We start from the raw sequence: 144,179 nt of genomic DNA, 5'->3' as shown, positions 1-144,179 counted from the left end.
ATGTAGATGTTAGTGTGGGGTTGTGTCATAAACCTTAGATGGTCTGTACCTCAGCACTTTCTCTGTAAAGGATAAAGCCAAGGTATCTTCATGGGTGGAGGTGTAAAGGTTTGTTGATGATGTTATTGTTAATTTATTTTAGGCGGGAAGCAGGATCTCTGTCACCAAGGCTGGAAAGCAGTGACACCAGCAAGGCTCACTGCAGCCTCAACCTCTCAGGCTCAAGCCTCCCACCTCAGTTTCCTGAGGAGCTGGGATGACAGAAGTGTACCACACCCAGCTATTTTTTCTTCAGTTTTTGTAGAGACAGGGTGTCCTATGTTGCCCACACTGGTTTCAAACTCCTGGGCTCAAGTGATCCTCTTGCCTCAGCCTCCCAAAGTTCTGGAATTATAGGTGTGAGTCACCACATCCTGCTTGTGAAGGTTTTTGTAATGATAAACTTGTGGGGGAGGGGGTGGGGGGAAGGTTGTAGAAACAGTGAGGAAGTTTGACAGAGGAAAATGATGAATTACATAAAATAGATTGCTGGAGATTGCTGAGAACATAACCGAGGCTGAAAACAATTTTGAACCCTTTCAAAATTATGTGATTTTAGCATAATTACAAATTGTTATTAAATACAGACTATTGTTGATTTTGTTTGTTTTGCTTTTCTTATATAACTCCAGACAAGCATATATACATGGTGTTCTAAATATTTATCTCACTTCTTTTAAACAAAATACTTAAATTGTGGCTTATCTCAAAAATGTTTCTGTTCCTGAAAGATCAATGTAGCACTGCAATCTTTGATTCCTTTTTTCCTTCAGTTTTTTGCAATGCTGGTAAATAGCTATTTTTGGAGAACCCAAGGATCAGAGTATGGCCTCTAGTAAATTAGAGAAATTTCCAAAATTACTGTGAAGCTTCTTTATCTGAAAATGTGCATTTGTGTGCACAAGAATCCCTTAAAGGCCCTGCAACAATAACTCTCTCTCAGCATTTACCAAGCATCTCTGAGTGTGTGTTGGGTCACATTTTCAACATTCCTAAGGCAGTTTACAACCCTTAGCCTTACCTTCCTGCTTTGAGCCTCAAGGTCAGCCAGCAATGAGAGATTACATTCTCTTAGATTTTATTCTGGAAGTACACATAGCACTGCTTGTGCATGACTTGCGATAGGAACACAGTAGGGCTTTTCCACGTGGACATCTCATTCCTCAGGATTCCTTTCAAGGTCAACTTTTTGTTTGCCCTGACCATTATTTCTACTTTATAGAACTGAAATATTAAACCATGATTAGTGACGGTTTTTGGCAAATACCCTGAGGAAAAAAGGTTATTTGCATTGAGACAGCTGTAAATCAGGTCAAACTCACAACCTGTGAGTAGGGGTTTTGAGGGAACTGCCAGTTTAATAATGAAAATACTGAGAATGGAGCTTATCGGAGGCTCCAAACCTGTTCTGCTTCATCGACGTATCCCAATGAATGGCTGCTAAGCTGTGAGTTTTCACGGTGATTTTGGGTTTGTTTTGAAGGCTACCAGAAAGCAGGGGTATAGTATAGATCAAATTGTCACAAAGCTGACTAGAGTCAGCAGTTTTTCTTGAAGAAATGCTCTTCAAATTGTCATTCTCTTATTTCCAGAGTTCTAAAACTGTTAATTTTGACATTTTCCCCAGTATTCTCATTGCTTTCAGGAATAAGTGGATTTTGAGAGGTCTTTATCTTTCCGGAAATCCTAACAACTTGAATATGTTTTAAAATATTCTCAAGAGGCTCTTTATGGAAGTAGGTCAGATACATGCCCCATTTATTAGAGGAGGATACTGAGAGATCATAGATGAAATTGTTACCAGTTACTTTATGGTAGGTATCAGCCAAGAATCTAGTCTTAGTGTCAGCCTTTCTTCTGGGGGTGGGTAGAGTGCTGAAAGGGAAAGGTGAAAGTTTGAAATTGTACCTGAAGAGTAAGAGAAAATGGGTTTAATGAGTTTTACTCATCGCTCTTTGTGCCTCAGAGGTCCTTACTGAGAGTTTTAATCCAAATGGTTCCGTAAATTTGGGGTGACAGGTATAACATGGCTTATGTGATGCTTAAAGTGTTTTTGGAACCCATCAAGATCTTTGCAGTGACATCATAGATGGCAACCCATCACCTTGTAAAACATGGACATGTTGGGAAATAGTGTTTTTCTTCAATCATTGAACTGACCCAAACTTCTGTGTTTATCTTTATACACTTCATGATTGTTAAGGTATAAAGAAGCATCAGAAGTTTTGTTTTGCTTTTAAGTACAAAGGAGTTGGGATATTCCTAACTTTTAATTGATTTTTTTTCCTCCAAGGAAAAAAAATGATCATTAAAATAATTCACTTTGATGTGAGAGAGAGTTTCTTGTCTTAGGGGCACTGGTGAGGTGAATTCACAACTATAGGTTGTCTTAATTGGATTACATCCTCAGAGCTTTAGTTTTGAGCTCTGAATCTACAATCTGTATTTTGCAAGTAATCAGTGGTATTTATTTAAATGCTCTTGGTAAAGATAATGTGAATAGAGAAATCTGCTTATTTCTAGCATAAAATTGTTTAATAAGCAAAATAATAGAGCACTTCAAATTGACTAACAAATGAAATCTTTAACTTTCACACCTTCATTTGATATTTACTGAATATTTTGGGGACAAGTTTATATGTAATTTAGTTCAACTTTTTTTTTAAAATAGGAAAATGAAGTTTAAAATAAGCATTCTTTTAAATATTTAGAATGCCAGACAGTTTTCATCTTTCATGGAATCATAATCTTTATATTTTAGAGTCAAGATATGTTCCTACTTGTGTTTAATCAAGGAAATACCTAAATCAAGAACCATGCCAAATGGCTGCACATTAAATGAGATGGTTTACTGATGTCAACAAAAGTGAAAATTATATTGAAGTGTAAATCATATAGTAATCTTAATTGTTCAACATGATATATTTGCAAATATGTTTTTGTGCATATTTGTGTTTTGTACATATTTATATATAAAACAAAATGACATTTGTACAAATATTTGTAAGATCTGGCACATTTTTAGCACCCCAGAAAAATCTTTTTTGGGCTCTCGGTTGATGCTGAGAAAAGCCAGTCTCACCTGTTAAGATAGATTAATATTGCCTATCTTCGTCTTCGTGTAAATGGAAGAATACAGTGTTATTCTTTTTCTGGTTTATTTCACTCGAAGTTACATTTGCGAAATCTATTTGTTATGTACCAGTGATTCATTCCTTTTCATTTTGTGTAGCATCCTGTTTAGTTAACATGGAGCTTTTCAATCCATTTAGTAGATGATAATTATTTTTCCAAAATGTTTGTATCAACTTAATAACTCATATATGTGAAGATCTACTAATAATCTAAAAAAGATGGACCCCCAATTTCACAGAATAAATAAATGAAAAGGTAAAGTACTTAGGCAGTATATGCACATTTTAAAATAAAAGATTGAGTTAAAGTTTGAAAATATAAGAATCTCATCTGAGCTACATGTATGAAAATATTTCTTTTATATAACACGTAGATTTTGGGTATGATTGCTGAACTGAGGCTTTTCACCTGATATACCTTACAAATTGAACTTTTTGCTCACAAAACATGCTTAAGACAATTTTATATGTGAATTGAATTGTGAAAATTGTCTTAGTTATTCAATAAAATGTTTAAAGTACCTTATAGGATGAGGAAAACAATGAAAGAGTTAACAAGGATACAAAGCATAAAAGAGAAGAATGAGTTCAAATAAAATCGAATGAAAAGGTATCATCTTCTGCAACTCTTTAGGTAATTGTTCATGTGTGCTAATTTTCATGACTTGTAGCACATTGTTTTTGGCCAAGGCCATTCTATTTATGGGTTTACCAAAATTTCCTATTTCAGATCTTCTAGTCTCCAACTCTCAAGATAAAAATCACTGAAACCTCTGACTCTGATACTGAATGCCTGCATAAAAATTTCTTCCCATCACCTTGTAACGGATGACTTGCTCATACACCTTTCTGATTCACCATCATGGGTTCTCTCCTTCCTTTGAGACTACAGTAATTCTTTTTGTATTTCATGTTATGTGCAAACTTTACTTTCAAAGGGGTTTTTACCTATATTAATGTATTTAAATCATTCACTTAATATGCTTTTCTATCTGTAAAATTGGTCTAGATATCTTGGATTAGGATAGAACACATCACAATTTTTCTCACTTTTATGATAAGTTTTTTTTTTTTTTTTTTTTTTTTTTTTTTTTTTTTTTTTTTTTTTTTTTTTTTTAGTTGGACCGTTTTTCAGTTGCTGACAGTGTCAGAAATAAGTAAAGAATAGGTAAACAGAAGGATGCCCTTATGACTTACCAACTTTGCTTATTTTCTTCAAGTTCCACAAGACCCTTTTCTCCCTCCAAGGAAGATGATTGCTAGGCATATTTGTTATTTCTATCAAAACAGCTGAGTTCTTTTTTTTCATTCAAATTGGCAGTATACCTGGGAAATACAAATTACTTCTGAGCTCATATGTTTTTAGGACAGTTTCTTGTGATATGCCTAGGTTTATAATATTAAGGAATATCGAATTTTCTCAGTGTTGGGGTACTTGAAAGGGTTCTTAATAACCCTGCAGCCTTACTTCCAGAATGTAAGGCCACTTTTCAAAAAACTATACATATTACTCTGAGAAATTAATATGCACTTCCTTGAGTTTTAGTCTTAGACTTGATAGTTGTAATTGCCAATAACTGAAGAAAGAATAATCTAGAAAATATTTTTTGCCTTTCTCTGAAATATTTATGTTCTTTATAGATTATTTTATAGACTAAAAAGCAGAAAAGTATATTTCAGGTCCTACAGCACACCCCATATATGTAGGCATTAAAGTTTAGAAATAAAGCCACTGTACAGAACAAAATGTAACACATTGACCAAATGGTTTAATCAACTTCATTGCTCAAGCTCTCCCTCATTACTAGAAATGCTGTTCTACACCATTTTCTCTTTTTCAACCCAGTATCACCAGAGACTGACCACACAATGCCTGAAGAGATGTGTTCTCTAAATTGCCTAAGTCCATCCACTACTAATTTGTCCAAATTGCTCTTTTTCTCCATAAGAAAGTTTCAACCTCTTAACCTATTATATACTCTTCCCTCCAATGTCAAAGTAAAAGTCTCCTTTTCCAGAGCTAATTCCTGCATCTGACCTGTTTATTCCAACTCAGCCACTTGGTTCCATTAGTCATCGTTTCCTTTGTCATAGCTGTTACCTCTTATGCTCTATTGCCTTGTTCTTTACATATTTTCTTGAAATTCCTTCATTCTAAAACTCCATATCAACAATAATTATACATAGCAGTAAAGAATATTATGATTATGTCAACTGCATGATGGGTAATAAAAGTACTTATGAAAAATATCCTTAGAGGACTTAAGATTTTCTAGATTCCTCTTATTTTCACATATATTGACAGTAATTTAATTCTGAAAACCATACTTCAAGTAATGCATTATTATATTTCCCATCAGATATTATAAAAATTAATGCCCTACAAAATCATCAGGCTCAGTCCCATACAGAAAGGAGGCTGCAGGGCTGGGATTTTACTCTAGGTCTTTGAACTCCAGTGTCTTCTCATGTTAGCCCTTCCACACAACGAACAACTTAGAATATTCCAGAATCACTGTCTTTGCTTTGTCACCACATAAACTGTAAAGCACCACAAAATTTTAATTTCTAGCATTCAACTAAAATTTGTTTCCTCACATGTGGTCAGAGACTCTCATGTTGACTATTCACAATCCTATTCTAGACAAATTTCCTGTAGTAGTAAATACTCAACTAAATCTGTATGTAGAAATATGCTTCTCCTTTGGATCTCCTATCCAAACTTCTGCATCTCCTCTTGCCTCTTGAACTTTTTTCTCTCATCCCACTGTTATCAATTCTGTTTCTATTGTCCTTTAATAGCATCATACCTGTCTGTATCACCAGGCCACTTATCTTCTAGACCTGCTTATCAATAGTGTAATACACTTATCAATAGTGTAATAGCCATTGTATGTAGATTACTCCTAATGTACATTTCTACTATGAAATATAAAAAGTTCTCCCTTAGTTCATCATTTCTACATGGTTTCTTAAACAGACCCTCATAATCACAGCCCTCAAATGCTCTTCATCTTGCTGCCTTGCTGTTTTCTTAGTCATCTATGTATGTATCAACATGTTGGTGGGTTTGTTTTGTTTTTGCAGTGGCACAGTCTCAGCTTACTGCAGTCTTGACCTCCTGGGCTCAAGCGAACTTCCCACCTCAGCCTCCTGAGTAGCTGGGACTACAGGCACTCGCCACCACACCCAAGTTAATTTTTGTATTTTTTTTTTTTCTGTGGAGATGGGGTTTTGCCACGTTGCCCAGGCTGGTCTGAAACTCCTGAGCTCAAGTCATCTGCCCACCTTGACCTCCCAAAGTGCCGGGATTACAGGCTGGAGCAACTGTACCTGTCCCCATCAACACATCTATCGTCAGATCTTTGTAATCTCTGTCTCACTGTTGTGGTCTTACTCTATTTAAACTCTTGCCTTCAATTGCCCCTCAGTTGAAAATCCTCTCATGAATGATTTCTTCCATTGGCTTTTAGTGACTATCTAAAACTCTTTTGATGAAAATGACTGTGAAAATTTAGATTCAACAAAATACCAGACTTATAGAAGCTAGGGTTATAGAAAGATGAGACACTAAAACAATGGCAGGTTTAATTTGGGTATCATCGTCTACCTTCTGACCATTTTAAATTTTGTATTTGTCTTCCCCATTACTGTAGTGTTTCAGGACTCTTAAGGTAAGAATAATCTGAAAATTATCCTTTCTGAAACCTATTAAATGCTGATTCTGTTGATTGATCAATAAAAATAGCATTTGAGCTAGATGACTTCTATGGTACTCTTTGATTCTTTCATTTGATTTATCCGATCAATCACTATAAGACAGTGTACGTGGCTTATACTATGTTATATATTATGACTATATGTTGAATTAGTTTAGAACTAGTCACTATACCTAAGAAACTTACAAAATAGTGGCAGTTGCAGAATAAGAAAACAGAAATAATAAATATAATATATCCACTAGAAAAAAGAAAAGATATATAGGTATGTGAAAAATTTATTTAGGTGGCAGAATCCATATAATGAGGTGATCAGCAAAGAGAGACTACTCTAGTTATACGAATGGGAAAAGCTGCAGACTGACACCTTTTGATCGTTTCAGATGAGATTGGAACAGAGAAAAACACAGGATTGGCTCTATCTTACATATTCAGCACATAAGCTATCGCCACCTCCATATACATGCAAATAGAGACACAGACTAAACACCGGGTAGTGGAAGGGAATTCTTATTCGTTTTCATCTTAAGCACTTCTGCTTACCCATGCTGCGACTTCTGGAATTTGAATGCAAGACCTTATTAACTACCTGACAAGAAAGGTCTAGTCAGAAATCAGACTGATCGTGTTTTGCTAAAAATCGGAAATGGCCGTTCTGCAGCGTCCATGAATTGTTCTATCATGGCATATTTAAGGATATTCAGTCATTGGCAGATGGGCAGCTATTTCCTTTCCCCTGGAAATGCATAAGTAAAATTTTTTCTAAAGGAAAAAAAAAAGACCTGCAGATACCTTTTAAACATTCAGAATTTGAAGAGGAAAATTGGTACTTGCAATTTAATAGTTTGTAATTTAAATGACAAGGGTCAATAATTTAGCTGTGTTAATTGGAACCAAGCAATAGTAGTCTCACTTTAGTTTTCTAAGGCTACAGGGATAATTGAAGGGTAAGAAAATAGTAGACCTTGACCTCAATATTCTAACTAATAATTCACTGTCTCATCATGTTTGTAAATGTATTTTATCCAAGTAAGAGAGAAGTTTCTGAGACTGGATAACCTTTTGCTATCATGTGTCCATTCAGATTTAAACATTTTCTTTCAATGTCCTGATTCTAGGAAAAGGAATCTTTCCTAAAGAATCATCATGGTAATATTTGTCCATTTATACAATTAGTCAGAAACTCATATGTATCACCTGTTGTGTGTTGGGTACTGGACTAATCATTGAATAAAATATACCTGCCTTTGAAGAGCTCCCTTTCCAACTGGCAAAATGTTTCACTTGGAATTGTTTGGCTGCAACATGTAATAGAAACCCAAATATGGAGGTTTTAATAAATAAGGGGCCAGAGTTGGCAATATAGTTCTAATATAGAGGCTTCATGATACCACAAAACTAGCGCTTTGTTCCTTTTCACTCTGCAATCCTTTACATGTGTCTGTCTTTCCGATCGTCACAAAACAGCAGCTTCATCTATGATCCAGAGAAGGAGGGAAAGAGAGGCAAATGGCATACAGCAGCCGAGATTTCTTTCCTCATACTCATGCCAAGTAGCATTTAGGTCACATCTCTTTGGCACAAGTCTATCAGCCCATATGACCCTCTCTAGGTACCAGAAAGCCTGGGAAGTCAAGACTTGAGCCAGGCACATTGCTGCTGCAAATGAAACAAGATTCTGTAAATTAGGGAATAAGTAATTTCCCAATTATTTATACTTGTAATTTATTCAAGAAAATAAACATTAGTTAGCAACTAGATGTTTCTTCTTGATAGACTTATCTTGTCCTCTGCCCCACATTAAAAAAACAAATATCCACAAGGCTATCACGTAAGTGCTATAGCAAGGTGATACGCAAACTTTGGAAATACAGAGAAATACAGGGGGCAAAGAACTTCAAATAACTTCCAAAAAAAGGTGGTGCTTGTGATAAGTTGTAGCAACTAGCAAATTTTCAGATAGGCAACACTGGGGAATAATCCATGAAAAAGGATTATGAATAAACGCATCAACATAAAGAATCTTGTCCAACCAACAAAACCCAAGAATACCTTGATCATTAAAGGAAAAGTATTTTGAGGGGAGGATGATAAAAGTTTATATGAATACAATGTTAACTACCTTGAAATTTATTTTTAAAACTATAGTAATTTAAGGACCTCATCCTAAAGAAATTCATGATTAGATGGATTAGAAACAATGAGACGAAAAGCTGTAAAATTAATCCAGGAGAGAAATCAATGAAGGCAGTAGCCTAAATTTGAATAAGAGGTTTCTAAGGAAGAAAAATAAGTGTTACACAGAGTTTGAGTGGAAGATAACAATTTTGTTGAAAGAAACAAGTAATCTTGTCTGAAGAGCATCCAGGGGCTCAAAGAGTTAGAGAATTTAGAAATGAAAAGAGTAAGCTAGAAATCTTGACTGTGGAGACATCAGCTATAAGGCATAACTGAAATGGTAATTATCGATAAGGTAACTCAGAAGACATCATGAAAAAATAAAAAGATACCAGACAGAAAATGGAAGATAAAGAGATGGGCGAGGAATAGTATAGTAAGGAAGTAGATTTAATAAGTGATGGTCAAAGAAACAAAATCTAAGTGGATGTAGTCTCTTGATAACTAATAGAAAAGATAATTCTTGGATAACAAGAAGAAAGGGTTCAAGAGTGTCAAATGCTAAATTCCATAAGACCTGCTTAGAAACTGTTCATTGAATTTGAATATTGCATAATCATTAGCTTAAGAAAGAAATTCAAGCTACAAGAGAAGGCAGATTATAGTGGATTCTGATAAAAAAGAAGGGGATATTATATTGTAGAAACATGGAGGAAAAACTGGGAAAGAAAGCAGGTGATAGGTAGATGTTGATCATAGAATTGTAACAGTCATTTGTGTCCATATGCATGTGTGTGTGTGTATATGTGTATGTATGGTGAAAAATCTGAGCATAGTATAGGTTAAGAAGAAAGCCAATAGGGAAATGTTTTATATTCAGGTGTAGAAAGTACAATTAAGACATTCCTGATAGCTAAGGAGAAAAGGGAAGCGTTTTTACATAAAAGCATTTATGCCTATTTACATAAAACGTGCTCCAAAACTGATTTCACACTGATTATTAATTTGCTAATGTTCCTTTCACAACCAAAATACTAAGTGCATTACCATCATTCTATGTATTCAAAACTAAATTGATGAAACATCAACTGGTAAGTGTATAATGACCAGCATTTTGTCATTATGTAATGGCAACATGGCCCCTTTTTAAATTTCCATTTGAAATAATTTTACTTATCTTTTCTTTCTCGTGGATATCTTTACTCTTTCCAGGAAGTAGTGATAGATACATGAAAGATAAGAAATTTTTTTGTCTGTTTTAAATAGTATTTGTCAACATATGTTTTGACATGAATACAATCTTACGAAGTCTTGGGTGATACCTACCATCAAGGTTTGATCAAATTTTAACTCTTATTTGTTTTTAATTTTGTATTCAAAGGGAAAATAAGTGTCTACATACATTCTGTATAACTGTTACAACAAAATTCTTTAAAGAATATATATTGAATATCTTTATAAACAGCACTAAAGCTAATGTCTCTTTGTTGACTAACCATGTTTCAGGCTTGATTTTCCTGTCAAATAGTCTGACTTATCCTCCATATGGTAAGCTTAGACATTTGTCTTCACACAACATACAATTTAATATAGAGTAATGGATTTAAGAACTTGTATCTTGTGACCTGGCATACTTTTGAACCCAATTATTTTAGTGTGAAATGTTAGGGACATATTAAGAGACCCTCCAGAAATAATCATAAATGAAATATCTACAATGGTATCAAACCTCTAAAATATAACTCTTGGACATGTCTTTTTTTTTCATTGCTACTTCTGCCCAGAGAAATAAGTTATTTTTGAGGAGACCAAATTAAGACACTTTATATCAGTAAGTATAAAGAAGAATTAACAAAAATAAAAAAAGCCCAAAGAAGGAATAAATGAGCAAGATGGGGTTATCTTTGAGAGAACATTTGGTATCATTGTTGCTTTACTTTTGCTTCTAAAGAGTGCATAAAACTAAAGGTGATGTGAAAACAACTCTTCCTTCCAAATGTTTAGTATTGGGTTATATGGAAAAGTTATAAACTTGTTTGTGTGGGGTTTTTGAATTCCAGTATACATCATTGGTCTGCTCCTTTATCTCAGCCATTTACTGGAAAGCAAGTGTTTCCAAATATAACGGTAAGATTTGGTAATTCTTTCCTACCTCGAACATGATGAGTATAGAAACGGAGCCTTCTCCTCCTGCTCTTTGTCCTGCTTTGGCATGTGCACAGCAATACTAAGGAATTCTTGGCAAGGCCTTATTTCCCGCCCCATGTGTGATTCCCCAGGGGCAGCGCCTTCACACTTGCATAAGTGTGCACACACACATTATGCAGAATGTTACTTCAGACCTTTTTTTTTTTTTTTTGAGACGGAGTCTCGCTCTGTCGCCCAGGCTGGAGTGTGCAGTGGCCGGATCTCAGCTCACTGCAAGCTCCGCCTCCCGATTTCACGCCATTCTCCTGTCTCAGCCTACCGAGTAGCTGGGACTACAGGCGCCTGCCACCACGCCCGGCTAATTTTTTTGTATTTTTAGTAGAGACGGGGTTTCACTGTGTTAGCCAGGATGGTCTCGATCTCCTGACCTCGTGATCCGCCCGCCTTGGCCTCCCAAAGTGCTGGGATTACAGGCTTGAGCCACCGCGCCCGGCCAGGACCTTCCTTTTCTTTCCCTGGCTCTGACTTACACACCAACAGTGGAAGCATTAATCTGTTCCACTCTACCTTTCCTTATTCATCTCTGCCTGACAGTGTTTTCCTGGGACAAGAGGGAAGCCATCACTGGAAGTTATACCAATTCGATGAATGGCAGCAAATAAATTGTTTCTAGGGCAATTAGAAGATTAAAGGGGAAAAGTCCTGCAATGCTGTGAGTAATCCATTGTGATAAGTGAGAGAGAACTGACATGTCATTACAGAAGAATTAAATTTATCCTCCCTCCATTTCTATCCCATTCCCTGATTTAGGTATACCTGGCCACACATACACTTCCAGTTTACAGAAATAGAGACTATATAGTTAGCCTTCCATAAAACCAATATAGTATGCCCTTGTATAATCAGGTTTCCTTAGGGTTAATGAATTAGAAGTGGCTGAGTAGACTGCAGGGTAATAGGGAGTATTTTTCAAAATGAAACAAACACTTATCTACCAGTACGTTCTTGAGAGTTTAAGATAATCTGAGTTCTGTTTTTGAGAGAAGAGGTCACATTGCTGTTTTAAATATATTTCTTTTGAAAGTTTTATTCTGATTCATTTCTATTACTTGCTAAAGTATATTTATATATTTTCCACAGAATTTGATTAGTTCTGATGTTATTTTTTAGAATACAAGGACATTCATATTTTTAGAAAGCCCATTAGAAGTGTTTGAATTATTATGTGATTTATATAGTGTAAAATCCATATTTTTGTTGTACACTTCTTTAAGTTTGGAAAAATGCATAGTCATGTAACCACCACCAAAATTAAAATTTAAAATGATTCTGGCCAGGTGCGGTGGCTCATGCCTGTAATCCCAACACTTTGGGAGGCTGAGGTGGGCAGATTATGAGGTCAAGAAATCGAGACCATCCTGGCCAACACGTGAAACCCCATCTCTACTAAAAATAAAAAAATTAGCTGGGCATGGGGGCACGTGCCTATAGTCTCAGCTACTAGGAAGGCTGAGGCAGGAGAATCGCTTGAACCCGGGAGGCGGAGGTTGCATTGAGCCGAGGTCAGCCACTGCACTCCAACTGGCAACACAATGAGACTCCATCTCAAAACAAACAGTTCCACAACCCAAAATTTTCCATCATCCTATCCCTTTCTAATCAAACTCTCACTTTCCTCTAATCCCTCAAAACCATCAACTTCCTCTCAGTCCCTATAGCAACTCAATTTCTAGAATGTCCTACAAATGAAGTCATCTGGCAAGCAGCCTCTGGAGTCTGGCATCTTTCTCATGGTATTTCAGGTAGATCCACATTGTTGTGTGTATCAGTTGCTACTGTGACAGATTGAAATTCGTTTATCCCTTCACCAGTTTGAGGACATTTGGGATATTCCAGGCTATGGGCTGATTGTGGTCCCCACCACTCCCCCGCCCTGTTGCAAAATTCCAATGTTGAAGTCCTAACTTCTAGTACCTCATAATGTGACTGTATTTGGAGATAGTCTTTATGGTGGCAATTACTGTTAAAGTGATCAGGGTGGGCTGTAATCCTATATGTCCTGTGCTCTTACAAGAAAAGGAGATGACTGGGCATGGTGGCTCACTCCTGTAATCCTAGCACTTTGGGAGGCTGAGATGGGAGAATCTCTTGAGCCCAGACATTCAAGACCAGTCTGGGCAACATAGCAGGAAACTGTCTCTACAAAAAATAGGAAAAAAATAGTAAGTGTGGTGGCACACACAGTGGTCTCAGCTATTTGCAGAGCTGAGGTGGGAAGACCACTTGAGCAGAAGAGGTCAAGGCTGCAGTGAGCCATGATTGTACCACTGAATCCAGCCTGGGTGACAGAGCGAGACCCTGTCTCAAAAAAATAAAGTGCAGGCACTTATGGCAGGAGAGTGGGAGTGGGAATGCATGAAGGCAAGTAGAAAGGGCCATCTATAAGTCAAGGAAAGAGACCTCAGAATAAAACCAACTCTGCAAACACCTTGATCTTGAACTTCTAGCCTCCAGAGAAAATTTCTGTTGCTTAAGCCTCCCAGTTTGTGATTCTTTGCCATGGCAGCCATAGCAAACTCTAATATACCGTGTTTGTTTATTAATAAAAACTGCTGTTCACATTTGTGTACAAGTTGTCAAAAGATAAGTTTTCATTTGGGAGCAAAAATACCTAGGAATGGGATTGTCCTCATATGAACAACGTATGCTAAACATCAACATAGGCTGTCTAAAGATTGTCAAAAGTGACTGTGACTTGGCATCATTCTCACTAACAACCTATGAGAAAGTTCAGTTGTGCATTCACATCGGTACTTGGTATTGTCATAACTTTCTCCTAACAGTATGTAGTGGTATCTCATTGTAATTTTAATTTGCACTTTCTGATGGCTAATTATGCTAAGCATCTTTGTCATGTGCTTATCTATTAATATTTTGTAGTTGAAATATCTTTAATATTTTGCTCATTTTTTGTTGGGTTGATGGTTTAAGTTTTGTGAATATTACATATTCAGAATACAGTTTATCAGATGTGTGATTTGCAAATATTTTTTCTAGTTTGTGGTTTGTCTGTTTATTCTTTTGCTCTGCAAAAGATGCTGTTTAAACTTTCTAATTTGGATGAAGGTCAATTTAGTTTTTTAATGGATCGCTGTTTTTGCATGTGAGAATACTCTGACTAATCCAAAGGTCACAAACTTTCTTTCCTGTGCTATGTAAAATATCAGATGAGATTCATTTCTTGGTATACAGATGTCCAATAGTTCGAGCACCATTTGTTGGAAATGGCATTATGTTGCTTTTGCACCTTCTACAAAAATCAGTTAACTATATTTGTGTAATTTTATTTCTGAATTTTTGATTCTGTTCCATTCTGTTTCTTTTGTTTATCTTTTCTCCAGTAACTTATTGTCTTATTAGAGGTGCCAAAAATATTAACTGTTAAATCACGTAGTTCGATTCCTCCAACTAGGGTCTTTTTTAAAATTGCTTTGGTTACTTTTAATTTTTCTGCCTTGCCCTGCACATTTTAGAATTAATTTGTTGATATTTACCAAGAAATCCTTGTGGGATTTTGATTTGCTCTTAATTTTTGATACTTAATTAGTGTATTTGGGAAGAATTGACATCTCAAGAATATTGAGTTTTCACTTCATGAATACCATATATCTCTCGTTCTAGTATCATAATTTTTTTCAATGTTTTGTAGCTGTTAAAATATCAATTGTGCACATGTTTTTGTAAATTCATACATAAACACTTTGTCATTCTAAATGATAATTTTTGTATGTTTCTATTTCCAAACATTCTTTGGTAATATATAGAAATATGATTGATTTTTGAGTTCGTGTACATCCACCTTACTAAACTCACGTATTGAGCATTTTAATAGGTTATTTTGGATATTTTTACATGAACTGTTGTCTGAAAATAGAAACAGGTCTGTTTCTTCCTTTCTGATGTGGATATCTGATGTTTTTTCCTGCATTACTGATCTGGCTAGGACTATTAGTATAAAGTTGAATGTAAGTGGTAAAAGAGCTGACTTCTTGCCTTGGACCCAGTTTTGAAATCAGTCAGAGTCGCCATTATGTGTAATTTAGTGGTTTTGATTTTTTGTTTGTTTGTTTTGTTTTGTAGATGCCCTCGATCAGGTTAAGTTCCCTTTTTCTTTCATTTTGCTGAGAGTTTTTATAAAGAATAGACATTGAATTTTAAAAAGCTTTTGCTGCATCTACAGAATGACATGTTTGTTCTTCATCTACCTAATCATGTTGCAAGTTATATCTGTTGAGCTTTGAATGTTGAACCACCCTTGCATTCATGGTATAAATTACTTGTTTGTAAAGATTTTTTAAAAATATTGCTAGATTTGATTTCTTAGTATTTTATTTTTATATATGTTCTTAAGGGATATCGGTTTATACTTTACATTTCTCTTTAAAGAGAAGTGATAATGAGAGAGATTCTCTCTTGAAATTCTAAGTGCCTGTGCGTTGCTGCCACTACACAGCTAGTATCATGACAGCAGCTTTAGAACTAGAGCTCACTTCCAGGTAGAGCTGGGTGGGAAGAAAAGCGAAAAACTAAAGGATTATTTCTCTACATATGATCCATCTTACTGAGGCCACATTCCTGGTTCTCTAGCTCGAAAAAGTAGAAATTTTGCACACCGTGGGTTAGGAAAAAAAAAATAAGCATTAAACCCACCCCTGTTACAGGTCACTATTAGTATTTTGATTTTGCTTTCAACCTATCTGTTGTTGTTTATTTTAAAGAGTCCTTGGTAGTTGCTTTTTATGTCCAGAGTTTTAATTTCAATCAGTAGGAGAAATAGGCCTTGGTGAGCATGCTTTGTCTTGGCTGGTGCCAGAAGTCTATACTCAAATATTTTAAAATAATTTTTAGTTGAATAACAAGTTGGACCTGTGCTCAGCTTTCTCATTGTTGTCCTAAAAATAGAAGAAAAGGTTTTAAATACTTGAACCACTAAATAATTTAAAGCAGGCTGAAAATAAACTTCTTCATTTTGCCTATTGTATATTAGTCTGTTCTTACACTGCTAATAAAGACATACTCAAGACTGGGTAATTTGTAAAGAAAAGAGGTTTAATTGACTGATAGTTCCACATAGCTGGGGAAGCCTCACAATCATGGCAGAAAGCAAATGAGGAGCAAAGTCATGTCTTACATGGCAGCAGGCAAGATAGAGCATTTGTACAGGGGAACTCCCCTTTATAAAACCATCAGCTCGCATGAGACTTAGTCACTATCATGGAAACAGCATGGGAAAGACCAGCCCCAGTGAGTCAATTACCTCCCACTGTGTCCCTGCCACAACATGCGGGAATTACGGGAGTTAAAAATCAAGGTGAGATTTGGGTGGGAACACAGTCAAACCATATCATTTATATACATTTACATTAGGATTTTAGTTTTAGAACTAGTTCTTTGTTACTATCTGAATTTTTCCACAATTTTGTAAGGAAAAATAATGCCACCTTTGACTTTCATGTGTAGATGATTTTTTTAAGTTTTGTGTCATTTTGTCCAATAAATTCTGAAAAGCTTTGTATTAACAGTGTATTATCTCTGCACAACTATATACATACAAGAGCGATCAATAGAAAGAATAAAGAGGAAAAAGCACTGGATCTATATTTATACAAAACAAGCTACCTACATAGCCCACTAGGAGGTGGTCTTGATATAATCAGGAATGTTTTATTAACAGGTTGTAGATCTGCATACTGGAAGAGGGTTTGCAGATAAGAGTCGAGAAAAGTTGCCTAATCAGACTGTAAATGCAGGTGTTGAAGCACTGAACAAAAATAAACTGCTTTAATTACTCATGAGAGGGAAGTACAAGTCATTATTCCATCTGCTAATTTACAGACTGTAAGATACCCTTTAAAAGCAGCAGTGAGTAAACTCTTCATAAAATTTACACTCTGACAAATCAACTGCCTTTCTTTTTTTTGCAGAAGTGCCTTTCTTTTTAATGATTATCTGTGTTTTTTGAGATGAGGTCTCTGTCACTCAAGTTGGAGTTCAGTGGCATGATCAATCACTGTAGCCTCTACCTCCAGCTCAAGTAATCCTCCTGCTTCAGCCTCCTGAGTAGCTGGGACTACAGGTGTGCACCACCATGCCTGGCTATTTTTGTAAATTGTTTTGTAGAGATGGGTCTCACTGTGTTACCCAAGCTGGTCTCAAACTTCTGGAGTCAAGCATTCCTGCCACCCAAAGTGCTAGGATTACAGGTGTGAGCCACCAAGCCCACCCTAGTGACTATTTTTGAATAAAGAAACACATTACCCTCCCTTGTTAATCACTTTTGTGTACAAAAATGTATGTTTTAATGTTGATCTGTTTTAACTAGTATATCATTTTCTTTCTACATGAATAACACATTGATACATATATATGTATAGATATATTTATAATGTTAAAATTGTGTTTAAGTGATGTTTACTAAACAGGATAAAATTTTGTTTAGAAAATTGAGATGTGACATTTTATCTAGTTAATCCGTAGTCCTTTCCATTATGGTGTCCAGCTCTGTGCAGGCTCTGCCTCCAGATTATATAAATATCAATTCATATTGAAATGAATTTGAAATTTAGCTTTCAGCATTTGCCTTTTCAATTCATCTTGAAATTATTGTGGTAATATTATTTCCTATCCACTAGCCTACCTTTTAATCCCAACAGCAACGTTTCTGAAAAGACCACTAGTTCTTCTATTGAGCACAGTTACTGACACCTCGCTATTCAAGGGAAGGATAGAGATGCCCACAGCCCCTCTCCTTCAACCACATACGTCCAAGTAAAACTAGTATTTGTTCTTTTAAAAAGTATAGATGTAATTATTTTCCATATTATTGAATACATTTCTATTGTAACCTCAGTTCCACTCTTCAGAATCTTTTGTTCGATTTTCTTGTAGTTGATTTGATACCACTCACACTTTTCTACCAGTTGCTCCAGAGTCAATGGGCTTAGTCACAGGGTGGGGAGACATGTTTGTGGAGGTTGGGTGGAAGTTCTGGTTCAGGTCTGCATCTCTGTTCACCTTCATTTATGATGATGCTATAACTCACTTCTGCTCTTTGAGAAGTCACACAAGCAATTGCTAAATTAATCTGTCAGGTCTCACTGTCATTCAGCTATGTCTCACAGAGGCTCTTCTGGACAAATTGTGCTGTTCTCAAGGATACTTACGTGATTTTATCCTTTGTGGAAAGGCTATAGGTAACTGATGTGATAGGGAGAAGCATGTGGAAAGTTGACCCACGTAGCTGTTTCCATATGCAACTTTTCAATCTTCTTGATTTCTCCTTCTCTTCCCAGTTCTTATCCATAGTGATTTTTGGAAAAACTGCCTCTACATTGGCATTGTGTGCACTCAGAGTGGTGGGTCTCTTCTTCTTAGCTAGACTATCGGGACAAGTCTATTCGCCTTCAGACTTACAAATGTCATAACATCTTCTTAGTGCCTGACCTCCTTTTCTCTCATTCACAAGATACTCATGGCTCCTTTTAAATCGGATAGTGGCCAATTGAAGAGTTTGTCTTTTCTGAAAGGATTGCTGAAATGTGAGGAAAGTACCAAATTTATTTGCTTATAAAATTTTACAAGAGAAAAAAAATAGGGTTGGAATGAAAGTAAGAATATTTTCATCCAATTACCTCATTCAATTGTCATAATCAAGGTCAGAAGAAATAAACTTCAGTTCAGTCTTTGCTAGAAGCAACTTGCAGCAAATCACATGTCTACAGACTCTGTGACATTCGTCCAGTGATAGCAGCAATGTTCCAAACATCACATGGTATACAGAAATATAACAATTAAAATAGTTTTACAGATGCAGATCAAGCAGTAATTACTTTTGCCCAGGAATCTTAAAAGAAATTGTATGTGGAGATCAGGAAGCTTTGCCAATTTCGGGTGCCTTTTGTCTTTGTAGTGACAATTTACCTTGGGCTCGCAGTGATGTTTTTCTGGGAAACACAACCACTGTAAAAAAAAAAAAAAAAAAAAAAAAAAAAAAAAAATATATATATATATATATTATATATATTATATATATATATATATAATATATTTACAATCTGGCTGGCCCTTTGCTTTTAGCAGCCATCGACTTCTTGGCCTCAAAGGCTCAGATGCCCGAAACTTCTGAAGAGATACTGCCTTCAGCTGCTTCTCAGTAGCAGTGAGGTGTGAACACGTAGCTCCAATTATGCCTCTGCTTGCTTCAGCCTGCTGGTGCTTAATTAGGTGCTTATCCTAACACCTTAGAACATACTTTCTGCAGATGGTTTAATTCCAACCATCATATATGCTTTTTCTCAGTGTTTCTCCAGCTTCTCAAAACTTCCCTGTAAATGAGGCCTTGTAGGCAGTTTTCTTGCTATGACCTTACCTTCCATTCAGCACAGAAACAGCATCCATTGCTGTTATGCAGTGGATAAAATTGTATAACAATGGTTATGGTTTCATACCTTTAATGTTACTGGCAGACTTTCCTCCCGGCCTTCTCCTAATCAATAGGTCAGCCTTTTTTATTTTCTCATTTTAGCCATCTGATTTTATTCCTTACATTCGTTCTTAAAGAGGCAAAAACCTTTTTAATCCTCCTCTTCAGAGTGATTAAATGTATTGGCAACAAAAAAAAAGCAATTTTTACAAATGATTTAAAACATGAACGTTATTTGCTTATTCTTATTTTCACACTAAAAATACAAAGAATATAGACATTGTATATGTTCCAATCACATTGATCATGAAGAAAATAACTATTCTTTGATGTTGGTTTTCCTTTGATTGCAAATAGATATGAGGGCAAAACACCCTGTCTTATCACTTATTTATATAAATAACTGATGGCCAAAATGGATAATTGTCATGGTAGAAGTTATTAACACTGGCTGGGTGGGGTGGCTCATACTTGTAATCCTAGCACTTTGGGAGGCCGAGAAAGGCAGAATCACCTGATGTCAGGAGTTTGAGACCAGCCTGGCCAACATGTCTAAATCCTGTCTCTACTTAAAAAAAAAAAAAAAAAAAAAAAAAAACTATTTGGTTTTGGTGGTGGGCACATGTAATTCCTATTACTTTGGGAGGCTGAAGCAGGAAATAAGTTACTGGTACTCACAAATAATTGCAAAAATAAAGTTATTGATACCCATAAATAATTTCAAAGTATGTACATGTGCTAATTTGTAAATAGGAAGGAGGTTCTTATTTTGAAACTTGCAGCCTGGAAAATATATACAAGGTTGTTAAATGACATTTATAATGGGAGTACTTCCTATATTGACTTACTAGAATTTTGGAGACTGACTTTAAACTATGATAATAAAAAAGAAAAGACAGGGAATTGAACTTTGTTCTCATGTTTATTACAAATTTTACAGGGAGCCAGAGTCTCATTTATGTCATCATAGATTTATTTTACAAGTTTGGGCTTGCAAAAATGTGGCAAAATTTGAATGCCTTATATCTTTTTTTGGAAAGCAGCTAGAATATGTAATGCACTGACCTTTTAGTGTTCATTTTGATTGGTTAATGGTTACACCTTTACAGCTCAGTCAGATTGTAAACAAGGGGACAAAACTGAATATAGAAGGTCAGAGAAGCATAGTGACAAAATTTATGAATGCCCTATACATTTCCTATGAATAAAAAAATGATTAAAATTCATGTTTGCCTTTTAAATACATACATAAGCAGATATTAAAAATTAATTCAAAGCATACATTACCAAATATATTCTTAATTTTGTCTTGAATAAATCTTATTTAGGTGTACCTTTTCTACAAAGATGTCTTCATTAAACATTTTCAAATTATTTTAAAGATGAATAGCAATGAGTTTGCATATAGTTACAATAGTACTGAAAAGTACTTAAAATTTAGGGTTTTGTTTTCAACTTTCTCTTTTCTAGTGAATAATGACTTAATCATTTAACAAAATTGAAATCTCAAAGGTACATATAAACAATACAAATAACATCTTTACTACAGTTAACTTTGTGCTTTTTTAAAAAAAAAGCGTCCAAAGAAAGACAGACATATTCATGCAATAAAATCTTAGCAATCCCTGCAATAGTCTTCCAGAATTATCCAGCCCTCCCATCTTAACTCTGGACAGAATGAGGGAAAAAAAATACAATAAAAAATAAACTAGTTCTCTCATATTACTCTGAGCTCCAACTGGGAAAAATAACTGAAAAGAACCGAATGTTACAACTGTTTTGAGCAGGGAAGTCACACTGTGCAGGAGGACTCCATGGTAGAAACGGTTTGAAAAAGGTTCTTTTTACTTGAAATTACACAAGAAAGCAGAAAATGACATTGCCAAAAGGAAAAAAATATAGGCAGGAACATTGTTAACAGAAGCCAGGTGACAATGAGAAGTAAAGAGTAGAAAGCAATCAACACTTTTGACCATTAAGAATGAGGAAAGTGGAAATTGAATGGCTCATGGATAGAAAGTCACCCACATGTTAATAACATGGATTCTAAAGAGTCAGACTTATGCGTACACAAAGCATCTCTACCGCATGCATGAATTGTGTGTGAGTTTGGTGATAATGAAGAGAGACAAACTGCTGCATCAACTAATATACTCTGGGAGTGAAGAGCAGAATGAAAAACTGTAGAGACCACTACTCTAGGCCATTTAAGCATTTTAAGGAGAGAAAAATAGCATAATAGAAGAAAGCAATAATTATCTGTAATGGTGGGATGGGTGGCTTCTGACACAGCTCCGTGTTTCTGATTCCACCTCCCGGTGTCTTGTGTTATCTCCCCGTCTTGAGTATGAGCTAGACCTGATGCCTTGCTGCTAAGTAACAAATCAACAAAAGTAATGCAGTGTTACTTCCTTGGTTAGGTAACAAGGAACTATGTCTTGCCTCTTGCTCACCACCCCCAACTCTTGCTGGCATGCCCTCTTGCCCTCTTGTTTGCTTGCTTAGATAGAGTTGCCATGTCTTGTGATGCTTTGTGGAGAGGCCCATGTGACAAGGAACCAAGGGAGTCTACAGCACAACACCTGACTTAAAACTAAAGTCAACAACTATGTGAGTGAGTTTGGAAATAAATCATTCCCCTGTCTAGCCTTAAGATGACTTCAGACTTTTAAAAGAGTGAGGGTCAGAGGCCACAGCTAATCCACATCTGGATTCCCACCAACAAAAATTGAAATAATGTGTGTTTTAAAATGCTAAGTTTGGGGGTAATATGTTACATATAAATATGAAGATTGTTTGGCATGGAGATAATAAATGACAGAAAAGAATTAGACTGTGTTAATAGTTCGGTGAAGAGATATGAAAGATCTGAATTTCGGTTGAAGCAATGTGAATGGTGTAAAAAATGAAGATGAGATTCTATAAGATTTTATAGGATCTTTCAATATTGGGGGTAGGAGGAGGACAGATGGGAGAGAGAAAGGGAGGGGGAAAGAGAAAAGGAGAGGGAAAAGAGGTAAATGAACAAAATTTTTAGTTCAAGTCAGTGGGAAAACCATTGGCAGAGTTGTATTATTTAAGCATTGATTTAACAGTTACTTTCTGTGCATCTGTGGTGTGCAAGACATTATGTTATCTGTACTAGATACTGAGATGAACTCAAAATGGTGATGCCCTCAAAATGGTATAGTGCAAAGTCAAATCATGGGAAATTTAGCTAAGGGAGAAATTCATCCAATTAGCATTTGAGGAAAGGTATATGTGAGTTGGACTTTGGATAGTAACATGTAGAGATTAGCATTAGAAAGGAAGCAATTTTTTTTTTTTTTTTTTTTTTTTTTTTGAGATGGAGTCTCATTCTGTCACCCTGGCTGCAGTGCAGTGGCATGATCTCAGCTCACTGCAACCTCCACTTCCTGGATCCAAGCGATTCTCCTGCCTCAGCCTCCAAGTAGCTGGAATTACAGGCGCGCATCACCACGCCTGGCTAATTTTTGTATTTTTGGTAGAGACAGGGTTTTGTCATGTTGGTCAGGCTGGTCTCGATCTCCTGACCTTGTGATCCACCCGCCTTGGACTCCCAAAGTGCTGGGATTACAGGCATGAGCCACCGTGCCCAGCCAAAATATTTCATCGGAAATATAAAGAAGTCAATAGTTTATTTTCACTAGATTGCAGGTGTATGAAAAAGACAATGGGAAAATTTCTGTCAATTGTCAGCCTAAATTTAACATCTTATTCTGTAGTGATATCACAGTACAAGTAAATAGATGTCTTGCACATAGGACAAGTTATTTAAGTTTGTGGAAGTAGTGAGATGATTCATTCTATTTTTAAGTAATAAGTAATGTGGGAAAATCTACGGTCAGTAAGATTTATGTGGATCCAGGCTCAACAAACTATTGCTGACAGGGCAAACCTAGTCTGCAGCTTATTCATGTAAACAAAGTTTTATTGGAACACAGCCATGCTCATTCATTATGTAATGTCTATGGCTTTGACAGAGACTGTGCTACCTGCAAAGCCAAAAATATTTACTATCTGGCCCTGGACAGGAAAGGTTTGTCAGTCTCTGGTCTACATCATAAAATGGATTTGAATAGAGAGAAAAAAACTCATTAAAATATGTAGGATATGACGTCCTTAAACCAGTAGGATACTAACAATAGTAATGGAAAGGAAAAGGCCGGGCGCGGTGGCTCACTCATGTAATCCCAGCACTTTGGGAGGCCAAGGCGGGCGGATCACGAGGTCAGGAGATCGAGACCATCCTGGCTAACACAGTGAAACCCCATCTCTACTAAAATACAAAAAAATTAGCCAGGCGTGGTGGTGGGCGCCTGTAGTCCCAGCTACTCGGGAGGCTGAGGCAGGAGAATGGCATGAACCCAGGAGGCGGAGCTTGCAGTGAGCCGAGATCACACCACTGCACTCCGGCCTGGGTGACAGAGACTCCATCTCAAAAAAAGAAAAGAAGATGTGGAAAGGAAAAGTTGGAGAGTGTGTGTGTGTGCGTGTGTGTGCATTTGTGTGTATGATAACTGCTTTAAATGCAGGGTACAATATAGAAAAAGCAGTCGTGGTGCTTAGATGGCTCTGAACTGACAGTTCCCTCCATTAATATTTAAGTGCAATTTTGGAGGAATATGCCTTTCCACTCAACCCTTAAGTCAAGTGGTTTAATCAGCTGGTCATATTTTTTTCCCAATGGTTAGAAAGGATAAACTACTCAGAAGGAAAAGTAGTATTGAGAAAGAATTATAATGGAAGGAAGGGGGTGATTGCATACTTCTAGGAAAGTTGGAGGGAACAGCGAAAAACCAATATGTTCAAAGTACTGAACACTTGGATGAAAGTGTGAATGAAAGCAGGTGAGAACAGCCTTAAAAGGAAACCAGTTTGAACTAAAAGTAAACACTGGCTTTCATGCTGCCTCGTGTGTGTGTGTGTGTGTGTGTGTGTGTGTGTGTGTGTGTATGTGTGTATCTCAAAAGATACTGATTCTTAATGTATAAATTAGAATATTAGCTTTTATTTAGTATGAATTGAACTTACATGGCATAAAAAAAAATCAATGATTTTTAAAAAATTATCAAGTTCCTTTTGTTGTTTAAATTCTCTACTGAGAGAACTAAATAGGGTTCCCCCAAACAGGGTTCAAGAAGTAGAAACATACATAATGGTACTCAACATTCAGTCGATTAAAGATTAATATTCCTTGAATTAGCAGAGCAAAACGAAACATCCAAACACCAGATACAGGTCTGGAATAGCAGATACATCTAAGTAGGTTTCAACTGTCTAAGGGCATATGCCTGGTACAGGGACATGAACAAAATTCTGGGTAAACAGTGGTAAAAGCCCTATGAGGGATGTTTAACATTGAAATGTATAAAGTTTTTATTTAATCACAAAGTTTTCTATATTGGCTAAAATTTTATGATCATTCATGTGAAAATTGACTTTTTTTTTTTTTGTATTTTCAAAGAAAACACAAATACCCAGAACACTGTGAAATATTGTCTTTCACAATGTATATGAGGCCAGGAAATTATTGGGCTGATTTGAGTCTTCAACAAAATTTCCCTTTGTGATGAAGTAAGACAATGCTGGAGGGACCAAGGTTTCAAGGGGCCAAAGTTCCCATTTGCCTGAGCTCCTTCGGATAGCATCTTTACTTTCCAGGTGAAAGGAGGTTTCTGAGATCAATGTTCCTCTCTTTTGATATTTACCTTCTTTGAAAACCTACTGAATATTGACTTACTCAGCTCTTCTCTATTCTTCCGGGTTTCCTCTGGGTCCTTTGATAATAGATGCTGGTATCCCTGTCTGTCATTCACACCTTTATGTTTCTCAGGGTTTGTTTATTGTTCCTCCCTCTGTTAACCTGAGCCCTACAGGCCAAAGTAAATTATTCTCCCAGCACCTTTTATAGAGAGTGGTTCCTAGTAGTTTTCCTGATACTTTCACCAGTGACACCTATGTTATTACACATTTCTCTCCAAGAACATCTCTAAAACCTTTATGATTTACACATTTGAGTTACCTTAGACCAACTGTCCTAAACACAAGATATGCTGTCACATTTTAAGCTGCTGCCTCATAATATGTTGGTTGAAATCTGCCTTTCCCTTGTCCTGGGTTTCTGAAGACCTGTAGGGTAGCTTCTCAATAACATATCTTAATATCTCAGAATGATTATTATACTAACAAGACATTTTTACTTTGATTACTCTGTCAGAGGACTCAGTCTCATTAGCAAAACCTGTTTAGGACAGCCATCTTAAATCCTGGTTGGATCAATTGCAGGCCTGCTTTTAATTTAAGAAGTAATCCTGGCCAGGTGTGGTGACTTATGCCTGTAATCCCAGCACTTTGGGGGGCGCTGAGACAGCTGGATCACAAGGTCAGGAGATTGAGCCCATTCTGGCCAACATGGTGAAAACCCATCTCTACTAAAAATACAAAAATTAGCTGTGCGTAGTGATGCGCACCTGTAGTCCCAGCTGTTCAGGAGGCTGAGGCAGAAGAATCGCTTGAACTTGGGAGGCAGAGGTTGCAGTGAGCCGAGATTGTGCCACTCCACTCCAGCCTGGGTGACAGAGTGAGACTCTATCTCAAAATAAAAATAAAAAATACGTAAAATAAAATCTTCAAGAATACCAAAGCAACTGGGAGATAAACTCATTGCAAGGGAGACAGCCTGCCTCAAAAACATAGCCAACCCCCTTGCTCAACACATTTCTAAGATTTTGAAGCTGAATAGGGTGAAATGCTAAAGGGCTAAGCTCAAAACCCCTGAAATTTAATCTCCAACAGAATTTTGAGACTAATAAGACTAAATTTGAGACTAATTTTGAGATTAATGAGTAATGAAGTAGTTCCAGACAGCTCTCAATCAAAAGCTCAAAAGGAACATACTTCAGAAACAGAGATGAGCCAAAGATGGCAGAGTCTTACTGAAACTAAAACTCAATCCTGACTGCTTCAGTCTCTGTATTGATAATGACTTTCTCCCAATGCTATCTGCTCATTAGAGAAAAGTGGGAATACATTCTAAAACTAACATTATCAGAATACTTCATTATTCTTTTATACACAGTGTCCAGCATGATATGAAAAATGTCTAGATATGTGAAGTGGCAAAAATTTTATTAACATACAACAAAACACATGTGCACAAATAAGCACAGCTCCACAGATTCACAGTTTAGAATTAAGCAGACAAATTTAGAATAGCCATTGCTAATACAATAAAAGTAGACAAACTGGATGAAATGGATGAAATGGAGATTGTAGCAAAGATTTAAATCTCTATGAAAATTGTATAGACATTCTAAAACACAATAATTGAACTTATATATAAGTTTGCTTTAGAATAAATGTGATAAAACAAGTTAACCTGAAAAAGAGATTCATAGAAATGATATAAATTGATCTATAGAAATAATCTCAACTGATGAGATTGAATAAAGCAGAACAGAACAAAAAGAGACGTGAGGCACAGTTAAAACATCGATAACTGAATTGGACATAAAGACAAGTGAGAGAGAATGGAGAATAAGCAATATTGGAAGAGTCATTGGTCAAAACTTTTGTAAAATTGATAAAGAATATCAACCTACTTTCAAGAAATTTAACAAAACCTAAGGAACATAATACAAATAAAACCTTACCTAACCAGATTATAAGCTGAACCAAAACAAAAGTCTCAAAAGTAAGTAAAAGAGCACGAATAAGTATTCCAACAAAAACTATAGAAACTTGAGACAATGAAATGGTGTTTTAACACGCTGAGGGGCAAATTTGCCAGTCTAAAATATAACCAGTGAAAAAAACACATAACAGGCACAGTAAAATATATTTAGACAAGTAATTGTTGTGAGAATGTTTGCCTAGTAGACACGAACTACAGAAATACTAAAAGTTCTTCAGACTGAGAAAAAATTATTCCAGATAGAAGCATGCAATTAGAGGAAGCAATGAAGTTAACTGAAGTCTTAAAATATTGGCACAAAAAGTTCTAAAGATCTGAGTAAGTTCTGTATCTGTTATAGAAACTATGATTAACACATTTTACACACACACACAATTCCAACCACATGTGGATTAGCTGGTGAATTCTTACCAAAACTTAAGGAACTAATTGGACTTGTCTTACACAAGCATTTTCAGGAAATAATATAAAAGAACACATATTTTTGGGGAAAACTGGTAACCATTGACACAAAAGTCTGAAAGATATTACAAGAAAAGTAATTGATAAGGAATATTCACCATGAAAATAAACATGAGAAGTAAGGATAAATATAATTAACTTGTCTTTTAGAAAGTTTAAATGTTGAATAAAATATGACAACAAAGAGTGGGGGTAACTAAATAGTGTTTAACTGTTCTGAGGTCCTTATATTGTTGAAGTGGAAAAAGTACTAATGTAGTCCACAATAGAATAAATAATGTATTATGTAGGATAAAGTACTAAAAAGGAATTACAAGTATTTTAATAATGTGAAAATATATAATTCTAAACATGGCCAAAATAAGTAAAAGATAGTACAAATATAAAACAGAAGATTAAATCCAGAATTAATAAAGAACTCTTACAAATCAATTTGAAAAATTCAGAAAATCTATTTTTTAATGGACTAATGTCTTGAATAGGCACTTTATTAGCAAATTATCAAAAACCTAAAAACATAAGAAAATCATTAATCGCTCAGAAATGCAAATTAAAACCACGTTAAACACCACTATATACCCACTAAATACCCAAAATTAAAATGACTGATAATATCAAGTGTTTCAGAAGATACGGAATAACTACCACCCTTATAGACTACCACTCTTATTGTGTGAATGTAAATCTGAAAAAACATATTGAAAATTTGTTTGGTGGTATCTAGTAAAGTTGAATGTATGTGTACCCTTTGACCCAGCAATTCTACTCCTGGATGTATATATTCAAGATCAATGAGACTTCAGTCCATCAAAACATATGTATAAGATACTCAATTAGCATTATTTATAGTAGCCCAAAATTAGAAACAGATGAATCATCCAATAACACAAAGTTGTATATTCATAAAATGGGATACCCCTATTAAAATTATAAAGCATGAACTTTATGTATATGTAAGAATCTCATAAATGTTCAAAACCTAATGTTGAATAAAATCAGTCTTGCAGGAGCATATATACTGCATGATACTATTTTTATGAAGCTCATTAATAGCCTATTAACATTATTAACGGAAAGAATCTATGTAAATAGAGGTCAGTATAGGAGTTATCTTTTTTTCTGGTTGTGGTTATTGACTGAGATGGCAAGAAGATGACTTACGGGGTATTTGTAAGATATTTTTTATCTGAGTTGTTCCATGTATATGAACCTATGTGAAAATTCAATAAGGCATATACTTAAGATCTGTATAGTCTGTTATGTATAAATTATATATTAATATTTAAAAGAAAAGTAGATTAATAAAGCACATTTTGGTTTTACACATGCCTGTCTATAACCCAACCATTATACATTTATGTATATACCCAACAGATACAACTGGGAATTTTTTACACCAAAAGACTTTTATTACAATATTATTTTTATATCCAGACACTCAGAACAGTTCAATTGTCCACCAAGGGCAGAATGTAAAAATATTTTATTGGTTCATTGATAGAATAGAATAAAGTATAGCAATTAAAGAACTGTTGCTAAGTATTGAGGGAACCAGACCCCAATATTTCAACATAGGTTCTTTTCTATTTTCCCTAAGTGTTGGCTGGTCTGAGAAATAGAGTACAAAGGAGAGAAATTTTAAAGCTGGGTGTCCAGGGGAGACATCACATGTCAGCAGTTTCCGTGATGCCCCCAAGCCGTAAAACCAAGTTTCCATTATGGATTTCAAAAGGGGGGGGGAGTGTACAAATAGGGAGTGGGTCACAGAGATCACATGCTTCACAAGGCAATAAAATACCACAAGGCAAATGGAGGCAGGGTGAGATCACAGGACCAGGGCAAAATTAAAATTGCTAATGAACTTTCATGTCCCACTGGGCACACATTGTCATTGATAACATCTTATCAGGAGACAAGGTTTGAGAGCAGACCACTGGTCTGACTAAAATTCACTAGGCGGGAATTTCCTTGTCCTAATAGGCCTGGGGGCGCTACAGGAGACCACGGCTTGTTTCATCCCTTATCTACAGCCATGTAAGACGGACATTCCCAGAGTGACCATTTTAGAGACCTCCCCGTAGGAATGCATTCTCTTTCCCAGGGCTGTTCCTTGCTGAGAAAAATAATTCAGCGATATTTCTCCTATTCGCTTTTGTAAGAAGAGAAATATATATGACTCTGTTCCGCCTGGCTCCCAGGCAGTCAGACCTAGTGGTTATCTCCCTTGTTCTCTGAACATCGCTGTTATCCTGTTCTTTTGTCAAGGTGCCCAGATTTCATATTGTTTAAACATGCTTTATGAACAATTTCTGCAGTTAACACAATCAACACAGGATCCTGAGGCAACATACATCCTCAACTTACGAAGATGACAGGATTAAGAGATTAAAGATAGGCATAGGAAATCACAAGAGTGATGATTGGGGAAGTGATGAATGTCCATGAAATTTTCACAATTTATGTTCAGAGATTGTAGTAAAGACAGGTGTAAGAAATTAAAATAATAATTTGGGGAACTAATAAATGTCCATGAAATCGTCACAATTTATGTTCTTCTGTCACGGCTTCAGCAGGTTCCACTGTTCAGGGTCCCTGACTTCCCGCAACACTGAGTCTGTAGTGTCACAAATATGCTTGCATTCATATAAATTTCCTCAGGAAAAATGAATCTATTGTAGAGGAAGTCAAAAGAGTGCTATATTTGATAGAAGAAAATTAATGAGGCATAAAAGAGGCTTCTGAGGTGCTCTTGTGTATAGCAGTCACATGACTGAGACCATATTGAAAGATAATGAAAATTGTACATATATGATTTATGCACTTTTTAGTCTATAACAATGTATTCATTTGTGGGAGCTGTTCTCCAGGGTACCACAAACTGGGTGGCCTAAAACAACAAACATTTATTGTGTCACAGTTTGGGAAGCTAGAAGTCTGAAAACAAGATGTAGTCAAGGTAGTTACCTCCAGAAGGATATGAGGGAAGATGGCTGTGTTTCATGAGTCTCTCACAGGTTCTGGTGGTTTGCTGGAAATCTGGTATTCCTGAGTTTACAGGTGTGTCTGCCCAGTCTCTGACTACACATGGCATTGTCTTTGTGTCTCCATATAGTCTTCCCTCTGTGCATGTTCCTCTGTGTTCAATTTTCCCCTTTTTATAAGAATGCTAGTAATATTGGATTATGGCCCACCCTAATGACTCCGTTTTAACTTGATTCCTCTGTAAAGACCCTATTTCTTTTTTTTTGTTTTTTGTTTTTTTTTGAGACGGAGTCTCGCTCTGTCGCCCAGGCTGGAGTGCAGTGGCGCGATCTCGGCTCACTGCAAGCTCTGCCTCCCGGGTTGACGCCATTCTCCTGCCTCAGCCTTCCAAGTAGCTGGGACTACAGGCGCCCGCCACCACACCCGGCTAATTTTTTGTATTTTTAGTAGAGACGACGTTTCACTGTGTTAGCCAGGATGGTCTCGATCTCCTGACCTCGTGATCTGCCCGCCTCAGCCTCCCAAAGTGCTGGGATTACAGGCGTAAGCCACCACGCCCGGCCTGTAAAGACCCTATTTCTAAAGTCACACTCTGAAGTATTAGGGGTTAGGACATTAGTATACATTTTGGGGAAAAACACAGTTCAACCCATAACATATAATTCAATTTTTAAAATCCCAAAATTATATCTAGCCTAAAAGGAATGAAATTGAAATAAATATCACAGAGGCCTGCAATACACCTTGATTATATAATATTTCTAAAGCAAATGTTACAATGGCTTGAGATATACTAGAATTGAAAATTTTTGAACTGTAAGACACATATGAGAAATTGGCGACATTTATTAGTCTCAACAAGATTGAATGACTTTCTTTTAAGGTCACACATTTAAATAGTTAACAGGAGAAATAGCAAGCAGAATAGTCGTCAAATACCCACCTCCCCCTTTCCAAGACAACTAAGGTTTCAAATTGCACCCATTTTTCTCATTATTTCTAGAATATTTAGCAACAGAGGCTTTCAATTTAGCATATTTTGTCTACAATTTTGTAGTTTATGTAAAGAAAGGTAGGTTAAGGGAATTTCATTTTAAAGGTGAGAATCAGAATGACATTTGTGAAGCTATGATGTGCCATCTGGCATACACGAGGGTGTCGTACTAAATTGGATCAGAATGAGCTCCTTTTGGAAGGAAACCTTTAATAGACTGGGAAACTTTAGGGTAAACTTCCCTTTTTAATAGAGCATTTGAAAATGAATTCTGCATAGCTGACTAATGAAGGAAATCCAGATTCCTTGCCAAAACCAGGTTTTAAAGGAATTTGCAACCCTTCACAGTTCATTCAAGGAAGCAATGGACATTTTGATGAAGAAAGTTTTAAAAACCTTTCTTAAAAGGAGCCCTTTGGCACTGTATCATGATCAAAGTCTTCCTCCCTCCCCCTTTCCCTCTATGCTTTTTCTTTTCTATCTTTCAATGACATCAGTTTCATGGAGATAAATGGTTAAAAGACAAGGATTACAACACACAGTTGAGTGACACAAATCTTGTTGTAGTGTTAGAAATACGTCAATACACTGGGATCATAAAGCGAAAAGGCAAGGGAAAAAAAATCTAAGTTAAGAATAGAAAATGCTGATTCCCACAGTCTGTGTAGAAAATACTTGATTTTTCTGTCAGTGGAGATAACTGAGATTACTTAGCATTGTCAATTCTTTTCCTTCTGACTGAGCCAGGTGAGGCAAAATTTAGCAAGATGAGTTGAGGGACAAAAAGTATTACCTTGGCAATATAAACAATACTGTCTACATTGTTTACTAGGAAATGCATGCAAAATTAATACACTCTTGGTAGTATAGGTTGGCTTCACTTCTATACTGTGTGGTTAATAGAATGCTGATTCAACAGACAATGTAGAATTGTCTAAAACTCATCTTCAATGAGTCCGTGGCATGTTTTGGAATTCACTTGTTTGCCTCAGGAATAGTAGCTGTGTTCAGTTTTGTTCTGTCTTTGATTTTGGAAATGAGTTTACTTTGCTCTGTAGTGTCAAGAAGATGACATGGCATAACTAGGCAAACGGCTAGGCATTTTCTCACAGTGAATTACCAGTGCCCTTACTCGTCATATATCCACAACAGACAGAGACAGCATCCTGAGGCAATCCAGGGTATGAAGAAGTATGTATCCGGGGAAAACCTATCTTCAAATATATTTGTTAAAATCTAAAAAATGTGTTAGTTTGTATTACTTTTGTGAATATTTAAACATTTCCTGTGCATATAAAGACCTAGTTAAAGAGATGCAGGCTTTTTGGCATGTTCAATAAACAACTCCTTGATGAGAAACCACTCTCTAAATATGATAAATATGACCTAATACAATTGAAAAATAATGAGATTAGTTACTGTTGAACTATTCTTGCTTAGAATGCCCCTGGATTTCAGTCATAGAAATTCACCTGTACCTGGGTCAGTTACAAGTTCTTATTTGTGATGATTTCTGTTCCATTGACAATTAAAATTTTGATAAGTTGAATAAAAGATCTTTCTAAAAAGGGAGGTCTTACATTGGCAATGTATCATGATTAAAGTTTTCCTCCCACTTTCTCTCCCTCCCACATGTACATTTTCTTGTCAGTATATGTGTATGTGATTTGTGCCATTTGTGTGTGTGTAGGTAAATGAAAGTGGCATCAAGAAAATCTCACATTTAAAAACTTTGGGGTAGTATAATTCCTATGCATCACATATTGCATAATGTTTGACTATTAAGAAATTTGCATCACACGTCTACTTATTTCATTAAACATGTTACAGGCAATTAATTTACTTATACCCTCCATTTCCTTTTTCCCCCCTCTGGTTCTCCTGCTGCCGGGTCATCATGCATTGCCTACTCACAAAATGTCCTTGTTTTTTCCCTTACTCCTGTCACTGATCTGCTGAATTTTTCCAGTAAACTTAGCATGCATATTTTGATAGAAAGCTCTGACATTAGCTCTGGAGTTGTTTTGCTAGGAAGGTTTGTTTGCTTTTTCACCAGTTTTTTTTTGAGGTCCTCGAAGTGTTTTCATATAGATGTTTCACAAGAGCCATTGCAGAATTGAGAACATTTGGCATGCGCACTTCCTCTTTCAGTCCCACAATTTTTCTGAATCCTACTTGAGGTTATCTTTTCTCCCCTGTTTCAATTGTAATATTGCCCTTACTCGTTAGTTTTTAGTTTGAACTCTCCTGGGAGGTCTAATGTAGAGTTTGGACAAGGACACAAATTCATAATAAACCTACCCAGTCAATTTTGGTATGAGGGCTTAGAAGGTGGAAATGGCCACATTTTGAACTGGAGGCACGGATCAGGAATGGTAATGGAGAGAGACATACAGGATTTTCTTATGGGAACAAGAACAAATAACCTCTGGGCAGTATTAGAGCCCAGAGAGTGATAAGCCCTTTCTAACTTCAATATTCTATGTACAAATTCACAAGACTTTTATAAATTGCCAGACTGCATTGCATAAACCAAATGCCAACAGAGCAGTGACCTTTCAAATTACTGGCACAACAGGAGCCAAGATCAGAAAGTTCAAACTTAAAGCAAACACTGACAAGAAATCCGACAGAAATGACTTCTGTGTCTGGTCAACTTAACATAACATGACATATTGTAAAGCGCATTTGGCTTTTTAGGTAGAATTGTCTATAAAGGTTTAACTGCTTTAGAAAATATAAATGTGAAGATTTGTGGTATTGGGGTTTATGTGTAAGATATTTCTACACTTGAAAGAGACAGAGTGGAAAAGTTTGGTATAAGATCTGTAAAATATGTTTGTAATAATGCTAACGGAAGAGGTGAGAGTTGGGTGGGGTGGGGTATAGATGGGAACACAGTTTGGGGGTTGGGGAAAGGGAAGTTATGCTGTAAAATAGTGAGGCGTATTATATAAAGTCTGTTTTATGTCTCAGTTGAAATATGTTGTAGAGATAAATTTAAAATAGATCATGATGGATTTTGAATCTGATTTCTAATTTTAAAATGTTATGAGCTTTTTTTGCTTTCCTATTTCATACACATTTCTTTATGGGTTTCACTTAGTCTCCATGAAATTGCAGGTGCCAATTACCTTTTAACAAAATTAAATTCACATATATTTATAATTTGCATGTTTATATCCATAGTTTTTTATTCTATACATGATATATTATTTAAAGATGGTTTATCAATCACAAAATAAAAAGTATAATTTTTCTATGCCTTCAGTTTTCTGCTTTGAATTCTTTCTGGCAACACTAATTTTCACCTACCTATACTCATTCATAGTATAAAAGTGTGCAAGTGCATCTTTTCCCATTACATTTGAATGGGTAACTAGAGGTACATCTATGATGACTAATACTTTCTAAACACATATTTACTTCTCATATCTGTATAAATGATTGTAAGAGGAAGGGGAAAATAGAGATGTATCATTATACTGTCTTAAAGCATATTCATCTGTTCTCATGTTTGGAGATATTTGAATATGATGAATGTTTCTCTTTCACTGCTAACAGGTTGTATGTGTGAGCCAGATCTTACTGCAAGTGTTTGAAAGGCTATAGCAAATATGGGATATTGCCAGACAGTTAGTAAAAAGCAAATTGATTCTATTGAGAAATTAATTCACCAGCTGAAAGAAGTACATTTGCCTAAGAGTCATCAGATATTCTACCCACCAGACTCATCTCCAAGATAGCATCCCTAATGAGCTTCCTAAACCCACTAAACATAAGCAGGAAGCATCAGTCATCAAAACTGACTATTTTCGGCTAATCAGCTGACTGCACAAACTGCATGGCACTGAGGAAAGGAAGAACATTCTGAAAGGATTTTTTTTTTTTCATTCTGTCCTCACTTTGTTGGTTTCCCAATTTTACGGATGCAGTGTCATGCGCAGAACCCTGTAAATGAGCATAGTTCGTTCAAGTATATGAAGTGCTTTCTCATGTATTATTATTCAGTAGAATAAAGTGAATTTTAACAGGCTTAAGTGATTTGCCTAAAGGCACACAATTAATGTGTGGCTGCAATTCAAAATTGTGTCTTTTCCTCTGTTCTAATTGTTCTATAAATATGTGTGTAGTGATTGACTTTGTACCTACCACGACACAGAATAGGTTCAAATTTTGAAACGCTGTTTATCTTATAATTAGGTAGACTCAAAGGACAGAGTCAAGGCAGAGTGGGGAGCCAGTCATTGCTACTCCCATATGGGTTCGCTCCTTCAAAGACAGGATTGGGGTAGCAGTGTCAGCTCTGACTGGTTATAACGATCTTGATGATAAAGTTAACTAACCATAACTGAATACTCATAGTGTGCTAGCACTTTTCATAATGTATCTCAAATGATACTCACAATCATTCCAAATAAATGTTACCTTTTTGTTGTCTTGGTTTTATTTTGTTTCTTTTTTCTGAGACAGGGTCTCACTCTGCTGCCCAGGCTTTAGTGCAGTGATGCAATCATGGTTCACTGCGGAATCAAACTCCTGGGCTTATGCAATCGTCCCACCTCAGCCTCCTAAGAAGCTGGAGATGACAGGCATGTACCACCACTCCCAGTTCCAAGTAAATATTCTTATCCCATGTACTGATGCAGAAAATGTATGGCCCAGAGAAGTAATGTTAAGTTTGTTGGGGGTTTTAAGTTTTAAAAAATTATTTTATCAAACCCTAATGTAAACTGTGGATTCTGGGTGATAGTGATGTGTCAGTTTAGGTTCATTGATTTAACAAATGCATCATTCTGGTGCAGGATGTTGACAGTGGGGGAAGCCGTGTGTGTGTGTTGGGAGTAGGGAGTCTAGGGGAACTCTTCTACTTTCCACTCAATTTTGCTGTGAGCCTAAAACTACTCTAAAAAATGAATTTTGTTAATCAAGAAAATCATGATGTATGAATATATGGGACAGCTATTCATGTATGTGGTAAAAATGAGAGATTTGTGGCAGGAGTGTGTCTAATATGACTGATATTCATGTGTCACTTATAAAAACTGGCTTCGTGGCCAGGCACAGTGGCTCACACCTATAATCTGAGCACTTTAGGAGGCCAAGGCAGGCAGATCACAAGGCCAAGAGATTGAAACCATCCTGGCAAAAAGTGGTGAAACCCTGTCTCTACTAAAAATACAAAAATTATCTGGGTGTGGTGGTGTGTGCCTGTAGTCCCAGCTACTCAGGAGGCTGAGGCAGGAGAATTGCTTGAACCCAGGAGGCAGAGATTGCAGTGAGCTGAGATTGCGCCATTACACTCCAGGCTGGGTGACAGAGCCAGACTCCATCTCAAAAAAAAAAAACGAAAAAAAACAAAAAACACACACACAAAAAACTGGCTTCATTTTCAATCTACAGATTCATTTCATTTGTGTATGTTCACTAAGGGTGCATATATGGAAACCATTTGTTATTAAAGGTTTGTTGGGAAGGGCTCGTCTTTGGTGGAAACTATGTCTATTTCTCGAAAGTTGTTTAAGAGCAAGATGTGAAATAATAACACTTGCCCCTGAGGATGCAGCCAACAGAGCGTGGGGGAGTTACTTGATGCTGTCTCTGAGGGATTAGAGGAGAGGACTATAAACAGCCTATCCCCTGAGAATAGAGAGGCCTTCCTTACCTGGTATCTCAGATCATGATGCTACAGTTCTCTCCCTGCTTTAGGAAAAAAACAGACTTTTGCAAAATCCATTTTGAAAATATTCCTATATTCTAGATTTATAATGAGGTATTTCTGTACATATTCATTAAAAAGGGTAATTAGAACATTTATCTCTGGTTTATAGTAACTAGGATGGCAACACAAATATACCTTGGAAGTATATCTTGGTATGATTCTTCAACATAAAATTATTTTAAAAACTTAGAAGTCTCCAGGTACTCAGGAATAAGGTCATTTTAAATTATTTCTTATTGGCGATAAGAAAAATAATTAGGCATGACCACATAACTAAATATTTACACTGTCTCTCCTGTTTCCTGATTTTCAGGTTATTTTTTATCCCAATTTTATTTTGCTATATAGTCATAAATTTCATTTTTGAAATAAAGTATGTAATAATCACTTTTTAAAAACCAAGGCTATGCCTTCTCTTTTGATATGGATGCTTATCCTTCAAAATATGTGTTATGGCTGGGCGCGGTGGCTCACGTCTGTAATCCCAGCACTTTGGGAGGCTGAGGAGGGTGGATCACGAGGTCAGGAGATCGAGACAATCCTGGCTAACACAGTGAAACCCCATCTCTACTAAAAATACAAAAAATTAGTCAGGCTTGGTGGCATGCACCTGTAGTCCCAGCTACTCAGGGGGACTGAGGCAGGAGAATCTCTTGAACCTGGGAGGTGGAGGTTGCAGTGAGCCGAAACTGTGCCATTGCACTCCAGCCTGGGCAACAGAGCGAGATTCCATCTCAAAAAAATGTGTTATATTTAGTATATACTCAATTTCATGGGATGAATAAATCAGTTCATCTGCCAGTCAATAAATAAGTGTAAAACCAAAGTATTTCTAGAACATCAGGGTCTTTGATAATTTTCAGAGAAGAGAAAAGATTTTATTCAATTAGATATAGAGAGCATTGAAGGCAGGGTAAGCTTAAATTATTTCCAAGTTCAAATAGATATATGTATTTCGCATCTATAATCTGGTAAGTACGCTAGTCATGATGGAAGGTGATGGAAAGCAGGTTGAATTCTGGTCTTATCTTTGAGCAACTTATCACTAATCAGATATCACATGTTCAAGAAAGTTGATTAAGTGCAAGTAAATGATACAGAGTTAGAATTATCACAGAAATATGTGCGGGTTGGAAAAGGGGGTATTTACATTTGAACTTGAAGATTAAATATAGTTAGATAAAATAAGAAAATGAAAGGGTGTATTCTATGTGGAGGACAAACGAGTTGGAAGTGAGAAGGATGTAAAAGGATAAGCAAAATTCTAGACATAAAGTCACACAATTTCTGGAAGAACAGATTGATGGTTCTGCAGTAGAAGCTGGGTACTGGGGAGCTGTGTTTACACATAATTTAAAAGCAAAACAAAATAATACATAATACGGAACCTTGACTGCCAGGCCAAATTTGAACTTTTTTCTTGGCGTCATTTCTAAAAGCATGTCAGTGGATGTTGAGTGAGGGAAGAGGGCTAATTTTCTTAGGTACATTTAGAAATTGTGAGAAGAATCTCAACTAGACAAGACTGCCTCCTGCAAAATTTCTCATGAGGGTTTAGTTCTGGGAAATTAAGAAGCAGCCATGGCATGTATTTCTCAAACATTTTTCCACATTTTATCACTCGGTGACCCATCTTTTTGGATTGATATCTCTCCTCTAGACACATGTCATGTTGGGAACCAGTGGTTTTGACAGTAAAGAATCACAGAGAGCAATAAGGCTGAAAAATGACATGGTGAAAGTACTGATTTTAAGAAAATAATATGGTGGTAGTGGGTAGGAGAGACTAATGGCCCCTGTAATGAGGGAGCTGGGAAGATAAACTGTAATGACACACGAATAGTGGAGATGAGCAGTTTTATTTGAAGACAAAGTGGTAGAGTTCATCTCACTTCCAATTGCTGTTTAGAGGTGAACTGCAGAGAAAAACGGGCTGCAGGTAAAGACTTGAGTGTAATTTGTCTACAGGTGAGAGTTCAATCTGTTAGGATGAATTCCGAGAAAGAGACTAAAAAGTAGGGGATTTATATTATTAATTGAAACACTTGCATGTGGATGCTGGAGGCGACGAGAGAGGAAGTGAGGAGAAACATAGGCAAACTTAAGAAATCAGGATAGTGTAGTTAAAAAAAGAAAATTTGAATAAAGATCTTATTGTGAAAAGCCCATTGTTTTTGTTTGTTACAAATTTACTGGAAATTTCTGAAAATTAAGTTTCATTACAATATGAAAGTGTACACTTGTGGATGTGTGATAATTGAGAAGCGAGAAAATGAAAATGATCAGGCAGAGCCTCCACACACAGGAAAAGGAGATATTGACCCTATAACAGGGTTGGGGTACTACTGGGGACTGAGAATCATGAATCAGGTGGGATCCTGGATATATCTGATTTATGCAATTATATTTCTTGCTCAGAGACTTGGAAATATAGTGAGAGGGATTATTAAGAGGCAGATAAACTGAAAAGGTTTTTTCGATAGCTTGTCTCCAAGGGTACCATCTTCTCAGTAAGGTGGTATCTTACAGAAATGATGACCTCTCATTCTGAGAAATATGCTAGAGAATCAACAGCTTTCAAACACAATTGCCAAGAAGTAAATGTGGCTCATTTGAGAGTTAGAGAGTGTATTCATTTTCTCTTCGTGCATAAAAAAACTACTACACATTTAGCAGCTCAAGACAACATCCGTTTATTACTCACTATTCCACAGAAGAGAAGTCTGGGTGGGCTCACTGCTCAGGGTCTCACAAGGCTGAAAGCAGGTTGTCAGCCTAGCTTGACTCCGTTTGGGAGCTTTGAGGGAGAATCTGCTTCCAAGCTCATCTAGGTGGTTGAGATAACTCAGTTGTAGGAATGAAGACCTCAATTCCTTGCTGGCTGCAAGGCAGATCACTCTCAGCTCCGAGAGGCCACTAGTGGTCCAGTTGCTTGTCACAGGACCTTTGATAGGGCCTATCACATCATCCAAGCTCACATCTTCAAGGGCAGCAGCATGGTCGCCTGCATGCAAGCTCCTCACCTTCACATCTCATGCTTGGAATATCTCTAACTTCTGGTGATAGAGGAGACTTTGGGGGGTGGGGGGAGGGATACCATTAGGAGAAATACCTAATGTAAATGATGAGTTGATAGGCGCAGCAAATGAGCATGGTACATGTATACCTATGTATCAAATCTGCATGTTGTGCACATGTACCCTAGAACTTAAAGTATATTTTTAAAAGGGAAATAAGAAAATCATGTGATTGTATTATTCCAACCAGATCATCTCCCTTTTGGTAAACTCAAAATCAACTGATTAATGGCATCAGTTACATTGCAAAATTCCTTTTGCCATGTAAATTGGTAGACATGACTGACGTCATATTCACAGCCCCAGGGGTTAGAGGGGGAAATCTTGGTGTCCATTTTGCTGTTCTCCTTAGCACAAATAGTTTAAATTATAGTTTTGTGTAGTCTTTTTTTTTTTTTTTTGAGTTCATGTGCCTCAGACATTTCCTAGAATGTCACTGAAGTGATGGAAAAGAAAATGGAGAGAACAGAATAAATGTTTTTTAAGTCCGTTATATTTAACAATAATTACAAATAAATAATTCTCTGACAATATATCCAATCACTTTCAACCAAAACCAATTTCTTAAAATAGTAAGTTTTGTTTTAAAAATCAACTATCTTTCTGTGTTTTTGAGTTCATTTACCTGGTTGGATCCTCATGATGTATACATTGTTGGTGGTATTTATGAGATTCCATCTGTGTTCTGGCCACGATCCCAGTAAAATATTGGAATAATTCTTAGGGAAGTAAAGAGAAAATAAAGTTGATATGGGAAAATGTTGGAAAAGAATGTCGAGGTCAAAAGAAAGCAGCATATCACCAGAGAGTTTGGCTTTTGTTGTACTTGTCTGATAATACTTTGAAAAATTAAAATGTAAATCATATAATTGCATTCTTAAATAATTCTTTCAATTAATGTGTTCTGGATAAATATTGTACTAGAATATATAATTGAATAGATAATCAAAATGTATTACTGTTTAATGCGCTGACATAATAAATATTTGCAAAGTGCTTTGCATATGTTTTTCTCACAGCATGAGCAATGGTCCAGGTATATTATTGTCCCTTTTATAGATTTGAGGAAACTGATTTATTCAGTAACGTACTCAATACCCTATGTCTCGTGGTTGGTCTATGTCAAAATCCAGGATTCACATGGAAGTGTGTTGGACCTCAGAATCCAAGCGCTTTATGATTATACTAAATAGACAATAAATGGGATATTTCACAATAGCAAACGACAACTGGTATTACCTTATTTACCATTCATCATTACATTTATAAAATGGTATAAAGTAATACCATTTATCATTTCCTTTTTAGATTTTGACTTTTTATGTGGTTTGTTTCCTATCCGTGTTTCCTCATTGCTGTACTCTCCCTTCCCTTTACAGGGAGTAGCATACACATCAGTATGTTAAACACAGTAGAAAAGTTTTGTTTAACTTAATATTTGCTAAGTTCACTTGATCTTGAAAGAAGCCTTCTTTTTAATTTAATGCCACCTATTGACTTTTTTCCCAAAATGCCAGTAAACAAAAATAAGAATTTAAAATTACTGACAAATTGTTTTAGTATTTTTGTTAGAAAACTAATATTTCAGACGTGGTGACCTAAAAATTATAATATTTAATTTTAAAAGTTCATGAATTTCAGAGTCTGGTTGCTTAATCTAAGAGTTCCTTTTATGATAAACATATGTATGTTAGATATCCTGAGGCTATTTGACTCTCTGTTCTTCAGTATAAAATGCTGTCCTTGGGTTGTGTATTTAGTTATTGTCTGCTAATTGATAATATTATTTGGAAGGTCACAGGAGTAACAAGGCTAAGTCTTTCATAAAGCGCTGTGAAAATTTAAATGCCCACTAAGTGGTCAGCAGTGGTACATTTTGTTCCTAATATGTTAGTACCCTCTAGTGCTCACACTTGGCCATGTACTCTCCAAAACCGCCTTAGAGGGGTAAATGTCATATACTGCATTGGACTATCTTAATCAGGCTTAGTTTTAAGTGAAATATTCTACTATTTATAACATCACCCTTCTGAAAAGACATTCAGAAATTTCCATTGTTGTTTAAAAGTATTACTGGAACTCCTGTGCTGTAGGGGAAAATGTCAATTCCACTTGTTTTGCTCATAAAAATGAATGAAATATTTGAGAATTGAGAACTGAGAAGTCGTTAAATTTCTTAAATGATTTGTAGAAATGGATGTAGGACCTAAATGTTTTGTCCCAAGGTTCAGTATGTGCTGTATGCATTGGACTGTGTATTTGATCCAAGAAAGTTTAAATGAAACTACAAATGTATATGTCTAAAATTCTGGATTTCTTTAGACAGAAACATTTCCTGGAAGAGTAGTACTTCTTTAGAAATATGGAGTGTGGGTTCACAAAACAGCACAACGTTATCAGCCAAAATACTACAAAGGGAGTACTAGAATGTGATTTACCACATTTAAACATTATTTATTCAGAAACAAAGGACCCTCTGGCCAAACTACTATAAGCAAAGAAGGTGTAATTTCATTTGCTGCCCAGAGCATCATCCAAACTATTGCCATGGGGCTAATACATAGAGTGTAACTGTTTATGGGTGTAAGACTTTGCCCATTATTTACTATTATTTCAGTTGTTTCAGTTTTTCTTAAAGACTTGACTTGGTAAGGTGTCTACACCAAAAGAGTGGATCCACATAACAAAATAATTCTAAGCCCTACGTAAGTTTTCTGAATAGAATTCTTAGGTTATTCGAATTTGCTATTAATAAATGCCTTTCTTTATGTACAATTAGTTGTTACAGGGTAGATCACCCAAACCTGACAAGTGGGAGCTTCTTCAGCTGGGCAGTGGTGGAGGCATGGTTGAACAAGTCAGTGGGGACTGTGATGACGAAGACGGTTGCGGGGGATCAGGAAGCGGAGAAGTCAAGAGGACACTGAAGATCACAGACTGTAAGTGTATGATTCTAACACCACTTGTTAAAAAAAAGATTTTGAAATATAATTAAAGATGTTATGGGTGTAAAGAAATAATGACAATTCAAAAGCAAGAGGAATTGGAAATGAAAACAAATCCATTTTTGTTTTTTTAGGACGTATATTCTTGGTGGTCTTGTTTATTTTAACTAATGACTTCTAATAAAATGATAGTTTTCTGTGAAAAAAACTAGTAAGCAATCACCAGTTCTGAGAAGGTTTGAAAGTGGAATAACTCTTAAGGCATAATAGATACTAATTTTATATTGATAAATAACATGAAACTAGGATGGGTAAGTACTACTTAATAATCAAATTGTGCAATTAAAAAATTATGCCATTATATAAGAAAGTTTTATTACGCTTTTATCATAGTCAAATTGCATAGAAATTGGTATATGGTTATTGATTGTGAAAACTATTTGGATTTAATGCTCATGAATTTCTCCTTCCAAAAAAAAAAACTCACTAAACATTTATGTCAATTGAATGGATTTGAAAACTTTTCTGAACTCATCACTACCACAAACAATAGAATTTTCAAATAACAACAACAAAAATTTACCGAACGGATTTACCTTCCTGATTATCACATACAAGATGAGGAATATATGTTCTCCACACTCCATTGTTACCTGCATGCATTTGTTCATATGGGCAAAACAACACAGTGACCAACTGAGAAATAATGGAAACGTTGATGTACCTAGAGTAGCTGGTTTAAACTATTCATTTAATCTTGATTATACCAAAGGCAGGGGTCACCTTCTGGAAAGGTACAGTCACATGTAGAGTTTGGTCTGATAACTAAAAATCACACAGAGCTGCTTTGCACCTACTAGATATGCTTTTTGATGGGAGAAGAATTCACTTACTTTATAACTCGCTCCTTATGAATTAAAAGCACGATAAATGCTTCCAAAATCAATTCCTCGTTCCTTCTAAGATCTGGTTTTACAAGCCAAATATATTTTTTTAAAAAATGGAAGCCAAAAGAGGTGCAAAATTAAAAAGGCAGTTAACCTAATGAAATGTTTTCTTGTTAGACACAGTAATACATTTTATTTAACATGAAAATAGATGAGAATTAGTGCACTTGAGCAGCCATTGAACAAAAGGCCACAAAATTCTTAGTGCGAGTTAAATATAGTCTGTTCTTACAGAATGCAATAAAGACGTGTTCTTGTTATGAGCGTTAATACAGTTTATCAGATTGGTTTCTCGTTTTTTTCTTTCTTTGGTTATTTAAATGAAATATAATTAAAGATACTGTGAATGTAAGGAAATAAAGACAATGTATTTGGAAATTAGCAAGAGGATTTGGAAGTGAAAATGACCCTTTCATTTGTTTAGGGCATGCATTCTTAGTGGTTTTGTTTATTTTGACTAGTAACTTTTGATGAAAATTATAGCTTTCTGTGAAAAACTAGTGAATTATCACCAGTTCTGAGAATTATAAAGGTTTTATTATTTTTTAATTTCCTTAGGGTTTGGAAGAAACAGTTGTATTGTTTGGTTACATGAGTAAGTTAGTCTTTAGTGGTGATTTGTGAGATTTTGGTGCACCCATCATCTGAGTAGTATACGCCGTATCCAATTTGTAGTCTTTTTCCTCTCACTTGCCTCCCACTCTTTCCCCCCAATCCCCCAAAATCTTTTATATCATTCTTATGCCTTTGCATCCTCATAGATTGGCTGCCACTATGAATGAGAAAATACAGTGTTTGGTTTTCTGTTCCTGAGTTACTTCACTTGGAATAGTGGTCTCCAATTTCATCTAGGTTTCTGTGAATACCATTATTTCATTCCCTTTATGGCTGAATAGTATTCCATTTTATATATATGTGTGTATATATACACACACACATACATACATACACACATATACCACGGTTTCTTTATCCACTCATTGGTTGATGGGCATGATTCCATATTTTTTCATGAGAATTATAAAAGTTTGAAAGTGGAATAACTCTTAGAGCATAAATGGATATGAATTATATATTGATAAATAATGTGAAGCCAGGATGAGTAAGTACTACTAAATCATCAACTTGTGTTATTAAAAATAACTGTGTCATTATGTAAGAAAGTTTTACTTTATTACATTTTATCATAGTCAAATAGCAAATTATAATTTAATTATATTAGGTAAAGGAAATGAAAAGAGTTCCCACTAGAAACAATTTTTTTTACTAAAACCTAAAATGTCTTCCACTATATTTAGGAATTATAACACTTACCCATCAGGGTAATATTTAATAGACTTTCATTTTCATCCTATCTTGAGTACTTATTTCTATTGTAATTGCATGGCCATCTAAATATTAGTAGTATTTTAGAACATCAAGTTATTACAAAAGTATAGCATTTTTGTGTGTGAGTGCATGTGCATGTGTAGAAATGTATATTTATAGAAAGTTTTTTACTTCATGAAGTTATTTACAAGCTCAAGAACTTGTTATATGTTAGGTCATTCTTTTTTGTTTGTTTTACAAAGGAAGTAGAGGCAGTGAAGGATATTCAGCTACTAATAGTTTTCTTCACAAAACTATACTTGACAAGATGACAAAAATTAATTTTGACTTCAAAACCTTGGTTTCAATTACTGCTGAAATGAACAGACATGGTACAAGCAGCTGTCCATCAGAATTTGGGCGATTTAAGAGAGAGATGATTTTTCAGCAACTCCAGACAAGCATTTTCTGAAAATCCACATCTGCTCTGAGTGGGTTGCCTATTATGTTTCTACGAGTTTATAGCTGTTGCCTTTCAATTTTTAATAAGTGGTTAGAAAACCACTGCGGATAGCACGCTGAGGTAAAGAGGGACAAGGAAAGGAGCAAACTGTAGGTCACGTTTCTATTTTTGTAAAGCACTCCAGTATTTTGCCCGTTTTGGCCCAGTTTGATATATTGGTAAAGAAAGTTAAGGCATAGTTTTAATGACTTGAAAATTTTGTGATCTAAAAAGTGTAACAAGGTGTCGTCTGTGTTAAGAACTTGAAATGCACTACTATTTCTTCATTACACTTTTGCTTATTCTTTGGAAAATAAGACATAAATACCACACAGTTCATTTGTTAGCATAAAATGTCTGACTAAATTTAAAGTTATATATGAGTATATATCTACATATAACTATAGTTATGATTATTAATACTAATATTGTATCTTTGAAATTTCATGATTCCGCCCTATTTATGCAAATGAAAAAAGTTGGCCAATATTTTGCTAATTAATTATTACTTGAACTGATTTTCTGTGTCTGTTTTTGTTCATGTTTATAACAGATAACAGAGGGGTCTCTATATTTCAATATGCAAAGTTTTACCACCAAAATATTTCTGTACCTTTTAGGTGTCATTTTGTTCTCATCATCAATGTTATCAAATTATTTAACCATCTTACTGCTTTCTAAATAATTTCTATTTGTAATCCTACCTGTACACTATAATTAAATGTTAACTAACGTTTCTTATAGAAAGAAGCCATCTATACTAAGTAATTTTCATTCTTAAACTGATTTCACTAGAATGACTTAAAAACCCCATTAGGAAAATTTGTCTGTATTTGTATTATATGTATTTGGTTTGTTTACATAGATATAGATCACTAGTAACCTGGGGTTGTAGGATTGGAATGACTTTGAGCTTAAAAGTTGCCTCACCCCTTGCCTGACACCTGCCATGCTTGCACAGTAGCTAACTGATGGAGGTTCTAAACACAACTGGAAAAAATAATTCTCTTCTTTTGGCTATGCGGAACAAATCTAATGTTAAAATCTATACTTCTTGAAATATCTGGCTATACTTCTTAGGTCCATAACTCTTGATAGCTTCAAATGTTGAAAAACAAACCAGAGTTCTACTAAAAACAATTTGTAGCAAAATTATTCTACATATAATTTTGAAAATTCGTGGTTGCATTGTTTACAATTCTTATGTGATCTTATGATTTAAATCACAATAATTACTTATAAAAAGTAAATAATACATAATTCATGATCAAATTCATTTTGGCAAGGTAGTTCACAGTGGTAATCGAGGGAAAATGGATTTGATCATAACTAGAACTAGATACCAGACATTTTTTAAAAGTAAGGTGATTTTCAATCTTTGGATTTATTTTGCGGGCTTCTCCTCATCATTCCACATTCTAAATATTTGAGGATTCCAGAATTCAGTTCTCAAACCTTTTAACATGTTTATCGACAACTAGCCCTTTTCCCACATACTCCTTACTGAATCATAATTATGATAATGATAAGGTTCCCTGATGCTTGATAGCACTATCCAGTTTATAAAGCATTTCCCAGTGTAATATCTTAGGAGATAGGAGGTAGGCTTATTGAAACAGGAAGTATCTGACTTAAATATGATCAATTTAGAAATAGTAGAATAATACATTGCAGTATTAAATTGCTAGATCTAGAATTTTTGGTTGATTAGTCTAAAATAAATAGAACTATTGTTTATATTGTGTTTTGGTTTTCTCACTTGGTAACTTTGTATCAGCCTTTAACAAATGTATCCATGTCAGGGCACTAAGAATGACCTTGGAAAGGGAATAGTATATTCTGTGCACAGAACAAAAGGAAAATTACACTTTGTTAGCCACTGAAGAATAAGGGAAGCTGATTTATTTAGTAATGCAGGATTGTAGAGTGAATGAAAGTTCTTGACTTCCTCATATTTATTTTCACCATAAATCACCTTCACTTCAAAAGCCTCAGGTATGTGTGGTAGTTAAGGAGACCTTAAAAAGATGTTACTTTCTTTCCAGAACTAGGAAAACTATGTATTTATTCATACTGTGGATATTATTTTATATAATTTTAAATAGTCTCATTGATTTTTTTATCGATATAAATTCAAACATATATGCCTATAAAATTTGGATGTCATTATACTATTGTAGTTAAAAGTATGTTTACTGATTATATATATTCTTTCTAAAGTTAAAGTTTCATCAAACTTAATCAAAATAAAATACATTCAGCTTACTTTGTAAACTCTTGAAAAATAGCCCATTGACACATTTATACATACGCAACAAACCTGCACATTGTGTACATGTACCCTAGAACATGAAGTATAATAAAAGAAAAATAGCCCATTGATATTTTTTCAAATATAAGAAAAATGTACTGAAAATAACTATTTTTTTCAGTAAGTCCATTGCTTATTTCTCCATTCATACTAAAAATAATTTTTGGAAGATTCATTAGATTAAAACCTTTGCAAGACATTGAAAGTAATCTTGAGTAATGACTGCACACTTTGATCTACACTTTACAAGTACCTAATTCTAAAGGTCAGATACAACCCAGCGTGATAAAACTATAGAAAAATTCACAGATAAACACTTCCCAATCCAGTTTAATGTTCAAAATTGTAAATACTTTGAAATTACCATCTAGTGTAGTTTTGGTAGTACTGATGAAAATTATACTAAAGAGAAATGAAATATACATGTAAGATAAATATAGTTTCGTATGTGATCACTGAATATTTTTCTGATTATACATTTCCATTTTGGTTTCTAAATAATTGATACTCATCCTGCTATTTTGTTAATAACATTGTATAATGGAATGTAGATAACTAATGAATCATATAAAATCATCTTTTATTCTTTTGAAAAGTTATGTATCAATATAATATATTTAAACAGTAGAATTGAAATAAAAGGGTTTGTTCTTGAATGCCTAAGTGATTATTTTCATTGCATTGGCTTAGACTAATGTTAAATCACTGAGGTGAAGAGGGATGACTTAAGACTTAGAGGAGCCTCCTAGCTCACATTTCAGATTACTCTGCTGTTCTGTGATACGTCATTACTAAATCTATCCCACGCCAGAGAACATAAAACAAGAAGTTGTGGTCTTTTTTGAACAACACCATGCTAAGTGTAACTATATGATCAATAGAGGATGTAAAAAAAATTAAAATTCAAGCAAATATTATCAGGTAAATTTTCTCATGACTTAGGCAAAGTCATACAACTATCAACAAAACCAGAAACAAACCCATTCTTACCTAGGTCTATTTTTGATGTCATTTTGTTGTGAATAAACAGAGTGGCTATTGAAATGGTGATATTCTCTCTCAGGATTGATAACAAGTTAGGTAAGTCTTCGGCTCTTCGATGACTTCAGTATCTCTGTGTGGAATTATTAATTTTCTTATTATTGAAAAGAAAATTGAGTGCTCACTTAGTAGAACTAATTTTTAAAAACAGAGTTTGAGCTGATCCCAGAGCATCTCAAACTTTCTCATACATACAAATTACCTGGGACTCTGGTTAAAAAAATAGGGTATAATACAGGAAATCTGAGGTGGAGCATTTCCTGCCCACCTATAGATGATGTTATTATTCCTTGGTCCATAGGACCACACTATGAAGAGCAAAAATGTACAGTTTTTTATTACAGTGTTTATTTGTGTCTCTAAAATACTCTCTATTAAAGCATGATGAAATTTTTTAAAACACTGTATATTAGCATTATAAGAAGGCATCATGTGATTAAGGATATTTGGAGCTGTAACACTTAGGCTGGCAATGGTGGCTGATTCGGTATGAACTTTGATATCAGTCTCTGATTATTTTTAGCATGAGGTTTACTTCTTAACACCAAAGCTGAACTACTTCCATCTTTTTGCAGGGCCTGAAGCCCTCAGGTTGTACTTTCTTTAAGGATACTTTTATTTTGAAATAGTACCTCTGATATCTCAGCAGAAATGTTTCATGTTTATCAACTCTTCCAGCTGGTGATGAACACAGAAGAAATACTGTGTACAATCCCCGATATCACATTATATGCCAGAGATCAATCAAAGTTTCACGAGAGCTCAGAGAAAGAAAAGAAACTATCCAAATGGGGAGTTCAAAAAATACTTCATAGAGGAGACAGAGAAAGGGCAATCAGGAAAAGCAAACCAATGTTTGCCTGCAATATTTATGAGAAAGTGGTATTTGAGGGGATGGACTTATAATTTGGTTTCAGCAACTGACAATAGGGAGGAGAAGGTTTCCTGGGAGGAGCAAACGTCATGAACAGAGCAAGGGGTGTGTTTACAGAGGAACAGAATTATTAAAATTACTTGAAAAAATATTGGAAAGCTAAAAATGTGAATTAAAAATGTTACAATTGATTTTTTTGTGTACACAAGCGGAGTTTGTATTTAATTTGCTGGGCAAAGAGGAATTAAGGCTCTTCTATGTGGTTATTTTGTTTATGCAGTCATTTTTACCAGCAATACAGTGAACTGCTTAAGATAAAAAATACACAATAAAATTAGTATATCTTGAAAAAGTAACTTCTCTCCTACCTTGTACAAGTTCTGTGCCTAGATTTCCTTAAGATCTGAATAAAAGCAGCACTCTCCAAGTGATTTTGTTGTGAAGATTAAGCATTTTAATACATAGACAGCATTCTAAGAGTGTCTATCCAACTCACACCTGTCCACTGAAATAAAAGTATTGGATAAAATTTGTAAAATGTTGTTTTTAAAAAAATGCTTCTATAAATTAGCAAATAAGAAACGAATATTTGATAAAATTGGGTGAAGTCATAACACTTGATAGGAGTAGAGGCAAAGGCACAGATAGTGGTAGATAGTTATACACACACATGGTTTAAGGAAAATAATATAGTTGTACCTAACCCTCCACCAAGTCCAAGAAATACATTTCCATGGCCCTATATGCCCCTCTCTGAACACATTTCACTGCACAGAGAGTTTGCCTATCCTGATAATAACTTTCATAAAAATTACAGTTTTGATCAACAATATATGCATCCCTAAATAATGTATTACTTGGTTTTTCTGGTTTTTGAATTTTATATGAATCAAATCATACAGTCTATCTTGTTACTCCTTTTATTAAACAGTATGATTTCGAGGCTCATCCATGCTGATGAATATAGGTGTAATCATTTCTCTCTCTCTCTCTTTTTTGAGACTGAGTCTCACTCTGTCACCAAGGCTGAAGTTCAGTGGCACATTCTTGGCTCACTGCAACTTCTGCCTCCCAGGCTCAAGCAGTTCCAGAGTAGCTGGGATTAACAAGCATATGCCACCATGCCCAGCTAATTTTTGTATTTTTTGTACTTTTAGTAGAGACAGGGTTTCACTGTGTTGACTAAGCTGGTTTCGAACTCCTGACCTCAAATGATCCACCTACCTCAGCCTCCCAAAGTTCTGGGATTACAGGCATGAGCCACCACATCCAACCCTCATTTCCTTTTAGCAAAGTGTAGTATTCTGATTTGTGAATACATAACTTATGTATGTATTTTGTTGATGAATATTGGAGTTGATATCAATGGCATTTGGTGTGATATGAACAATGTTGTTCTAAACCATCTGGAAAGTATCTCTTGATATACATGTGCAAGAGCATGCAGGATATCTTAGAAGTAGCATGGCAGTGCCACAACAAAAGATGATGTTCAGCTTTACTAGGGATGTGAGCCTGCTTTGCAAAGCAATTGTACCAATTCATATTCTCACTAGAAATAATGACAGTTTCTACTGCTCCCCATCTTTGTAGACACTTTTCTTCGTGTTCACTGATTTTTCATATTCATCCCAAAGGATAGAAGTAAAACAAGTATTAACTTCTATTTCCCTGATAATTTATTGGATTTCACTTTTTAAATAAGTGTATGACAAATTTTGCTTCCTTATCTGAAATTTATTTCAAAAGAAAGAAATTTAGCCCTTTCCCCAGTATTACTTTGTTTTTGTATTGTTATAAAGAAGTACCTAAGACTGAATAATTTATGAAGTAAGGAGGTTCATGTTGGCTCAAGTTTCTGCAGGCTGTGTGAGAAGCCTGGTGCAAACATCTACTCAGCTTCTGGTGAGGCCTCAGGAAGCTTACAAATTGGTGGGAGACAAAGGGATAGCCAGTGTATCACATGGAGAGAGAGGATGGGAGCAGGTGCCACATTCTTTTTAAACAACCAGATCTCTCATGCATTCAGAGCTAGAATTTACTCATTATCACATGGAGGGCACCAGGCCATTCATGAGGAATCCTTCCCCATAACCCAAACACCTCCCACCAGGCCCCAGCTCCAACACTGAGAATCAAATTTCAACATGAGATTCAAACATCCAAACTATGTCACCGTTTTCTATCAGGTTATTTTTTTTTTTTTCTTTGGCAGATACTATCAATACAAACATCAATTTCAGTGATCCATTTCCTCTTTTGGTTGTGACCTCAGGAAAGCCAGGATAGATTCTTGAATTTTTTTTTAATTGAACCAGTTTTCAAGATTAAAAAATGATTCCCTCCCTATCTTTCTCAGAAGATGACCAATTATTTTGTATATGTTTAATATCATGAACTCAGTTTTAAAACATTCGTAATTCTTATTTTATTGAAGTTCACATTGTCTCACATTTTGCCAGTTGGTACCTTTTCCATTTGCCTTTGAGTCCTTTGAGATGACCCTTAAAATACTTACTAGTTTCTTTGCTATCTGGTATAATTAGATGTACTAAGCTCAGCTTATCCTGGAATGAGCCATTTTTACATGAGACTTTGTTTTACTGGGAAATGTCATTTCATGATTGCAATCTGAGCACTAATGATGGCTCTTAGAAATGTAGGTGATAATTAAAATAAATATTGCATAATTACTTGATTCCACATTAAATATACCACATTATCTGAATAATAATACTAAAACTGCCCCTACCCATTATGACTACTAGAATTAGCTAAACATTTTTGTATGTATTGTCTATTTTCTCTCCCCATTCTATGATTATACCAGAGATAGATAGAGACAGAGATAGTGTCAGGTCACATATCATATCTGCCACTTAACTCTTATTTATTGTAACTATATAAGGCTCACTAGTTGCTCTTATATCAATCTCTCTCTAGTATATTCCTTATGAAGGACTCATGGGGACAATATTTTACAAGTTCTTTTATGGTGATAAGACTTTGTGTCCTTTAGTCTTAAAATTAATTTTGTTCAATATAAAATGTTGGTTCACATGTTCTTTCCTTCCATTTTTTTTCAATAAGCTCTGAATTTTCTGTTGGAATGCATTAGTGGCAAAATTATAGTGATAATCTATTTTTCTTTCCGTTATTAGTCACTTGCTTTTTTCCCCAGTGCCCAATAATTTGTTTTCCTTTTCTTTAAAGTACAGTAATTTTACTAGAATATATTTTGTGTTGGTAGCTCTGAGTTGGTATTCTCAGTTGTGTAGTGTACTTTTTCAATATGTAATTTTAAATATTTGTCTAGGAGGCTTTCATTGAATTATAGTTTTAATAATTGTTGTCGTCTTTTAACTTTCTTCCTCAGGAGCACCTATTATTCATTTGTTCAGTTTTCTTTATCTTCAGCATTTTCCCAAATCCTTTTTGATCTTTGCTCAAATTCTTTTGGATTGTAAAAATTCACCTCTTTACCTTCTGTTTCTCTTAAGATATTCTTGGTGGTGCTTTTAGCTTTTGCATTTCTGCAGATTGTATTTATTTTGAATGAATTTGCATTCTTCTATTTTTTTGAGATCTCATCTTTCCTGAATTTTTCTAATTCTAATTTGTTATTTCTTTGTGTCTTGTATCCCATGCTTACTGCCTTTTAGCTCACTTTGAAGTGGTATGTCTCATTTTAGTCTGTTTTTGAACCTCTTGATGGTGTGCTTACTTTGTTTGCAGAGATCATAACAGAATATGCAATATTTATGGTATTTTTTTGTGAGATTTGATCTCAAAACATTTGTTCCTTATTTTTATGTTAATATAAATTCCCTTCATTTTAGAAGAAAGCTTTGTTTGAATAGCTTTTCTAAATCTAGTGAGTTTCCTGTTCTGTTGTCTTCATGTAGTGTTAAAAAAATATTGTTACTTGTTTTCTAAGATTTCTAGTCTCTTTCTCTCCCTAGTGATTATTCGTATCTTCTCTTTCTTAACTATCTGTTATTCTTGTCTCACTAATTTTTTTCCACTTTCAGCAGTTACTCTTGTACGTGGAATCCCCTCAACCTGAATGGTAAGAAAACTTGCCAGATTTTTAGCTTCGAGAGTTCAACAGGTTTCAGAGACTCTATTTCCTTTAGCCTTATGACAGGGCCCTTGCATCTACCCATTATTAGTGTGGGCATAAATTTTCACAGTTCTCTGCTGTTTTCAAATTGATTTTCAATAAATCCTTATGGGTTCTGTTGTTTTCATGTCTTTAGCTTGCTGCATTGCTTCCCTCTGTTTCTTGTGCACACATGCTGATAGTGTGTACGTTGTGTGGCCATTGGTAGGGTGCTCTCTCATTTCTGCTTTGAGGTTAATGAGGATGACATTTTCACTGAGTTTTGTTTTATTTAATTGGCAAAAACCATAATTACTTTTGCACCAGTCTAATAAATGGTATCCATGTGATTTTGATTTTGCTATCAAGTTAGTCTTTTCATTTTATGTGAGGATTTGTGAATGTCCCAAATGTATGCTGCAACCACCTCTGCTATCTTACCTTAATTTCCCAATCATTTTCATTTTATAAGTAAATAAAATATAGTGTAATAGATGGCACCTTGATTCTCTTCCTTTTTGATCCTGTCCCCCCGATTTACATATGTGTGTATATATAGTAATTATATACAATTAATATTATTTAATATTTCCTAATATTAAACAGCAGTGTTTTTAAAATGTATATGCCTCCAATTTGTCTTTCTGCTGATAAAATAGACTTTATTATAATTGATGTATGAATATACCACAATGTATTATCTATTATTTCCGATTTTAATGAACAATGCTATAAGCAAGCCTCTCTGTGCATGAGTATGTATTCCATTAGTTTGCAAAACTAATCTTCAAAGCGATTATATTAATCCATACTTGCACCAGGCTCCAAGTAGACTATTTTTTGATTTGTACCATAATTTCATATCCTCAGTTTTTAATTTTGCTGCATTTATAAAATGTAAATGGTAAAGAATCTTTGTGTATATGAAAGAGAAATTGCAACAGATGGAATGAAATAAGCAAGGAAGACATTCATTATCCAAGACTATTACATTAGGGGAAAGAGAGAGAACTCTGCACTGAACCAAAAGGTGAGATAGTTCCACGCACCTGGGAGAGCTAGTGAAAAAGCACTGGACCTGGGCTTAGGAGTGAGCTTGCTCAATGTGATTAGGTCATATGTGTTTGCTAATTGTATTTATGAAAGTTAGGCTGCTTCCCTGACATACAGACTGGGAGAGAGGGGTTCTGTCTGTAATGCCCAGACGTGCGATGACCCAAAAGCAACCACCAGGGTCCAGAGACGAAGCCAAGCGGCAGGGATCGCTTTATTTCGAGTTCGAACTCGGTTCCCTCCAGCTAGGTATCATATCCTAGGGAGAGACCCCGAGCTCAGAGTTTCAGCCGTTTTTACAGTCCCGCACAAACAAGTTACAGAGAATCTGGGGAATTTTACAGTTGTAAGTTTACAATTGGCTGACATTTAAAGTTATACATTAGTCAGTTGTTCATTGGTTCCTGCCCTTTGGCCATATCATAAACGGCCGTTCCCGCCCTTTGGCAAAACCACAAACGGCCGCTTGCCCTGCTAGGGACTTTCCAGATAACCTTGTTGTTTTTAGCATTAAGGGGAGTTTCCTGACTTTTCTGACCTCTGATATTCCTGACTTTTCTGACCTCTGATATTCAGTATTTTTCCACTCCTCATGTCTTGATGATTACATTTTATGAAGATGGCTCCTTGAAAAAGAGAATCCTGGCTTTTAAAACAGGCAAGAAATGGAAGATTTACATCTCAAATGGGAAGAGAAAGTACTTACAATTACACATGTTCTAAAGTAAGTGCGCAAAGAAAAAGTTAGGGGCTTATGTTAGGAAGAAACATGTTTTAAAATTTAGTCAACTTGAAGGAAACGAAAAAACTGATTCTGGTGAAGTTTATCACTATTTTTTGTTTAATGACCATTTCACACTTCCTCTCTTGTGAATGTATTCCCCTCCCCTTTTCATATTTTATCACTTGGTTGAGTTAAAGTATCTCATTATATATCTAACTAATATTTTGTCAGCATGTGAGTTGTGAGAAATCTCACGGTTTCTGGTGTGACTTTTAAAGAGGTACGCCACCTATATACTCATAAATTACAGTCTAGAAAGGGAAATAGGTATATCAGTAAATACATTAAAATGAGCTGTAAAAAATACATAAAATTGAGAAATGTGACGAATAAAGAATGCATAAATAGTAGACAATGATCAATTACATGGGGATTTTCTTAAGAATAACGTCTTAGAAGTTATAGCTTAGCTAGATTCCAATAGAGAACCAAAGATAATCAGATGGAGAGTGAACTAAAATTCATCGCAGACAGAGCATTTACCAAAGTGCAGATGTTTCAAGCATCAGAGTGTTTTCAGGGAAGCTCAATGTTTGCAGTCTTCCTGGAGCACCACTTTTGAGGAAGGAATGATAGATGAGGCTTGGGAAAGCAGTCAGTGGGCTCTATAATGCAGAAGCATATGTAATTGTCCTATAGAGTGGTTTAGACTTATTCTGAAAAGAATGGATTGATTTATTCAACTGCAAAATCTACGAAGGAAAATTCATACATTCAAAACTCACTGCCCAAATAATACAAGAAGTTCCACTGATGTTTAGATAACAGTTAGCTCTGGGTCTTCATTCAATAAGTCTAAAAATAAATGTGTCAATTTTCCTCCCAAATTTTTTCAGTTCCTTTTTTTATTTTAGTTGACAATACTGTCATGCGTGTCTGTGCGAAGAGACCACCGAACAGGCTTTGTGTGAGCAACATGGCTGGTTATTTCACCTGGGTGCAGGTGAGCTGAGTCCGGAAAGAGAGTCAGTGAAGGGAGATGAGGGTGGGGCCGTTTTATAGGATTTGGGTAGGTAAAGGAAAATTACAGTCAAAGGGGGTTGTTCTCTGGTGGGCAGGAGTGGGAGTTACAAGGTGCTCAGTGGGGAGCTTTTGAGCCAGGATGAGCCAGAAAAGGAATTTCACAAGATAATATCATCGCTTAAGGCAAGGACTGGCCATTTTCACTTCTTTTGTGGTGGAATGTCATCGGTTAAGGTGAGGCAGAGCATTTGCACTTCTTTTGTGATTCTTCAGTTACTTCAGGCCATCTGGGCGTATACGAGCAAGTCACAGGGGATGCGATGGCTTGGCTTGGGCTCAGAGGCTTGACAAATACTATGACTCGCCATTCTCCGAGACTGAAACTCAGGAGCCATCTTGTGTTCCTCCTCCTCCTTCACTCCCCACATTTAATAAGACCCATTGCCTTTACTTCTAAATTTCTCTTAAATATACTTTCACATTCCCACTGCTACTCTCTTAGTTTAATGCCTCAACATCTGTTGCCCAAATCGGTCTTATAATGTCACATTGGTCTCTCTGCTTCTGTATTGCCCATGTCTACACTCTTGGTGAAATACTATTTTAAAACTGATTGTTTTTTGCTGGGATATGTGTCATGTGTGTCCATGTGAAGAGACCACCAAACAAGCTTTGTGTGAGCAATAAAGCTTTTTAATCACCTGGGTGCAGGCGGGCTGAGTCCGAAAAGAGAGTCGGTGAAGGGAAATAAGGGTGGGGCCTTTTTTAGGATTTGGGTATGTTATGCCCAGACCGTTTATTCCCCGAAGAAGACCACCAGAGTCCAGAGTCAAAGCCAAGCGGCAAGGATCTTTACTGCAAGTTCGAACTTGGTCCCTCCGTTCCACAACATACAAGAGGGCCCTGAACAATGCGTGCGCTTGCTTTTTATAGCCCAATGTAAATAGGACTTGTAAGGTTACAGAGGAACAAGGGAATTCTTTAGGTTACAGCATTACAATTGGTTAACATACTAAGTTATACATTTAGCGGTGATCTATTGGTTCCCGTGCTTTCAGTAAAACTACAAACAGCTGTGTCGTTATCAGGGATTTTTCCAGGTGGTGTTTTTCTAAAGTTGAGATATAGGGTGGGATGTGTTTGTACTGGGCTCAGGAAGTTGAGAGATACGAGAGCTATACGGTGTTTGTACTGGGCCCAGGAAATTGAGAGATATATGTTGTTTGTACTGGGCCCAGGACTGAGGAATATGCCTGATTTCTTTCAGGTAGGTAAAGGAAAATTACAGTCAAAGGGGGGTTCTCTGGCGGGCAGGAGTGGGGGTCACAAGGTGCTCAGTGGGGGAGCTTTTTGAGCCAGGATGAGCCAGGAAAAGGAATTTCACAAGATAATATCATTGCTTAAGGCAAGGACTGGCCATTTTTACTACTTTTGTGGTGGAATGTCATCGGTTAAGGCGGGGCAGGGCATTTGCACTTCTTTTGTGATTCTTCAGTTACTTCAGGCTATCTGGGCGTATACGTGCAAGTCACAGGGGATGCAGTGTCTTGGCTTGGGCTCAGAGGCCTGACAATATGGAAACTCCAGCCATCATGTAATCTTTTTAGGCAGAGCAGTCCTCGAAGGAGAGGATACCGGTTCAGTATCAAAACTTATGAACTGTTGAACAATAGGTTTTAGTTATTTGCCGTTTCAGTCAATTTCAATTCTTCTGAAGGCACCCAGGTGCTTTTGACTAAACTAAACTCTTTTATTTTCTCCCGTATCTCAGTGAAATGAATGTGGTACTTACATGTTCTGTGATTCTGAAGCCACATACTTCAAAACCCAGAAGACTGCTATAGCTACTGTACTGGTGATTTGCCTATTTTGTCACAGATCCAAGCCTCCTCTTCTGTAAATTGTTCTGTGTTTATGTAAACTACAGTTCCCAAACTCTACTAAATCCCTCAACTGCATGATACCTATCAATTTTATTTCCCTGATTCTCCTTCCAGGTATTATACTTTTATTTTTTCTGCCAATGGAAAGTTCTAAAAGGAGAATAAAAGAGGGAGAAGGGAAAGCACTTCCTGTGGTTTCATTTCTGCTGGCATTACATCCAAGCAGAGGGTCACTCCCCAGTCTCCAGACGTGTTTAGTTCTTACATTAGCAGCTAGGGATAAACCCGTTGAAGGTGGGTACCAGCTAACGTTACCTCCATCGCTAGTCTGAGCACCAGCAATGTGGGATGGGGACTCAGGTATGAGCATCACCTTGGAAGGGCAACATTCCCATTGTCCATTTGAGAAGCATACTTCTCTCCCACATCCCTAGATGCTGGTTATCCTATCTCTTCTGTTTCTTAAGGACTAGAATTGGAAGCTGCTCTGTGTAATCACTAATACCAATGTTCTTCTTTTGAGAGGAGTCTTGCCCCGTCACCCAGGCTGGAGTGCAATGGCCCCATCTCAGTTTACTGCAACCTCTGCCTCCTGGGTTCAAGTGATTCTCCTGCTTCAGCCTCCAGAATAGCTGAGATTACAGGTGCACACTGCCACACTGGGCTAATTTTTATATTTTTACTAAATACAAAAGATGAGGTTTTACCATGTTGGTCAGGCTTTTCTCAAACTCCTGACCTCAAGCGATCCACCTGCCTCAGCCTCCCAAAGTGCTGGGATTACAGGCATGAAAATATCTGTTCTTTTACATACTAGTTTTGCTTTACTAACCCTTAAAGGTCTGTATACCAATTCCTGTATTAAATTATATCTAAAATGATTCCTGTTATCTTGACTGGACCTATCTGATATAGCTGTTGTTAACTGTGTAAAGTTAGACCAAAACATAATTATCTGAAAACCAATAAGACCTTCCTTCTAGTTTTCGGGGTGAGGGGGAGGGGTGATGTGGGGAGTAAAACTATTACAATTTTCTATAGGTTTATATTCTACTGTGTAGGATAACATCTGTTTTAGCATTTCCTCCCAAATTCCAGAGGAAGATAATCACATAGAAAATTAGATAAAGTAAGCCATTGAACAGAGAGTAACGGGAAATAGATGTCTTCTGGGTGAGAAATTCCCTGGAAAATCATCCCTGGAACCATTAAGTCTTTGACAAAATTTGGCATTGTGCCTGGTTCACCTGGGTTCATGTGAAGCTCTGAGGGTCAGTGAGATTACTATATAAAACTCTCTCTCTCTGAAGATTGACTAATTGGGTCTTCCATGGAGCCAACTCTACAGAACAGGGGAAAAGTTGAGGCAAGGCAATTAATTCATAAATTAATAAAAAAGCAAATGGGACTGACAAGAAGACGCAGAATGCCATTGGTTTTTGAACACAAATTTCAAGTCTCTCTCCTTCACTATGACTAATTTCAGGTCATCCTAGACTTGGAATATTTGAGTTAACTCTGTAAGATGTGGTCAAGCATCTCTTCAACATCCTGTGTACCAACTAGTTCTATACTTCTAAAGTACGGCTCTATTTCTGCACCCAGCACCAAAACCTTTATTCATTTCTGTGGCCCACTCAAAAGTACTTTTTTATGAGTTGTATTAACTATAATAGTTGTAAAATTGTCTAGGGAAAGTCAGGGAGCATCTTTTTATCTGTCTATATCCCACATAACTATTTTTGACCATGGAGTATATAACCTGCATCAGAATCACATCAGATTAATCTCTGTGCTTGTTTAAACATAGAGTATAGAGTTTTAGCCAGAAATACTGAATCAACATTTCCAGTGGTAGATCCCAGAAATGCATATTTAACAAGCATACTAAATAATAACTATTTCCAATAAAGCTTGAGAACAACTGCCTCACAGTCCCTGCCACAGTGCCTCCAGACATGAGCCTTTTAATGAATGTATTCTGAAGTGCAAGAATGCATGCATATAATCTACACATCTCTAAGACATATCTTAATAAACATTAAAAACCAGCTTTTCTAATGAATTGAAAATACTGAAATTAATATTAGCCAAGAATATTATTCAGAAACCAAAATAATAAATATGTGTATATGCAGAAGACCAAAGTGAGTTAAAATACAGAGTACATTTGAAAAGTATAGTTTTCTTCAATTATCGGTACTTGTGAATCATATGAATAACTCGTTCACATTTTCACTTAGTGGAGACCTGACTGGAATATTTTACATTCATTTAATGTGTAATTTAGAGTGAAAATTAATTATCCAAAAGTAATTATTGAGTGCTAATTATTAAGCTGAAGTGTAAAGCACTGAATTTAAGAGTATAATTTTCTAGATTAATATATAATGTCTCGATTTTGGAGGACATATATTAATACAATAGGTATTTCTTGGGGATAGTTTTTATTATGTTTGACGTCCTTTAATTTCCTTATAACATTGATGTCTTATGCTAATTTTTAAGAATATAAATAGTATATTTACCTATTAAGTAATATATAATTTTATATATATATAAAACTAAGTGTAGTGCTCTGGTTATAAATTTGCAAAATAGTATGGATTTTGTATCAGAAGTTTTTTGTCATAATTGTTCCATACCTTTATGTTATGAGTATATTCTATGGAATCCTGTTTTTTCCCTGAAGTCTAAACTGCATTATGATGCTCATATAAGAACACTGTACTGATTTAATACAAATTTTGCAATTCAAATTAGTCACTAACAGCTTCTTCTTTATAGTTCCAACATCATGATTATTTTTCCTTTGAAATGTCCCTTATCTCCACATTCATCCATCCATTTATCCATTCATTTATTCATTCAACAAATTATTAATTGGTACTTAATTGGTGCTGGTCACCATACAGATTTCTGCCTCTGGGGGCTAAAGAAGAGTAATCAGGGAAAATTACAATGCAGTATGAAAGGTTTTATTTGGGAAAAGCAGATCTTGTGGGAACACAGGAAAGTATCTCAGTCTTAGGGATACCATGAAGGCTTCTCAAAGGAATTAAACATCATCTGACACCTGAAGAAGCAGTTGTTAATAGGGTTATGGATAACCAGGGGAGCAATCACTACAAAAACATGAAACAGAATATAGAAACCTAAGAATTAGAGAATGCTGGGGATTCTTGGGATCTACATGAAATTCCAGAATGTTGTTATATACAATGTAGGCTGGGGACTGGCATGAGCCAACTCATGTATTAAAACCTTTCAAATTACAGTGTCAAGAATGTATGTGGTGACAAAATTAAGGGCCTATCACAGAAATCCAGACAAATAAGTTGATGACATAAATGACAATTCAATACATTTCTGTGGTGATTTCTGCACCTCTTGAAATGAACTTGGTCACTCCCTCATCTGCTAACTTTAGCACTTGTGTGTGTTTATAAAATTATATGTATTATACATAATATATATAATTACACTGTATTTAGCTTATTTTTTCATTGACTATGAGCTTCTAAAAATCATCCCCACATTTGTCATTATATTATTGGGATAAAATATACTGCATGAACAAAGCTGCTCAGAAAAGTCTATATTAAGTTAATGTATGAATATATGAATGAGTGAAGGAAAGTGTTTTAAAACCATCATAGGGAATATAATAGGATAAAATTACACTAGAATAAAATGAAACTGATAAGATTAAAGTTGATGGGGCTGAGCATGGTGGCTCACACCTGTAGTCCCAGCACTTCAGGAGGTCGAGGCAGGTGGATCACCTGAGGTCAGGAGTTTCAGACTAGCCTGGCCAACATGGTGAAACCCCATCTCTAGTAAAAATACAAAACTCGGCCCAGCATGGTGGTGGACACCTGTAGTCCCAGCTACTCAGGAGGCTGATGCAGGAGAATAGCTTCAACCTGGGAGGGGGAGTTCGCAGTGAGCTGAGTTGCGCCACTATAGTCCTGCCTGGGTAACAGAGTGAGAATCTATCTCAAAACAAAAAAAAAAAAATTGATGGAAAGAAATGGGAAAGTCACGACATACACAGTAAAAATTAATGAGAAATTCTACTGAGTATTCTATTTCCCCAACATGCAGGGTATGGAGGCTATCATACAGTTCTTTGGGTTGATTCTACTTTAGGATCTCTTTATGTTATTGAAGAATACTTGTCATCACTAGCTGCACCTAATGTTCCCTAGATGTAGCTTCAGCAAAACTTGTTCAAGTTCAGTGAAGAACAAGAATTGTAAAACTACTACAAATTTCCTGTTTGTAAAGATGAACAAAGATGAAGTTTGTTGATCATAAAATGCAAATGTAAAATATAAAAATTAAATTTTGTATTCATTCTCACACTGCTATGAAGAAATACCCAAGACTGGGTAATTTACAAAGAAAAGAGGTTTAATTGACCCACAGTTCCACATGGCTAGAGAGGCCTCAGGAAACTTACAATCATGGAAGAAGGCATATCTTCACAGGGTGGCGGGAGAATGAGAGAAATACAGAGCAAAAGTGGGAAAAGCCCCTCACAAAACCATCAGATCTCAAGAGAACTCAATCACTATCATGAGAAGAACACAGGGGAAATGCCTCCGTGATTCAGTCACCTCCCAAGAGGCCCTTCCCCCAACATGTGGGGATTACAATTCAGATTACAATTCAAGATGAAATTTAGGTAGGAACCCAGACCCAGATCATGTCATTCTGGCCCTGGCCCTTCCCAAATCTCACGTCCTCACATTTCAAAACACAAGCATGCCTTTCCAGCAGTCCCCCAACATCTTAGCTCACTCCAGCATTAACCCAAAAGTTCAAGTCCAAGGTCTCATATGAGACACGGCAAGTTCCTTCTACCTATGAGCCTGTAAAATCAAAAGCAACATACAGTGGGGGTACAGACATTGGATAAATATACCCATTCCAAAAGGAAGAAATTGGCCAAAACGAAGGGGCTACAGTTCACATGCACATCCAGAATCCAATAGGGCAGTCATTCAATCTTAAAATTCCAAAATGTTCTCCTTTGACTCCACCTCTCACATCCAGGTCACACTGATGCAAGAGGTGGGTTCCCATCGTCTTGGGCAGCTTCACTCCTGTGACTTTGCAGGATACAATCCCCCCATCCTGACTTCTGTCACAGGCTGGTGTTGAGTGTCTGTGGCTTTTCCAGGCACACAGTGCAAGCTGTCAGTGGATCTACCGTTCTGGGGTCTGGAGGATGGTGAGTGACCCTCTTCTTACAGCTCCAGTAGGCAGCACCAGTTGGGACCTTGTGTGGGGACTCTGACCTCACATTTCCCTTCCACAGTGCCCTAGCAGAGGCTCTCCATGAAGGCTCTGCCCCTCCAGCACTTCCAACTGAACATCCAGGCATTTCCATACATCCTCTGAAATCTAGACAGAGGTTCCCAAACCTTAATCTTCTGTGCACCCATAGGCTCAACACCATGTATAAGCCACCAAGGCTTGGGGTTTGCACCCTCTGAAGCAATGGCCTGAGCTGTACGTTGGCCCCTTTCAGCCACAGCCGGGAGACAGGAAACCAAATCCTGAGACTGCACAAAGTGATAAGGCCCCTGGCATGGCCCACAAAACCATTTTTCCCTCCTAATCCTCTGGGCTTGTGATGGGAGGGGCTGCTGTGAAAGTGTCTGACATGCCCTGGAGACATTTTTCCCCATTGTCTTGGCAATTAACATTTGGCTCCTCATTACTTGTGCAAATTTCTGCAGTCTGCTTGAATTTCTCCTCAGAAAATGGGTTTTTCTTTTCTATTGCATCATCAGGCTGCAAATTTTCTGAACATTTATGCTCTACTTCTCTTTTAAAAATAAGTTCCAATTCCAAACCGTATCTTTGTAAATGAGTAAAACTGAATGCTTTTAAGAGCTGCTGGTACCAATTTATTGTATTAGTTCTCACACTGGTATGAAAAAATACCTGAGACTGGGTAATTTATGAAGAAAAGAGGTTTAATTGACTCACAGTTCCACATGGCTGGGGAGACCTCAGAAACTTACAATCATGACAGAAGACACTTCTTCACAGGGTGGCAGGAGAGGGAATGAGAGATATGTAGAGCAAAGGAGGGAAAAGCTCCTCGCAAAATGATCAGATCTCCTGAGAACGAACTCACTGTTGTGAGAACAGCATGGAGGAACTGCCCACATGATTCAGTCACCTCTCATGAGGCCCCTCCCCTAACATGTGGAGATTACAATTTGGATTACAATTCAACATGAGATTTGGGTGGAGACACAGAGCCAGATCATATCTAGTTTTTAAATATCTCAAAAGCTAATTGACACTATATTTATTGAATAACAGTCAATTATAGGGTCCAGCCCTGTTCTGGATATATCCATGTATTAACATATGTAATCTTAACACTCTATGTGATAGGTAATATTGTCAATTTTTGGCACAGATGCATTGAATTCTTTGCCCTGGGTTATATTAGTTTCAGTGAGCATGCTGCAGAGCCAAGATCCATGGCCAACAAATAGGACTTCAGCAAAGAATAACATTAGGATTATCTCTGCAGATTGTGGATAAAAAAAACTTCATGCCATATTTTAAAATGTTTTGAAATTATTTTTGTGTATGTGGGTGAAATTGAAAGTTGCGGAAGAAAAAAGTATTGTTGGAAAGCGTATTTATAAATATTAGTCTAAGTACCTGAACAAGTAATTTAAGAACATTAATGTTCAGTGATGCACTTCACATACAGCAAAGATTTCTCTGATTGTATTTTTGAGAGGACCATCTATGGAACTTTACACTAAAGTAATAGGCTTCATGGAGGAAGTACACTGGAAATACATGAAGTAACAAGACCTCTAATTGTGGTTCTGCTAATGTCCAGGACCTTTAACATGTCTTAGATCTCATTTACTAACCCTATAAAATCAAGAAATGCTCACAAATTCCACTTCATTTCTCAAATACTATGTTTCAGGAAAGGGCATATTTTAAAAGAATGGTTGTTACTTTAAAAGTATTCTGGGTATAATTGATATTGCTGAAAGCCATTTTTAGTATAAAACCCATCAGATAAAGACCACCAGGGAAACTTCCATTGCCAAAGGTAGTTTTATTAGCCCTAATTTGCTGAATCAAAGGATACAGTACACCAAGAGAACTGTGAGGTGACTCCGTAAGAGTGTATTGACATTCACTGTTGGCAGGTTTGTGCTTGTGCTGAATAATTCCAAAGGGGAACTTGAAAAGATAATAGAATACCCTAGATGAGTGCTCTTATGAGGGAAGGGCTGTTTAACACTTGAATATCACAGTCTTCTTTCTTCAGGAGTTGAGAAGACTGAGTAATGGTGGAAACTCATTGGAAAGAAAGCAATATTCATTTGTGTGATCTCAGTGTATCCCATTAGAAATATTAGTTTTGGTTCTGTTGGGAATATTGCAATCTGATCTGTATCCAAAATAAGGCATTATAAGAAAACACACACATACACACACACTATCCTGAAGAGTTAAATTTCCTTCTCAAATGAGTAATGGAATTCGTTTGTAGGGAATGGAATGTAAATAAGGATTTTACATTTTTTTCATAAGTATGTGATTTGTTTTATATGAAAAGTCTTACATCTAAGATCCTACAATATTGATTATTAGGAAAGTGAAAATTGATTGTAGAAACAGCACCGAGGAGTGTTAACTACTCATTGTAATCCTGTAGACTATAGCAAGTTATATTCCATCACCAATATTTGCAGTGTTTAAGTATTCACCATTTTCTGGTCATTGATGTGGAGCGAGAATTTTTTTTATACAAACAAATTGTATGTGGTTTTTAATGTTGGGAAGGAATAAGCTCAGTTTGCAAATGATAAAAAATTTCAGATTCCACAGGGTTTTAAAATGAAATGAGTAAAAGCAATGCAAATGATTGAAGCTGTTAAAAAATAGACTTGAGGAAGAGAAAGAGATCTAAAATACAGAACAGAAGTAACAGTGTATGAAGAGATATTATACAAATGATGATTTCTGTTTTCTCTTTTGAGTAAAATAAATGGTTTTAAAAGAAACAACAGGAATTGGGACTGAAAAAGAAAAGAAATTGTGATTTTAAAGTTTCTGAAAGACAGAAATAGATTTAGGCAGTAGCTTTCATCTTGTTAAAGACTAAGCTAGACTCCTGACAACCCACAAACACAAAAACTTCCAGATCCCACTCTACTGGTCTGAATCATACAGATTACCAGAATGCAAGCCTTTCAGAAAAGGTCAACTATTGTTTAACAAATGGACTTTGTAGCTCAATTTAATTTTACTCATTTTAGTTAAGCATCAGTTTTTAACTTAGGACCAACAACAACAACAAAAAGAATAGTTTTTAATCTCAAACTGGAAGGCCTGTAAGTAGAAGTGCCACATCATTAGATTCAATAAGGAGGTCCAAACCTTGGATGATGACATGACCTTTCAGTAATTGAGGGCAAACTTACTGGGACAGCTGTCACCAGGTGAGGGTAAAAACTGATTTCAACTGACGTTCATCTCAACGTTGACTATCTTTTCTTCTCTCCAATCATGGTCCTGATAAAAAGCCGCAGAGTCCTAGCACTGTGTTTCTAGATGGAGGAGTCTACTTGGCCCTTCCTTACACCTTATACAAAAATTAACTCAAGATGGATTAAAGACATAAATGTAAAACCCAAAACTATAAAAACCCTAGAAGAAAATCTAGGCAATACCATTCAGAACATAGGCACCGGCAAAGATTTCATGTCTAAAACATCAAAAGCAATCGCAACAAAAGCAAAAATTGGCAAATGGGATCTAATTAAAGAGCTTCTGCACAGCAAAAGAAACTATCATCAGAGTGAACAGTCAACCTACAGAATGGGAGACAACTGTTGTCATCTATCCATCTGACAAAGTTCTAATATCCAAAATCTATAAGAAACTTAAATTTACAAGAAAACAAGCAAACAGCACCATTAAAAGTGGGCAAAGGACATGAACAGACACTTCTTGAAAGACATTAATATGACCAACAAACATATGAAAAAAAGCTCAACATCCACTGACATTAGGGAAAATGCAAATCAAAACCACAATGAGATTTACCATCTCATGCCAGTCAGTAATGGTGATTATTAAAAATCCCAAGAAAACAAACAGATGCTGGCAAGGGTGTGTAGAAATAGGAACACTTTTACACTGTGGTGGGGAATGTAAATTAAGGTTCAACCATTGGGAGGACAATGTGGCAGTTCCACAAAGGACCTGAAACCAGGGGAATTTACCACCTTGGCCAGTAATCTTCATACTGGGGTATTACTCCAAAAGGAATACCCAAATCATTCTATTATAAAAGATACATGCATGCGTTTGTTCACGCAGCACTATTCACAAATCACAAAAGACCATGGGAATCAACCCAAATGCCCATCAATTGACGACTGGATAAAGAAATGTGGTTATTTATACCACTATGGAATTACTTCCAGCATAAAAAGGGAACAAGATATTGTCCTTAGCAGGGACATGGATGAGGCTGGATCATTATCCTCAGCAAAACTAACACAGGAACAGAAAACCAAACACCGCATGTTCTCACTTGTAAGTGGGAACTGAACAATGAGAACACATGGACAAAGGGAGGGGAACGACACACACTGGATCCTGTCAGGGGTGGGGTAGCAGGGAGGGAGAGCATTGGAAAAAAATAGCTAATGCATGCTGGGCTTAATACCTAGGTAATGTGTTGATAGGTGCAGCAAACCACCATGGCACATGTTTACCTGTGTAAACAGCCTGCACATCCTGCACATGTATCCTGGAACTTAAAAAGGAATTTACAATCTAACCTTTAAAATCATCGTTAAATATATTTGAGGTTTAAAATTCACGTTCCCCATGATACAAAATGCATCAGAACATTGTTTTCTCAGAACATTGTTCATTTTGTCTTAGTCTACCTTTCATTTCAGAGAGTGTTATAATTACTAAAAGATGACAAAAAGACAAATCATTGAAATAGAATAGTGGCACTTTGAAGGTGACCTTGGATACTACAAATCTTTACGTATAAAATAAACTTTGAATTTCGTACCTTTTATTCAATATTAGCCTTTTTAAAATAAACTTTATAGGATAGCAAGGAAAATTAAAATGTACAATCTGGTGTCTATGGGTATTTTTTTCCAGAAGGTATTTATAGAAAAGACTTAGAGAAGAGTCATCTAGTAACAGCTGTAAAGTATTGGCAAAATTTATTTTATAATTTGAAACAGCATAGGTGTTCTTAGTGGGAAAACTGAAAAACCTGTTCTTAGTAATATGTTGAGTTTGATTTAGGCTGGGAACATTTGGAACTATGTTACTTAGTGTGTGTTGTTCAGCATTTTAGAAAGTTTTCTTACAAACTTCATATTTTCTTAATTTAAAATACTGTTTTATACATCTGTATCACTTATTCTTACAGTCAACAGCATAAAATATTACAGTGGAACAAACATCAGAAGAAGTTTTACAAATAAGGGTTCCACTTATAAGAGTATTTCTAGGAAAATATTTGAAATATATCAGTGGCATGCTAAATTTGCAATCTGATAAAACTAACATATTGAAAGGAATATATTTGCTTCAAAATATATGGAGAACTTTAATAAAACCTCTTATAGTTTTCTTCAATGAAGATTACTCTAGTTTCTATGTTTATATCTACACTTTTGTATAGAAAGTCTTTTGTTTTGAATTTCTGATGTCCTACACAATCCATGCATAAAATTCTTTAATTGGTATTGCCATACATTAATTTAAAAATATTATCAATAATTTATTTTCTGATGATGCTAATTACATTTTTTTCTAAGCCAGGACTTCCTATACCCACAAAGCAGATATTCCTTTTTTTTTTTCTTGTCTTTTTTTAGAGAGACAGTCTCACTCTTTCAACCAGGCTGGAGTGTAGTAGTGTGATCCTGGCTCACTGCCACCTCCACCTCTCAGGTTCAGGTAATTCTCCTGCCTCAGCCTCCCAAGTGGCTGGGATTCTAGGTCGCTCAGCCAGGCCTGGCTAATTTTTGTATTTTTAGTAGAAACGGGGTTTCACCATGTTGGCCAGGCTGGTTTTGAACTTGTAAACACCTCAGGTGATCTGCCCACCTCGGCCTCTCAAAGTGCTGGGATCACAGGCATGAGCCACCACGCCCGGCTAACGCAAGATTTTCTATTCATATAGACTGTTTACCAACTTTCCCAAAACTTCACATGTTCACAGTTTCTACAAGAAACTGTTGTTTTTAAATTTCAGAGTCAGCAATATTTACTGAAGAACTGTTTTTCTCCATTTTCCTTGGAAGTAGAATAAGAAGAAATGGAATACATATGGAGTAGGAGAGACAATAGTAAGAGCTGTCAAATTATAAAATTTAGGAAATATTTTAAGATTATGGCACTTAATATTAAGTCCCCCAGTCAGTTATCCTTCATGTACTGTGTAGAAGCTGCTACAAACCTACTCTTTTCTCAAATTTTTTATTAAGACACTTCTCTCCAACTACATTACTATCAGATGGGAATTTCCTCAACTTTGTTCCACGAGTTATTCACATGTGCCTCCATTCCTACTCACCCCTGTCCTCTTTACCTTTTGCTGGGTAATAGCAGTGCCCTATCTCCTGTCAAGGACCACTTTTGTGCTCTATGTACCAGGCCCAGTTGCATCCTCAGAGACTTTGCTTTATAAATTAAGTCCATTTTTGCTTCTGTATCTTCAAACTGTTCCTGTAATAAATTATACCCATTTAGAAAACATGTTGAATATCTCAATCTTCTTATCTTTTTGAAAAGTCACTACTGGGTATATACCCAAAGGATTATAAATTATTCTACTACAAAGACACATGCACACGTATGTTTATTGCGGCACTATTCACAATAGCAAAGACATGGAATCAACCCAAATGTCCATCTGTGACAGACTGGATTAAGAAAATGTGGCACATATACACCATGGAATACTATGCAGCCATAAAAAAGGATGAGTTTGCGTCCTTTGTAGGGACATGGATGCAGCTGGAAACCATCATTCTTAGCAAACTATCACAAGAACAGAAAACCAAACACCACATGTTCTCACTCATAGGTGGGAACTGAACAATGAGATCACTTGGACTCGGGAAGGGGAACATCACACACTGGGACCTATCATGGGGAGGGGGGAGGAGGGAGGGATTGCATTGGGGAGTTATACATGATATAAATGATGAATTGATGGGTGCAGCACACCAACATGGCATAAGTATACATATGTAACAAACCTGCACGTTATGCACATGTACCCTAGAACTTAAAGTATAAAAAAAAAAAGTCAAGAAATACACACACACACACACCCCTACACCTGTATTCACCTTCCTAAACCTATAATCTCCTCCACTGCCCTTTACTACTTTATCCTATCACAGCCACACACTTCCTGAAATAGTTGTATACATTCTGAAATGACTGTTATTGATATTATTTTGCTCCTCAATCCACCTTCTCAACTAACAATGGTGTTGCCAGAGTCAGCCTGTACTCACGCCTTAGTTTTGTATCAGTTGTTCATTCCTCACAATTGACAATGTCAATCTTCGGTTTCTTGAATTATGTTTTTCCTCGACCCATCCCTTTCATTTACTTAGTTATCAGGAATCTTGTTTGGTCCTTTCACTTCTCACTCTATTTTTCCTGAGTGATAGAAGAATCCTCTTTAATGCATAGGTAATTGAGACCTGTATGTCTCTAACCCAAATGTTTCTTCTGAAACTCAAACACACACGTTCATTCACCACATCCATAACTGAGCTCTTTATGCCTGCTATCCTCATCCTGAAACCTGCTTCCTATCTTAATGACTGTTACCATCATTCAGTCAATTTCCCAAGAGAGCTTCCTTGTACTACCAACTCAGGACTTCCATTCACACATGCTCCCAAAGTCTACCATTGCCGTAGAACCCATTAACCAGATTTTAAATGCCAGTTCACTTGTTTGTACCTACAATAGATTGTTAGTTCTGTGTATTTCTAGTTAAAATGTAGTATTGTCAGCTCTAAGATGCATAATAGTACTTAAAACATTCCTAAATGAATAAAAGAATGGACAGGTGGGTAGATGGGTGAATGGGTGCATGGATGAGGAGGAGAGCACTTGTGTGTTTATAATATTGAGAGTGTATTTGGAAGAACAGAATTTCCAGTTTGGAGTAGGGGGGTCAAGTTGGGTTGTACAGTGACCCTAAGGTACATGAGAAAGATGATCCTAAATGAGATCATAGAAATCACAGCCATGTAAGAATCATTATGGTAAGAGTCCCAAAATGAAATATTTTAAAGGATTGGTAAAACCACGGGATGACTCACAGTATTAAAATAGCAAATGAAACATAACCTTTTGAATTGACTCTTAGATGAAATTTTAAATTCAGTTTTGAGGGATCTAAGAAGCAGAATCAATTTTGAAAGAGTTCTAGGAGGTAAAAGAAGGTGGTAAAAAAGAGAGGATATCTCAGTGTATTGGAAATTTTTCAAGTGCTCATAGTCACAATAAATTTTATGTCTCCCCTGTTCATCTAATGCTTCTTTCATTTAACTTACATGTCACCTTGAAAATATTTCGGAGAAAGAGCCATTTATAAAAGGAGAGTTCTTCTCATTACTTAAAAGAGATACTCTCCTATATGTTGTTTGAAAAGGTTTACTCACTGCTATTGTATTTCCATTGAAACTTGAAATGTGCAACATGATGTTTGAAACTATTTTTTCCAATTTCAGCAGTTTAATGCTAAGTTATTAAACAATCTAAAGCAATTAAGATCCATTCCTGTCCTTTTTATTTAAGAAGAAATCTTTTTTAGTTCTAGGATTTTTTTTTAACTAAAAAAAAAAAGGCAATTATTTTAATTTGATGGTACCTGTTAACAATATAAGAAACATTGTAACAGCCAAAGCAGCAATACTTAAATCTCATTACATGTTATCTGTATCACCACCAAAACTTTTTTTTGTTAAAGTAATTTTCGCTTATAGATTCAATCAATCTGGAAGACCAGTCCAAAAGGGAAATCCTGTGTTGTCTATATGCTGTGATCAATGAACTGAGTGTGAGTGCAACTAAACTCCCGTTTGACTCACTAATTACTGTATTTTTTTCAAAGTAGGATTACCCATGTTAAAAACAGAGATTGGTCATTCTCACCTAGGTCATTAAATTTGTTTTCCTGGCCACCTTTCATTTAGCCTGATGCTTTTCCGCTTAGGTGTGTTGATTCCGAGTTTTTAGGAAGTGAAGTCCTTTATGTTAGACTATGGTATGTGAAGACCCTGATATCTCTGCTGCTCTGACCCCATTAAACTTTCAGGCTTTACTGCCATATTGCTTTTGTTCATGTGCAGTGTTCCATTGAGGACACTCACTGAGGAGTCTGGCACCTGCCTGAACACACCCTTTCCCTTTGTTCTTTCTCTTAATGAAATATCGTCTATCAAAATTACTTACTGAAATTTTACTAAATATTTTAGGAGTTGGTTTAATAAAGTATTCTTTAGTACCTCTAACAGAAAACCATTCCTTACGTTAAAAGGCAATGAGCAAAAACCTGGTGTCACTTGTGCGCCACTTCTCACATTCTATAGTATATAATAATTTATATGAACATTCATCTCCCCTTACTAAGACCCTTGATGTAATCAATAGTTACTTTTGTTATTATAAGCCAACAAATATTTGCAGAATGTGCAAGACAATATTAAGACATCTAGGCCAGGCTTGGTAGTACACACCTGTATTCCCAGCACTTTGGGAGGCTGAGGAAGGTGGACCACTTGAGGTCAGGAGTTTGAGACCAGCCTGGTCAACATGGTGAAACCACATCTCTACTAAAAATACAAAAATTAGTTGGGCGTGGTGGCACACACCTGTAATCCCAGCTACTGAGGAAGTTGAGGTGGGAGGATCACTTGAGTCCAGGAGACAGAGGTTGCAGTGAGCTAAGGTTGACACCACTGCATTCTAGCCTGGGTAACTGAGTAAAACCTGGTCGAAAAGAAAAGAAAAGAAAAAAGACATTTGGATATTCTTAGGCTTGCTGATAAAAGTCATCTTTATGTCATAGAAAAATTATGTGTCCGTATGTTTATTTCATGTATATATTAAATAGAAAGGCCAAAATTTGGGCCAGGCGCGGTGGCTCACGCCTGTGATCCCAGCACTTTGGGAGGCCGAGATGGGTGGATCACAAGGTCAGGAGATCGAGACCATCCTGGCTAACACGGTGAAACCCTGTCTCTACTAAAAATACAAAAAAAAAAAAAAAGCCGGGCGTGGTCGCGGGCGCCTGTAGTCCCAGCTACTCGGGAGGCTGAGGCAGGAGAACGGCGTGAACCCGGGGGGCGGAGCTTGCAGTGCGCCGAGATGGTGCCACTGCACTCCAGCCTAGGCAATGGAGCAGAGCGAGACTCCGTCTCAAAAAAAAAAAAAAAAAAAAAAAAAAAAAAAAAAAAAAAAAAAAAAAAAAAATTACTTCATTCATACGTTTATCCACCTATACACTTCTTTATTTAACAACAACAAAATCTCTTTATTGAGCAACTTGCTGGGCATCAGGAATAAAAAACGGATTAGTCAAAAATATGGTTCTATTCCTCAAGGTTAGAATAGTGTGCAGAAGACAAATAGCGATGTCATAGAATTTAAAATGTTATCAGAAAGTGCAGGGTACCATTAAAATAACACGCTGTGAGACTTCGAGAAGTCCTCCCTTGAACTTTGATTTTTGAGGCAGTTTCGCTCTTATAGCCCAGGCTGGAGTGCAACGGCGCCATCTCGGCTCATCGCCACCGCCGCCTCCTGGGTTCAAGTGGTTCTCCTGACTCGGCCTCCTGAGTAGCTGGGATTACAGGGATGCGCCATCACGCTCCGCTAAATTTTTTGCAGTTATAGTAGACACGGGGTTTCTCCATGTTGGTCAGGCTGGTCTCAAACTCCCTACCTCAGGTGATCCGCCCGCCTTGGCCTCCCAAAGTGCTGGGATTACAGGCCTGAGCCTCCGTGCCCAGCCGAACTTTGATTTTTTCATTAGAATTTCTGGAAACATTATATGTTGGAATATTAGTTAAACATATTTATTAACCTGTTTTCAGGTTTAATGATGACCCTGTTTCTGTTTATTGATATCTAGCTATAGTTATGTTTACATCTATACCATATTATGTATCTATGAATATATAAAAGCATCTAAATAGGGCCTAACACCTAATTGGAATTCAATAAATGTTTGCTTATTTTCTGATTTTAATTATACCATATTTATACCAAATATACCATATTTCAAAATTTAGTAGTGCATTCTAATAAAGTTGAAGAACATTTGAATAGGAGGTTATGATGACATCACTGTGAGGCCTACTGCTGTAGTCCAGCTATCTAAGAGCTGAGTTGCTTGCAGTTTTATCTGTAGTTCTAAAGTTGCTGGGCGCCCCTTTGGAAACCTTCACTGAACTCTTGGTACAGAGGCCACTAGATGGGGCTTGTGGGCTTAATACTTTATAGTTTAGAAAAGTCACTTAAAAAATCTCAGACTTCTCTTTAACCTATTCTGTTATTTATTAACTGTAAAACTGTGAACAATTACAATTAAAAATCTTTTTATATTAGCAAGTGTGCAACCTAACTATTGCCCTTGCAAATATGTGATATTCCTCAAAGAAAAAAAAAATCTCCCTACAGCCAGGCACATATATCTCTTTAGAGGCTAAATGCAAGACCCCGTTACCAATTTAATAGTAATTTTCAAACCTGTCTCCTCATGTGGAAGAATCTCAGATACAGAATCCTGGAAGCTCTCGTTCCTACTTTCTAGGGCCAGAACATGCTTTACCATTATCATGAAGTTTGCTAATGTTTGTTTTCCTCTAAGACAGTGGTTCTCAAATTTTAATGCACATCAGAATCACCATATATGGTGAAGGACTTTTTAAAATACAAATTACTGTCCACAACCCCAGAATTTCTAATTCAGTGAGTCTAGGGTGGAGTCGGTGACTCTGAATTACCAAAAAATGTTCAGATGACGATGGCACTGCTCATCCAGAGACTACACTTTAAGAAGTTCTGTTGTGTGCAAAGGCTCTCTGTGGATAAAGCACAAACCTTTCATGATGTAGCCCTTCTGTCTCAAGACAGTTCTTGTAACACTGCAACATTCATCTCTTCAGGCACTGAGACTGGGACTAGGACAAGAAATAAGTGGTGGTTTGTGTTTTCTTTGCATTTGTGCTCCTAACCACTGGGTACACAGCATGCTAAGTTAGATAAGGTTCAACTTCAACAACAGACCAGGGGCACATCTCTGCATCTTCTAACAACCAATAGCTAATACTCACTTGAAAAAATAAATGAAGGGTTTGACCCAAGGCATCAAAGCTTTGGATTCTGATTTTCCTTTGTCTTAATGACTTTTAGATTTCTAAGACCTCCCTTTGCATTTTTCTCCATCTGGCCTCCAACCTTCCCCAGATTCCTAATCCCACCATTTTTGAACCTCCCTCCCGAGTGCCTGGAGCTAGGCCCAGTGGTTCCTCACCTCACGGCCACATCCAAGCACTTCTCAGCCGCTAGTTTACTGATTTCCAGCACACTACCAGACACCAGTTTACCTTTACTGGAGACCTAGCTGTCCACTGCTTCATTACTTACTGTACCTACAGCTGGATAATTCAATTCTCTATTTATCCCTTCATCAGTCATTAACTACCTATGATAGAGCAGGCACTGCTTCACCCTGCCACTATGGCTATAGTGGTAAAAAAAGCCAGACATGACCTCCCATCTCTTGCTATTTCCGTCATTATTTTGATTGATCTATCTTTTTGGATTTTGGATACCCTTATTTCCATCATTGTTTTGATTGATCTGCTTTTTTGGATTTTGGATACCCCTTGTTGTCACCAGCTTGTTGTTTTGCATCTCAGTTAACTTCTCAGCTTACAGATTGCTGGCTTCTGAAAACCACAAGCTTTCTAGCTTTTACACGGCATCTCAACTTCTATCAGAACATACTGTTTTTAGACCCTTAAACCAGACTTACCTCTGGCAACCTGAGCGTCTTCCCCTTGCCTGACTTTCATGATACCTGCTGGGCTTCTGCATCTTCATTGTTAATGCAATGACAATGCCTTAAATTATATGGATTATATCTTCAAAGGTGCGTTAGCGCATCCCATCTCACTTCCCTTATCATTTCAAATGATTAACCTATCTTGATGGAAAGTTGGTCTTTCCAATGATTTCAAATATGTACCTTCACATAATTTTTATATTTTTATGATTTTACAGATTACTTAAATCTCAACCTTATAAAGCTATTTTTTGCTCTTTCATATTCTAATAACAGAATAGTTGCTAGCATGTTATTTGTGTTCTTCAGAATAATCTACTCAAATTATTGTTTATTTAGATCAGATATGCACAGTCTCTGATTAAAATGATTTCTTGCGTCCCGGAAGCTTCTATATTATGTCAGCAAAATCGTGTTTACTTCACAGGCTCTGTCTGATAAATACTTTTTGTGGTATCCATGTGACAACACTGAATACATGCCTGAATTCAGCCTCCTCTTTTAAACATTCCTACCTTGAAAAGACTAGTGACAAAGTAGCATCCATAGTACTGTTTAGTTTAATTACAACAAAACTTGACAAAAATTGGCTTCGATATACCATTATTTTCCTATTTTCTTTCAGTGTAGGCATTATATATAATTAAAGATGCCCCAGTATTCTACTTGCAGAAGTCATTTGCTAATGAAGGGGGGGATTACTGGGAAAGAGTAAAAAGTTCAAACCACCAATAAACATTTTTGGAAGCTTGGAGCTGAAAGACTGAAACTATTCCGGCACATGGGAGTTTTACCAAGCTCTTAACCTAATTGTATTCCTGATACGAGTTAGGCTCAATTTATTCACAAGGGATGCTACAAAGTGAAGCATATCATGAATACTAAGGGTAATAGAAACAATTGCTTCAGTGAGCCTAGTACTGTCACAGCAGCCACGTCAGAACAGATGGCTCTGCGTTTATTCCAGTCTAGGGATTCAAATTGGCAGTAGTCAAGCAAAAATCCTGAAAAGCATGTCAGCAGATGTGGATATGAGTTTTCTTTATTTAAAAAGCCATTCACATCATTCCACTGAAAATGCATGTAAAACTGGAGTTATCTGCCACTTTGGTTAATTTGCCTATTAGTGCATTCAACTTGTGGCCCATAATTTTAATATATATGACATATATACTAGCAGCATGGTAATTTCTGTCATATATGATTAACCTCAAGTTACTATATATACACTATTACTAAATGTTTGTATACTATATGTATATTATATATTTACATGCCAGCTCCTTAGAAATGTGTTAATATTATATATCAACAGTTGCTAATTCCTTACATTAGTATATGCTATTTTTCATCTTTTGAGTCCACACTGCTGCTAGCATAAGAATTTTAACATTTTCTTTAAAAATAAATTAGTTTAGGCTGGGCACGGTGGCTCACACCTGTAATCCTAGCACTTTGGGAGGCCCAGGCAGGTGGATCATGAGATCAGGAGATCAAGACCATCCTGGCTAACACGGTGAAACCCCATCTCTACTAAAAATACAAAAAAAAATTAGCCAGGTGTGGTGGCCCTGTAATCCCAGCTACTCAGGAGGCTGAGGCAGGAGAATCGCTTGAACCCAGGAGGCAGAGGTTGCAGTGAGCCAAGATTGCGCCACTGCACTCCAGCCTGGGCAATAAAGCGAGACTATCTCAAAAAATAAATGAATAAATAAACTAGTTTATTGTATCTTTTAATAAAGTATCCTAACATAGACTATTAGAATTCTCCATTATGCCTGAAATGTATTGTGGTCAAATGACTACACCTGTTCATTGACATCTTTTTCTCCTTGCACGATGAGTAATTAATAGTTTCTTTGGGAATTAAGTAAAACGAATTGACATTTTGAGCCAAGAATCCTAAATTAGCTCTGGGGTAAAATGAAAACTCTTACATACTCCTCACCACCTAAAAAAGTTTCAATAGAAAGGGAAAAAATAAAGGATAATATTCTGGTTTATAATTTGTTAAACTGGAACTATTTCCAGATGAGCATGGCGCTGTTACTCTTTTACAGATGACACAGCTAAGTGCAGATGCCTAAAAGGAAGGGTTTCTGATGTCCTTCCTTTCTTAAGGTATTTACATAGCCTGAGCTTACTCATGGATTCTGTTATGTTGGGTTCAACAGCTAGACTCCAGCTGAACTTATTTATCGTGGTCTCTCTGTCCACAAAAGTTTGTCAAAGTAACAACTCACTAGGCTATTGAACTAATAACTTGGTCACAGTGTATCTTTCAACATCTATAATAGATATTCTCTTTTATCAATGAGTAAACATAGTACTTGCTCATAATCTTCATAGGCTACTTACTACTAGCTAAATGATAGATTACTTATACTATAATGTTTTATTGCCAAATCTAACATACATAAGAAAAATATTCAGAGCTTAGTGGCCTTTTTTCAGTTTTATTATATGCTTTTAAAACTTTGATGATTTATGTGATCATAGAACTTTTTGTTCTAGTCCATGGGAAGATTGAATTTTTTACAGCAAAGTATTTGTACAAACAGATAAATTATTTGTACAGATTAAACAAATAACATCTGACATCATAAAAGGATAATGAAAAATTATAGGTGAATTAATTGAACTTTAGATGAGGAAAGATAGCCTAAATTTAAACAAAATTCTATGAATATGATTTACTACAGTTTTTATTGTAGACAAGCAATGTAGAGTATGGACTTAGGTTTGAGTCACAAGCCAGGCACTGATGGCTTCCACTAATCGCTCAGTCCTGATGGAATAAAGTATAACAAATATGCTCAAATGTTTATTTTTTAGCATTCAAGGCAGGTCTTCTTAATTGGCAGTTTTTCTCCATGTGATGGTCCAGGATACCCAGCTTATGCATGAAAACTACAGGTTTGATTGAAAAGGTCCCACAGTTAACCTGATTTATAACACAGGGCTGAATTCCTTTTGTTTAACACTACAGTTTAAATTAGCGTTTTAATTTCATTTCCAATTGTTAGGTTTCTGCACAAGAAATTCCATAATCTTTAAAGTTGCATTTTAAGAAATGGGAAAATAATACCCAATAAAAGAAAATTGGAAATAAGATACCACAACAACAATTGAAGCTGAATATTTTCTTTGTGAATGTGTGTGTATTTGTGGAAATAAAGAGCAGGGGTAAATTATCCACATGTTAACAGTGGTCACCTTTAGGAATTATGGTTATGGGTGATTTTTTTTATTAGCACAAACACATTTATTCATTAACCAAAGGGATGATCCTAATTAATCCAACACTTTGAAATAGCTGCATGTAAAATGTGATAAAGATCTTTGAACACAGTAATAGGGGAAGAAAAAAAAAAAGCAGTATGGAGATTTTCTCATTGAAATGAGCTTGTTCATTCTCCTAGCTAATTCCTGTCCAAAATGATGATGGAATTTTATTCTACTTTTCATAGCTCCAAGTACAGGTGACATTGTTCATTACACCATTCACCACTAATTTCTTATCTTTCAATTTTCTTGTTATTTTTCTTTGTTTCCCATCCTACTCCTGATGCTGAACCAATGCACCAGCTGTAAAGTAGTTTCAGGTGATTTAAATTGTCCTATCACTACTTTCTAATTGTCTACAGTGAGTAGTTAGTGCTTTTATAATGAGAAAAAGGTGAATATAAAACACTGTACACCTTCAGCTACTAAAATTGTATATGAATTATCTTATTAAACTTATCACCTATCTACATACCAGTTGCAAAATAATCATCATCATCATCATCATCATCATCATCATCATCATCATCATCCCCACTTGCCATAGCCAGCCTGGTTGTGGGCTACTTCTCTTTCCTGGTAGTCCACAATAGCTAGTCTTTAAAATTTTCTTCAATAAGTTCTGACTAGAAGGAGAAAAAAAAAAATTAAAAGTGCTCACATGATATCATTGAGATCCATCATATGAGAAGATCCACAACATGTAATTTCTTGTTACTAAATTAAAGTAAACCCAAACAAGGTACTATCACTTTTAATTTATTCTCAGAATATAGTTTGTGTTTGGGGAAAATCTGACTAATGAATGAATAAAATCAAGCAAACAAAAAATAAAGACACTTTCCCTCTTGGTATGCTAGATAATTAATGCTTTGAATACATGAATCATTGCTATATATCATGCTAAGTGCTATGTAATGTTTTAAAAATCTTAAAATAGTACAATTTTGCCAAGGTAATATTGTTAAGTTTTAATATTTTAAATGTGCACATGTGGATTGTGTAAATGATAATGTATACTATTAGGATTTAAAAATTAGAAGATTTTTTAAAGTAAAGTCCTAAAAGCAACTGAACAAAGAAAGCAAAACAGATACATAACCTACTAGAAATGAGAGCTCAGTTTTCCCGACATCTCAGTTTAATGTTTGTGTGTTGAATCCCGTTGTTCCTCTAAAATGGGAAATTCTGCAATGAGAATGCAGAAGAAAGCAAAATGGTGAAAAAGAATTTGAGGTGGGCCTTATCCAGTCAATGGATTAAATTAAAATGGGAAGATGCTGTCCTACATTAAGCAATTGTAATAAGAACTTGAACAGAACATTTAAAGGATAGACAATAAGGAGGCTCAGTGTTGGGTAGGTTTGCGCTGGGGATCAAGCGGCAGAAATAAAGCTGTCATGGTAAGTTTATGTTTGTTCAAGATGAGAGTATTGAGAGCTGGGTTGGGAAACTAGAACTTTTCCTTCAAGAAGATAGGCATTCATTTAGCATTTCAAATGTTTTTTTTTGTTGTTGTTGTTTATTTTTTTTTCACCAGGAATTAATCCAAAAGAACTGAGAAATTGAGAATTAATGGTCTTGGATTATATTATTTGATTAATTTGGAAAGAGGTTTACCTCCCTGATTATTCCTCTGTTGCAGCTATATTTTAACAATTCTATCCAAATTTTGAAGGCATTGAAAAATGTCACTCAGAAGCTAGCTGCCCACATCTGGCCAAACAGAAAACTGACTTTATTAGTAAAATCTAGATCCATGACTTCAAAACAATGTTCAAAATTAATCCATTTTTCAAAACATGATCAAGTAACCCCACTTTTAAACTGATAACTCAATGTTTTGTTAATGTGAATTGAATTACAAAATTCAAAATGTTCATATTTCTTAAGACATCTGATGTGCATAATGAGTCAATTTAAGTAGATACAAAATTTAAAATTGTTATGCCAAAGTTCTATTTAATACTTTTTAAAAATTTTATTCATAAACTATATTTTGGTGAGTTTCAGTGTTAAGAAAATTCTGATTGCCATGAGTATGTGAGGCTGAGGCGGGCAGATCACGAGGTCAGGAGATCAAGACCATCCTGGTTAACACGGTGAAACCCCGTCTCTACTAAAATACAAAAAACTAGCCGGGCGAGGTGGCTGGCGCCTGTAGTCCCAGCTACTCGGGAGGCTGAGGTAGGAGAATGGTGTGAACCCGGGAGGCGGAGCTTGCAGTGAGCCCAGATAGGGCCACTGCACTCCAGCCTGGGTGACAGAGTGAGACTCCGTCTCAAAAAAAAAAAAAAAAAAAAAAAAGGAAACATTTTAACACCTACCCTTGGTATGTCAAGGACATTGAAACAAAGGTGGCAGAAGAAACTATAGTCTGTTTACTGCGTATTGCTGAAGAAGTTGTTGACTTGGCTCTAATGTGTTAATGTTTGTTTTATGATATATACTAGTGTGTACTGGGATTTTATCCCAGCTTTAATAGAGGTAAAGTTGGTTTATTGAACAGGGTGGAACTGGTAGTGTAAGCAGATACCAACCTTATTCTTTCCCACCATTCCCCATTACATGTTTTCTCACATAGCCTTTCGAGACACATTTAGATAATAAACAGTATTTTATTTTCGCATTAAAATTCTAGTTCAGTATAATACCCAAGTATGCCTGGCCAGTGTGGTAATAAGCTCTTATGAAGTATAAGATTTTCCCTCTGTGAACATGAGCCTGACCCAACCATGGAAGGCTGAGGTTGGGATAGGTGGGTGAGGTCAGCTGCTTTTTTCTTTTTTTATGCAGATACATATGGTAGCAGCACCATTTATTAATCCACTATTTGATTTCATACTTATAGTGCTGCATTTATATATCCAGTCCTGCAGAAGTGTGTCATTCATTAGTCTATTTAACCATGTACCAATTCAATCCTGACTTAATTACTAAAATGTTTTAAAATAACATTTAAAATATAGTTAGCAATTTTGAATCCCTTATATATAAATTTTAAGATTAAAAGCCCTTGGAAACACTGCTAGAATTTTTATTTTGATTGCAATAAATGTTTAGATTAATTGAGGAATCATACCGTATTTGTAAGAGTAATTCTGTCAAACATAAATATGGTATATTTCTCAACTTAGGTCTGGTTTTCAATTAAGTTTTATGATGGTTTTATGAATTTAAGTGCATATTTTGGTGAGATTTGTTCATAAATCTCTTACAACTTTAGTCAGTAAGATTCTCATCTTTTTAAATAACATGATGCATTCTGGGTAATTCCTTAATAAATATCATTTAGTTTACTAATTTTCGGTTTGACCTTATCTAATAGGGTATTTTAATCCAACCACTGATACTATTTAAATTATATCACATTTTAAAAAATTATTAAAGTGTCATCTTAATTATTATAATTTTATATTATCTATTAGATTACCATATAATTATCTCAAATTGATATGGCTCTAATCCTGCCCTTTATTTTATGCGCTGTCTTTTGCGTATGGTGTATTATTTATACTGCAAATTCATCTTTGGTTTGGCTTTTTCTTTTTTCTTTTGAGAAGCCTTCCAGTATGAGATACCATATAATGATCGTGTTAGCTTGTTCCAAAACTCCGTAAGACATCTCTCGTTAATTATATACACACAGAGTATAAATTTGAATATCAAACTGCTCTAGTTGAAGACCTAACCTGCTTCAAAATCTATTTAAAAAATCTTCTCCAGAGCCAGGAGAGCACACAAAACAATTTATTTCTATCACTAGAGTTCTTTAGAACTTTAGCCATTGGATAGATCTTTGAATCGGCAGCTCTCTGAGCGTCTTAGCTTTAGGGAGTAGCCCCCTTTCCATTCCCCACTTCCTGCTTCTCCTGAGGCCCAAGCTTTTAGCTTCTGTCTTTGTGTTAAAATTGTCTCCTTAAGTAACTAAGAGCAACCCTCCAGTCATCTCTTCACTGCCTACAAATCCCCAGTTAAAGATTAAATATTGGTTGTTCTAGATTTAATTCTTCTAGGAAACCTGAAGAAACTTTTTTGTTGAAAATGTAGTTATGCCTTTAAAATAATTTTTGTTTTATTTTAATTCAGCCTATCTACGTGTGTGTAGCGAGAGAAAGTTTAGATCACCTTAGTCTACCATATTCTCTGAGGGTATGATTTTTAAGGTATCTACTCATTCTGAAACTATATCTTTGTTTATTCTTTTTCTGGTAATTAATATGAAACTGCATAAGTGATTATTTTAATGTAATCAAAGACCACCAAAACTAAACAAATTTACAAAGCCAGAAATCTTCCCACTATTTTGCTACATAGACGGGTGCGCTCTTTCAGCTGTTTTTGGGTAGCTCGTCTGGTTTCGGGGTACTTGACTTCAGTTCTCTTTGCGAAGTGATCTCTAGCTAATTCATTATGCAGAAGGTATAGGGGTGAGTCCTTGCTGTTTTGTGCTTAGTTATTTTTTTTTTCATCTTTCCCTTGTGGCACTATATCTATGGCGCCAGAGTAAATTTCCATCGCCTATACTTTTATATTTGTAAATGGTTTAATATATATTAATGTCTAGTAATATGCCAGGGTTGGGCGAACATACAACAGTGAAGAAATTCACTAAGTAATTTGCCGATGAGGTTAAAAAACAAAAAAACAGGATTTTTAAATGCTAGAAAGGAGAATTTCATGTCGACTTTGCAAACTAAGTACTTGGACAGTAGCACCTGCAGTAGGACAGAATGAGCCCATAGGTTTGTACACAGTTAGATACATTGAGTCCCATTGTTTATTGTTCAAGAAAGAGTCCTCAACTTGCTCCAGTAAAAGTCTGATGTGCCAGGGTCATTCAGTGTCCTGGGACCTTTATCAGCTTCAGTTGGCCAGAACTAGTGGCATAAAACAGTTTTTTATTCTGTTTTCTCCTTAGCAAGTCTGTGGGAATTCTTCTTTTTAAGTTAGTCATTTGTATAAAAGTGAAAATACAATAATTTTGATCTTCATGCTAGTATGGGCATAGATATCACTTACCTGATCTCCAGCTCAAAATATTAATATGAATTCTCTTAAACTTACTAAGATATACTTTCTCAAGTTATGAACCACCATGGGCAATGCCTCAGTTCTCCAGAGAAGTAAACTAAATGATTATTTTATTCTTATTAAAGTCATACTTTAGAGCATTTTCAAAAATAAATGCCTACTTTTCACAGTAATAAGAAATGAATTTTTTTTTCAACTTCACAGAGCTGAGGCTCTCTAGACCTATTTGAACTCACAGAACCAGAAAATAATCTTATGATTTGGTTTTAATAATACAAATTTAACTCCAGTTAAGAGGAAATAAAACAAAACATAAAATAGTATATCTTCAACTTAACCCTATATTTTGAGATTGAAAAATTGTTCTACATCATTGTCAATTATCTTATGACCCTGTGTTGCAACCAACTTACAATATGTTGATTGATTCCCCTGTAAATGATAATATTGAGAGTATTCAATTATTATTAGGTTCTCAGCGAACTCTGGGAAAGAAGTAAAGCAAGCATCATTATTTTCATTTTACAATTTGATATTCTTCAGATAAAACTATACAAATACTGAATGCTAAGAGTGATTCAATTAATGGAAAATATTCAAAGATAAAATGTCATAACAGCTTTGAGCAGTAATGAAATATTAACTTAAATGTAAGTATAAAATCAGATATTATGAAAACTTTACTGCAAAAATAGGGAACTCAGAGGAAGTTATATTTCAAGACCACAGATCCTAACAGAATTGCTGCTCAAAATAATACAAGCAGAAAATTGATCTTTAAAAAAATCATTCTGGTAGACATTATCTTCTGAATATTTTATAGATATTATATAATTTTTAATAATTTTTAACCAAGAAGTTGTAAATGTAGATCCCTAATACAGGTTTTCATCTTTGGGCATTTCAGCTTTGAAATTTGAAAAAGAATCTTAGTAAGATTTGAAAATTTGAAAAAATATCATAATTATCAGTGGATATAGCATAATTTCCTGAGACTGCAAGGGAAATCTTAATTAGCAATCATGTATGTGTAATATAATATTTGTTTTCTAATATATATATAATGAGTAAATTTTGGCCAGGATGTACATTATATAATAAATAGGTTTCTATAATAAAATATATTAGCTAGTGTTGGATGTTTTGGCATGGGGAATTAAGCACAAATGCCTAGTAAGCTTTTAAAAAATATTTACTCTCTTATGGGCAAAAACATTAAGATATTCAGTGAATTAGATGAGAAGTGTTTTCCAGAAAAACTCAAAATTTGAGTTAGAATACTGGATTTGATTCTAACTCACCACTGACCGCATTGTCAAGGATTGGTGACATACCCACTTTGGCTTCAATTCACTCATGTGTAATACAGTGTTTCATTGGTTGTTATGATGATCAGATGAAGAAATGCATATACAAGTATGTTTCGGTGGAAGATCATTATGTCCACATCACCTAAAAATTTAGTTCTGCTCATGCCTGTAATCCTAGCACTTTGGGAGGCCGAGGCGGGAGGATCACCTGGGGTCAGGAGTTTGAGACCAGCCTGGCCAACATGGCAAAACCCCGTCTCTACTAAAAATACAAAAATTAGCCAGGCATGTTGGTGTGCACCTGCAATTCCAGCTGCTCAGGAGGCTGAGGTAGGAGGAACCCTGCAGGTGGATGTTTCAGTGAGCCAAGATCGTGCCATTGCATTCCAGCCTGGGTGACAAGAGCAAAGCTCCATCTCAAAAAAAAAAAAAAAAAAAAATACATCTGAAACTGTTCACTCAGGATGTGTGAAAACCCTCCAAGTAACCTGTATTTACACGCATAAGTCAGCCCCCAAAATAAGTTAATAGATCCACTTTAAGAATGGATTGCAGTAGGTTCTTATGTTTGTTGGGCTCTTGAAAGTTATGTTCCTTCCCTAGTACATTTTTTTAAAACAAATTATTCATTTTCTGTCTGTTAACATATGACATTTTTAAGGTATGTTGACTTGATAGAGTGCTTGCTTCCCCTTGAGAGGACTCAAAAATGCTTTAAGTTAATTTTAAATCAAACTGTGGTCCCAGTGGACTCAATTTCAACACGTCATGCCATATGATAGGGTGAATGAAGTCAATGCTTAAAAATACCCTTTTAGTTACCCTATATTTCCATACTGGATTCCAAAGCTCAAGGTAATTCTTTGCACAATAAAAAGCAATTCCTCTCTCTACCAGAAGGTGGCACTGCACGCTTCACTGTCATCCTGAGGTGGGTGCTACAAAGAGATTATTCAACAATCTAGAAAGAAGCTGGGTTTTAGAACATTTTATTTGAAATAATGAGACACATGTGATTAATTTCCTAAAGAATAATTTTACTTTTGTCATTTTGGGGAAAGATGTGCACACTAACTAAAAATGAACAGCTGTTGAGAATAAAAGGAAAATGCTTCATTTAGAATCTATTAATTTCTGTCATTGTTCAGTACAATATTCTCAGACTTAATTACTCATGTAAAGAACAGTATGACTAAATGTGAAATAAAGTTTTCTTTACTCCCTTCAAGATTTGTTCTCCTTCTAACCACAAACTGTGCCACTGACATTTTATTATTTATTTTTTAACATAGAAATCCCACTAGGGTAACTAATTTCATTCTGAAAACCATTTATTTATGTTGTGATTTGACAGTATCTACTTTGGCTCCCCCCCCGTCTTCTATCCCCACTTCAGTCTCATGGGAGTAGATAAATCAATCATTACTGCTGGAATCTCTCCTTTGAGAGAACAGGGCTCTTTAAAAATACGAATTGTATATATAATATTTAAAAACCTGATTTTAAAAAAATTCCTGAGACAGTTGAGATAGCCTTCCATGGAGTTCCAAATGTATTGTTTTCTGATGGCAAGAGGAAAGAAAGGAGACAGTGAAAAGACTTATTGACAGATGAAAGAAGCTCAAATTGATTATATTTTTTAAAAATACAGTAGGAATTCACGTTACTAAAAGCACAAGCACTCTATTAATTGTCGAAATCAGGAGTAAAAATTGCATCTTACAAGAGAAAAAGTAAAGGGAAAGGATAAAAAAAGTGAAGATGACTTTAATTTATGTATTTATTTATTTTGTACCCTCGATTTTGACTAAATAGTTTTATTCCTATCCACTAAATCCATTACAATAAATGGTATGAAATAAAAGTAAAACCGTGTAAAAATACCTATGAGGCTCATTTAAATAAGTCATTCCACATTTAATTGAATAGATGTAATAAGTAAATACAATTGCGCATAAGAGTTATATATAACAGGTTTTTTCACATTTCTTTTCCTAATTATAAAATAAAATCAGCAATATAAATTTAATTTTATTTTGAACATAGAGGAAAATAATTGCTTAGTTGAAGTATTTGCTGGACTTCCACTTTCTGGTTCAGCATCTAAGAAACTTGCAAATCACCATGCCACCCTACAACAGGTGAAAAGCTAAACAGTGGAAAAGTCAACAGTCCCTCTTGGCTCTGTTAGAGAAGTGAGGTCACAAGGCAATCACTGCCCTAAAGCTTGGAGAGACAGGCAGGTACAAAACATCGCAACTTACTAAAGCAGAAACTCACTGAAAGCACAAGAGGAACCGGTGTAGTGGGAGGATAACCTGATGGATAATTGATGCATTGCTGGAGGCTGAAAACTCCAGGAGTACCTAGTACCTAGTCATAGAAGAACCCTCACACTTGTGAATTTTACCTTCAGGAGCTTTACTAGGTCCCCACAGTGACTATCTGAGAAAAATCCCTTTATGTTTCCAGCAGGGAGAGGAGAAAAGGAACCATTTAAAAATATGTCTGAACATTCTGTTCCTCTTAACATGGCCCATCCTCAGGAGAAACTGTTTTACCAGACCAATCTTGTGGGATTTTATTACAGCCTAACCTACCTGGGGGGAGGGAAATACCCAACTGTAGCCAACTCTAGTCTCCCAAGTGGGGCAAGGGAACTATACAACTCCAGCCACCTGCAGCCATTCTGTCCCCACCTTAGTTCGGGACAATGAGAATGACTTGTGAAGTTCAGAATCCAGAAGTACTGGCTCACTAAAAGACTGAGCCTAAATATTAGACTGTAGAACAATTCCCTTCCCCCTACAGCATGCCACTACACTACTGAAGGCCTATTTACTTCAGTTTCTTTTACCCAGTACATCGTGTCTGCCATTCCACACACACACGCTTCAAGAGACTGAACAAGTGTGAGAATCAGAGTCAGATATGGCAGGGTTTTGGAATTATTGGCCAGGCATTATTTTTTTAAAGCTATGATTAATATGCTAAGAGCTTTAATGAAAATACAAGAACAGAGGATAATGTAACCAGAGAGGTAGAAACGCCAGGAATGATTAAAGAAAGTGCTGTCAAATAAATGAATAATGCTTTTCAGTGGGCTCATTAGTATACAGGAAAGAACTGAGAAAAGAATCTCTGAGCTTGAAGATTTCACAACAGACATTTCCAAAACTGAAAAGCAAAAGAGGGAAAGGAACAGAGGTAACATTGGGAGAAATAATGACTTACAATTTTCCCAAATTCATGTCAGACACCAATTCACACATCCACAAAGCTCAGAGAACACCAATCAGAATAACTGCTTAAAAAACGACACCTAGGCATATCATGTACAAGCTTGAGAAAATCAAAGATGAAGAAAAATCTTGAAGCCTATAAAAAAAAAAAAACTAAGAATTACATCTGACTTCTCCTCAGAAACCATGCTAGCAAGAAGAAAGTGGAATAAAACATTCAAAGTATTGAGAAGAAAAAAAAAACAGCAGTGGAGAATTCTCTACTCTCTGAAATTATCCTTCAAAAGTGAAGAAGAAACACTTAGACAAATAGAATTTTAGAGAATTTGTTGCCAGTGGAACTGCCTTGCAAAAAATCTTAAAATAAGTGCTTCAGAGAGAAGGAAAATTATATAGGTCCTAAAATCCTAATTACATAGAGAAAGGAAAAACATCAGAGAATGAATAAATCAAAGTAAAATTTGAAAAAATTATTTTCTTATTCTTAGGTGCTGTAACACATAATGATTTCTTCAATAGCAACAATGTATTGGATTCCATATACTTATACATTATATATGCATATGTATGCTTATACATAAGTGAAACGAATAATGATACAAGAGATAGAAGGAATTAGAAAGATTTTGTTATAAAGTAATTGCACTGCTTGTGAAGTGATACAGTGTTTTTTGGAAGTGTATTTGGATTCAATTAAAATGTATATTGCAAACTCTAAGACAACCATTTGATAAACTGAAAAAAGTACAATTGATAAGCTAAGATAGAGAAAATGAAATCATATAAATAAGCTCAATTAAAACCACAAATGGCAGAAGGTGGAAGAAAAAAATAGAAAGAAAGAACAAGAGCATCAAATAGAAAATTAAAACAAATATGGTAGGTTTTACTCTAACTGTATCAATAATTACCTTAAACCTGAAAGTTCTAAATATACCAATTAAAAGACGGAGATCATAAGACTAGATGAAAAATCAAGACCTACCTATATGTTATCTGTAAAATACCCACTTTAAATATAAAAACACATACAGATTAAAGCAAAAGGATGGCCAAAGATACACCATGCTAACACTAATCAAAAGTAACTGGGATTAGCTATATTAATTTCAGACAGAGTGAGCTTCAGACAGGAAAGTTACTGGAGATAAAAAGGGGCATTGTATAGTGATAAAGGGTCAGTACTCCAAGAAGATATTGCAGTCCTTAATGTGCATGTATCTAATAAGAAAGTGTCAAAATATATAAGGCAAAGGCTGATAGACATATCACCATTAAGATACACAGGTGGCATATAAGAATATAAGATGTTCAATGTCATGTCATTAAGAAATTATAAATTTTTTAAAATGAGACATCATTACACATCTATAAAAATGACCAAAATTCACAACACTGACAACACCAAATGCTGGTGAGAACGTGGACCAGCTGGAACTCTCAATCATTGCTGATGGGAACGTAAAATGCTACAACCACTTTGAAAGAGAGCTTGTCAGTTTCCTAGAAAACTAAACATACTCTTACCATATGTTCCATCAATTGCACTACCCAAATGAATTAGAAACGTATGTCCATACTAAAAGCAGTACATGGATATTTACAGCAGCTTTATTCATAATGCAGAAAAGTTGGAAGCAACCAAGTTGCCATTTTGTAGGTGAATAAATTGTGGTATATCTAGACAATGGAATATAATTCAGTATGTGTAAGCTATCAAGTTATGAAAAGACATGGGGGAGTGTTAAATGCTCCTACTAAAAGAATGGAGCCAGTTTGGAAAGGCTCAAGACTCTGTGATTCTAACTAAAAATGCTCCTCAGCTTCCAAATGGGGTTGCACGCTCATTGTAAATTGTAAATATTGTAGGTTGAAAGTGCATTTTTGACTGAGGATATTTTTAATTTACAGTGGGTTTATCCAGACAACCCCATTGTAAGTCACAGAATGCAATGAAGGTGTATTGCTCTTGCACCACAGTAAAATCAAGAAATTATAAATCAAACCATTCTAAATTAGGAATTGTCTGTATATAATATTCTGGAAAAGGAAAAATTACGGTGACAGTGAAAAAATTAGTGGTTGCTAAGGGTTAGGAGGTGAAGTGGGTGAATAGGTAGAGGACACATAATTTTTAAGGCAGTGAAGCTATTCTGTATGAAACTACAGTGGTTGATACATGTTATTACACATTTATCAAAACTCAGAGAATGTACAATACCAAGAGCAAAGCCTAATGTCAACTGATACTTTGGATGATGATAATGTGTCAATGTTGGTTCATTTATTATAACAAATATACCACTCTCAGAGGAAGTTGATAATGGGGAAGCTGTGCAAGTAGGGTTGGGGGTATATGGGAACTCTATACTTTCCATTCAGTTTTGTTGTGAACGGCTCTAAAAGTTTATTAATCAATATATACATATGGAGCTCATTTTTTCTTTCTTTTTTTTTTTTTTGAGATGGAGTCTCGCTCTGTCACCCAGGCTGGAGTGCAGTAGCCCGAATTTCAGCTCACTGCAAGCTCTGCCTCCTGGGTTTACGCCATTCTCCTGCCTCAGCCTCCCGAGTAGCTGGGACTGCAGGCACCCGCCACCTCTCCCAGCTAGTTTTTTGTATTTTTTAGTAGAGATGGGGTTTCACTGTGTTAGCCAGGATGGTCTTGATCTCCTGACCTCGTGATCCGCCCATTTCGGCCTTCCAAAGTGCTGGGATTAAAGGCTTGAGCCACCTCCCCGGCCTGGAGCTCATTTTTTAAGGAAATTATCCAGTATTTTATGGACTAGGTTTAGTAAGTAAAAATAAATGCATGATAACAGTGATCATTCCTTTTCTCACATTTCTTTCTTCTAACGTTTAAAATTATAAAAGCAATATGAGTTTATTTTAATTCTAAATGTGGAGAAAACTATTGTTTAGTTGAAGCATTATGTAATTATGAAATTAGATGTCTATTGGAGAGGACAGTGTTTATTAATTTTAACTGGCTAGGGAATAATTTAAAAAGCTTTCACTTTATTAATTTTATTTCTATGCCCAGGTATGGGATTGCAGACTACTGAAATGTAGAACATAATTTACAGCAAATAAGTTTAATAACATTATGTTTGCATGACAAATACACACATTTTTCATTATTACTTTTTTTTTATTTTGAAATAAGTTTACCTGACACCATAATCATGAAAATTTCCTGAGAATATATTAAAAACATATTGCTGCTGGGCACCTTGGCTCATGCCTATAATCCCAGCACACTGGGAGGCCAAGACGGGTGGATCACAAGGTCAGGAGTTTGAGACCAGCCTGGCCAACATGGTGAAACCCCATCTCTACTAAAAATACAAAAATTAGCTGGGTGTGTTAGTGAGTGACTGTAATCCCATCTACTCAGGAGGCTGAGGCAGGAGAATCGCTTGAACGTGGAAGCCGGAGGTTGCAGTGAGCAAGATGGTGCCCACTGCACTCCAGCCTGGGTGACACAGCAAGATTCTGTCTCAAAAATAAAAAATATATTGCATATTATGCTCAGGTAGAAGTTTCAAGAATATTATTCAATTTCTGCCTACAAAATTCTACATTGAAATAAAATATTTTCTTTTTCCAATAAAAAAGCAGAGTTTACTGGTTCATAACTCAAAATGGAATCAAGTAGCGTATTTGCATTTATATTATGAAACAATACAAATTCTGAACTCCATATCTGCAGTACTCTGAAAGAGTAACAGTGTTCGCTTTATTTTGTGTATGTAACTAACAGGAAAGGAGAATCCCCAGAGCAGTTTCCTATATTGGATAATAGAGAAGAGAATCCTGTATTGGATAATGGACAAGAGAGAATTATTTAACTCCAGATTTGATTAAAATACCTCTTAAGAATGATTATAGTTAAACTCTGAAATGTAAACTTAAACCATTTTCCTATCATTGTAAACAAATTAATCCGGCAGTTATATTCACTCCCTATTGGAGTTCTTTTAGGCAGGATCTAAGTGGCTACACCCATTCAGCCCTGCCCCAGAAGTCCCGCATCCCTTCTGATACTTCCATAATTAAATTACATGTACACTACATTCTCTTTCAAGAGGCTTTTATTGGCCAAGAAGATTAACCACTCCATTCTTTGTTCCCATTATAATCCATACAGCTATTTATTGCGCAGGTAATTACGTACTGCTATATTTTTACTTATTTATTTCCTCTTATCCAACTATATACATTTCAAGGGGAAGAGAACATTCTTTTTGAATCTCCAGTGTTTAGTACCGTGGTGAACTCAGTGCCTGGCCAATAGCAGAAACTCAACAGTAACTTAATACATCTTTGTTATGCGAATGAAAGGAAAGAAGGGAGGAAGAATAACGGAAATTATAGTTTATGGAGTCCATTTAAGTACCATTACCTCTTTATGGCAATTTACTCTTATAACAACCTTATGAAGTACAGATTATTATCCTCATTTTACAACTAAAAACAAAAGGTAATGATCAGAGAGTTTATACACCCTGCCTGAATGTGTGTTTGGGATGCAAATAGTGAGTATTTCTGATTCCAGAGCCACACTCAGGACATGACAATGTTCAGAAGGTGTGTGATTGCGTGCCATAGGCTGTCCCTCATAAAAACACACTTGGTCCTAATGCCATTACTGTGGACTAGATATTAGGATCCATTATTTGCAGATGAGAAAGAAAACAGTTAAACAAGTCTCCTGTCTGAGCAATGTAAAAGGTGCTAGGATACAGAGGTGCCGTGATTATAAGTTCAAGGTTCATTCACTGCCTCAATCCTGTCTTATAATGCTTTTGCATATTTCCTCACTGAAAAATAGTATCCTCATTCAGAAATTGCATAATGGTCATAGCTACGTGTTTGTTCTGTGAATTTGGAAATCAGTTTCAGTTTGATGCAGCTTGCAGGTATGCTCAAATGCATCAGAGAGTAGACTAGGAAAAATAAAACTCAAGTGTAAAAGGAATGAACAGAGGGTGTATATTAGGCTCTTTCTGACCTAGTATTAGCCTCCCCATCAGATTTCACTTCTAATGGTCATTCTTCAACAACATGGTCTTTCAGGCCTTTTCCTTGTAATCTAAGGTAGAGTGAAAAGGAACCTGACTTTAGGGTCATGATTGAACGGCTAACAGAGGACAAATTCAAAGACTTCTTTTATCAGGAAAAAAGAAGGTTATTTTATGGTAATTATCGTTGGAAATTCTAAACCTTAAATCAGAGAAGCATTAGCAGTCAAAGATCTGGGCTGTAGATTTGTGGAGTTTGTATTACATTAAGGACACTTTAGAAAGGCATAAATTAAAACCAACGATAAGAATTGAAAATGAATCTGAAAATCAAGCCACTAAGACTGCATGATCCATCAAGATAAATCAACATTATAATATAATTTAATATTAAGCTCTATACATTTTCTTGTACAACAAAATATTTTTGATCTATAGACAGCCAAAAAACGGTGGTGGTTGTTTTTTCTAATTCAGTGTTACATATGTGCAGTGCCTAAAACTAAACAAGACAGGGCCTAATCAGTATCTGGTATTATAAATTTACAAAAGACGAGTAAAAAAGAATTAAGCCAAGCTCTGTGCAAAGTGTGTTATCTTTATTAGGTTTATAGTCATTATTTAACATTTAAAATAACCCCTTGGGTTAGGAGTGCATTGGCTCCAAATTAATTACCAGTATATTGATCTTATTGTCTGGCAAGTATCTGAATCTCAGATTCAAATCCAAAATTCTGGGAGGCCAAATCAACTGCTTTTCATGACTACACTGCATTCCCATTCATATGCTCCTACTGACACCATGTATGTATGTGGGTCAGTAGCCATGGTGAAGTTAAGGACACAAGAATAAACCACTGATTTAGAATCATAACTGAAGCTAGATGACAGGGCACATGGCAAACACAAAATATCTGGCAAGGTCAGTTTTGATGAACAGTGACTGTAATAAACTCAAATGATACTTCATTTAGAATAAGTTATTTACATATTTAACAAAAATCATAGCCTTTAATTACTAGGTTTATTTGTCATTAACTTTATCCCTGGTTTTCATTGATCTACCCATTCATCTACTCAGCGTATACTTCTGTGCTCCCTGTGTACCAGGACTCAGAAGGAGGCTCCGAGAGTGACCTGAAGAGTGAATAGGGGTTTGAGGACAGTGTAGCACTTTTACCAAGGAGGCGCAGGCCCTTTGGCATGGAGCTGCCAAGGCTTTCAGGGTCTGCAAGAGAGCCAGTGAGGCAAGAGCCCAGGGGAAAGTGGAAGCACAGAGAACTAATTAAAGTTAATTTTGCTTTTCATTAATACTATCTTCAAAATTTACATTTCTCTGCGTAATATTTATTGGGGAAAAAAGATGTATCCCATTGAAAAAAAGTAATGTTACGTGATATGCTAACAGTAAAGTACTAAATATCTATATAAAATATTTCAAAAACTTCAAAAAATTAATATCAATTTTACAGCCATTTATGCTGATACCACCTGATATTTTATAAGATTTAGAGAGATTATGTTTTATTTTAAAGGTGGTATGTACTTCTTACACAGCAATATGAATAGAAATAAAGATTTCTATGAACAAAAGCATTTAATATATATATTTAATATCTGTTTTAAATTTTAATTGAAATGATTTTTTAAGAAGGAAATGTCTGGGTTTCATTAGGTTTTTATTGTTCTATATTTAATCAGCCCTAAAATATAATTACAGCCCTAGAATATAATTACTCTCAAATGAAAGCTTTATTATAATCTAACCGGCCCCACTAAAAATTATAGTCATGAAGTCTCAGAGAAATTTCACTTTTGTTTGTAAAACTTTTCCTATGGCCCCTCTGTTCACGATCCAAAGGCAACATTTCTCTAGCTGTTCAGCTATTCTGTTTTCTGCTTTCTAACATGCCAACATCAAAAGCTGTAACTCTGCCCTTTCCTCTTCGTATCCATGTCAGACGCAGGGTAACTGGGAGAGCTTTCAATATCAACAGCAGCTCATCTTACTGATAAACAGATGCAAAGACAGAAGCAGATGGTTTCTAGGCACAGAAAGCAGTGGGTGAAAGTGGTGCGCTCCTCTTTCTATCTTCAGAGAGTGTCAAGTACTTTATCCTGGATGACATGCTCCTAAGTTAAAATAATATTTATTTGGTAGGCCTGCTATACAGGAAATGTTAAGATACTGAAAACAGTACGCTGGAAACAATATGAATTGTGCAACAAAAGTGAGTGAACTCTGAAGATGAGGGAAGCGAGTCGCACCACTGACAGCAGTGGGGGACAGCAGCTCTGACAAAGTCTCCATTCCTGCGAAGAGCTCATTAAAGCAAGTCTCTCTTAAAGGGTATTACTAATACCCTCTAGAAGTTTCTTCTTCCCTTCACTCACAATTTCCTTTCTCTGAGCTTCCAAGGATGTGAAAAATAATAAGATAAAATCCCCCAGACCATACATTTTCTTACAGACTTCATATAAATAGAGGGAGATATGGCAGATATAGATGTAAATAATATTGATATAAATAAGTGTATCTACATCCATCTATATCTATAGAATGTCTATACCTATCTATATCTTTATAACTATATTGATCGCTGTAGATAGATCTAGATATCAGGAAGTAAAAGGGAAGCTGGAAAATACGATTTATATACAAAGATTAAATCTGTGCTCAAATCACTTGAAGGGCAACCCCATATATTTTTTCTTACTGGGGTTTGTTTGAGACAGAGTCTTGCTTTTTCTCCCAGCCTGGAATGTGGTGGTACAACCTCAGCTCATGGCAGCCTCAACCCCCAGGGCTCAAGGGATCCTCCCACCTCTTCCTCACAAGTAGCCTGAACTATAGGGCATGCGCCATCACACCCGGCTAATTTATTTATTTATTTATTTTGTATTGTTGTATTTTTGCTAGAGATGGGGTTTTGCCATGTTTCCCAGGCTGGTCTTGAACTCCTGGGGTTAAGCGATCTGCCTGCCTCAGCTTCCCAAAGTCCTAGGATTACAGGCATGAGTCACCGAGTCAGGCACCCCATATGTCTTAAGATAAATTCCAGATGTCTTACTGCTTCCCACGCAGTTCCATATGATACTCTACTTCCACCTCTACCACTCTGACTCATTGCATGCCAACAGTAGTACATTGCAGCCACGTGGGCCTTCTTTTGATTCCCAACATGTCAAACAAATCCTTGTCTCAAAGTCCTTGCACTTGTTCTTTTCCTATTCCTGGAATTCATGTGCCTGACTCGACCTGAGGCTTCTTATCTTTTCAGTCTAAAGTCAAATATCGCCTTCTCTGAGGAATTATTTCTGACTTTATCTGAAGAATTCAGCCATCCCCCGGTATCATAGCACCCTATTATTTTATATCAGAGAAGTTATCCCAATCTCAAAATGTCTTGTTAAATGTTTGTTTATGTATTACGTATTTGTATATGGTATGTCTCTCCACACTAAAATGTTACCTTCATGAGAACAGCGTCCTAACTGGTGCTACATTCCTCTATATCCTTTATCCTAGGATGGAGCCTATTACTAAGAGATGTACAATAAAAATTTATTCTGTTGATAGGTTGGTTGATATCTCATTGACCAATCATAGATATGCTCCTTATTAATTAAGTAATAATACTTTCTTAATGATGATTTCCCCGCAGCGTTCTAAAGTCCAAATTGATGACTTATAGTTCAGATATTTGAATGACCAAATTAGCTCAAATATTATTCTTGCTTCCAACATGAATGTGGATTAATGTGGAATGATGCAGATTAAATGTAGGCAGACTGGCAGTGAGTAAAGTCAGGACATAAAAGACACATTTTCCCATCAAGACTGATGTCAAGAGGAAATCACCAGCTGTCTACCCTTTGAAGCCAATGGGAAGATTGCTTACTGGCCTGATACATTTTCACTTCTGATTCAGAGTGGGCATTCGTACAATCTTTGCAACTAAATTATAGCTATAAAAGGATCCAAAAAAATTATTTCTGATAATTTGGGGAGAGGAGGTCACATCTCTATCTCAGAAACAGAGAAATGGTCACATACTAAAAATGCGAAGGAAAATGGTGAGTCTGAACCAGGTCTTACTCCATTAATTCCATACCAAAATTGAGACACCATAGAGATAGCAGACACACAGAGGATAAGTATTTTTCATAAGCAATATTTGTTTTGTATTTCATTTTAAAAGTGCTTAGCATTCAGGGGAAGCCAAAAAATACTGTTTGATACTCTTCCATGGAAAAATAATTTGCCACTGACTGACACATCAATGCTACATCAAAGGAAATTAAAGAGAGTTCAATAGTACTAAAGCTAAGGCATGAGTCCCTTTTAGAATTGGATTTTTGTTGCCACATAGGTTATTGCTTCTGTAAAACATGCGTATGTGATCATTGCTTGGTTGGGAAGCAGAAAACAGTATTTGAAAAGTGCATTTTTCTGTTTTACTGCACAGACCTGTGTCTTTCAGTCTCCACAATCAGCAACTTCTAGCCTGATCCACTCAATATAAAAAGATATGTAAAATATCTGGTTCCAATTTGTTAATTACAAAATCACCCTTTATTTAAGTTGGATGTAAATTTAACAAATTAATCAATAGACTCTTCATTTAATTCCAAAATATAAATGTCTCCAGTTATATAAAATGGTTAATTCTCAATATTTGAGATAAAATTGAATAATAATAAAATATATTTCATAAAAATTTAAAGTAGGTTCCATCATTGTTGGAAATAAAATATTGACTTGAAATACTGTCTACTTTCAATTAGACTCTAATTACAAAGAGAACGTTGATCATTATTTTTACAATTTGTATGTTTGGCTATTTTATAGGTAAATATTAAAGGCCCAATATTCCAACACTACTAAAGAAATAATAGAATTGGATCTATCCTGGGGCTGTCTTCTGTACACCCAAGAGACTTGCCCCTTTGAAATAAATCAAAAAAGCATTGAAGTTTTATTTTAAAATTCAGGCAGAAATGTTGACACTGCCTGTATCAATTTAAACACAATATTTTTTTTAAAAAGCCACAAGAAATCCCTCTAGACTACTGTATATAACATTGTGTCTCAGGAATTTCTTTGAGAAAATAGGTACAGGTAAACGCTTGCAGTATATATTTTTTAAAACAAAACTTTAGAGCAAGCTGAGGATTACCTGGATTTTGTTCGTATGCCATGCTGAAAAACACTTATAGTTGCCTAAGTCTTTGCTCAATGTATTTTCATTGAGACTATGAAGCTCAGTCATTCTAACTTTAAATTTGGCCAAGCTTTGTTTTGATTATGTAAGAACATACCAGGAAAGGATGACTGTGTACTTTGAATTTGTCTTAATTTTCTTTTATATTTTCCTTTTCCAAGTGCCAAATAAAATTTTCTCACATGTTTTCTTTTAAAACATGAGTTCAGAATACAAATAAGAGAGGAAAAAATCAACCTCAATGAGTGTTTCATTCAACTCTTATGAAACCCTATTGTGCTCTTACTTGATGTGATTAAGTGACATTTGTATCACACAAAACGATTACAAATATATACCCTTAATCACTAAACATTTGCTAAGCACAACGTTTTTTTTTTTTTTTTTTTTTTTTTTTTTTTCCAGTAACAGTATTAGCCAGAGCTCTTTTGGTGGTAAATGCAAGACATTTAACTTGAATGTACTTAAGCAAAACAGGTAATTATTTGGCTCACATAAACTATGCAAGGTCTCAATAGGAACTAGAAAATTATGACAATTGAGATTCTACCTCTCAGTTTCTGTTATGTTCGAAACAAATTATCTCAGACTGTTTTTTGAAAAGGTTAAAAGCATGATTTCAGACATTATCGTGCTTATATCCTCATACCTATCTAAAAATTCCAGCTTTCAGCTTCATTTTGTAAAACCCTGGGGGAGTTTCCAACTGGATTGGATCGGGTCATATGCCCAAAGCTAGACCAATCATTGTAGCTAAAGAATTAGGTACAATTCTTTACACTGGTCAGGTGGCATCATTAAATCAATAACTCTAACTGTGGAGTTGGCTTCATGGGAAAAGATGCTGCCTCCTGTTCTGACCTCAGGGTTGGAGTGTGAGAAATGTATCTAAACTGAAGAATTCAGGACACATTTCCCAGAATTAATTGGAGGAATGTAGGGAGAACAACAGACAGACACACAGACAGACAGACACACACACACACACACACACGGGAGGTTATGCCTTCTCTCTCTTCCTATTCTTTCATCTTTCCTATCATTAAGCGTATACTAAATGTCATCATCTCTGGACTTTAGTGAATGCCAATGGTAAAGATTTGACGTTGTTTGAGTTATTCACAATCTTTATTCTGTAAAAGTTTGAGATGCCATTATTTGTGCTTTTTACTCTTGAGAAGAAGAAGATATTAATGTTATGGACAAAGATGTAAACTTGACATAAAATGATGGATGAGATGGTTGAAAATGGTATTTCATCAGTTCTAAGTTACAACTGTGACACCTGGTTAAATTTAATATTTGACACATTGCTGTTGGCCAAGTAGCAGCCTTGGCACATTGTCACTTCAATTGATGATGTGCATGGTTGATAATACAAGTGTTGGGTTCAACTGTCATAGAAGATATCTTCAAAACAGGTCACACAATGGTTCAGCATGAAAACAAAAAAATACATATTGTCTTTGCAGAAAGTTACTAGAACACAGCAGTGATGCATGCATTTGATATTCCTGAAGAAAATATTTAGCTTCTGAAGAATAAACTCCATTCCATTTCTATCCTTTTGTAACAAAAACCAAGTGTTTTAGAAGACCTAAGATAGCAGGATTCCCATAAGGAGATGAAACTATGCTAGGTTACTGGTTCAGGTACAATGCAACTACAGGTAGAGGAGATTGCTAGATGTCTTGAAAGAGACAAAAGAAATTTAAGAACACAAGAATATTGAATGACTAAATTATGTAGGATTATTATTAAGACATCATGTCAAACCTTGCCAGGAATTTTCTTCAGTGTACATAAAGCAATAATACATCTGACAATTGATGGAGTCTTTGATATCAGTAAAATACAGTAATAAGATAAATTGATTTTTACTTCATGGAAGTTAATTTGGCAACATTGTGATGTAGCAGGATTGTTACACTAGTAATCAGATTACTTAAATTTTAATCCTTGGTGCTAGCACCAACTAATTGTGCTGTCTAGGGAAAGTCAATTAAATACTTAGGTCTCATTTACACTACAAAGATTTTGGACTAGATTATGTCAGAAGTCAGTCTCAAACATGAAGTGACATGATTCTAGATGAACTAAAGAATGTAAAAATGATTCATTATTTCTTCATTTTAAGAATGATGGTTTGAAAATACTGTAACTATATCTTGGTTGTTGGTAATTTCCAGAGGCCAGTGTAATATTTTTACTTTTAGTTCTGGAATAATTTATCTAGAATCACATCCCGAATGTTTCCAGTTGAGATAGATTTAGCATGCAAAACAGGCTACGTTTTGTGCTTTTTTTTTTTAAACCTTCAAAGTGTTTGTTGTTTTGATTAGTATTTATAGATTCAGACAGATTAGTGAGGCAGTAAATAGGAGAAAATGCAAAAGGACAGCTAATCAAGTGAGTGGGAAGCAAATAGCCAATTACTATAGACTACTGTTATAATTCAAAAGTATGTGAAGCATTATCATTTTGATGCAGTGTTTTTAGACCAAATGTTGTAACTAGAACAAATGGTTACACACGAGTACACTCGAGAATATGGTCATTAAGAACCAAAGATTTTCTAATAAAAGACGGTAATCTTTCTTTCTCAGGCCACAGGCAGTTTTAGTGCTCATTTATTGAAAACGTAGTGCAACATTTTAAAAAGTCAAGCACAAACATTTTATTGTATTGAGTTCTTAGGGTCTGAGAACATGAAGATCACTTGAGTTGTTAATATAATCCTTTCCTCATCTTTAAGAATTACATAAACTAAATTATCCCACATTCTTTCTACTGAAAAAATACTAAGAAAAAAATAGACAATCGAATTCCATTATCTCCTATGATAGCATTTCTGAAGCATATTTTGTACAATTAGTATCATGTCAACTTTTCAAGAGAACTTATGCTCCTTACTTATTAATTTACAAGAAAAATATAAAATATTAGTCCTAGAAGAAAGGTTAACAATCATACAATACTGTTTGATTTTAGAAATCAAGCAACATAGTGCAAAAGCTTAAATATTCACCCCATAGAACTAGTTGATGACAAACTGGATGTGGAGCCCAGATCTTTTAATTTTTCCTTTAATAATTTAATATTTTCCACATTTTATGTTTACTTTAAAAACCAAAATAGTCTCTAGCAATTGATTATGCCACTCCTTTACCATCCAGTCATTTGACTACAACTTCTGAAAACTTACTAGGAAATAAAAACATCAAACGACAGAAGGAAAATCTCGATGACTCACAGGCAGAATAAATAAAAAGACAACCACGTCAATGGTGAATCTCGGTAAAACTGCTGAAATCAAAATCAAAGAGAAAATAATAGAAGCAGCCAGAAATAAAAAGCCTCTTCTTTCTCAAAGGAAAAAAAAAAGTAATAAAAACTAATAGATAACTTCTCAATAGTAAAACAACATTGAAGTTAGAATGCAATGGTTTAACGTCCTTAAAGTGTGAAAGAGAATAGCACCTCATCTTAAAGCTCATGTTATGTTAAAATCTCTCTCCAATATGAAAGGAAAATAAAGGTGCTTATAGACAATCAGAAAAGAATGGAAGAATTTGTTTCTAGAAAACTTATATTAAAGAAAATACTAAAGGGATTGTTCAGGCAGAGGAAAATGGTCCTAGTGAATTAAATAATGAGAACACAAGCTAGGAAAAAGTAAATGGTTTTAACTATTTCTAAGACCCATGCAATGTCTGGGAAGTGGTAACATTACGAATGTTGATTAATGATTGCCCAGAACTAGCCAAACTCCAAAGTTTGATGGTACGGTTCCTCAGACTGCAGACTCCAAGGAATTAGGGTCCAATTACAAAATTAACGGGAAAAGTCCACACAACACTACCCACTCTTTTGACACCAACTGCAAGTTATGAGAGTTCCCACAACAATTCTGCTTTGATAATTCCACTAGAAAAACTTACAGAACTCACTGAAAGCCATGATGCTATTATGCTCACGCTTGTGATTTATCAAAAAGAAAAGATCCAGATCCAAGGAAGAAACACATAGAACAGAGTCTGGAAGGTTTCCAAACATGAGCTTTCTACTCTTTCCAGAACACATTACCCTCTGGCAACAATGTGTGACAAAACACATGGAATGTTGCCAATCCAGGAAGCTCATAGGAGCATTGAGACTGAGTTTTGTGTGTGTGTGTGTGTGTGTGTGTGTGTGTGTGTGTGTTTGAGACAGAGTCTTGCTCTGTTGCCCAGGCTGGAGTGCAGTGGCGCGATCTCGGCTCACTGCAATTCCCCCCTCCCGGGTTCACGCCATTCTCCTGCCTCAGCCTTCCAAGTAGCTGGGACTACAGGCACCCGCCACTACACCCGTCTGATTTTTTGTATTTTTAGTAGAGACGGGGTTTCACCGTGTTAACCAGGATGGTCTCGATCTCCTGACCTCGTGATCTGCCCGCCTTGGCCTCCCAAAGTGCTGGGATTACAGGCTGAGCCACCGCCCCCGGCTCTGTTTTTGTTGTTGTTGTTGTTGTTTTGTTTTTTTTTTTTTTTTTTGAGACAGAGTTTTGCTCTTGTTGTCCAGGCTGGAGTGCAATGGCGTGATCTTGGAGACCTCGAGTTTTTATTAGGGTTTCATTACATAGGCATGATTGATTGATTAATTACCTATCTGGTTTTACTTGGTCTGCAGGTCTCCATTATGCCCCTCTCTGGAGGTCAAGCTGATGTCACATGGGCTGAGGGGCTCACCAGGAGTCACCTCATTAGCATAAATTATCAGATGTGTCCCAAGCAGCCCACTGTAAATAACAAAGACTCTCCAATCATTCCTGCAACTCTAAGGGTTTCCTTAGAATTTACTTTCTAGAAAGTGGGAACAAAATTCAGACCTCTTTTTGGGCAAGGACAAATTCTTTACTAAAGAGGTCACATTCTAGGCTTTTGGCCAAGCCTTTCTGACAGCAAAACATATTTGTCTAGATATTTACATTTAATAAAGCATTTATATGACAGCTACAACGGTGATATCATTATAAATATACCTAACGTTTGGAGGAGCCATTGTGGAACAGTGATACTTTTATAAAACAACTATTCTGGCCAGGCACGGTGGCTCATGCCTATAATCCCAGCACTTTGGGAGACCGAGATGGGTGGATCACCTGAGATCAGAAGTTCAGGACCAGCCTGGCCAACATGACAAAAGCCTGTCTCTACTAGAATACAAAAATTAGCCCGGTAGTGGTGCATGCCTGTAATCCCAGCTAATCGGGAGGCTGAGGAAGGAGAATCGCTGGAACACAAGAGGTGGAGGTTGCAGTGAGCAGAGATTGCACCACCGCACTCTAGTCTGCACTAGGGGAGCAAGACTCCATCTCCCCTGCCTCAAAAAAAAAAACCCAACAACTATTCCATTCTGTAATATCATTACATATATTTTCATGTTTTGCTCCTTGGTTTACCATTATTTGTACCTTAAACTTGTGCAGAACTATTGAACCTAGAAATTCGTGAATAGTTAATTTTGTTTTTCCTCAGACCAGTCATTTTCCACTAATATTACATCCTGAAGATGCTTTTACTTAATTTTCCAATGCATTTGACCATCAATATCAGTATTATAATCTTACCAACAAGGTCAGTGTTACAGCATACCATAGTATGACAGATGGAATCTGAAAAATAAGAGTCAAAAAAGACTAGCATATTATTAGAATCCCATTCTGTCATTAACAATTAGTTCAATCCATCATCACATCATGTGACCAAAATGTCTCCTAGACCAATGCCTGTCAAGTTTGCTGGTTTACATTTAACCTTGCCAGGTTCCTAAAAGATGGAATGCTCTTCACCCTTTCGGGCATCTAATATAACTGAGCTAAAGGACAAAAAACATGTTTTGCTATGAGCCTCCCTTGAGGTATTAATATAATATTGAATTTTCCTTTTGGTCTATCTTCTTACTCATTTTTTAACCTTCGGCTGTTACTTAAGCTTCTTTTCATTTGTTATTTAATTTTACCCAAATTCTTCTACCTTGGAAGGGATATTAGGTTCAGCCGCTGGTGCCAGTTCTGATTACCAGCAGCAGTACTAGTCTAGCAAGTCCTTCCTCTCTTTCTGTTCCCATTCTTATAGGTAGAGCTAGAGAGCTGGTGGGTTGTCTTGAGCACTAGAAAACATAGCTCCAGTCACTTTCTACCACAATTTTGCCAGATAGAGTAAAGGCGCAAGCCAAGCCCACTAGTCCCTGAGGAATTCTTATATAAAGGTTTAAAGGCATAATTTCTTGCTTAGGGATCATTCTTGCTTCCTGTACCCATAGTTGCAGCCCTGGTCCTGAAACCACTACATCAGATAGCAAAAAAGAAAGTTGTGAACATGTGGGGAAAAGAAAAATGTCTAGTCCTACACCATCTGCTTTTCCCTCCACCATAACATAGTTAGACCAGTATTCTCCCCACCTTTACTTCCCCTGATCCTCAAGAGGAAGAAAGGAATCAAGAACCCTCACTTGGCCACCCTCATGTTGAATTTGAGCATTCACTGCTAGAGGCATATAATCCAGCCCTTCTTGCATCTTCTCTCATTTTAGACAATTGTTTTAATTGCCCATTCCAGTTCCTTTTCAAACCATTACTCTGTGGCTATCTGTCTACTCATTCTTAGACATTATGGTCTGTAAAATTTCTTGGTCTGAGGAACTGTGAATCAGTTGTCCAAGTTGGTGCAATATGTTCTATTATGATGCTCTTATAGTACTCAGAACATTTATATCTACCACTAGGTATGCAAGTCTAGTCCAGAATAAGTACCTATTCCTGTTAGGACCAATTTGTAGCCCCAAGGGCTAATTGTCCCCCATGTACAGAGCTCCCTCCTCAGGGAATAGCCGTGTGTAGCCTCTGTCGTTCTTGTCAGCAGACAGCACAGTTTTTATTGACAATTATGTGCCCTAGAAGGTGCAAGAGGAATAGGTCTAGATTCAGCCATTCTCTGCATTCCTGCAGCCCCTGAGCGTCCACTCATTTCATGGACCCAGGTGGCCACCTCAAGCAAGTGCAACAAAAGGTCCACTTCCTGGTTCCAATTACCTTCTGATCTTGTAACGTGGTTCTTCTGATGGCATTGGCATATCTGGTTTTAATTTTCTCCCTTAAATTTCTAGAGTGATTTCCACGGGGTCCCACGCCATATGGGTATCCATTTACTAGGCTGGTTTCCCATTCCCTTTCTCCCAAGCCTATATGAGTGGGCTATTGGCCACTAGCCATTAGTCAGTAAAAACCCAGATATAGAGGTCAACCATATTCTGTTAATCCCACTGAGTTTATTTTTACTTGCTTTTCAGCAGAGGACTTGCAAATAGGTTACTGTTCATTCCTCTTGAAATTGCTGTCCATAAGCCAAGTAACTGTATTTAGAAACATCTTGAATATAAGGACATTATTAGGCTTAAAAGTAAAAAGGATGGGAAAGGATAGAATATGTGAAAACTAAAGAAAATCGCTTTAACTACTACTTTCAGATACAGTTGACTTTAAGGCAATAAAGAAATAAAGAGGAATCTTTCATAAAGATGAAAGGATCGATCTACCATAATGACATTTCTGTATTTGCAAAATTTACACAAACTTAAACAATAGGAATTCATATAACTTTTCAATAAGTTCAGATAAAGGATAACAAGCATATATAAGACTAAAAACATAATTTATAGATCTGTTTTAATTGACACAGAGAATGCTGACCCAATAATAAAACATGAAGCCCAACAATGACAGAAAGCACATCCTTTTCAAGTGCACAGAGGATATTTACCAAATTGATAATATGCTGGATCATTAAAAAAATAGCTTAAAGTATTTCTCTGACCACAGTAAAAACTCAACTAAAATATTAGAGTAATATTAGCAGCTACATTGAGATTTTGAAATCAAATTAACATAGCAGAGAAACTACAAATCTATATTTTATTATGAAGCATTACTTTTACCTGTTATACATAAATTATATTACAACTTCCAATTAAGCTACCTAAAAATGAGATATATTGCTTAAATCTCTGTCAGTTATTTCTGAATGCCTTGAATTAAATGTTTGACATAGAGATGTATCCCTTCATAGTCAGAGCTTAACGTCATGAATTGTTTGTATACTAATTAGGATGTTCATAACAAAATGCCATGATTTTAGATCTGGGAGGAATTTGGAGGCCATATTATAAGTGGGAATATTAGGTCAGCTAATACAAAGAAAAGGGTGATTATTTAAACCACTAGGGTTAAGTTTCAACTTTGCCCTCTGTTCTGTGGCAGTGTGAAATTGAAATATGCTGAACTTCACTCTCCTTATATAATGATTATAATAAATTGTTGCCTATTAACTGCAAAAGAATATAAAGAATTGAAACTAATGCCCACTGAAGTCCTGATGACTGCTGTTAATACGCTTGACCCTGAATCTGTGAGTTGTTTAATCACAGTTAATGCTCCCAACAATCTTGTGAAACAGTAGATATATAAATAAACTGTGTTTGAGAATACTGAATTAACTGTAAAAAATTAGTGTCTAGTTATTATCTCATGCAAACAAAATTATGTTTGTATTCTCATCCACCATATGGTAAACAGTATGTTAGGGTTCTCTAGAGGGACAGAACTAATAGGATAGATGTATATATAAACGGGAGTTTATTAAGGAATCTTGACTCACACAATCACAAGGTGAGGTCCCACAATAGGCTGTCTGCAAGCTGAGGAGCAAAGAAGCCAGTCCAAGTCCCAAAGATGAAGAACTTGGAGTCCAGTGTTCCAGGACAGGAAACATCCAGCACTGGAGACAGGTGTAGGCTGGGAGCCTAAGTCAGTCTAGTCTTTCCACATTCTTCTGCCTGCTTTTATTCTAGCCATTCTGGCAGCTGATTAGATTGTGCCCACCCAGATTGAGGGTGGGTCTGCCTTTCCCAGTCCACTGACTCAAATGTTAATCTCCTTTGGCAACACCCTCGTAGACACACCTAGGAACAATACTTTGTATCCTTCAAACCAATCAAGTTGACACTCAATATTAACCATCACAGATGGTTAACATGTTATCAGTATTACATTGATGAGACCCTGTTTTAATTGATTTTTCCAGTACCATAAAGACTCAAAGTTTTAGTATGCATCATGGAAATTTCTAAGCTTTATTTCTTTTTTCATAGTGGATTCTCATTTCCTACTGAATGACCCAAATGTTTAGTGCCTTGCCTTAGGAAATTTTGACAATTCTTCTTGAGAATTGGGGTTCAGTTCCCATGTTCTTTTTAGCATTACTAAAAATAGTTGATTCTTGAATGTCAAATTTGATTGACTAACGTTATCACTAGACTTCCTTTTATCTACAGCTATCTGTTATCTTCAGGCAAACTAAACCTCTCATTTCAAATAATATATGAATAATAATTTATAACAGCGTTTCACAATTTTTTTGAATACTGAGACCATGGTGTAGATAATTATAACAGTTAAGATCTGTTGAAGTATAGATGAGTTAAAATCTACAAAATATAAATAATATATAAAACAAAGTATTCAGACTATGTATATGTAAGGGAATAGCAAAAGCTCTCAGTCGTGCTAGACATAAGCTTATATTATTCCTTCTGACTATAGTAAGTCTGCTTTCTCAAGTCGGAAATGAAAATGAACTAAAAAACAGATGTGTGTTGGCATGAGTTTTCTGAGAAGAGGGTAATGAAAAAAAGAAATCAGGCAGACATCACGCTTACTTCTTTATTTTAGATTTCAGTTCCTTCTATCTTGTAATGAAGGCTTTTGTTTTTTAAATGCATCCAGAGGCACTGGTTCTACCACCCCACAAACAGCTGAATTTTTAAAAAACTCCCTTAATATGAAGTTGTTTTATTTTCAATCGGATTTCCCAGAGTAATGTTTACTGCCTTGGATAAAAGGGCCTCAGACATGTGATAAGCTGGTGAGTATAAGAAATGATTTTATTTATTTATGAGGAAAAGCACTTGAAAGTGGCTAATTCTTGGCATATACAACGTGGGAGGGCTTGGAAGGAAAGGACATCTATTGAATTGAGGTATTACATTCTTGGTCCTAAGAACTCTTAAGGCAAACAAGCACAATGGCTATTTTATATGTTTTCTAAAAGTCAGTTTTATTAAAAGTGTTATTTGGCTGCCAATTTCTTATCCAGAATCCATCCATCTTGCTCTTCCTCATTCCTGACACCCTTTCTATGTAACCCATGTATGAGTCAGGAGAAGTTGATTCTTCCCTAAGCTCTAAGGTGGTTCCTGAAATCAAAACTAACTGTGGTCTCCCAGCCCTTATTTTGCAAGAGTTGGTTCGTTCAAGAACCTGTCCTTAGCCAAACAGTTTGTAACCTTTCTCTGAAGCCTGATACCAGCTAAGGAAGTGGCTCTCCAAGTGTGTCCAGCAGCAGCAACATCCTCTGGGGATAGAAATGTGAATTCTTAGGCTCTGGGACTTAGTGGGTGAGAAACTTGAGGAGAGAGCCTCAGCAATCTGCATTTTAATCAGCCCTCCAGGTGATTCTGAGGGACAAGTTTGAGAACTCCTGAATTGGATAGGAGTTCCTCAATTAGATAGGAGTTCCTGAATCAGATAGGAACTCCTGAATTAGGCTCAATCTGATCCAAGGAGAGAATTTTATCTCATGGATGTGAAAAGGTTTCTTCTATTCCTATTGATTTGAATCAGGAACTAAATTACCCCAAAGCTGCTGGCAGCCTTTCTGACAGCATCGGAGATTTTGGCCTGTTGATTGCAAAAGTATAAATGTTTGTTGTCTTCCCCTCAAACTAACAGGTTGATACCAAATCCCCAATGTGTTGGTATTTGGAGGTGGGGACTTTGGGAACTGATTGGGTCACAAGTGTGGAGACTTGTTCAGCAGGTGGTAAGTGCCACAATAAAGAAAAAAAAAAAAGACAATGGCCTGTTTGGATTGCATTTTATATGACATGACCAGAAAATCTCTCGAGAGGATTGCCATACAGTTAGATAGGACGGTGGAGATCAACGCCAGGGAGGGAACATTTATGAAGTAGGTACCATCAGCCTCACCTCTAACCTCACCTCTAACTATGCAAACTGAGACAGATAGAGGTGAAGCAGTTTGCCCAGGATTGTTGCAGAAGTAATAAATGATAGGATCATGATTTGGACTGAGGACTGCCTAGAACTCCAAAGTATATTTTTAATTGCACTGTATTTTTTCTAGCAACATGTTATAACATGTAAAAAGCAATCTTCTATTATTAGTAATAGGGAATACAGCAAAATTCATGAGTCAGCTTTATTAAATTTCTTTGGAACTCTTCCATTGCTTAAGACAGTCCTTCAAAGAGAAAAATACCTTAAAGGGGAAGAAATTTACATCTTCTTACATGTTTAAATTAAACTGCTTGCAACATGGATCTACCTTTGTTTGGAGATGTGGGGGACCCTAGGTCGTAATGAATTTTCCTTTGCTTACTCTAGAGCTTTTTATTCAGCTTGTATGGACAAGTTGGTAAAACACTGAGATATTTTGGATCCAGAACTAGCTGCTGCCTTATGCTCCACTAATGTCCTCTGGGCACAGCAGTGACCCTAGTTCTTCCGTTGGGACCTCGCTTTGGTCCCGTACCTAAAGACTTTATCTGGCACAGTAGGGGACTCCACACCCTATGCTGTTGCCAGTGTCTATTCCAATTGGTTGGTGCCTTCACTGGACCAATTAAACATTGCATGTATCATCTCTATGAGAAGTGACAACATGCTAGCAGCCCTCGCTCTCGGTGCCTCCTCGGCCTCAGCGTCCACTTTGGCGGCGCTTGAGGAGCCTTCCATGGCACCGTGGAAGCCCCTCTCTGGGCTGGCTGAGGCCAGAGCAGCCTCCCTCTACTCGCAGGGAGGTGTGGAGGGAGAGGCGCGGGTAGGAACCCGGGCTGTGCTGGCAGGCCGGTGTGAGTTCCGGCCAGCGCGGGGGCGGACTCTGCGGCCCAGCACACTGAACGGCCGGGGGCACCGCTGGCCCAGGGCAGTGACGGGCTTAGCAACCGAGCCGGCAGCTGCGAAGGTTGCTCCGGGTCCCCCAGCAGTGCCGACCCGCAGGTGCTTCACTCAAATTCTGGCTGAACCCTAGCTGCCTCCGGGATGGGCAGAGCTCGGGACCTGCAGCATACCACATCTGAGCTCCTCCCCCTGCTGTGGGCTCTCGCCCAGCCTGAGCCTCCCCGACGGGCACCACCCCCTGCGCCGTGGAGCCCGGTTCCATCAACAGCCCAAGGGCTGAGGAGTGCTAGGCGCGGCTCAGGACTGGCGGGCAGCTCCGCCTGCAGTCCCGGTGCAGGATCCACTGGGTGAAGCCACCTGGGCTCCTCAACCGGATGGGGACTTGGAGAACTTTTGTATCTAGCGGGAAGATGGTATGTGCACCAATCAGCACTCTGTGTAGCTAACCTAGTGGAGAATTGGAGGACTAGCACTCTGTGACTCTGTGTCTAGCTCAAGGATTGTAAATGCAGCAATCAGCACTTTGTGTCTAGCTCAGGGTTTGTAAATACACCAATCAGCACTCTGTGTCTAGCTCAAGGTTTGTAAATATACCAATCGGTACTCTGTATCTAGCTAACCTAGTGGAGACTTGGAGAACTAGCACTCTGTGACTCTGTGTCTAGCTCAAGGATTGTAAACACACCAATCAGCACTCTGTGTCTAGCTCAGGGTTTGTAAATACACCAATTGGTACTCTGTATCTAGCTAACTCTGTATCTAGCTAGATAGTAGGCTGTGACTCTGTGTCTAGCTGGAGGATTGTAAACGCACCAATCAGCACTCTGTCAAAACCAACCAGTCAACACTCTGTAAAATAGACCAATCAGCTCTCTGTAAAATGGACCAATCAGCAGGATGTGGGTGGGGCCAGATAAGGGAATAAAAGCAGGCTGCCACCTTAGCCAGTGGCAACCCCCTTGGGTTCCCTTCCATATTGTGGAAGCTTTATTCTTTTGTTCTTTGCAATAAATCTTGATGCTGCTGGGTTTTTGGGTCCATGCTGCCTTTATGGGCTATAACACTCAACAGAAGGTCTGCAGCTTCACTCCTGACAGCAAGACCACGAACCCACCAGAAGGAAGAAGCTCCAGACACATCTGAACATTTGAAGGAACAAACTCCAGACACACCATCTTTAAGAACTGTAACACTCACCGTGTGGGTCCGAGGCTTCATTCTTGAAGTCAGTGAGATCAAGAACCCACCAATTCCAGACATATGTATACTCTGTCATCCTTAGGCTCTATCATCAAAATCCCTTAGCCATGTAGCCAGTAAATCACAGACAAGATGGTAGTGAAAGAGTTTTCTCTTGGCTGTAGTCAAACCACCACCAAAGGGAATAATCCTGACAAGAATCCAGTTGATACAAACTGCAATTCTGCTCTCCTCTGCAACAGCCCAGAAGAAGGGGAAGAGATTTCTCTCTGAACTCAAAGCCCAGGTTTCTCAGACAAATGATCAAATAGTTGATTTGATTGCCCTGAATAATAGACATGTCCTTTAGTTAACAGATGTTCCCTATAGTTGCCCAATGTAAATTATATATTTTCAATGTGTTTTCCTTTGTATCAAACATATGTATGACAAACTTTCCATCCTCCCAGAGCTTACAAATCATTTTTAATGGAAAACTTGGGAAGACAGATTTTATTTCATACAATAACTTTCAGAGACTAGACGGACACCCAAATATAGGAGAAAAAAAAAAATGCCTTGTAACAGAGAATTTTTATGTTTGCTATCTGTGGAACATTTACCTCTGAGAATCTTTCGGAAGATGAGGCCTTATCTTGCTTGACAACAATCATTATCTAGTCAATAATTCCTTCTGAGGAATTTAAAACTTGTGCCTTTGCCCCTGAAATGACAGTATAATCTGTCAGAGCCATTATGTAAACTAACATTTATAAAGCAGAGGGTGTTATAACTCCTTCCATCAAAAAGTTAATAATCTGTGACATTCCAAAATCACAACAAAAATATTGTGTTGGTTCTCCCGGTATCAATAATAAAGAGTTCCTTTATGGTCTTGAGAATAAAAAAGCCCAACTCCTAAATAGTTTAAGTTCCTTGAATTCCATTTGATAGTGTTTTGCTGCAGTCCTGCTTTCATTAGACAGATCTGACTATATCTCTCAGAGGTTAAAGCTGGAAGATTCAAGTGCCTTATAAAGAGTATTATAAGATTATTATATAGGCAGAAGTTTCTAATCCACTATTGTTATTGGGACTTTCAGTGAGAGACAAAATTTTTTTTTTTCAATTATACAAAACATGTTACTGATGTATCTGTTTGTAATCTGCTATTTATTCTCTTCTTTTTAAGAGCCTAGAGTGTGATCTATGTGGCCAGGATCAAGGATAAAAGAAAATCATACATGATTAGAGGAGTGTAACTTTTTTATGGGTTGCAGTAGTTCTGAACTATATTGAGCCTTCCCAACTGTTTTCTATCATGGCAAGACCCTCTGTCCTTCATGTGAAAATCAAGGACTGCTCAAGTATAAATTTTTTTCTATGCTGCCTTACTTTCTGTTTTAGGGCTTATTCAATATTTTTGGTTTATTCGATTTTGGTAGTTTCTTACAAAAATGACTTTAAAGTCAAAAAAGTACAAGGAACTCATCACGTTTTTGCAAAGCACTATAGAAGACCAGTGGCACTTAATTCTTTCATCTTTATAAACAATATTGAAGTGTCCACGTAAGAGCCATATTTTGTTAAAAAGCCAATTTCACCCTTCTGAATACTAATCTCTGAACCTCTAAAACTCTTCTTGATTTAGGTCCATAATTTACTATTAACTCCTTTAAGTCTTCAGATACTATTCACTAAGACTCTGCTTTAGTCCATGATGTCGACTACCACCCTGATGATAATACCCTTTAGAATTTGTGCACTACTGTTTGCCTATGTGGTTCTAAAGGAAGGAAAAACTGAGAGACTGGTATTCCTGTGCCATCTCTCTTTCCCAACCACCTATGGGAGGCGAAAAATTGACTGTCTTAATCCCCGGCAATCTGTGACTATGTTAGGTTGTACAGCAAAGGAAATTGCAGATGGAATTGATATTGCTAATCAGCTGTCCTTGAGATTAGTCTGCATTGTGCAGGTGTCCAGGGAAATCACAAAGGTCCTTACAATGTGGGAGAGAGGGAAGAGGGATAACTAGACAGACAGCTCCGTGAGAAAGTGTGAACTGGCTGTTGCTGGTTTTGAAGACAGAGGAAGGCCAAGAGCTACGGAATGTGAGAAGCTGGACATGTCAAGGAAATGGATTCCTCTCTGCTCTTGAGCCTCCAAGAGAAATGAAGCTCTGCCTACATCTTCATCTCCACACCCAGTGAGACCCATTTAAACTTCTGACCTCTGGAACTGTAAAGCAGTCAATTCTTATTGTTTCAAGCCACAAAGTTTTTTAAACCCTAAAAGGGAGATTTAACTGAGTAACAAAGTATTATGTTAGCAGGAATAATTATATCCATGAGAAAAACAGGGAGGTGGGAGTACACAGAGTGAAACAAAAACAGAAACGTCTTATGAAGGAGCTTTGTGACTTAAAACACATTAATATCTGTTTCCAACAAGGTATTTTTCCTATTAACATTTAGAATATTTTTTCCATCTTTATACAGATTGAACAAGTTTATTTCCATTTAAAAATCTTGCATCACCCTTTTAATTGAGAGAATGTAATTGCTGGAACAATTCAATGGAATAATTAAAGCAATTTTAATACATGAACATTTGCTATTTGGCAAAGGAATCAAGGAGAAAGTAAAATAATTCATGTGGCTTGTCTTAAGTATGGGTTGCTTCTATCTGAAATCAAGATTTGATTATGAACTGGTGACTCTAGCCTCTGTGTCTCTTACTGGTATGTCATTCTCGTGCTCACCAAACAAAACGGGCACAGGTGTTTTAGAAAGCAAGCACCTAGAAATAAATTGAAGGCTTTACTGAGGGCTTCAGTACACTTTCTGAAGCCTTCGCCTAGGTATGGCCATGGCGCTTCGTGGTTTCATTCTTGTCCTGGGGCTCTAACACTCTTTCTAGAAATCCATTACAGCAGAGCTTTCATTTAACTCATGTAAGGTAAGGATAGTGGCACCACGTAAGGAGTCTCATGTTTGTTAATGGTGCGTGATGATGCTTGTTGATGGTCCAGTGCTAGACCCTGCTTGGCCAGGACAGTAGTGGGCTCCGTTTGAGGGAATTTGGTCACCCCTCCTTAGCTCAGGCTTTGATGTGATGATTTATAGGACAGTACATGGTGAGAGGGTCTCGGGATGGGATCCCAACAATGTGTTTGGATGCCCTTCCTCCCAGAAGGCTGTATCTAATACTAGGCCCAAGCTCCCTAAACCCAAGTCCTAAGGCACTTTTAAGCTAAAGGACAGAAAAAACATCATTCCTGAGATACAGACAGGCAGTTCTTCCAGACCAGTGTAATTTAGCCTAAGCCCTTACAGTTATCCCCCACTGTCACTGGTAAAAACTTGCTCTTCCTTTCCAAGAACTTATACAAAACACTGTAAGTGCAAAACAAGAGTAAAAGTAGAGTAGTCGGCCGGGGGCAGTGGCTCACGCCTGTAATCCCAGCACTTTGGGAGGCTAAGGCAGGCGGATCATGAGGGCAGGAGATCGAGACCATCCGGGCTGACACCATGAAACCCTGTGTCTACTGAAAATACAAAAATATTAGCTGGGCGTGGTGGCGGGGGACTGTAGTCCCAGCTACTCCGGAGGCTGAGGCAGGAGAAGGGCATGAACCTGGAGGCGGAGCTTGCAGTGAGCTGAGATCTCAGCACTGCACTCCAGCGTGAGCGACAGAGCGAGACTCCATCTCAAAAAAAAAAAAAAAAAGTAATCGTCGTTGAACACCAGGGGTTCAGCCTCTGTTCTAGTTGTTTGCCTCACAGAAAGCCCATTGAGACAATAAGTATTGTCTGAGAAGGAAGATTTTATTGCAGGTAAGAACAACAGCCAGGAGCCAGGAGATGGAAAACAAGTCTCAAATCCATCTCTCCAACTGACTGAAGTTAGGGGTTTACAGAGGAGCTGGTCAACGCGCAGCAGGCAGTCAGATCAGGGGTCGGACGCCTCATTGTCTGGATGTGGTGATCTGGAAAGTTCAGTTCCTTGATACTATCTGGGAGGAAATTAGGCCAGTTTCGTAAGGACAGTAAAAGAAACCACAAATTATAATGATAGCTAATATTTATAGAGCAGCTACCCTGTGCCAAGCTCTGCATATTTTCATTGCCATTTTACCAACAAGGGGAATAAAACTTAGAAGTCACCTAACTTGCCCACAAACTTGGGAGGCCAAGGTGGGTGGATCACCTGAGGTCAGGAGTTTGAGACCAGCCTGGCCAATGTGGTGAAACCCCATCTCTACTAAAATACAAAAATTAGCTGGGCGTGGTGGCATACACCTGTAATCCCAGCTACTGTGGAGGCTGAGGCATGAGAATCACTTGAACCCAGGAGATGGAGATTCCAGTGAGCTGAGATCACACACTACTGTGCTCCAACCTGGGCGATAGAGGGAGAGCTTGCCTCAAAAAAAGAAAAGAAAAGAAAAAGAAGTCATCTGACTTGCCCACAGTCACACAGCTGGCAAGAGGGTGGGGGTAGCAGCCAGTGCCTCTGACCCTGCAGTCTTCACTATTGCACTTACCACCTTCTCTAAAGATAGTGATGGCTCTTGCCTCAGGGTATCCTCGTTTGTTTTTTCTTTCAGGCATGAACAGTACGTTTGCAATAGTTGTAAATTCCCTATACTAGTTTATGCCACTCATATTCAACAAAAAGCAAACTTCTAACTACCAATGGCTGTGTACTGACAAGGTTCTTTGCTTGACACAATTTTAGTCAGACTCCTAAGCCTTCTCCTAGGATCAGCTGTACACTTCCTTGTAAAATCCAGTTTTGGTAAGAACCCTGCTAAGTCAGTTCATCAAGAATCCTCCGTTCTTCATCTCACCTTCCTCATCCAGTTTCTCATCCTCTACCTTTCCCCAGGTGACATCTGATCACGCAGTCCTGTCTTCAGTAGGAGTTCTGTCAGATTGGCTTAGCCAGAATTCCCCTTACTCCTGATACTTTCTGCTAGTGACTTTCAATCCACTGATAGTCCCATCCCCCATCTGTGGCTACAAATTCCCACTGCCCATGTTGTATTCAGAGTGGAGCCCAATGTCTGCCCCACCAAGTGGAAAATCCCATAGCAGTGGTCCCTGTATCTACTGTAGTGGTTCCTGAACCACCTTACTGTGCTTTCATAAGCATCACTATCCCTGAATATTTTTTTCTTTTAACAACATTTAGGATCACAAGCTTTTACAAGCCAGTTGCCTTGATGTAGACTTGACTAGCTTCTGTTTCTGCATTCAGAATTCCAGATAACTCATGTAGTTGCCCTAATATGCTGTAATACAACATGTAGAACACGTACAACAAATATCTTACACCCCAGCAAATCCATGGCACTGGTATTATTTCTACTTTTTTTTTTTTTTTTTTTTTAAAGGCAGGGTCACACTCTGTCATCCAGACTGGAGTGCAATGGTGTGATCTTGACTCACTTCAGCCTTGAGCTCTAACTCTTGGGCTCCAGTGGTCCTCCTGGCTCAGCCTCCTGAGTAGCTAGGACTACAGGAATATACCACCATGTCTGACTAATTTTAAAAAAAAATTAGTAGAGACAGCATCTTGCTATGTTGTCCAGGTTGGTCTTGAACGCCTGGCCTCAAACAATCCTCTCCCCTTGGTCTCCCAAAGTGCTGGGACTACAGTTGCCCACTTTACCCTCATTTATACCAAACAGAAATTGAGATGTCCAGAGGTTCACAATCCTAAGTTGTAAAGAAGTGGACTCATGTTTACGTGAACTTAGTGGAGGTAGAATTTAATTATCTTTAAGATTAGCTTCCCTTTTGCTTTTATTTCTTCATTCACTTCCATCTAGGTTCTGGACATACATGGTCAAGTGATGTTACTTTAGGTAGTGTTTCCAGAACTTTCCCTAATGGTAAAATTTTTTAAAAAAAGTTTTCCCTTCGCTTGATGATGTGCCCTTCAAGGCTGAAGATGCAGAAATGTGCTCCAGAGAATTTTCACCCCCTCCTTCACCCAGTTCAGCCCCTTCGTCCCTTCCCCCCTGCTTCATTGTTGAATTCCTTGAATCTCATTTACCTTAAAGGTCCATAGAATCCCAACCACCTCCACTAGAAAAATTTGGTGCTGTATGAGAACTTAAGTTTCTCTAATAAAAATCAGCAACATTTTTCAAATCGAGCTTTCCCGAAATTGTAGATCAAGCCCAGTTGTGTGATTCACAGATAACAGCTGAAGCCACTTCATCTCCAAGCTAATGGATAAAATTAGCGTGTTAAAGAGTTGGAGGGATTAATTAGAAAGGCAATCCTTAGGCAAAAAGCCTCTCAGGAACACTAAAGCAGTTTGTTGATTTTGTTTGCTATCTCCTTCGGCAGAACCTGGAAATAGAAATTAACTCTGACTTTGAAAACATTGAAGTCCACAATGAAATTATATCATCCTCAGGCCCAACATTAAAGGAATTTTGCTCATAATAAATGGATAATCTTCTACTTTCCATGACTATTGATTTTAATCATCCCAGCATTCTGTGGGAAGCATCTATTTCTATGTGCTTTCCTCCTGTTTTCTCCCATTGTGTTGAGTATGGGTTTGTCACTCTCCAGTTCAACCATCCTGGATGGAGAGGCTGCTTCATTTTGGGAATAACTGCTATCCCTACCCACTGTGCCACTTACTAGATCAGAGGCAGAGTCTCATTCTTCTGAGTGTTTTTGTTTCTTCTGGCGTTCACCTCCATATTTTTAAATAACAAGCCTTAAAATACCATTATCTCTGGATTTTTCCCATTATATCACTTTCTACTGCCTTCCTACTATAGTGTAGGGTTTAGATCTCTTACCTTATTCCTACATACATATTGCCTCTCTCCACATCACACCACTATGGAGGCAGGAAAAAAGCTCTGGAGGCAGGGAACCTAAGGCCAATTCACACTGGCTTCCTAGAATGAAATCAAAAGGAAAACCCCTATTTTCCACACCCAAGTAACACAAGGATCAGAAGCTACTGCTGAGGAGTGGAAAAATACTGAATATCAGAGGTCAGAAAAGTCAGGAAACTCCCCTTAATGCTAAAACAACAAGGTTATCTGGAAAGTCCCTAGCAGGGCAAGCGGCCGTTTGTGGTTTGGTCAAAGGGTGGGGACCAACGAACAACTGACTAATGTTTAACTTGAAATGTCAGCCAATTGTAAACCTACAACTGTAAAAATCCCCAGTGACTCTGTAACTTGCTGTAACTTGTTTGTGTCTGACTCTAAAAGACGGCTGAACACCGAGCTCGGGGTCTCTCCCTAGGATCTGATACCTAGCTGGAGGGAACCGAGTTTGAACTCGAAATAAAGCGATCCCTGCCACTTGGCGTTGTCTCTGGACTCTGGTGGTTGCTTTTGGGGTCATCGCGGGTCTGGGCATTACATCTTGGGGGCTCATCCGGGATTGCCCCTAAGCCCACCAGACCCCAGGCCAACGGGTCATTGCAAAAGTGAGTAAGCCGGCTCTGTTTATATGTTGTCTGTCTGCCTCTGAATAATCCCGCGGGGTCTGTATATGAGACTGATCTAGTCCTGGCGGACGCGCTATAGGACAGTCAGTGGAGGCCGGTGGGAGACATCCTCCGGTACTCATCTGGGGCTCTGTATTCTGTGGCCTATCTGCTTCTGGTCGGGTCCTAAGCCCGTGACGCGCTAGCGATCAATATATCTTGGTTGTTGGAAGTTATCTGTTGCTCGCCCCTTACTAATTTACCTTGATTTGCAGGAGCTTTGGAGCCAGTCCTGTACCAGGCACTAATATCCCTTACCACCCATCTTCTATCAACAGGACTTCCTCGGAATGGGCAACTCCCAGACCACACCACTTTCTCTCCTTGTCAATAATTTTAAAGATGTGAGAGCAAGGGGACATGATCTCAGTATAGAACTTAAAAAGGGAAAATTAATAACCCTCTGCCGCTCTGAGTGGCCCACCTTCGGCGTAGGCTGGCCAGCCGAGGGAACTTTTTGCCTCCCCATTATCCTCCAGGTAAAATCAAGGGTTTTCCTGCCAGGTCGTTCGGGACACCCAGATCAGATCCCCTACATTTTAGTCTGGCAAGATCTGGTGGAAAATCCGCCCCCGTGGCTAGCTCCCTTTCTGCTGACCTCTGAACCCTGTAAAACCCTAGTCGCGCAACCAACTGGGACCACCAAAAGACCAAAAACTCCAACTGCCCCCTTGCCCCCTGTGTTGCCTGACAGCCAGGACCTCGCATCCTTGGAACCCCCACCTTATCCTCCCCCTCCCGGACCCCATGCCCAAGCCCAACCGGCCGCACTCCCAGGAAGCCATGAGGGCCGAGAAGCGGCCGCGGCGCCAGGAGAAACTGAAAGTGAACATGGCTCGGGAGGGCCGGCAGGGCGAACGCGCGGGCGTGTCCAGCGTGAGGCAACTCCGCGAGTTCCCGATTCCACTGTAGCGCTCCCCTTAAGGGAAATAGGACCCCCCGATGACACAGGTAACCCTAGACTCCAGTATTGGCCATTCTCTACCAGTGACCTGTACAACTGGAAGACTCAGAATGCCCGGTTCTCTGATAACCCCAAGGACCTAACAGCCCTTCTAGATAGTGTCATGTTCACTCATCAGCCCACCTGGGATGACTGCCAACAGCTCCTCCGCATTCTGTTCACAACGGAGGAACGGGAGAGAATCCAGGTAGAGGCTAGAAAGTTGGTTCCTGGAGATGACGGTCAACCGACTGCAAACCCCGACCTCATTAATGCAGCATTTCCCTTGACCAGGCCAACGTGGGACTACAATACAGCAGAAGGTAGGGGAAAGCTACTCGTTTATCGCCAGACTCTAATGGCGGGTCTCCGGGCTGCAGCTCGCAAGCCCACTAATTTGGCTAAGGTATATTCTGTTTTACAGGGAAAGACAGAAAGCCCCGCTGTTTATCTAGAAAGACTAATGGAAGCCTTTAGACAGTATACACCTATAGATCCAGAGGCACCTGAAAATCAGGCAGCAGTCGTTATGTCCTTTGTCAACCAGGCGGCCCCAGATATTAAGAAAAAGCTACAAAAATTAGAAGATTTGGAGGGAAAACAGGTCCAGGACCTCCTTCGCATAGCACAGAGAGTTTATAACAACAGAGATGCTCCAGAGGAAAGACAAATTAGGGCCACTGAGAAAATGACCAAAGTCCTGGCGGCGGTCATCCAAAAAGAACAACCACCGCCAGGAAGCACCCAATCCACGCGTGCCCCTAGGCGCAATCTGAGTAAAGACCAATGTGCATACTGTAAAGAAATTGGTCACTGGATAAAAGACTGCCCCAAAAAGAAACAGCGCCAGCCAGGCCAAGGACAATGGCAGCCCAAATCTATGCCGATACTAGTTACCCAAGATACAGACTAGGGGAGACGGGGTTCGGATCCCCTCCCCGAACCTAGGGTAACTTTACAAGTGGAGGGGTCCCCGGTCCAGTTCCTGGTCGATACCGGGGCACAACATTCGGTCTTAGTCAAGCCCTATGGAAAGTTATCTTCCAACTCCTCCTGGGTTCAAGGGGCCACAGGAACCAAGAAATATCCATGGACAACCCAGAGAGCAGTAAACTTGGGAACCGGGAAAGTGTCCCATAGCTTCCTGGTCATCCCTGACAGCCCTTGTCCCCTGTTGGGGAGAGATCTGTTGACAAAAATGGGGGCACAAATCCATTTTCAACCAGAAGGGCCCAAAGTGACTGACTCCCAAAACAGGCCACTATCTGTTCTTACCGTAACTCTAGAGGATGAGTACCGGCTTCACCAGGAGTTAACGCCTCCTAACCAAAATATAGACTCCTGGCTCCAGAACTTCCCGGAGGCTTGGGCAGAAACAGGAGGGCTAGGGCTAGCAAAGCACCGTCCCGCCATTTTTGTTGAGCTTAAGCCCGGGATGGACCCTGTTCGCGTGCGCCAATACCCAATGGCCCTGGAAGCCAAAGAGGGAATTATACCACACATCCGCCGACTCCTAGATCATGGAGTCCTACGCCCCTGCCACTCACCATGGAACACTCCGCTGCTACCAATACAAAAACCCAACAGTAAAGAATATAGGCCGGTACAAGACTTAAGAGAAGTCAATAAAAGGGTAATGGACATACACCCGACGGTGCCAAATCCATACACCCTCCTGAGTACCTTGAGTCCTGAAAATCAATGGTATACTGTTCTAGACCTAAAAGATGCTTTTTTTAGTCTGCCTTTAGCCCCTAAAAGCCAGGAAATTTTTGCCTTTGAGTGGACAGACTCTGAGAGAGGCATAAGTGGCCAACTGACGTGGACCAGATTGCCACAAGGATTCAAAAACTCCCCAACTCTGTTTGATGAAGCCCTCCACGAAGACTTGGGTGAGTACCGACGCCAACACCCCAGTATAACTCTCTTGCAGTATGTTGATGATCTCTTAATAGCGGCAAAATCCCCAGAGGCCTGCATCCAAGGAACAAAAGACCTCCTAAAAACCTTGGGAAACCTAGGTTATCGAGCCTCAGCTAAAAGGCCCAGATCTGCCGGCCAGAGGTAACCTACTTGGGGTATCTACTTAGAGGGGACAGCGTTGGCTGACAAATGCTCGGAAAGAAACTGTCCTACAGATCCCCAGACTGCAGTCAACGCGACAGGTAAGAGAGTTCCTGGGATCTGCAGGGTTCTGCAGACTCTGGATACCTGGCTTCGCTGAACTGGCAAAACCCCTCTATCAGGCTACCAAAGAGCAGCAGCCCTTCAATTGGACTGAAGAGGCTGAGCAAGCTTTCCAGCAAATCAAAACTGCTCTGCTCTCGGCCCCCGCGCTGGGTCTTCCGGATGTCTCTAAGCCTTTCCACTTATATGTGGACGAAAGCAGGGGCATAGCAAAAGCAGTATTAATTCAAAACTTAGGTCCCTGGCGCAGACCGGTTGCATACCTCTCAAAGAGACTGGACCTGGTAGCTGCAGGATGCCTCCTTGCCTCCGGATGATTGCTGCAACGGCCCTGATGGTCAAAGACACTAACAAACTGGCCATGGGCCAAGAATTGCAAGTCACCACCCCCATGCTGTCGAAGGCATCCTCCGACAACCCCCTGACCGATGGCTCAGCAATGCTCGGCTTACCCATTACCAAGGGCTGTTGCTAAACCCCCTCAGAATAACATTTAAGCCCCCGACAACCCTAAACCCAGCGTCATTGCTGCCAGACCCAGACTTAAGTAAGACGCTCCACAACTGTGCTGAAATACTAGCCCAGGTGCATGGAGTCAGAGAAGACCTCCAGGACCGACCGCTGCCAGATGCGTATCTCACCTGGTTCACTGATGGAAGCAGCTTCGTTCACCAAGGACAGAGGTATGCGGGGGCGGCGGTAACCTCAGAGACTGAGATAATTTGGGCTGAGCCTTTACCTCCAGGAACATCGGCTCAAAAAGCTGAGTTAATAGCCTTGGCACAAGCCCTAAAACTAGGCAAAGACCGTAAACTGACAGTGTATACTGACAGCCGGTATGCATTTGCCACCGCCCACATACATGGGGCTATATACAGAGAGAGGGGGCTTCTCACAGCTGAAGGAAAAGACATTAAAAATAAAGAAGAAATCTTAAATCTTCTGGCTGCCCTTTGGGAACCCAGAAAGCTGGCTATCGTCCACTGTCCGGGACATCAAAAGGCCACTAACCCAGTCACTCGAGGAAACAACCTGGCTGACCAGACTGCAAAAGACGTGGCTAAAACCACTCCTCAGCTGCTGACCCTCCAGCTGCCTGATCCCGGGCCCAGAGAGTTGCCCTTTCACCCAGAATACTCAGAAGAAGACCTCCAGTGGATAAGTAAACTCCCCGGAACACAGGTCAGTAATCAGTGGTGGAAAGATTCTAACAACAATACCATTCTCCCGGACAGGTTGGGGCAGCGAGTAATAGCACAAATCCACCGAAGCACTCATCTGGGCCCGCGGCGGATGTTAGATTTGATTCAACACGCTGGACTAAAAATTAAAAACGCCCCTGAAAAAGTAGACGCCACGGTTAAAAACTGTGTAGTATGTCAACTCAATAACGCCAGTCACGGGACCCAGACCACGGGAAAAAGACACAGGGGAGATAGACCTGGTATATATTGGGAAATTGACTTTACTGAAATAAAGCCAGGAAAATATGGATACAAATATTTACTAGTTTTTATAGATACATTCTCAGGATGGGCAGAAGCTTTTCCGACAAAAAAAGAAACTGCACAGATTGTGGCCAAAAAGATCCTAGAAGAAATCCTGCCCAGGTACGGCTTTCCAGTCATGATAGGGTCGGATAATGGGCCGGCCTTCACCGCAAAGGTAAGTCAGGGACTGGCTTCCATCCTTGGGGCTAATTGGAAACTACATTGTGCTTATCGACCCCAAAGCTCAGGTCAGGTAGAAAGAATGAATAGAACATTAAAAGAGACCCTAACTAAATTGACCATGGAGACTGGCGCTAACTGGGTAGTCCTCCTCCCCTACGCTCTGTTCCGGGCACGTAACTCTCCTTATAAACTAGGACTTACCCCTTATGAAATAATGTATGGCAAACCACCCCCTATCCTCCCTAACCTTAAAGACAATCTCCTCAAAGCTGACACAGATAATGGTCTTGAACTTTTGTTCTCCTTACAAGCCCTACAGAGAGTTCATGAGGAAGTCTGGCCCAAGCTAAAAGAACTATATGAAGCTGGGCCTCCACCCATTCCACATCAATACAAACCGGGAGACTGGGTCCTCGTCAAGCGCCACCGACAAGAAACCCTAGAACCCCGGTGGAAAGGACCATTCCAGGTGATCCTGACTACGCCTACGGCCCTCAAAGTGGAAGGCATCGCCGCCTGGATTCATCACACCCACGCCAAGCCTATAGACCCGCTCTCGGACCTTGTTACATCCTCGACGGGAGAGGCAGCAACCTGGACAGTTGACCGGACCAAAGAAAACCCTCTAAAACTTGTTCTACGCCGTCAGCAACCTAAACTGTAACTATGACACCTACCTCCTTTATAACTCTTCTACTCTTATGGATCCCTTGTGGGGAGACCCAGGCGAACCCGGCAACATCCCCTTTCGCTTGGCGTTTCTTCCTGACTGAGAACTGGACCAATTATGCTCAGACAGAACAAAAGGGCTATGTATTAGGCACTGCTGACTGTCCCCCTGGGGGTTGTAGCACTCCCATCCATCTAAATTTCACTGATTTTAAACACCAGCCAGGAAAAGCAGCACCCGCAATTTGTTTCCTCTTTGACCAAACACTCTCTTATTGTAATAACTCATGGGTAGAACAAAGTGTCGGCTGTCCATATAGGTCCTGCAAAATCCACACCGTTAAAATCCTAAAAACTTCTGAGTCCCTATCCAGTCAAACGTGGCAGTCACACAATTTCTTTAAAACCACATCAGGCTACACCTGGGTTATCTGGGACCCCTGGGACTCCCGCTGGACTTCCCAGCAAAAAGGGGCTATGTACTTGACTTCAGGAACTACCTGGCCTAGTAGCCGTCTCTTTCTCTGGCGTTCCCTTGTTCAGATCCAGACCACCCTACACGCGGCTATACAGAACCAGGAAAGGGAATTAAATGTCCAGCTTTCAACTTTAACTCCTACCCGCCCCTTTTCCTGGTTATCCCTATTAAGAGAAGGGTTAGAAATCGCAAACGCCACTGGCCTAGGCAATCTCTCTGCATGCTTCTTCTGCGCGGCTCTAGGGCGACCGCCGTTAACCGCAGTTCCACTTCCAGGCCCGTCTAACGCTTCTCTCAGCCTAAACCCTAACAATAGCCACATACCACCCCCGATCCCTGACGTCCCCTTGTTCCTAAACCCTGGACAGACACAAGTTTCCTTTTGTTATTCAAATGCCGGCACTACCCTCTGTAATACAACTTCCACTCCCAACTCAACCCTCTTTGCCCCTCCCGGTTCTTTCTTCTGGTGCAATGGGACCCTATATAAGAACCTTTCCACTCAGGCCACTATAACCCTACTGTGTCTCCCTGTCACGCTAGTCCCCCAACTAACCTTGCGCACCCCTGCAGAATTTTCCAGGTGGGACTCCGCCCCTTTCCCTAGACCAAAACGAGCTATATTCCTCCCCCTAGTAGCCGGAGTCTCACTCACCACGTCCTTAGTTGCTGCAGGACTAGCCGGGGGAGCTTTAGGTCACTCCCTTATCAGCACTGCAAAACTCTCTCATCAATTCTCCATAGCTATGGAAGCTTCCGCCGAATCCCTTGCCTCATTACAGAGACAATTGACTTCCCTTGCCCAAGTTACTTTACAAAACCGCCGTGCACTAGACCTGTTAACGGCCGAAAAAGGAGGGACCTGTCTTTTCCTCAGAGAAGATTGTTGTTTCTACATAAATGAATCTGGACTCGTAGAAACGCGAGTTCAACAACTACATAAACTCAGCCTAGAATTGCAGAAACAACAATTCACCTCTGCTGCCAACAGCTGGTGGAATTCCTCCATGTACTCCCTTCTAGTGCCCCTCATAGGACCATTCATAAGTATACTTCTCTTACTCACTATAGGACCATGTATAATAAACAGATTAACAAACTTTGTAAAAGAAAGACTCAACACTGTCCAGCTTATGGTCCTGAGAGCCCAGTACCAACCTGTACTCACCGAGACTTCCGAGTCAGACATATAAGACCCAAGATTGGCTCTCAAGATACTAGAGAGAGGGGGGAATGAGGAGTGGAAAAATACTGAATATCAGAGGTCAGAAAAGTCAGGAAACTCCCCTTAATGCTAAAACAACAAGGTTATCTGGAAAGTCCCTAGCAGGGCAAGCGGCCGTTTGTGGTTTGGTCAAAGGGTGGGGACCAACGAACAACTGACTAATGTTTAACTTGAAATGTCAGCCAATTGTAAACCTACAACTGTAAAAATCCCCAGTGACTCTGTAACTTGCTGTAACTCGTTTGTGTCTGACTATAAAAGACGGCTGAATGCCGAGCTCGGGGTCTCTCCCTAGGATCTGATACCTAGCTGGAGGGAACCGAGTTTGAACTCGAAATAAAGCGATCCCTGCCGCTTGGCGTTGTCTCTGGACTCTGGTGGTTGCTTTTGGGGACATCACGGGTCTGGGCATTACACTGCCTTTTCAACCCCCTCCCGCATTTTTTTGCATGGTTGATGAAAAATTGAAAGTACCTCTCATTGGTCCCCTCCCTCAGTCAATCAAACTGGTCCTGGGCCAAGTCTTCATTTGCAGAGGAATATAACTGTATAACTTGACTTTAGTCTCTGATTGGTCACCTTCCAAAACCAATCAGATGTTTGCATAGGATATAACTTTGTAACTTTGCTTCAGCCTCTGATTGATCCCCTCCTGCCCTCCTGCAACCAATCAGACTGATCGTGGGCCACTGTTTTATTTACATAGAGTGTAAACCAGGTAACCAATCAGAAACCTCTCGAGGGTTTTTAAACCCCAGAAAATTCTGTAATCAGGCTCCTTAAGCCGCTGTGTTTGGCCCACTCTCACCTGGTGGTGTGTACTTTCATTTTCGATAAATATCTGCTTTTGCTGCTTCATTCTTTTGTTCTTTTTGTTCAATTCTTTGTTCAAAGTGCCAAGAACCTGGACACCCTCCACTGGTAACACTATATGACAGTTTTTGCTTAAATTAATAATTGATGTTTACATTTTTACAATTATATAAATATTCACAGTTCAATGCAGTAGTGTTCTGTATAAATACTTTGTGCTTTTCTTTTTTCTTTCCTTACTTATTGAATAAATACTTGAGCACCTAGCCTCTTGTGTAGCCACTCTTCTGAGTACTGGATATATAATGGAAAAGATTTTTTTTAAATCCTACCCTAAGGAGTTTACATTTTATTGAGGTGGCAGCAGAGCAAGTGTCTAAGAACAGATAATCTGAAACCATCATGCTTGAGTTAAAACACTGGTTTTTGCAAAGTTAGCAACTCTCTGACCTTAAGAATTTGCCCAGCCTCTCCATACCTCAGTTTCTTCATTTGTAAGTTGGGGGTAAAATTTATTTACGGAGTTGTAATAAACATTAAGTGAATCAAGATAACTCTAGGCAGGTCAAGGATACAGATGGCAATTTTCAAAGTGTATGCTAGGATGCTATCGGGAAGTAAAATTAATTATACAGGCAGTAAGAAAGGCAAGTTTAGAGACTGATTATTAAATAAGATATTTAGAAAATAATATTGTTTCCTATACGATTCACTTATTGTCTAGCATTTGAATATCTTATATAAATTTTGAAGGAAGTTTATTCAACTTCTTGCATTTTCATTGTTTCCCATTAATTCATTTGTCATCTTACTTTGAGTTTGTCTTTAATGATAATGACTTTCTTCTCTGGTAATACATTTATTCATATATAAAAATGGGACACTAAAATCTGTTCAAAATCTCTGTTTACATGGGTTTTTGACTGTCCGTATGTTATTTCTGTTGTCGACTCTTTAACGTCTCTGTCCATAAGCCCTTTTTGTGAGGGATGGAGGTTGTATATTTCCCCAGATAGAAAAACTCCCATTTCCTCTGTTTGGGGAGGAATGTACCTCAGTTCAGAGCCTTTGTGGTTCAACCTGTCTGGATAGAAAACACCCAGCTTTCTACTCAAACAGGAGAGGGGTGGTCACTCAACTCATGGCAAAAGCTTGAAGTCCCTGATGTCTGTCTCAGAGGACTTGCTAGTTAATAAACTTCTGCTCTATACTGCCAGGCTCCATTTACAATTGGGAAATAATTATTTTTATGACTATCCAAGGGTAGAATGCTATCTAACTTCTTGTTACATTTCCATTATTTTGGCCAATCAGACTGAACGTTTCTGAAAATATGCTATAGTTCATGCAACTTTTTATCGTTTTTGTCTTATAAATAGTGTATGGTGTTGATGCTAAGAGGGATTACTATAAAGCTGAATAAAACAAGCCCCTCTCTCTTCTGGAAATCAGAGTGATGTTAAATGTATTAGTTTGGGCTCTGGCAGATTCCTTAGGGTAGACTTAGGAATTGTAGAGATGAAAGTCAGTTTATCAAGACAGGATGCTATGTTTACCCAACACCCTCTCCCATATGGGCCACTTCCTCTCCCTAAGCTTCCATGACTTCAACTTTGCTCCCACTGGCATAGGCATTTGGTTGCCATCTGGAGACCATTTAAACCCTAAAGTTCTGTCCACAAATGATACCCCAGAATCAAACCTTTTCTGCTCATTCTTCTTGTGCACAGTGCATGCCAACATTATCCATGTTTTTTCTATTTTTTTTTCCATTAAGTGCAATGCAACCTTTGTTCATTGTAAAGAATCACTAGAATCTAGCTCTCAGGGTCCCCCTGCATTTCTTCGTACCACTCAAGAACAATTATATTCTTGCCAATAAGATATATCTCTCTAAACTCCCTAGAGAAAAATTACTATATACATTTAAATTATAATCTTGGACAATATAATAGACTTTCTGCTGTTAGTATTATCCAGTTGTAATCTAACGTTAACAGCAGTTAAGCAGAGACATTTTATGAATTGCATGATATTTGAGTGTTGGATATGAATGAGTTGGATTCTTGACCTTTTGCTGGTGGGACCTTTTGCTGGTGGGAAAAAACTTTCTTATCTCTTTTTGTTTTCCCAAGGCTAATCTGTACAGTGTAGCAGCACTTCTTTTGTAGCAAAGTAGTTATCTTCCTGTGGTATCTCCGATCAATTCTATAATCTCTAGGCATCATGTGCCACTATGTCACAGGGTGGCAAAAGCCCTCAGAGCACAGGAGGACCAGACTATTGTCATCACTGAACCCACCAGGTTAAAATGAGAAGATGAGAGGCAAAAATAACACTAAATAACTGGTTATAAAATACCTTAAAATTGTTTTACAGTTGAATGATTGTACTATTTATTCAATGCATTTGAAATTGTTGATTAAATACAGAGATGCACATAAACTGAGATGGCAGAAATTAGAGAAGTTTAATTACAGTAAATTAAGAAAAAACACTGAAGCAGAGATAACAGATGGTCAAAGAAGAAAATTATAATTCAAGACTATCAGGAACATTAGAGGAAAACTAAGAAATGAAGCAAGTTGGCACAGACACAAAACAATTTCATCTGCTTCTTTCACTGTTTTATTTTTTCTTGCCATCCTTCAAATTTGTCAGGAATGTCTTTGTGTCTCCACTTTTGTTTTTCTTTGGGGTGTGTGTGTGGTTTTTTCTGTAATCCTCCCTTATTTTCTTTCATGATTTGATTCTAGTTGGAGAATACTCCTCGATTTAAGAATATTTTATTTTAAGTGTTTCCCAATTATTCTCATAGGATTTCAAGAATTTCAAGTATAGCATTGCTAAATAATAGTTTTAAACCATTTCTCAAATATAACATATTTAGCATTTTTATGACAAAATTAATTACCATGTATTCATTCAACAAATAAATTATAATAATTTGGTAAATATCAGTATGTGCCAGCTATTGGGCTGCAGAATATATTTTCATCCTTTATACAAAATTGTTTCAGGTTTCTTGAAAAATATGGGGTAGTATTTGTAGATTTTGTTATGAGGACCATAATCCTGAATATAATTTTATTTCATCCACATTTTTTCTTTATTCATAAGAGATCACTTACTTTTACAGGAAATGTGACAATTAGAACCTATTGCTGAAGCTACAAAAAAATGACAATTTTCTTTTACGATGAGTATTAATAGCGCAAATGACTTTACACCTGACCTCAAAGCAGTTGTGTTTTATGGAAGTTGGACTTAGGAAACTTGAAAGGCTTCTTCCTCTGGTGTCTAACACATGGAAATGATAATCACGTTAGCTACACCCTAGTAATTTTAGCCAAAACTGTTCCCACCCTATTCTGGAGATAAAATAAATTTCATTTAACATCAGGGTCAACCATTCTTTCATAGTTGTGCTTTACTATTAGTGACAGAATTTTATCCTTAATAAAGTTTCAGGGGTCTTCTATCAGCAGAACAATTTATAACTAGCTATTTAGGAAAATAATGCTGCTTTTGTATACTATTTGTTATAGTTTGCTTTACTCACCATTTGTTTGCAAAAAGACTACTTCTACAGTTGGGTTAGATTTCTTATGATGGAAAGTATGTTTCAAGTGATCAGCATATGATATAAAAAGATGAACCTCACTGATTTTTTTTTTTCCCAAAACCTTTGGATGCTTCACTTAGTATAATTATGACTCTGGGTGGTGGTAAAATTGGGATAAAAGGATAAGTTTGTAAGAAACCAGCTTTTAAATATTTAACAAAAGTTGGCTTTGATAATAACCTATTTGCAGTTCATAAAAGATCAAAATTTTAAGGAACAAAAAACAAATAACAATAAAACCTTCTTAAGTCAACAGAATGTTTTGTAAAGGGCATTGCATTTTCAGCTTGGCCTTATCACTAAGAAGCATTTTGCATGAAACTTGTGCGTGAATTCTCATTCCAAGAACATAAGAGGAAATAAATGAGCAAAACAGAAATGTGTTAGTGAAGCAATTTATGGCATGTTGAAAAAATAAGCATCTAGTATACACACGTGTTAGAAACTTTTGATCAAACCCTGTTTTAACAACACTATAAAACTTGTTTTCTTATTTGAAACAAAACACAATGCATAACTGAAAGATTATGGTAACTTAGAATTATTGTTTAAAGAAAACCTGAACTCTAAAAGAACTTTGTGCACTATTAAAGAAAAGCTAATACAAAAATAAACTGAATGTACTAGTCATGCCATCAGAATAGCAGTAACATTAGTAATGTTATTGTTGAACCAACCTTTCTCTTTTCCTTAGAACAATGGAAAATAATAAATGAAGCCTTAGGTAATTCTATTGTGGCAGAATAGGAAGTTTTCTTGTCAATTCTTCAAAGTTGTATGAAAACTAGATAAGATTTAAAGCTTCAGAAAACTTCTGGTTTTGTAACACTCAACTGTATTCTGTAGTTAGTAATTGTACAAACGAGAATTAACACAGCAGGCCTGAGATTGCTGTCCTTAGAAAAAGGCCTGCCTGCAAGGTTGGCCCTTGCCTGTCTTCTGGGATGGACTTCAAGAGGGTCCACCATTGCAAAGGTGGTAAGAGTGGCTCACTCACCAAAACTATGTGTACATACAATGTGGTTTATGCTGAACATCTGCTTTTTTGTTTTTTTATTTTCAGAAAGTCTGGAATTTGGGTATGTACTAGGCATTGGGTGTCTATATGACAGTTCCACAACCACAACCTTGACTCATAGGCTTAGGAAAGCTTCCCTTGTAGATAATATTTCACACATGTTGTCCAAATTCTATTGCAGGAGGAATTAGCACATCCTCTGTGGCTCTCCCAGAAGAGAACTCTTAGAAGCTTGTGCCTGGTTTCTTACAGACTTTGCCTCATGTACCTTGTCTCTTTACTGATTTTTACTTTTTCTTAGAAACTTGTGCATGGTTTCTTACAGATTTTGCCTGATGTACCTTTTCTTTTTACTGATTTTTACTTTTTTTGTTTTTTGCAGTAATACATCATCACCATGAGTACAGCTGTATACTGAGTCGTATAGTCCTAGCAAATCACCAAGCCTGGATGGTAGTTTTGGGACCCATGGCACAGCACTATTCTTAGAAGCTGGTTTTGTCAGTTTCACTTTCCAACTTCTATACCTTTGCTGACATGGTTTCCTAGCCCCTAGACCACCTCTTACTCCATAGCCTATTTCGTACTTTTCAGTGCGGGCCAGGATGAACCCTTGTTTAAGATGATCCCTGATTTCCTTATTGTTCCTGGCTGGAAATGGCCCTGGAATATCCTGACTTTGATTATCTGAATTATTCAGTTTGATTAATTTATGCCATTAATTGACCTTATGTAATAGTTATGTATGCACATCACCTCTTCTATTTCATTTTAAGCTACTTGAATGTGTAGAATTTTCTTTTGTTTTTGTGTCACCCGGAGCTGCTTAGTTTCTGCACGACTTATGCCTTTGACTTCAGTGAAGGTGCATATACCATGGTAAGTGGTTTTTGATGAGAATGCCATTAAAATAGATGTGACTTTGTAACTTCCATCTGACCTCAGGAGCTATACAAAAACTTAGGATTAGAATGTCTGAGGGGAAGTGTTGAAAATATAGCAGTTGAATTTTAAGCGATTTAGTCTTCTATAAATGATTAATGAAGTCCAATAATTGTGATTAATTGACCTGAAATAACATACATGAACTTTTGCTAGCTTTCTGGATACATATAAAAGGGAGCAAAGCTTACTCCAGATAATTGAATTATTTTCAAATATATATGTATGAATTTGTACATGCATCATAATATGAACTCAAGTTAGAAGAGCAACTCCTGAAAAAATAAACTAAAGCCAATCTTAAATTCTTCCAAAAAATGCCCTTTACAAACTTTTTCAAAGGCCCAGTTTTATGTCTTTTTTCTTTTCTTTATTTCTTTGAAAATTCCTTCACTCTAACTGGTAACTATGAGTCATTAGCTGAATGTCAAGATCTTGAATAAAATTCCAAAAATAAAGAAAAAATGGAAAAGGTCCTTTACACATTTAATAGTCCTAAGAATTTTAATAAAATTAAGAAAAAAGTTACACAAATTGTGTAGGAAATTCTAAACATATCCCAAAGGTAAAGTATGTGAGAATTTGGTTTCAAGTGCCTTTCATATGTCCACTCAGAGAAATAACTTCAAGAATCCTAAGGAAGATGATCTTAAATTAGAAATCTATACCCATTTAATTTACCTATTAAAGATGGAATAAGATAAAGACATGTTAGAGATAAAAAGTAGCAAATTTTCTTTTAATTATCATTTCTCGGGAACTGACTAGAGACTATGCATACACACACACACACACACAGAACAAAAAGAAGAAAAAGAACTTGGGAGTTCATCACTGGAAATTAACCAAGCAGGGTCCCAGGATGATGTTAACTCCAAGGGAGGTAACCAGGGAAAGTAACAAAGGTTTAGCTTTGCATTTAGTGACCATTTTATGATATTGATAGGTTTGAAAGTTGTTTCATACATTTGGGAAAAATAATATTTATATATCACAAGAATGATACAAATTTTAAAAGAAGTTTAAATAGCAAAACAAATTTGCACAAGAAAGAAAAAGTGATAGACTAAATGGCTCAGTAGTGAGCAGTATTTACATAGTTGTGAAAATGTAAATTTTGAACATTGACTTAATTTAAAAATTATAATAACCCTACATTAGGCTCTGAGGAAAGGGGAAGTATTAAAGATGTTAAGTGGGGAAGTGAGGTACCAAGTGTGTGGCTGGAATTTCTTTTATAAAATTTATAGGTCATTATTTGATTGATTGAACTATATGACATACTCATAACAATTTTAAAATTAAAACACTTGTATTGATGAGGAAAGGTAAAGGATCACTTTGTCTTATTTTTAATCTGTCATAGAAAAGTATACTGATATATTTTTAACTGGGTTAATTGGGAGATGGAACAAAATATTAGTCTCTTACATAAATTCTTTTGGATTTATGTTGTCAATATCTATACTTCATATTCCATCAAAATCTTGATTGTAAATCATATATTTTAGGTTCAGCTTCTTAGAAAGGAAAGCTGAAATGAAGGTTATTGTTCCAGAAATTTTGCATTATGATGAAATCAATGTGGCCTATTCTAAATACTTTGAGAGATTGTTGTTTATTTATAGCCTTCTTGTCATGTCAGCCTGCTTTGAGCTGCTTGGGCGTAATGTCAGCCTCTTGTGTATAATTCAGCAGAAACTGGAATTTTTTATTATAAAATTTAAATATAAATATAAAACATGTATTATAATATTTGGGGCTTCCAAAAGTTGCCTTTTTAATTTTTCAGAGATTTAGAAAAGTGAATATATGATAAAATATTATGGTATAAGTAGTAGAGATATTTCCATATAACTATCTTCATGGCCTAAAAACTCTTGTAGTTTCCAAAGGCAAGTTGGTATAGGTGCCCACTTGGCAGTTTTTAAAAAATAGTCTCTCTACTCTTTTTTCCCACTAAAGCATTTAAAATACAAATTTATATAGAATGGAATTAATTATTAAAATCTAATTATTAGCTTCATATGCTACTACTTTAAGCTAAAGCCACTATAAAATGAAAACAAGTTTATTTCTAAACTAAATTGCGTTTTTGAATGGATAATCATTTGTTTAAAGAGAAAAAAAACAAAAGGTCATTGATCATCAAGTCAGAGCAAGATTGTGGACTTGTGGTGAAATATCAGACCAGGGAGGTAACAGCTTTACAAATCAATATGCACTGGCTTAATATCTCCGTTACTCTTATCTGCAAAGCAAAAGTTGTAAAATATGTTCTCATATAAATTGACTTTTTGAAGATAAAATATTGCACCTTAATAATGAGTTATGTATCCTTCAGTGTCTGCTAGAGCTATCAATGCCAATCCTGTGATTTCCTTTAAAAAGTTAAAAATAAAGAAAAAGGTATTAAATTGTTGTAATACTTGTTACCTGACAAATTTTGTTTTGAGGAGAATATCCTGTGAACATACTATTAACAAAATATGAATTTAAATAATGCTGAAATCATTTCAGGATAATTTTATAAAATCTTCTCTTTTTGCTATCACCAAATCTAACTTCTTGACAATATTTTAATATTGAGATTTCTGCAATCTGTGATATTCTTTTCCTTATTATGTCTCCTCTCAAAATTTCAAAAATCAGAAGTAACTTAGACCCCTGTGTTTATTAAGTAATCAGTAAGTCAAATTAACTTTCCATAATGTAACAACTCAAGAGATATAGCTTGATAATTAGTATAAAATAATGGAAATAGATTAAAATCTTACATAGATATATACTGCCAATTGTTCCTTTATTTGAGAGCAGGGCCTGTTTTAATTACCCTGTTTTCTTAAGGGCCTACCTGGTGCACTGATTGGCACATAACAGATTCCCAAAATTACTTTGACTCATAAAAAGAAATGTAAGGGTAGGCTTTTTCATAAAGTTAGAAATAAGAAAATTAATTACCATGTAATTCATTAGGATATTCCATTTTCATAAATAAAATCTTCAATAAATAAATTGTCCTCAGAAAATAAAGGATAAATGCAGAGGCAGCAAGGTGTCATGGAAGAGTAAAGCGCGTTGCAGTAAGATATCCAAGGGTTGGACTTTGCTGTTTCTGTGACTTTGGCTAAGTTAATCATCCTGTCAAATGTCAGCTTCCTTGGTAAATATGTGTGTATGTTGTAAGATTTTTCTGAGGCTAACAGGTAAATCACGTAAAGCATTTAATACAGATTCTCAGTGTATGGTAGCTGCCATAGATGGGATTCTAGTCTGAATCATACACAATTTGATATAATGTTTTGTCTTCCTTACAAGAGGTAGACTCAAGGTAATCATCATGGATTAAGCCATTTTCCCTTTTCCCTGCTTCTCCACAGTGCATGTTATCTCTCTGCTGGCAAAGAAAATTCCAAGGGTGAGATAATCATTTATATGGCCATTAAGTGTTTTTTCCAATGCTCCCAATTCAGTATAGTCAACAAAATGCTAATTTGTCCTAATTGTTTGGAGAACATCTGTCGTTCCACTGGTAGACACAGAGACCCCTAAAGAATCCCTCAGAAATTCCCCTTGAGATGAATTTAACTCTATCATTAAGAAGTTAAAAGGTTTAGAATTAAAACTAGTCATCATCTCTCATTTTAACTACCTGTTGAAATACACAGATCCAGATATATTCTTCTAGACTTTGTCTGATTGAAAGAAAACACAAACAAAAAAACAGAATGCAAAGTAGAAATTCCCTATGATAGCCAGGCGAGGTGGCTTACACCTGTTATCCCAGCACTTTGGGAGCCTGAGATGGGCAGATCATGAGATCAGGAGTTTGAGACCAGCCTGACCAACGTGGTGAAACCCCATCTCTACTAAAAATACAAAAATTAGCCAGGCATGGTGGCAGGTGCCTGTAATCCCAGCTGTTCAGGAGGCTGAAGCAGGAGAATCACTTGAAACCAGAGGGTAGAGGTTGCAGTGAGCTGAGATCGCACCACTGCACTCCAGTCTGGGCAAAAGAGCGAAACTGCGGCTCAAAAAAACAAAACAAAAAACAGAAATTCCCTGTGACTGAAGTCGTGGCACCTATCTCGTTCTTGATGTAATAAAGAAATCTTAATGTTAGCACCTTATGATTATAAACTATTCTGATAGAATCTGAGGTGGCAGGCAGTATTGGTTTACCTTTAATAACTTCCTAGTTAATTATAGAAAGAAAAATAATAAAAATAAGAATTGTTTTCCCCATCCATTCTACTCCATTTCAGTAGTATTATTGCGTGTCCATATAGTCAAATTTTTCAAAATCACAAAATCTGAAATTAGCCTGTGTGGTGGGGTAGGAGGTGGGGGGGAGGGGGCGCTATTAATGGGATAATTAAGTTCTGTGCAATAAGTCAAATGATTATGTTTTAAATTTTAGTTTACAAACAGGCCACCAGGAATACTGCAAGGGTATTTTATTTTCTCCAAAAACCATATAGCATCTTTACATTCTTAAGGTTGAATAAAGGAATGTTACATGTTTTCAACTAAGGCTGGCTAGGGTCAGTAATATTTCTCATGTCTGGCGGATCATCTGTTACCATTTACTAATGGATTTGTATTGATATACCAGACTCATATTACAGTTTGCTTAACAGAAATTGTTTTAAATTCTATGATCTTCCTCTAAAAGAAAGTGTTAAACTGGCTACGAAGTTAAATCAGAAGTATAGAGGCGTGCCATGGATTTGTAGCCTGAAATAGAGTACTACTAAAAAGACTTTAGTGACTGTAAAAATATTTCTAAGGTAGAAGTTTTTCATAATTAGTGAATGTAATCTAAGTTTTTCCCCTATTAAACATACCGTAATATGTGGGATGTACCTTCTCTAATCTAAACATATCATATTAAATCTATAATTGAAGCAGTTATAGAAGCTTCCACATTTTTTTTGACGATTCAGGCAAGAGTATTGAAGCAGTTTTCAAGAGAATCTTCAGCTTGACCCAAAGAACTTCTTAGAGTATATGAATGGTGTTTCAAAAATTACTTGAACTAAACTGAGCATTTCTATCATGTCTAAATGTCAGCCACTCTTTGTAGCTGCCATGTAATATTTTGGGCTGTCTATCTCTAGATTATTGCTTTATTATTGCCACTCTGGCTACAAAATGCTTTTACACTTGGTCATCATCTTATCTCAAAGTGATAGAAGAACAATGCCTATGGTACCATATCAGAAAGAAATCTTTAAATGGTGAACCTGCCTTATAGCGGCAAATTTAATTATGAAATTGAATGTATAAGAAGAGATGAAAATCGTTGCTGTCACCAAGTACTTGATTCTACTGTATAAAACAAAGTTTGTAGCAATTAAAAAGGTTTTGACATTTTCCTGCAGTTTTCAGCATTTCTCACTTTAAGAGTAAGCATTTGAAGTATCTGTGTGTTGAGACTTAATGCGAACACTAGGTCATGGGATAGGGCTGACTTGATAGTTTGCAGGCTGGCAGACTATCTAGTTTGTATTTTAAAATAGAGACGAAGCTGTTGGGGAGAAGAATACATTCTCTTCTACCCCCTTAGGATCTTTGGCTGGGTCTAAGAATTAAATTGACATAAGACAGAAAAAAAGGAAAAATCATACAATATGTTTCTGATGTGGTGCTATACATATTATTCTCTCATTACCATCACTTTTGTTAATTTTTACATGTGCATGGGGAGCCTCACGAGAGTGAGGGCTAATAAAATGGTCAAAGCAGAAAGCTTTTATACCTTTTAGAAGGAGACACCAACAAGTCTTGAATAAATGAAAGAGAGAAGGGTTTGGGTTGGGGGGGCAATACATTGTGGAGATGTCACTAAGAGATATATGGCGGTGGGGGTGTGCACTGTAAAACTAGTAGAAGATAAGGGTTACTTTATTAATTGTATTTGTACAGATCCATTGCAGCATTGATTCCCTGTCTCTGATGATAAGGGTTATTTATTTTCTTCTTTGAGGAAGGAACAGCACTTTTCTTAAAATAATTCTTATGACCTGGTGCAGGTGGAAGAGGACAGGTCAAATAGCTTTCTATATCCACTATCTCTCAAATACCTTCAGCCTGAAGTAATCAATATGCCAAATTTGCATATTTGGGGATGTCATGGCCTCAACTTCATCAGTAGAAAAGGATTATATCAACAATTTGGGGCCATACAATCAGGAAGATATATACAAATAAATCCACGAAAATCAAGAAGCAAAGACAGGGGTATATGAGAAACTTTTAGGTCCCTAAGAAAAACGTAAAATGTGTTTTATAATTTAAAATTATATGAACTCAATCAAAAAATTGGTTGGGGACTAGAAGAGATGTTGAAATTACTTTTTACCCTAGGCTTTATACACTTAATAAAGGTTATTATTTTAGTTATTCCAGGATCTCTATTTCTGCTACAGTTTTTTTATCAAAATTGTTGCCTTTTATTACATAATTAAAATAAATTGAGAAGATTCTACTTCTTGTTCTGCCAGAGCACCCCTGGGTTGACGGAGGGCCGCTGTTGACTCACTAATACTGTATTTACTGAAATAGACTCCTGATCGTTAGAACTATTTTTGTCACCCATAGTTTTCAATTATTTAAATATTAAATAGAGTTTTATTTATGTTGTTCATCAGAAAATTGTATATTTATAAGGATGTTTTCCTCAATTTTCATATCCATATTCCACATATTTATTTCACCATTTTCTACCCATTCTTTCTGTAGTTTTTAGCTAAGTTGGATTTCGTACATTTAAGTAGGATGGTGTTTGATTTAGAGAAGTGACCCAAATCTTTATTTTTCTACCAAATGTATGATTGGCTGCAATCATAACTTTGCAAATGGAGAGAAACATCTTAAACGATTAGGAATGATAAGTTTATAAGCAGTCCTGATTCAGGTATCCAACTCAATCTCAATAGATGACGTCCTTTAATTACTACCAGGGACGTTTTTCATGTTGCTGCTGATCACAGTTTATTATTGCTTTTATTCATTTCTTTCATTGCTTTATTAAAATACTTTTTCCCTTGTTATCTTTTCAAAGTCCCCTCTCACTTTTATTCTTACTATTATTGACATATGAGTAATAGCCACTGTATTTTTAGTTGTGCTTGAAACTTAAAATGTTGACACTGGTGTAAAAAAAAAAAAAAAAAGCTTTTTTCCTGTGAAACATTTACTGTTTATAAAATATTAAGCTAGGCTTCCTTTTTCCTAATGACTCAGGTAGAATAACATTCTTTCCTTTACTGTAAGAGAAGTCTGATCCTTGTATGACGTCTTAAGAAATAAGGTAATATTTACTTTAGTTCTGTATTATAACAAGCACCAATTTAATAGGATCTTCTTCAAATTTACTTGAAAATGGCTTTCATTTTCAGAACAGAATATTTAATGAATATTTCTTACTAAGACTGCATGTCTGTGTGCTATTGTTTTAAATATAATTTGTATAATATTACTTTGTAGTTTGAAAAAATCATAGACTCTCCATGATGAAACTTGTATCTACAAATTTAGTCTAAAATTGTATGACAGGACACTCTAAAGAAGTCTTGTATACTAATGCAATATCATATCATAAGAAATGATGTAAATCTAACCTGAATAATAATTTTTATACCTTCTGTTTATGAAATATAATATTATAAAGAGGGTGTTATATATCCCAATAGAAAAAAATAGAAGAATATTTGTGTTTGAAAGGTGAAATTGTGGAACTGTAACTGAACTTGCTTCACTTTTTTCATATACGTTTTAATATTATAGTTTGAACAACTATTTAGTATTATTTCAATATGAATATCTAAGGTAATTTCATGGATGCTTAATTTTAATTGTTCTATTTTACCTTTCAACATTCTTTGAGAACTAGACACTGTATTAGTAAGTTTCAATTCAGTGCATATCATCACAAATTAGTAAAAGACAAATGTGTATCTTGTTGATTCAACTTAGTGACCTCAAGTGTTTATAATAAAATTAACACAAAGGTCTTTCAGACAAAGTGAAGTTCTCTAGAATTGTTCACAGAGCTCTATATATTTATCAGCATTTTTTTTTTTTTTTTTTTTTTTTTTACCTCTGCAACCACTGTCTTTGCCTCCATTCTTTCTCAAATCATTGACCTTGCACTGTTTGGTTGTCATCTTATGCATAATGTTATATAATTAGAATGATACCAATCACTTTCTTTAGTTAATGTCAGATGTTAATACATTTCCTTTTCTCTGGTTGCATATCACAGTATTAATGAAAACACCCCACAACTAATGCCCTTAGGTATTAACTTTAGGGAACTGACATCATGTTCTGAAAAAACTCTTGAGCTTTTGTATAAGCTCAGATGCCATTGCAAATCACTTTAGCTTTTGCTTCGTTGTCTTTTGCTAATAATAACAATTGTACAAAAATGAAAAGTCTTGTGTTTTATTATATATTTTTTGAGATGGAGTCTCACTCTGTTGCCAGGCTGGAGTGCAGTGGCGCGATCTCAGCTCACTGCAACCTCCACCTCCCGAGTTCAAGTGATCTTCTTGCCTCCACATCCCGAGTAGCTGGGACTACAGGCACGCACCACCACGCACAGTTAATTTTTGTGTTTTTAGTACAGACGGAGTTTCACCATGTTGGCCAGGATGGTCTCAATCTCTCGACCTCTGTCTGCCTCAGCCTTCCAAAGTGCTGGGATTACAGGTGTGAGCCACCATGTCCTGACAGTCTTGTGTTGGTAAATTTTTCACATCAGCATTAATAGAAAAATCATGATCATGTACTTATTTTTTCCAAGTATGTATATATTTGACATACTTGTATTCTTGTGTGTGTGTTTTAAAACATCATTAATTTTTTATGACATATTTGTCGAGGTAGAGTTCACAAACCATACAATGTATTCATTTTAAGTGTACAATTCAGTTCTTTGTTGATTCAAAAAGTTGTGCAAACAGTGCCACAATAAATTTAGAACATTTTCATCTTACCCATTAGCAGTATCTCTCCACCTCATTCCCAGTACTAGACAACCACTAATTACTTTCTGTCTTTATAGATCTGCCTATTCTGGATGTTTCTATAAATAGAATCATATAATAAACATTCTTTATGACTAACTTTTTAAATTTAACATATTTTTGAATTTCATCCATGCTGTAACTTGTTCATCCATGCCATACTTTATTCTCATTTTTATAGCTGAATAACCTATTGTATGGTTATAACACATCTTGTTTATCCATTTTTCTTTCAATGGATACCATTTAATGGTCACCTGTA

General features: G+C 37.0%; 1 protein-coding gene across 1 annotated transcript; it reads left to right on the top strand.

Moving 5' to 3' along the window:
* Positions 1 to 126,780: 126,780 nt before the first annotated feature.
* Positions 126,781 to 128,572, top strand: LOC108513873 (endogenous retrovirus group FC1 Env polyprotein-like). The gene is made up of 2 exons (XM_017849801.1): positions 126,781 to 126,919; positions 127,254 to 128,572. Exon 2 carries the CDS (start codon positions 127,259 to 127,261, stop codon positions 128,450 to 128,452), a length of 1,194 nt encoding a protein of 397 aa, XP_017705290.1. The 5' UTR covers positions 126,781 to 126,919; positions 127,254 to 127,258; the 3' UTR covers positions 128,453 to 128,572.
* The last annotated feature ends 15,607 nt before the right edge of the window (positions 128,573 to 144,179 follow it).

The sequence above is a fragment of the Rhinopithecus bieti genome, unplaced genomic scaffold (assembly GCF_001698545.2).
Source record: "Rhinopithecus bieti isolate Rb0 unplaced genomic scaffold, ASM169854v2 scaffold_33339, whole genome shotgun sequence".
NCBI lineage: Eukaryota > Metazoa > Chordata > Mammalia > Primates > Cercopithecidae > Rhinopithecus > Rhinopithecus bieti.
This window is presented reverse-complemented; position numbering and strand designations above follow the sequence as displayed.

Bases quoted from the DNA above. Each gene is read 5' to 3' on its own strand.
- LOC108513873 (XM_017849801.1), top strand. From the start codon at position 127,259: ATGTACTTGACTTCAGGAACTACCTGGCCTAGTAGCCGTCTCTTTCTC.